Below are 121896 nucleotides of genomic sequence, written 5' to 3' on the forward strand. Positions count from 1 at the left end.
CAGTATTCAAAGTTTATCTACACAATACATCCAATAAGAGGTTAAAAATGTAGTAACTAAGAAGGAAAATAATGGAAAACATACCAGGATACAAGTATTTACGTTAATCGCTAAAATACTTCGCAACTGTATCACGGCACTGTTTACCCGCTTTCGAGTTTTGATTCTCTTCACTTCATTTCCCAGTACTCATCGGACATCGCTGGTGGTTCTTGAGGCAGCAACCGCTAGAAGTTTTGACTTCTAGGTTGGCCCAAAGCTGTAAATATAAACTAACTTTTGAAACAGCTTTGGGTTGGCCCCAGTACTGGCATATGTGCTAAATTTATTATCAGAGACCACAAGACATGTGACAGAGGCATATCAGTGGCATGTGAAATTTAACAGCAAATTTTTATCCTATGAAATACACTCAAATTTTAATACGAATGAGCCCTTCCGAAACTGCCAAGGTATTTTCTTAGAAAGATAATATTAATTTAAGGTTTAAAAATGACTTCAAAAATTGATTCCAATCTTTTCAAATTTATAATATAGGTACAAGCCAGTTTCTCTTAGAAAGTCCCCCACAAAAACATCCATCCTCTTAGGCGGATAGCCCTTATGTGCTATAATCAAATAAATTAAACCAAGCTTGGAAAGTTTGTAATATTGTTTCTTCCTCATTATTACGGATCACATTATAAAAGTATCAAGATTTTTGAGAAATCACCAAACAGGAGGGATATCAGTCGCTTTCACGTGAAGCCTCATGTTTAAACTAAACGACTGACTGCCAGCTTTCCAAAAACAAATCTTAAGAGCTGGTTTAGTACTAGTCTTAAAAAAAGACTTTTTGCTCATTTTTCTCTTTACTACTAAGAACATATAGTGAATTTGAGTTTCAGAAATCAGCGCCTCCTTTTACTCTGTATCACGTGAAGAACATCAGTAAAACAAAACGACGAAAGTAAAAGTCAGCTGGCCGTCATTAGTCGACGAAAAAGGTGAGTGTCTGGTTGAAGGTCCAAATCAGTGAGCTGAAGAATCTAGTATAAATAAAAAATGTTAAGGATGGAGAATGTCAGATGGATATTTGTGCTTTTCTCTGGGAAATGGAGAACATCTAAGAGAGTTGATGCAGTTAGGATGAGTGAGAAATGAATAGAAGAAATTTCTGGCAAGTTTTTGAATAAAATCTTGAATTGTATCTACTTTGAGATCTCGGTGGATATAAGAATTTGGAATGAACCATGGCGTGTTGATGATCTCTCTGCGTGCTTTGTTTTGAAGAACTTGGATGTGTTGAAGGTGAATTTTGGCAGCGTGTCCCCAGACAGGACTAGCATAGAGTAATGCTGGATGCTGGTCGAAGTATAGATTTATGTAAGAGGAACTCTCTTTACTTCTAAAACTCTCATGATCTTGCACCTATCACCAAGTAAAAAAAAAAAAAAAAAGAAAGAAAAAAAAAAAAAAGAAAACTTTTTCTACTTCACATCAATATAACTCATGACAAATTTACTCAATTAAAGACTGTTATTTTCAATCATGACTTTGACGTAATGGGCATTGTTGAGATTGGACAATGAAATATATTTTAATATTCTGGGAAATCAGGAATTTGTGTTAAAGCGATCAAGACAAATTGCTTCTGGCATTATCATTATTATTATTATTATTTTTCAAAACTTTCCTTAAAGACAAAGTTTAGATATCCAACTACGTTCGGAGCACTTTTTTTCAAAAACAGCATAGGTATACTGTAAACACATTTTTTCATTTATTATCTATAGAGATGAATTGTGGAATATCAAAATTTAATGCATACTAATATTATCCTGAAAAAAAAAAAAAAAATAGTAATTTATGTTAACTTTTAAAACAATTTGAAACAAAGTCTCATAAAAATAGATTAATAATAATTTGATTTATCTTGCACCAAGTGGCCGATGCTATTCGCACCAACATTAACCACGCATGCGCATTGAGTTGTCAGGCGGGTTTCTATCTTGGCGTAGTTTATCATTTTTTAAACGTTGGCGACTTTCAAAAGTTTAGAAAGGAAAATGGGTTCCTTTTCTCATAAAAAGAAGGAACACATTTCCTTTTATTAAAGTATATATAAAAAAGGCCAGATTTTCATGTTCGCAATGTTTATCCTTTCCCTGAACGGTTTGAATAGTTTAAATGACTGATTTGAAGGGGGGGGGCAAAATCGTGTTGACATTTTTTTCTACTTCTTAGAATACACTTAGCTTTAAAGATGTGTTTTGCTCAATCAAGCTTTCAATTCATTCCTCTTTGAAAAATTTCGTCTCATAAAAGATACTAAAAATTAGACAGCGGATTTCTGTGTAGAAAATTTAGACATGAAATAAATTAAAAGCGATTATATGAACTATTAAATGAATTATTCTGTATGCCTGCTTATTTTTTTATGGACATACTTGGCATTTTCAGGACACAAAAAGTGCTTCAAAGAACTTTGTATTATTAGTACAAACACATTAATCAATTAAATTGAAATAAATAATGGGATGTAATTTAAAAGACAGAAATAATTTAATGTAAGAGATTTAGATTTAAAAATTTGCACACACAAATCAGATTTATTTATCAGATTTTGTAAGGTTTTATTTCATAACTAAATTTGATTTTGAAATATGGCATTTGAACCTATAAACCTGTGTGGATACTGAAAAAGTGATGAATACATAAGAATATTATCATTTTCAGTAAGTTTTCTTATTGAATAATAAATTCTGACAGTCCTATGCTATAAGAATAGGGTCTACGTTTGCATAAAAATTCCTCTGTTAAATAAAAGAATTTAAGTAATTTCTGTAGCCTTTCTGTCAACACACTAATATTAATGATGCCATGTCACGTACTAGATGAAAATAATCAGAAACTACTTGAAACTATGGTCGCACTTATTGAAAAAATTCAGAAAGCAAAATCTCCAGTCGAGAAATTATGGGGCAGATTTAAAGCAGCGCAGATTCATCGACTTTGCCGAAAACGGGAGTTAATCATGCAACGAAGTACATAGATTTTTTGACGACTCTTGTACGAGCGATCATAGCCCAGTTAAGAGCAGAGCGGGTTTTGTTCCAAACATCGAGATTGTGGGTTCGATCCCCAACATTAATTTTGGACTCTCTGCGCCTGCAAGGGCGTTTTAATTTCAATTTTCCAGCACTAAATTCCAACTGCATGACTTAAAAGTCACTTTTTATTTTTTCGCCTACGGGTGTGGTGTTTATTGAATTTTAACACCTTTTTTTTCGAATGGCCTTTGACACACGTTTTAGATCTAATGGTGAAAAGTTTAGTAGTTGCGTACCAGCTCAAAAGAAAGTCACAAATTCAGTTTTGTGTAAACAAATTACAGATAAATTAAATACAACATTGCTAAATTTTATTAGCTTATTAACTGATAGAGTCATATGATCAGTTTTCAAACTGTATTAGTTATTTAATTATGCTGGTAATAGTTTTTTAATGTTCAATAAATATGCTACTTTGCACCTTTCTGATATTTATTCGAAATTTTACACTGAAATTACTCTGTTGCTTTTTGCTTTGTAATATAGTAATCTTTATTACTACTTATATTGGTTTGATTTTCATAACATTATTGTCTATTTATTCAGTTCAGGTTTGGATTTAAAGAACAATAGCTACTTATTTTTTCTGAAACATAGTTATTTTATTATTTCAAGATTTAAATGCACAAATACGAGTGGCAGAAATTTTTTTTTAAAAAAGAAGGAGGAGTAATCTGCACACTCAATACGCAAAGGAAAAGCATAATTTTTAAAATTTTGCTGCAAACCAAATTTAGCAAAAAATCAAAATCACGACATCATCCGTAAATACTTTCCAAATTCCATTGTGTCTTCAATACACAACTCCCCGAGCAAGCTATTACATGCACCCTGAATTTCTCACAGTTTGACCTAATTTCTGGTCCGAACACATTTTCTTTGCCCCCCTTCTGCAGCAGTTATAGCTACAGTTCAAAAACGTACTTGTAGCTATAGTAGCAATTTAAAATAGTCATCCCTTATTTTGACTATTTGACAACACCATAAGCTTTGTTTACAAATCGTAGACAAGAGTGATGCTGTAGAGGGTGGGAACACAACCTTTCACAGTGACTGGCTGAGTGAATTGCAGTACTAATGAGAAAATCGTTCCGTGTGGACAAAAAAGCAATCTCAGATATTGTCGGCCGAGGAAATCGCTACGTGTGGACGGGCCATTACTGGAATCGGGTTAAAAAATATTTGCATGCGTGCATGTATGTATGTATGGATATACGTGTACATATATGCATGCATACACGTATGTACATATGTGTGCACATATATATAAATTTTTTAATCCAATCTTGATAGCAGAAGAGTACTGCAATTACTTTTGTATTCTCTGTAAATTAATAATCGCGCTTACCTTCTAAACTCTATCAACTTACACCTACACAGCGAAGAATACTATTTTACATGCATGTAAAGAAGTCAACTGCAACTTTTGAGAAACTCATTGAGAAACAATGAGATCCAGCTCTATCATAATGTCACCATGAAGAGTGAGAAGAAACCTATCCCATTCATTGGGAGTGACGGAATCACTCTATGGAGACATCGCGAGACAGCAGGATGGCTTTGTTTCTCAAAAGGTATGAACCATCTAAACTCGGTCTTAATATTTTACTTCACCTGAGACTATTTTACTTCACCTGAGACACCTAAAGCTGCACATCCACTAAAATGCTTTTGAAGAAATACTTCTGAGCTCACTGTCAGTTAATGGTTTTTAATTTCACAAAGAAATGATTAAGAAATCTAAATCTTAATCTTAACCAGCAATAATATTTAGTTGAGCACTGACCAAGTATTACAAATAACTGAATGACTAATAAGGAAACAAACCTTAAATACAGCTGTTAAATTAGGCTGAATATAATCTCAAGCACTCATTTTCAAATACACATAACTGAAAATTCTTTTGGCGATTTTATGGCAACAGTAGCATACATCACTATTCTTGATTTTTCTTACAGACACAAATATATGAAGCAAATATCAAAAGGGCATGTTCTAAAATAATAAACACTTGTTATTTCAAATACTATCATTTCTGAAAACAGTTTTGCATACAGAATAATAAATCAAAAGAAAAATTACACAAAGGAATTCAGTATACTATTTGAATATATTTCTTTATAAAAATGTTTGCCTTTAAACCTTATGGATGCAAGTTAATGAGAATGGTGTAGGTGTTCATGCAAAAAATAAATCACTAATCAGCTTTTATTAATAATATTTAAGTTCTAAAGATTGTTTTAAGAAATTTAAAATGTTTATGGTTCAAAATCCTTGGTCAATAACATTTTTTTTAAAGTCAAGCCACAGGTTGTCAGTTGATCATCACTATATTATATCATTAAAAAAATCAGCATTGGTTGAAATAAAAAAAAAAGTGAGAGTATTTTGTGTTATTTTTAACATAAGGAACAGTACTTATCATTGTTCATGCACTTTTGTATTCTTTAATTCTATAATTAAGATTTTATTGCAGATAATAAAGAAAGCGTGTATTTGAATAATAATACAAGCAATTTCACAGAATAACTGCAATTCCTTCATTAGTTTTCTTTGTTACATTTTATTATCAAATTGAACAGAGATTCATTTTGTAAGTAATATAAATTAATTAAATTAAAATAATAAAATTTGTTCTCACAATATACCTAAAAAGTTTCAAAAGGCCTCTTGCAATTAATTTTTTAATTTGTTCGTGAAATCTAATATTTGTATTATAACTCACAGTGAATACAACTCAAGGCTAAAAAGAAATTTATGAACATAACAATTTTTTGTAATTTGGCAGGTATAGAAAGACATCTGTCCAAAACCTTCAATTTTGAAATTTCATTAGAATACACATAAAAGGTTTTACAAACATGGATAATAATAAAAAAATTCATAAATTAGAATGAAGAAATTAAGGGAGAAAAATTCTGAGCAAATTACTAGTCACAGAAAAAGTAAAAATATATAAAAAGTTCAATAAATTAATAATGCAATAATTTAGACACACAGACAAATAAAAATAAAATTATTCAATACAAGCACAAACTAACTTAAATACCATACTTTATTCTAGTTTTTAAGTCCTGCATTAGTATGAAATATTCCCAAAGCCAAGACTAAACTGAATTGGCACTGACACAAAAAAAGAGTAAAGCTAGTTGGTACAACTGAACAAAAGAATTCCAATTTTGTACAATGTAATAATTTTTATTCAAATTATTTGAATTAACTTTGTTATAAAATATTAAGTAAAACAGGAACTTACAATATTTGAAAGGATAATAAGCATTAATAAAGTATCATCATATCACTTGTACAAATCAAATTTAATTAAAATATAAAGCATTTATTTTATCTTCTTTTAGACACAAAATCTTACAACTATTTTAATTTACAATTTGCAAGGCAAGCCTACACGTAAGCTTTCTGTTGTAAGCATCATTGCCTTTACAATTTAGGCACAACAAATTACAATATAATTTTAGGCATCACAGATGAGATAGATTATTTTAATAGAAAGCAAAATATTTCAAACTACTTTCAAAATAAAACTTTAAAATTGATTACTTTTAAATTTACTTCATATTTCTACAAGCAAGCATACAGCAAACTCACAATAAAAAATATTGCATCTGCAGACAAAAATAATAAAAATTATACAACTACTTTTGGTTTTATTTATACACACAGCTAGTTTATACAGAACTAAAAAATGGAAGCAACGTTTGTAAGTAAAAAAATGTTTAAAATTAGATTCCACTCAAATTATAAAAGTTTTCTTTTGCCAGGAGCAGAATTTTCCATGTGTGATATAGGAAGTTTTCCCATTCTCCAGCAAACTCAGAAGAGTTGAGGATGATACAGTAAAGTCATGTAAGTCAAAGCATGTTGATTTATATACATAGAGGCACAAAGTTGACTAGGCTGAGGTAGGCAGTTACCTACAAACCTATAAGTGCAGAGACTGTTTATATCCCAGACCTTTTTTTTTCTGTAAATTGACAGATGGATAAGAGGAGTCCACAACTTAAAAACTTCATTTTTTCTTCATTGTTTTACTAATTTTTTCTTCTTCAGCTAATTGTTGACGAAAAATAGATACTTTTTCTGAAAAAGAAAACAATATTAAGAGATAGACATATAAATATATAAAAACTAAGCACAGTAAAACCACAATTCTATTCAATGATGCTATAACAGGTTCTCACTAAAATTCAATATTTTCTTGAATTTTCTATGACCAAATTTGAACAATTTCCTTGACCTATCATAACGAATTAGTAAACAAATTAATTATGAGTAACTGAGTGATTTTACTCATTACTACAAAATGCAATGAAATAACTATGAACATTACAAAAACTTCATTTAATAATTCTTATTTTTCTTCAAAATAATGAAACTAAATAAGAAAATATGTACGAAATAGATATCAAACCATTCAAAAAAGATTCTTAAAAAGAAATTTCAAACTGAAGAGGCAGGACAGATTCATTCTGTGAACTAAATTTATAAAAATAAATCATTCACCATTAATATTATTCCTGTCATGCTTCAAAATAAAGCAGAATAACACTAGATTCAGTAGAATATTTAATTCATACAAATATTAAATATAATGTAGAACCACATAATGTGATGCCTTTTAAATTATGCTATCTTTGCAAAAAATATGACCTACAGAGAAGTACTAAAACAGATATAACTTCATTATATCTGTTTCTAATAATTCTTATTTTAGTTCTGCTTATTTCTAACAATACTTTTAGTATTTTTGAATAATTTTCTTTAAACAGTGCAACAAATTTTCTTTCTAAAATAAGTTACATATTGTTGATGTGAAATTTTAAGGAATATCATTTTGTCAGTTTCAACATCAAGTACTCCTTTTGTTGCTCTCTTACTCCATAACAACAAGTTAAAGTAACTCTTAATTTGTTTTCTTTCTCAATTTTATTTTACAGGTTACTATTTAAAACATTTTAAACATCATATGACAAGTGGTAATTAAGAAATGACTCTTTGGGAAAAATTATTATAAGTATGTTACTACTTTTAGAACAGAAAAAAAGACATTTAAAAAAAAGTTCAAGGGGTTAATAGCATTATAATTTTATTTTACATAATCTTTGCCTTAGATATACATGTTTATACAGAGCGTTAACAAATTCTGTTCATATTTTAAACAGCTGGTGAACAGAGAAAACTATAGTTATGAATGTGATTCTAGTTATAGTAAAAGAGCCATGCCATACAAAATGAGATCAGTTACAACTTCTTTAGCAGTTAATTTCAGAGTTTACAAATCTCATCTACAGAAACAATGATAATTGTTATAAAATAGTCTAAATTTATGAAATTTTCAATCTGCACTTCATAATTTTAATGTCTCTGACTTTTTTTAAAAATAGAATGTACACACCACAACTTCCTTGAACAGCCTATTAAAATTATACAGACGTTTGGCTACACTTCATTTAAACTAATTTCTTTGAATTATTCTAACCCGAATATACAATCCCTCAAAGCTAGTTGAAAACGACATAAAAGTTGCAAATTTTGAAATTAACTATTCTAGTCAGTTTTTCATAATGGAGTTAAACGAGGGTTCTTGTATTTTTATTTTCCCAAAATGAGTATAAAACTTTCCCAAGTATAAGTACAGGAACTGAAAAAAGATCGCATTAAAAATCAAATTTTGTAGCATGTCCAAAATTAATTTTTTTTTAAAATTTCAAATTGCCAAAACATGAATATTTTTATCATTTAAAATACTTCTGTAAATGGAAGTATATATGACTACAGACAGCAACTGCAAAAGCAAAACCTGGGTATGGAAAGTGGATATATACATATACTTTTGGTATTGCTAATTGTAAAAAAAAAAAAAAAAAAAAAAGGGGGGGGGGGGGAGTTGCACAGCTAGATGTTATAGCAGACCCATATACAAAATTTCAATGTTTTACAGCTAATCATTTTTTATTACTTATGTGCAAACGTTATGGAGGGAAAAAAAAGGGAGTCCTTTATTTTGTTCGTTCATATAGACATGCAAAAAAATAGTTAAAATGGATATTTCCTTGAAACCCAACAACTGCAATTTTTCCTGATCACAACACTCCTATTATTTCGTATGATTAACTATATTGTAAGTAAAAGTAAAAAAGGAAGGATTTTTCAGTTCCCTGACCCTTCAAGATTTTCCAAGCTTCATTTTTAAAATGAAGATAAAAGTTGAATTATTATAATGATGAAGTCTCTTAAACTCACGTTCTGTAGCTTGCTATTAACTTTGACAATAAAAATAGACAAATACAAAATATTTATAAATCTACATACATTTTGTTTATACCCCCACTTTGTTTTACCTAAGCAGTACTTATCTACATTTCTGTGATTATTAAACTTAAATGTGCATGATGAATTTTTTGATTTCCTGATGAGGAAACATACAATGAGACTAAAAAAGAGTCCTGTTACACTTGCATTTATCATTGCCACCATCAAGTAATGAAAATGTTTGCAAAATTCTAAATGGCTTATATGAACATTATTTATTCTACTAATGACCATTTAATAAAATTCAAAACGTGAATACATTATTACTGTTTTACTGATGAACAAATATAAAATACAGAAATAAAACTTGTAATGACCTTACCACTTAATTTTGACAAGACATCAATTTTTTCTGCTATAAGAGTTTCCAGTTGTTGAGCATACGCTAAAACACAAAAAATTAGATAATTACTACAAACAGATATTAATCTACATAATTAAATGTTTCATGAAATTACTCCCTGAAAAATAGTCTTAATTTGCTTTATAAGATGTTGGAATTAATAGTTTTTTGAAAATGAAAATTAAGTAGTTTAAGAGAAAAAACTGCAAACTATCCAAATCTTTTCACCTAAAAGAAAGTGGGCATCTAGTAGTCTATCCTTGTAATGGCAACCCCTTTTTGGAAGCAAAATTTTTATTGATGATTATTCCTTTCTTTACAAACTCCTGCTTTATGAATTACTATTAGGAATAAATTAGTTCACAGAGATGAGGTTTACAATATAAATTAAAGTGCCATTTAACATACATTAAAAGACTATTAATATAAAATGGAGAAAAATACCACTAACATTCTATTCCTAAAACACACATTTAAAATTAAATAATTTTCAGGCAAATTTTCAAATAGAAAAGACAAAATTTTTAATACTGTGCAAGTGTTATACAATTAACTAATAACTTCCATATAACATACCACTATCACAGTGATTTCTTTTTTCGACAGTGCCTCCATACTCAATTACAAACCATATGGGGGGAAATAAATAATATGAAATCTGAAGCTTCTCAGCTGCATTTCCAGTTTGTGTATTTCTGTAGCATACTTAATTGTAGCATTAATATTATTTTCTGCTGTTAAATAAACTAAAAACTCTACAAAATTTTTTAAGTGCAGGAATTTTAAATCAACTGTAATAATCAAATATTCTAATAATAAAATAACACTCTACTAACCATCTTAACTACACACGCTTATTAACATGCACAATTCAGCTTTCTAATTCTATTTTTAAAGTGAAAAATAACACAGTCAAATTTAACTTAATTTCCTTACATGCACTTGATTTACTAAATAGAAAGTTAAGAACATTCAATATTTGTTATTATGCAAATTGCATTTCTAGTCATTGTGCAGAGGGGCAGCGCAAACCAAAAATACTTAGGGTACTTAAGCATGCCTTTGGAGCTTCAGGGGTTACTGGTGTTCCAATGGCGCAGAAGTTTTTTTGAGATGCACATTTAAAGCAAGAGGGTTGCTCTGTTCTTGAATCACCGTTCCTCAGCCAATGTAATGTTTGAAAAGCCAATTAAGAGTTTCGGTCAAGATTATGAACCTGAGGTTTCTTGAGTTCTGCTGCAGGTTATATTTGGAAGTCAACATTACAGTCCACTAATCATTAACCATTGAACATATATGTTTTTTGGTTCGTCAACTATGGAGCAGCAGTAAAATTGGTGAGCCAGTGTAATTCTAACTCTTTCTTATTAGATAGATGAAAAAGCATGTAGCTAAGACTAAAGTTAACTAAACTAAAGGAGAAAATTACAGTGAGTTATGACTTTGCTGATTACGCTCAGTTATAACTTTTCAAGATGAGATTTAATAATGTAATGACTGAAATTTTGGATATTTTTAGTAACATTTTTGTAGTTTGTGAAGAAAAGGATATTGATGCGTTCACTGAAGAACAACAAGATATGCAAGATACTGTTGATGAGTTATTTTTAATGCTAATCAGAGTTAATGTTAAGAATGTTAAAGATATCATTGTGGAGGCTAAATCTTGTGAAATAGCGAGTATTGGCTTACCTAAGCTAACTCTTCCTATATTTAGTGGCAGTGTTGAAGAATGGCTATCATTTTTTGATTTATTTAAAATGCGATAGTGGATAATGACAAATTATCGGGTGCACAAAAATTACAATATTTAAAATGTTCTTTACAGGTAGATGCAGTAAGGATTGTTTAGGCTTTAACTATTTGTAGTAGAAATTTTGAAATAGCATGGAATTTACTGTGTCAAGGATTTTTACATAACAGAGAATTATTTTCATCATTGTTAAAGGAAATATTATATTTATCAAATTTACAAACTGAAAATGCCAGTAAATTATTAACATTAGTAGATACTGTGACCGAATGTGGATGTTCATTTGAGAATCTGAGGTTCAAAGTAGAACAATTTGCGGATACTATTTTAATGTTAATAGTACAATTTAAATTTAAATCAGATTCTTCTTCTATGAGAGGATGGTGAGGAAAGAATGTTAAAATGAGAGGAAATACCAACCCTTAATGACCTTTTAGAATTCTTAAAATCTCTCACCAGAACTCTGCAAGTAGGTAAGCAATAAAGTGTTAAAAACAAAATGTGAAAGACAAATTAACCTCATTGGCTTCAGAGATTTACACGCAGTGTACGAACTGTAAAGGCAGTCATTCAGTATTTAAAATGTATTAAGTTTTGAAATCTGAATATTTAGAAGCATGTTAATTTTTTCAAGAAAAACGATGCGTTTTAATTGTATAGTTTCAAATCAGAAAGCTTTCAAGTGTAGAAATATTCATAAATGTAAAATGTGTTTTAAAAATCATCACACATTACTGCATTTTGAAAGAACTCAAAATGAGCCAAAAATGCGTTATTAGTGATGGCCCAGAAATTTTTCCCTGTACAAGTACCTCATACTCAATTGGCTAAACAGGGGAGAATTTCATGAGTTCAGTAATTAAGTCTTGTGTATCAGACTTTAATTTTCAGCATGAAGTTTTATTATGCACGGCTGTTATTAAAGTGTTGGATTCATCTCACGACTACCAATTGTGTAGAGGACTCCTTGATCTGGCAGCCAAGCGAATCTGATTACAGAACAATGTGTATAGAGACGGGTTATTGAGAACAAATGCGGAAGTTTTTATTTCATGTTTAGGATCGTTGGATATGACGACTAACGGAATTGCGCAAATAAATCCCTTTCCAAATTTTCCAGCGAAAGTGTCATTTACAACACCAGTATTTATCATCAACAGAATTATTGGAATGCTGCCACATTTTACATACAATCAGCTCTGACTCTTCAGTCAAGGTTAGCCTTCTGACATCAAAAACCAGAGTTGCTCTGTTAAAAAAATAATTCTTTTCTGAGACTGGAGTTGTGTGTTGTGTACTTTTAACCAACATCTTATGTGCAGTATTAATCATGCATAGAACTTCCGATTAACAGTATTTACACATGGATCAACTCGTGGGTTACATTGGCATGGGTTTCGTTTGAGCCGTGCTGTTGGCTACCTTTTGTAGCAAATCGGGTTGCAAAGATTCAGGAAGCTGTTCCAGGTATTCAATGGAATTATGTTGCTGGAAAAGAAAATCCTACAGACTGTGGAACTAGAGTTCTTATGCAAAGCTATGTCCTTTTGCATTTAATTCATGATATTAGAAACTTTTTTTATTTTTCAGGTCTATTAGTTTTGATAACTTACAGTTTATTGTTTGAACACCCCTTGGGACTTCAAGGTTAGGAGTATGTTTGTTGTTATGCAAATTGTAGTTCTAGTTATTGAGCTGAGGATCGACGCAAATGCAAATTAATCAGTGTTTTTACGCGTGCGCTTGGACTTCAGGGGTTACTATAGTTCCAACGACGCAGAGGTTCTTGAGTCACCATTCCTCAGCCAACATGATGTTTAAAAAAGCCAATAAAGATATTAGGTCAAGATTATGAATCCGACGTTTCTTGAGTTCTACTGAGAGTATAATCACAAGTCAACATTACAGTCCACTAATCATTAGCAACGGAACATATAAAGGAATAAAACTAAAATTTTTTCGGCTATCAACAAAACAATATTTATTTCAACATGTGTTTTTCCCCTTTATATATAAAATACATTCGATGAACCCTCTTACAGTGATCAGGTTTACGCTCTTACAAGTGACCAGCATAATTTAAAACCAATATCATAATACATTTATTTATTTGCAATAAAAAACAAACACACACACTCACAAAAATTAAAAAAGAAAATCTGAAAGATTTCAGATTTTAAATTACGTGTATTAGCAGTGATTACATCATTCAAAATTTTATGGCTCTATGTACTGTTGTTTTATCACAATGCGACAAATATACATACATTTATGCAGATTTTTCATTATTTTATTTGTTCAAATATAATGCAGGACTAACATTTGGTGGCAACAGTTTGAAAAGTGAAACAGATTTTTAGAGAGCACCAACGCAAAATCGCAAAATGAAAACAATAGTCCTTTAGGGACAAAGCCCCTTTGGACTAAAAATTAAAAAATCTCAAAGCTTTCAGATTTTATACTACGCCCAAAGGGACGTTTTTGTAATGTTTTATGCGTTACCTTTATTTATTAAATATCTTGTTCTTTGCACTTAAACCATAAAATTCAATCCAACAGCAACATCACAAAATATTTAAAAAAGCATATCTTTAGAATTTCTGATGCAGTGTTGCGCACAGAAGATAAAAATGTTTTTAACCCCATCTCACAGTATTGCCATTGCTCACTTTGAAATCGCCGAGTTTCTTATTAATAAACTCATAAATGCTTTATAAAATATGAAACAGATAAAACAAATTCCAAATTTGAGCTTCCTGATACGTACATAATTTAAAATTTGATGACTCTAGGTACCGCTGTTTTACCACAATGCGAGAAACACACATACATTTATCCATATTCTTCATTATTTAATTTCATTAAATATTATACAGGGCTCTAATACTTGGTGGCAAACAATTTAAAAAGGGATTCACCGTTTATAGTGAATCAATGCAAAATGCCAAAACAAAATTAATAGCCTTTCTGTGCAAATTGCCCCTTTTGTCTAAAAATGATAAACAATTTTTTATCAATTTCTGAAGAAATACTTATATCAGTGCAGTGTAATTTAACTTATACACCCATTTGTGATAAAACATACTTCAAATGATTTATTACATACACTCGGACACAAAAAAATTTATTCACCTAGAAGAAATCAAGCCACAATCACGAAACTCACCAGGAATGTAATCTCAACAGAGATGTACAAATAATTTCAATTTTGACGGCAATGAGACACGGGTAAGCGCTATGCACATATGACATGTGCAGCTGGGAGAGTTTAAAAGTATGGAATGCTCATGTCATAGGGCTACTCAAACGAATTTTTCAATTTGAATGGACGGTACTGTGACTAAAGATGCTTCTAAGATGTAACCGGGAGCAGTATGAACAGTTGCTCGACTTTGAGAAGGGACGTATAGTGGGCCTCAGAGAAGCAGGTTGGTCAAACAGGTGACCTGGCGACCACCTCGTTTGAGACGATATGGCAGTTGCTCGTTGTCGGCGACAAAGGATCACGGAATGGATAGTCTACCGTCATGGAGAATCAGGGTCAGGAACACAAGGTTCGCATAATCATAAGAATGGTCCCTTGCAATAACGTCGCTAGCATCGATTCAACATCATTTACCACCTTCCAGGCATCTGGTGGAATTAAAGGAAACCATTCAGAGATGACTGGCCGATGCTCGTATATGTTGCTAACATCCATTAAGACACCTACCACTGACCTCACACCATAGGCACGACTGATTAGATTTTTGCCAAATTCGGGCAAGCTGGAGTGTAACAGACTGGAGACGTGTTATCTTCAGCGATGAATCCCAAGTCAGTCTCAGAGCTGATGACCAGCGCACAAGAGTGTAGAGAAGGCCAGGCCAGAGGTCCAATTTGGCATTTGTTGTCGAGTGACATACAATGATTACACAAGGTGTGACAGCATGGGGGAGTGATTTGTTGGGAAATGCGATTACCTTTAAAGTCATCCTTCAAGGTAACGTGACGACTCGCCAGTTATGTCGATGATATCTTAATGCAGGTTGTACTGCCTATGCTATCAAGTCACCCAGGTGCCCTTTATCAACAATGCTCATCCACATACTACGTAACTCTTCCAACAATGTCTTCAAAGATATCTTATACTCCCATACCTGCCAGGTCACCGGACCTCTCACCAATACAGCATGTTTGGAACATGCTTGCAAGGAAACTGCTATATTGGTGAATTAATTTTGATGTTACAAAGACTATGGCATAATCTTCCACAGGGGGTCATAGGTGACCTACTTGACTCAATGCCATGATGTGTTTCGGTTTGTATAGCTTCCAGAAGTTCCATGAGTTCTTAATAAAAGATCTTTTATGCTGAATTTGTAATCATTTGTTCATACATTATCTCCTCATACATTACGCACATTTTAAGTTTCATGATAATAGTTTGTTTCCTTCTGGGTGCATATATTTTTTTGTGACAGAGTATATATGATTCTTTTTTTAATCTGTATGACATGATAGCTTGGCTATTAATAGATTAAGACTTCAAGAATATTTACAATGTGATGGGTTTTTCCAGCACCAACTAAATCACTTATATCAAAAAGTTATTATTTTTTTAAATTTATTTTTAAAATCCTATGTCAGACCTAGGCATGCCCACCATTAAGTCTGTGACAGGCAACCCAATACAATTCAGAAACATAAAAAAAGTACAACAATTTTTGACAGCATTAATCAATGCCAAGTCATTAAGGGAAGTCATCACTTTTGCACAACACAAAAAGTGAGAATTTTAGCTGATTTTCGAGTTTTAATAAGTCAAATAGTGTATAAGAATTTGTTTTATAAAGAAAAAAACTAACTGTATTTTCCGAAAATTTAAAATTTGTACTGAAGCACAGCGTGCCAACTGACAATAATACAAATTTAGTCACAGTAATAATTTTTATAATTTTGTAATAAAATATCATTAGGTATGATTCTTCACCTATTTAAATTTTAAAATCTCAAAGAATATTACCACCATTACAATAATATCTTAAAAAACAGAAAAAGCATTAAAAATTTTTTAAGTAAAATTATATAAATATTTAAAAAATAATTTTTCAAAGAAAAAGTAGGTGCAGTTTTTGAGCAATATCATCAGTTACTTACACTGATATTTTTAAATCAATAGCTATGATAGATTTTTTTAAAGAGTGCGCGAAAGTATAAAAATCACCATTTTGAGAAAAATGGTTTTAAAGTTTCAAATTTTTTAATATATGTTCTCTCAAATAATACTAAAACAGTTTAAAACTGCCCAGCTGCAAATACCATATCCTCCTGTTCTTCAATAGCTGTTACTGCAACAAGTTTGGTTCTTTTTCTTGCTCTGCGAGCATGTATCGCAGACATCTCTGCCTTTATTTCGGCTGATTGAATACGACAGTGATCAGTGTCTGCTGCAAACTTTACAGCATTATCACCAATTCGGTATCCAAGTTCATTCATAGTATGTAATCGCCCAGGTTGACCATCATTATATATAATAACTGCCTCATTCACTGCTGTCTTAACAATATTATAACCATACCCAAAGTTTTTAGGACACAACTTCCAAATCAAAGCATTCAACGATTCATTTGGATTCTGCGTATGTCCTCCTAAACACTTTTTTAGTAAAAACCGCGATAAGATCTTTAAATATATCTTTGGTATCATCCATTACAGGTGGTGGAATTGAACTTTTATGTTTGTATGATTTCAGAGTTTCACTCGCACTCACTCTTTGATACATACACCACGAATCCTCTCCTGTTTGGCAAAAATTGTGAGTAGGTTCCACGTTGGTTGAACGTTTGTTGTAAAATATTACCCACACTGCCTTTTGCATATCTTTTACAGAATTGCAAAGTTTTCTAATAGTATTTACACAATAAATTGCCAATTCGGTTATATTATCATCCGGAAGGTGACCTTTTTCACGGAGAGTTTTATTGTCACTAAGTTTCTCTTCTGAATCTGTCCGACACATTCAGTTTTACCAATATATATGATGTTAACAGTAAAAATTAAAGCAATCTACGAGTGAACATTCGTAAGCAACAGCACGTACAAATGTAAACAAACGTCAGGTGATGATTTAAAAGCCCAATCTGGCAATATTTACCTCAGAATCATTTTCTTCATTTCATAATTTTTAAGGTTCTCATTCGAATATCTTAACGCCATTTGTTTAAACAGATTCAGAAATGTCTACAGCTTCTATAAATGGGGGGGGGGGATTCGATTTTTTGAATGTGTAAAGGTGGTTTTAAGTCTAGAACAAGAGTCCAGATGGTCACCATACATGTCATCAATATCCAGGGGTGTTTATGGGAACCCAAAAAATCCCCTGAAACTTTTACGAACTTATTACCGACATTTTGGAGTTTCGAGAAGGGGGGGGGAGAGAAATTAAAAATTACAATTATGAAGTATTGAATGACCTAATTATAAAAGTTCAATGAATTACTTTTTTTGCAAAATTAATAACCATAAATTTTCAAACATATAAACTACTACATTTTATGTAAATATTTTAAATTACCTGAATTAATTCTTTTAAAAAAATTATCTAATTTCTGCTGCTTTTTTTTATTTTCTGATGTTTGTGGGCTTGTCTTTCTTTTATGGTGAACTTCATAATTGCAGGAAGGTTGACTTTTATTTTCCTCATTTACAGTTGAAGAAATTTCCTCGAGAACTGCACATGCAGAGGTAGAAGCAGTTTGCTTTTCTGCTAATGTAGAAGGTTTTTCAGAGACTTTTATGGGTGACTCAACTGAAATACACGTTTTTAAGTCCTCTTGATATGTTTTCCAACTTCTGTTCTTTTTCAGTAAGAGATCTTTGTGAATTGGATTAGTCATTGGATTTTTTGAGCCATATTTTTCACATGAGGTTTCTTTAGAAGCCATTAAATCATATTTAATAGTCTGCACTGCATCTAGGGAATCAATCTTAAGAGAGGTTTTATAGTCAGTGACAAGTGTATACATTAAGTTGAATGCACTTTCCACTAATGGGCCATGGAAGCAGCTAAGGCAGGCTTCGACCAATTTAGCCAATGTAGGATACTTATAATCATTTGTGAAATCATCTTTTAAATTAAAAACTTTAGACCAATACTTATCAATTGTACACTTGACTTGATTTCCACTTTCTTCAGATGTGTAGAGCATTTCTTTGGTGATATCAATATCACTCTGGTATAACCTTATTTCAGCTTCTACTTTTGACTTTTCATTATCACTAAAAATATGGGACATAAAAGATGATAATTTTTCAAAAGCTAATATTGTACTGGTTTTACCTCTTAGCTCTGGATCTAATGCTGTAAAACTAATTAGATATGAATTAAGGGGTAATTTCTGTTTCATATGCTGTGCTGTATTAGTATAACCTTTCATCAGAGAAATTTGGAATTCTTTTTTGCTATTGGATGATTTTTTGATAATTTCTTCAGGAGAGTGGAAGCTTCTGCACCAGTAAATATTACTTTGTTAGGTAGGTGGAATTCTGGATTTGTGACATCAACCTTTAATAAATCATTATAAGATGTGCACTCTATATTTTCTGGCTTCATAAAAAAAGAGAAAAATTTTGCCATCAATTTATAAATACTGGAATGTATTAAATGAAGCATTGGTTTTTTTGTTTCAAATAATTTAATATATGTGTTGAACTCTAGTAATACTGCTGAATATAATGCCATATGCAATAAAGTTTTGTTTTGCATAACAAATAACCCATTTAGTATTCTTTTATCCTGAGCTAAAGCATCCTTTGTGAGTTGTTGGGAATGCAAGCAAGAATACACCCCTTCAACAATTTTTTCTGAGCTGCAAAAATATTTCTTTTATTGTATACAGTTTCAACATAAGAAAAATAATCCCCTTTATCAGTTTTATCCAAGTAGTGAAAATAAAATGCAATAAGAGCATTCTACAGATCTTTGATTCTTTCTAAAACACATAAAATGTACACCCACCTATGGTCTGGTTTATTCAAGGGCTTAAGTTTTTTAATGGCAAGGGATTCACAGATTTTGAAAAAATTTTCTCTTTTACTGCAGCTTTTCATATCAAAATAGATGTTATCAAACAAATCTTCTAGGTATCTATCAAAACATGAAGCAAATTTTTTTGCACAGTTATTAGCTGTGTGACATGTGTCAATATCAATATCTAATAAGTGGGGTGCTTTGTTTGATCGTAGTCTGGTTTCAACACCCTTTTTTTTTCCCATGCATGGTGTTACATGAGTCCATTAATACACTAATTAAGTTTGCCCATGGAATATTATTATCTTCAATAGTATTAACAACTGCTTTAAAAACAGCTTCTGAATTGCAAGATTCCATCTTTAGAGATGCAAAATGATGAACTACAACTTCGTTTTGATTGTTGTCATAAAACTGCACCAATATTGCCAGTATACTTTCTTGAGCATTGCTAGTACTTTCATCCAAATTTAGAGAAAATGGAGTCTCCTTTAAAGTTTTAATGATATTTTCTTTAATAGTTTTTGCAAGCCCATATTTCATCTTATAACATGCAGTAGTCCTGGACATTTCCAACGAGTTTAGTGCCGTCTGATCGCAGCTCAACTGTTTGCACAGTTCAATTAAATTGGGAGCTACATTGAAAGAAAGAGAATTCTCAGCGATAAATAAAGTTATTAATAAATCTTGGCGTGCTTTTCTTGTCACTATATCCAATGGCCGAGCATCAGTCTCCAGTAAGTCATCAGTAATTTTTTAATTAGCATAATTACTTAAAGTCATTGAATGTCTAATGCACTTTGAATATTTTATGTGCGTCACAGTTTTAGAATGATTTGTGAAAGCCTTGAATCCTTCCCCACCATACTTCAGTAGTGAGTTACAAAAAACACAATATGCTTGTCCAGCAACATTTATTTTCTTGCACCATGTGCCGATGGTATCCCGATTACCATCTCTCCGTTCAATCCAATTTCACCTAAATGTATTCCGGACACCTTCTAATTGTATAATATCACTATTTATATCAAGAAATTTCATAGTGAAATTCTCTTGCGTACATAAATAAAAAAATATTTCAATAAACTAAATGAAAAATTTACACGTGCATCAATAAATGAAACGAAAATTTTACACAGCGGAGAAAAAAAATTGAGAAGCGATCAATGACAAATAGCTAATACGGCGAAAAACCCCCCTTCTCTACTTATTGGTGCCATGCCAGGAGAGATAAGACTTTTGAACCCAGAGTCATGTGATCGCACATCTGGACGAACGAAGTCGCTTCCTTCTTTTTCTGCTGCGCCTACTTGCCGAAAAGAATCCAGAAGAGAATGTCTGAGAACTGGGGGAATGAGTCATAACTCGCAATAAGGAAGGAACAAAAAAGAAGTTTTCCCCCCCTTTTCCCGCATTATCACTGCCTTTGGAGTAAGAAAGGAAAAGTTTTCACCACACACACTGACCTTGCGTTTTCTGCTTCCAGAGCAAGCAAAATTACCCAGATCAAAATAAATAATTCATTATTATTCCTACTTCCTTTTGAACGACGATCCCCGGAATTTCCGGGTATCGAAGTTCAAAATCCCCGGAATTCCGGGGTTTCCCCGGAGCACAAACACCCCTGAATATCACATAACGGGCAAGATGGAAAGTCTGCTAAACTAAATGTTTGTAGGTGTTTCATGAGGTAGTCATATCCAGTTTTTAATCTAAAGTTAGCAGCACTGGCTTAACCTGCTGAGATTCTCCATTAGGGAACCTCCAATCTTCCTCTTCACCAAGTCCCCATTCTTCTTTCAAAGATGAGCTCCACATCTGTCTCAAAGGATTCTATTAGCACTGTGATATCAAGCAGGAGGATTGGGTTGAGGAACCACAAATCCAGCCTCAGCCTGAGTGTCAGCACTCTCATTACCCATGATTCTACAATGATTTGGGATTTACTGCAGAGTAACATTGTCACCATTATTTATTAGAGAATTTATCACAAGCTGACAATCTAGAACAGAACCATTGTATGACTAAAGAAATTGCTTTAATAGTGGCCTGTGAATCAATAAATATCACAAAGTGCTGATCTTCTCTTTTGCTGATTTCAGTCAAGGCTAATTGGATAGCAGCCACTTCAGCATCATAATTGGTACAATTTGTACTACCAACCCTGCTAAAGTTAAAATGCCAAGAATAAACCCCTGCACCAGCATTACTTATTAGCACCTATAGCAGAACCATCGATGTACACATGCAACCAGCGCATTGTTGGGAATCTTTCTACGACAGTGGCCAAAGCAGCCATCCTTAATTCTGTCTCAGGAATTTTTACTGACTGGCAGAACTAAGTCTAAATTATAATTTTCCAAGTTCAAATATCTTAGAAACACACTAGTCTCAAGTAGATCAAGATCTGTTAAAAGAAGAGATATATAAAAAAAATCAGACAGTTCATTTGTCACATTTAAAAATTTAAGTTAGAGTTTTAACATGCATTCTGCAAGACTGTACATCTTCCAGAAATCACCATATCTTATCAATCTCTTGACCAACTTGAGAGCACATATTTTCCTTCAAAGAGTCAGTGGCTCAATAATTGTTTGCAACTGCACGGCCAGGATAGGAATAGAAAATGCTCCACCAGTGATGATTCTCATGGTATTATTTTGAATAGTTTCAACCCTGTTCTGTACTGACTCAGAAGCAGTTATGAGAAGTACAACTGCTTCTGAATCAATACAGAACAGGGTCGAAGCTATTCAAAATAATATTAAAAAAATTGAATGCACATGTACTAAGAAAATAAAACAAAGGATAATGGTGACGTGTGACAGTGCTTTAGGTACTTAACCAAACAATTTATTATGACTGAGTTGTTTACAGTGTGCCGCAGATGAAGGAGGAACAACAGTATACAAATAAAAACTCATGATAATGAGAGTAATTTTTGACTGAACATTGCATTGCAGCAAACGCTGTAGTTATTTAGCATGAAGGCAAAAATTTTAAAATAAATCTTTGCTTACATATTACCTAGAATGACACCTGGCAGAAATACAGAATAACAACAGATATTTAAGAAAATTTTAAATTATAAGCTAAACTACTCATATAGATTTGATAAAAATTTGAACATAATATTTATTTAAAAAATAAGTAAATTACCATTTATAAAAGGAATGAAAATATTTTACTTACAATCAACATCATAGTCAACATCATTAGACATAGATAGTAGCACATTATCCCTTCTAAACCATTTTTCTGAGGCCTTTAAAAGAAAAATAAATTTCATATTAGGTATTTATGCAAAGAAATTTCAAGATCTGCATCATAATTTTCAAACTTTTTATTTTTAATCAAATATATTGAGGAACTATGCATCCATTTATGTCTACTGCAGCTATATCTATTTATGTCACTTGCTTCATTATTATATAACCAAATAAGCCTATAACTTCTGTTTAGTGAAATATTAAGCAAAAAGAACATGCACTATTTTCTCAAGAAAAACCAGGTCCCATTGTTTCTTTCATACTGTTGCATGTGTATGAGTTTATAACAGATTGAATGTACAGAACACTGATGATAGCTTGATAAAATTATTTTACCACAAGCACTTCACTATACTGGAACTTTCCATAAAAATATTTGTACAGCTCTTCACAGTATCACAGAGTACAATCAGTACTTACACTTCAAACTAATAAGAACATTAAACACAACACAATACAAAGTGCATCTAAAAGGCAAAGCTCTCATAGATATCTCAATATTCCGAATTCAATACGCTACTGATAACAACTGATTGCAGATGCTCTCTCCAGCCATATATAGTTTTCACCTGGCCACCAAGAAATTTCTAACAAACTGCATTTCTTGAACTTACTGGAAGGCATATACTTGAAGTTACACCTAAGGCCCAGTTACAATTATAGTTATTCAATTACAATAACCATTACAATTATACAGGGACCAGACTAAAATGCCAACAAATTTGGCAACATAAATTAGTCAGCAAAACCATCACCAGCCTGGTAATATCATGCCAACTTAATGAGATAGCTATTTACTGGATGATAAATAGAGTCGCCCGTGTGTTCTTACTTTTTTGGCAAAGCTTCACTTCTTTAAATTTTCATTTCATAATATGCAAAAAATATTAAAATTTCACCAAAATTATTTACAATATTTGCAACAATATGTTAAAGTAAACTTCAAAAATATTTAAATGAAATAATAATAATGAAACTAGCAACACTGTTTAGCTATATATATATATATATATATATATATATATAAAACGTTTTGATGGAAAAGAATTTGCCCAATAGATTTATTTTAATGTATAGCATGTTTACTTACGAATAAGTAACCCTATATAACACATATAAGTTTGGTTTATTTGATTAGAGCAAAGCATTTGAGGGTTATCTGCCTAAAGGGAGGGATTTCTTCATGGAGGATTTTGTAAGGGAAACTTGCTCATACCCATATCTCACATAGGAAAAACTTGAAAATGTCCATGCAGCTAGTCTGCTCACCTGGAGCTGAACTTACCAGTGATCAGCGACTTTACTCACCAGTGATCAGCGACTTTACTCACCATTTGACCACTGGTGAGCTCATATATGTATAAAGTATATAAAGAGTATTTATTAAAATCTAAAGAACTTGAAATTAAATTTGCTCAGTCAGAACTGGATAGAACTATGAAATAAGGGTTTCAAAAGCTCAGTGTAAAACAACAAATATTTCCTTCTTTAAAATGAAATTATTTTGCCTAAGCATATACATGTCCTATAATTTGACTGTCAAAATTCTGTTCCACCCACCCGGTACAGTAGTTAGCATTGCTGACTGCTGTGCCACATGTTCGAATCCCAGAGAAGGTATGGATGTTTGTAAATCTATAGTGTCGGTGTAGTACTTTAAATAAAGTACCACACCGACACTATAGATTTACCGAAAGAAGATCCATAGATACACTGAAAGAAAAGCCGAAAGTCCCCTTTTATAATAATAGTCCTCTTGTAATATACTTGTGGAAGGAGAGATGGATGGGAGACCCTCAGTCCCGTCCCCCCAGGGTGTTTTCCATTAAAATTGGGGGCGGAACTGAGCTAAATCACACTGTCGCCTGTAAGGTGCTCAAGTCTGTTGCCAATGAGAGGCATAATCTTGTGCTCCTTGCCACAAGGAAGTTTGTGGGCTTGGGCTGACTATGTCAGACAAGTGAGCATAAGTAACAACAACACAACAAATTTTGTTATTTTAGTTTTATTTTATTATTTATTTTTGCTTAAATGGTTCAAAATGCCTAAAAATATCAAGATGCTTAACTTTTAACTTACTTCTATCACAGCTTTATGAGAATCAAGGACTTCCTCCTCCATTTCTTGTACATGGGATATTGCTTCATGAAATGAATATAGATCAGCTGATAATTCACCTTCCTGAAAATTACGTTATTTCATGAGGACTATTGGACCAGATTCCCATCAATCAAAAAATAATATACAACATAATAGATATTACCTTTGCTCTAACATATTATTCCTTTTTAATACACTGGTGTGGAAATTTTAAAAAAGTTCTTAACGCATAATTACCAACTGAATATTACACGAAAGAAAATCAATATGCTAATTTGACAGAAATTTAGGATGAACATTTATATATATGCATTTGCTAATGTAAGATTTAGCAAATAAGTACCCCAAAAAAATGAGATATGATAGTGTTGCTAGCACAGTATAACTCCAGATATCCACATTAATTAGAATCATCGTGTAATCAGATAACTTATTTGTCTTTTCCTCTAGGCTAACATTGAAATACAAAACCTGAAAGTCTCCACACTCCATGGTGGCACCATTTAAAAGAACAGGAACTGTTACATTTCATTCTCGGTCACAAACAGTTACCAATTAATTTAATACAACTTGGTATTTATTAGTTTATTCAATAAAATTTTGTAAACAATTTATTAAAAATAAACAACATAAAGGAGAGTACACAAAATTAATTTTAGAATTACATAGAATAAAGATACAAATATGTTGTCCCATAAAAATAAATTTTTTTGGTAAACGATAGGCATATGAAATGAAGTAGCTTTTGGATTTGTTTCAAGTATTAATTAAATTACATAATGCAAAGTTCGTACACATTTCTACACATGGAAATTAAGTACTTTTAAGGACCATTAATGAAAAAATTAAGGACCTATGAGAAATGGGAACTGAATAAATTCAATTAAAAATATTATCTATGCCTGAATTTCACTTTTGTAATACCATCCTAAAAATAAAATAATCCCTAAGTAGTATGCATTATTACTAAGCATGAATTAATTAACATAATTATTAATAAGTTTGAAAATAAAATGAACTTTATGCAATTTACCAAGTGGCATTATATATTTTACCTTATAATAATAGTTGGTCATATTTGAAAGAGGATAAGTGACATTTACGTTTTACTAACAATTAGCTTTATGTTGATTTTTTTCATGTCTCATTTTGTCACATACTTGGTCAGTCTAGAGGTTTAATCAGCATGATTCGTAACAAGAGACTGAATGTTGTCACCGCGGCTGCTTGTCTAGAAAGAGACCTGCTGATTAGAACAAAGCTGAAAGGCCTGATGTAGGCACGGTTGCCAAGTGTTTAAAGTTACTCAGGCCCTGTTTGATGCAGTTAGTGTCATAGCTTTGTGTAGAGTTCCAGCGGTTGTAACCCAGTTAATATACTTTCAATAAGAAATTAAAGCACCAGAGGTGATAAGTTGTTTAGTATTATTTTAAATCTCAGTAGATGCAAAGAATAAGTTTTACTTGAATTGTTACAATTTTGTATTTTATCTTGTGACCAGAGTATTAATGAAAGGCAATAAACTCGTTTTAATATGTTGAGATAATTTTTAAGGGTAAGCAGTTAGTTATAAATAATTAAATTAGGTAGTTTGATAATCTTAGTCATTATGGATTTACATGACAACGATTAAATTTTATTTTTTAAAAATATTTGTTATAAAAGCTCTATTAAAATCAAAATCTAATACAATTTCACAGTTTAAAATACAAGTAATTTATGACAAAATGATATTAGGATAATTGCACATTAAAAGCTACAAAACATTTATATTTTGTAACAACAACACTCATCAAAATATTTATCCGTCATTTTAATTTGAAGCCTTCCCAGACATTTTAGCTAGTTTATATTGATTTTCTTCTCTTTAAGCATCTTTTCTAAAAATCGGAGATTTGTCTTATTATGCAAACCAATGCTCTCGCTAGTTTCTGCATGCTTTATCTCCTAACTTGTCAAACTCTCCACAATGTACCTACGAGAGTTTACTTGATCCGGTAAAAGTTAAATAGTCCAAAACCTCCGACAGACGTGAAGCATATTATCGCTATGTCTGAAATTAAATAACATATCAGACAAAGGTTTAAATAAGCCTCTTATTTAAAAAGAATTTAAAACATAAAGGCATGTTCTGATGCTAATAAAATCAATTACAGTTCACGGTGATGTAATTAAACAAGAACAGTCAAATTCAAACTAATAATGTGGACTAGTGGTAATACATTGGGGGTACACTCAGACCCTCCTGGCCACAAAGAGGCCTCATGGTAATGTGGACTAGTGGTCAAAGATTATACAATTAAATTTTAATTTAATCTGGCTCAGTTACTCTATCATACGAAGAAACAGAAATGGGAAATTATAGTAAAGGCTGAAATAATAAACAATTGGGTAATTTACATAATAATAACTGCACATATCTTTGAAGAATAATTTTCTTTATGTATTCAGCTTCTTTCTTCAACACGTTTCCTTTTGATTTTATAATTTTTGGATTTAATTAAAGATTTCTGTTATTCTAAAAAACACTAAATGCATTTAGAATGTACAGAAAAAGTGGCTAATTTTATTTATTTAGTACTATGAACATTCAGAAGAAATATGAAATGTATACGGTAAAGGCCGGTTACAGAGCTGATGTGGCAGAATTTTTATAATTTAGTGACACACCGAACAACAAAATCTAGAAATGGCATAACTTTTAGAATTTAGAGCAGGCAATGGAAGCAGAATTTAGAAAGGCACTAAGCTGCAGAATTTAGGACAGAGATTGCATCAGGTGGGAAAATACCTAGTGTCAGCTATGTGTATGATGCATTAAGATGAATCTTTTAAATTGTAACTTTTCAATTTTTTTATTAATAAAAAAATCCCTTTCTATAATGGCTATGATAAGATTAGAAGCATTTTTGGTACCTAGTGAAAAGTAGAGGAAATAAAGGGAAGATAAACATGTTAAGATTCTAGTATCAGAAGTAAAACATGCAAATATGTTTTCATTGTTCTCTTCCAAAAAGTAAGAAATTCATTGCAAACTTTCTATAAAATACATCCATCACATGTTGATACCATGGTGACATTTTTCATTTTGTCACATATTTCTCGAATCCTCTAGAATCGTAGGTCTATAAATCTTGCCTTCAAACCCTTTTAAACTTTTTAAGCTGCAATGTCTAAAACCCTAAAAAAAAAAAAAAAAAAAAAAAAAAAAAAATTATCCCTACCATTTGTGTTACAGCAAAGAGCAAGAAATATTTTGGAAAAAAAAAGGAGGGAAAAAGTGTAAAATTAATTTTATAGAGAAAAATTGATGCATACTCTGAGAATTTTGAATATTCTGAGACAATTACATGGAAAAAAACTCTTACTATGAAAAAATTAAAAAGAACACATTTTTTAATTAATTACATAGCTAATTTTGCTTTTGCTAAAAGCTGTTTCGTAAATTGTGCTTTATAGCATTATACCTTGTTTATTTTTCAGATTCAAAATATTGTATAATAAGTTGCCAAAATGAAACTTTATTGAACTGACAGCGGAAAATAAAAATGTTTTATTTAAATATAATTTCAATATATTGCCATTATTTTAATGAAATTTATCAATCTTACGAAGCTTTAAAAAATTGTCGAAAAATTCCTAGATCTCGGAATTAAAAATTTTCTATAGAAACTGATCTTAAAATTGCCAAAATGTTGATAAATCGCCAAATTTAGAAGCGTTTAATAAAAGAATTCGCATCCCCAAAAGTGTGAAAAGTTGTCTAAAACCTCGTTATTAGAAAAATGAATTTCGAAATGCTTATGTTTCACTTCTTGCTTAGAAACTAAAGTATCCCATCATTTATTTTAGAAATAGAAACAAATTATAACTCATGAACCCATTCGAAAGGTTCAATATATATATGCCAGTGAATCGCCAAAAATATTCCTCCAAAATGCTAATTCACACTCAAAATGGTAGTCATAAAAACAGACAGAAATTTCAGATAATTAAAATTAAGGACCTTCTGCTGATTTTGGCCAAAATTAAGGACTTTTAAGTACCAAAAATCGATTCGAAAAAAGTCTAAGGACTTTTAAGAACTCTTAAAGACCGTACGAACCCTGATAATCATGTTTTAATGAGATGATATCCTTGTTTTTTGTTGCATAACAAATTAAATCTTTGTGCAATATCTGATATTTCTTAGTCAACAGCTCTATAAATTCCCCATGGGTTTTAGATGGCAGGTGATTAATATCGCTGTTATTGATCAAAAGTGGCTTTTGAATTCAAGATAACTTTCTGAACTCAAAATTCAATGTTAAGTGTGAAACTGTTTTCCTACGGTTTTTAAATCATCTATAACTAAATTTATTATTAAATTTATTACACAATTATTATTATTTTTTTTATAAAACTGTTGACAGTTAAGACATCTCAACTGAATCATTTTACACCATATTTTTCTAAATGTTGGTCTATTTAATACAACCTGCAGTCCCCCCTGCAAGAGCCTCTTAACGCATCAACCAGTGCGTGAATGTTATATGATCATTACACTGGTTAACAGTCAAAAGGATCAGAGATAAAAAAAACAACTAATACCTATTAATTTTTTATCTGCTGAATAATTGTTAAAATTGTTTATCAGTTCTTCAAACTAGCACTTATCTGCACACTAATGAAACATGCCTCATATATGAACATATTCCGTCTAAAAGAAAGACTTAATTGGCACAAATTGTTGCACAGCTTTTCTGGTCAGTTGTAAGACAGCATTTAAGCAAGATGCCTCGAAAATGTGTTAACAACACAAACAGTTTTGTTATACTTGTGGGGAAGTGACGTTTGTTTTGTAGAGGCGAAATCTGTCTTCCATGGTTAAAAAAGCTTACAATTTCTATTTTGGCTGTAAAGTGGAAAATCAAGACAAATCCTGGACCCCATACATCTGCTGTAATTAATGTGCTTCTAGTCTGTAAAACTCATAAAACCACAAAAAATATCAATGCCCTTTGCAGTCCAATGGTGCGGAGAGAGCCGTTAGTTCATGTGAGTGATTGCTATTCTGCATCATGCTTCCTGTAGAACAGGGAATAAGCATGTCAAAGAAAAGAAATATGTTATAATGTATCCTAATATACTATAGGCTATACAACCAATACCCCATAGTGATGATTTGCCAATTCCTAAACTGACGGAAACCTATACCTCTGACACAGAAACAGAAAGAAGTACTAAACTTTGTTATGTTATAAACATGCCATCAACATCTTTGGATCCTGATTTTGCACCCAGTATTTCACCTACACAGCCAAATTAAACTATCTAGTGAGAGACCTAGATTAGTCAAAAAATAAGGCTGAACTGTTAAGATTAATGTAAAGATTACTGTGGTGGTAACTCAGCTTCATACTTGTCAGAAAGATTTGATGCCATCTTTGACATTTATAGAGACTTAAAAATTTTTTAAGGGTGTAAATGGTTTATTTGGCACTCTCTATATGAATCACACACCAGAAGAATGGAGGTTGTTCATAGATGGCTTGACATTAAGCTTAAAAGTTGTTCTGCAACACATCAGAAAAAATTTACCGTCGATTGCTCTTGGCTACGCTGTTCATATGAAGGAATTGTATGAAAATTTGAAGAATCTACTAAAGTGCATTAAATGCAAACACTATAAATAGCAAGTGTGCATAGATTTGAAAGTAGCTGCTCTTTTACTTGGATTGCCACAAGGATACATGAAATTTTGCAGTTTTTATGTGAAATGGGATAGTCGAGCAAGGAGAGGGGCAATTCATTTTAAAAAGAAAGAATGGCCTACTAGACAGGCCTTGGAAACAGAAAAAAAGCACAGCACATATCATTGATTGACCCAACGAACATATTACTACCAACACTAGACATAAAATTAGGGCTAATGAAAAATTTTGTGAAAGCACAGGATAAAATTGGGCTGGCATTTTAATATCTTCGAGGGCAATTTCATAGGCTATACAAAACAAAACTAAAGGAAGGCATTTCATTTGAAATCTCTTCAAGGAAAAATATTTGAAAATATCTTAACAGGTGACGAAAAGAATGCTCAGATAAATTTTCGACAAGTAGCTACTAACTTCTTTGGAAACAAGAGGTCTGAAAACTACTCTAAACTTGTGGAGGAACTGTTATTATCATATAAAAGGTTGCAACATGTCTTTGAAAATACATTTTTCTTGATTCCCACCTAGATTTTTTCCCCAAATAACTGAGGTGCGGTTAGTGATGAACACGACGAGTGCTTTCACCAGTACATTGCAGAGATAAAGAACAGGTATCAGGTAAAATAGAGCCTTTTCATGCTTGCTAATTATTGTTTGACACTTGTTAGAAATGCTCCAGTTGTAGTGTATCACTAAGTAGCAAAACAAAGGCCTATTTATTGTTAGAGAAGAACTTTCGAATAATTTTTTATAAATGTGTTTAACCCTTTCGGTCCTCATGGACACTTACGTCCCAGAGATTAGATTTCATTCCCTATTGGGTACATAAAACCAACTTTTAAATGCGTTTTCAAGGAATTAAGGAATAAATATATGACTAAAGAAACCTGGCCTATTTTTGCAAAATGTGCCAGGTTGCACTTTGTAAAGATTTCTTTATGCCATATTATACTTAACTTGTACTGTAAGAATAAAATATTTGGTACATTTCATTAAACTTTATTCACATGCAGTGCAAGTTTATTACAACAATATCCTATACGATTGGGACAAACAGCCCCAGTTGACAATACGACTCGGATATATTGTCCCAGGAGATTTCCAGGAAATGGGGAAAAGTTAAAAACTTTAAATTCAAATTACACTTCTTTTAGTATGTCAACATTAAATTAAACTACTTTTCACAGCTGAATTTTAATCACATAAAAATTGGGTCGAAAGGGTAAAAAATGAATTAAAAATTAATAAAGTTCAAATTTTTGTCCGTGTTATCAGCAACTTAAAAGAAAACAATACTTTTTTATGTCATTGCTTTTGAACCATTTGCGCACAATCCAATGCTATTTTTTCATTCTAAAAATTCAGTTTAAAAACATTCACAAACTCTACTATATATGTTTTCCCCTTTTCTGTATTCTTCCACACTACAAAATAACAATTATCTTTCGATGTTTTTCTGATAAATGTATCTGATATATATTAACAAGTGAGTTATTTATGAAATGTCAGTTGCTTCATCCAACTGAATTGTTAATTTTGTCTTTCCTTATTGTCAAGTAATAAACTGTTTCAATCAGTCGCTGCTGATTTAAGAGATTTTATTGGTGACACAATGTTGTTTGGTAAAGGAATTTTTCAAATTTTTTTGACATATTTCTGCCATTTTAATAGCAGTAGGTAATATAAGAGCTTCTCCAATGGTGTATGGTTTTTTATTTTAAGAAATCAGTAAGTAAATATTTTTCAGTCACAGTTATAAATTTTTCAAAATATTGTTTTCCTTTATTTAAAGATTTAACAGCCATTCAAAATATTTTTTTGGTTCATTGATGTATAGAGGATGTTTGGATTCAAGATGCATTTTAAATTTAGATGGTTTCATGTTCAACAAAGCCAAAATGTTATTTCATATCAAACAAAGAAGTTGTTCATTAGTTCCATGGCTGTTGAAAGTAAAATCAAAAGGGAAAAATGTGTCATCATATTTTCTTTAGATACTGCTTGAAAAGACTCTATTGCATTCTGCATAATTACCTTTCTCACTTAAGTTCAACCACTTATCCATGGTTAAAATTACTTCTATCCTTAAAAATAAATAACATCTCATAATAATTATTTAAATAAATACCAATCTTAATCAAGCAAAACAGTAAAATGTAGTATTGTGTGTAATGTACACTTAAGATGTACACAGTTGCTGTGATGGAACAGATACAACTGGCCCTATAACTGAAAAGAGCTTTCATTACACTATATGCAGCAGCACCGACTTTCTTTTCGGCACACCTGTGTAGCTTAGAATGTCAAGTCCTATGCATTTATGGCTTCTGAAACTGCAAAGAGGTACCTCAATTTTGATATGCTTAGTATAGCTTAGTGGTATACTATTTCAATAAATAAATATAATATACAGTTTACAATTTTGTAATTCTGCTGTACAGAAAATGTAGTATTTAGTGCTGTACAAAAAATGTAGTATTAGTAAATGTAGTATGAGAAATTAAAGATAAGTTGCCTAAATGGGAATCTGGTTAGTAACTAGGCTCTGACTGCCATACCAAAGGGCCCAGGCTCGAATCCTCGAGAAGCACTGGATGTATTTGTCCACCCTCTCATAAGAGGCAATGGTGGCCCACCTATTAGGTTCCTCCATAATAAAGTGACTGCCGTTTTGGGGCCTTCGTGGTGGTAAAACATCTGTGGATGACCCGGGACGGTCATTTGGAACAAATTAATAAATAAAAAATAAATTAGAGATAATGACTAATATTTCTTTAAATTCATGTACCTAAATGAAATTTTTGTGATCCCATTTGAAGTTACGACCCACAATTTAAGAAACATTGTTTTAAATTGTCAATCTTCAGTTTCTCTAGTAACAGAAAAACTCCTTTCTACAGATGCAAATCCTTGTGACAAGATTAGAACCATTTTTTGCAACTTTTCATGCTTAAAATCTAGTGAAAAGAGAAAATAAAAGAAAGATAAACATGTTAAGAGAAAGACTTCTAGGTTCAAAAGTAGAAAATTCAAGTAATTTTGTTTTCAGTGTTTTTCCAAAAATTCTTTAAAAAAAAACATTCTGTAAAACATGTCTATGTGTTAATACCATGAGGATTTTTTTTTTCTGGAAGGGGGACAGAAAAGAGAAGCTTCATGTTAATTTTACACAGAAAACTGATACACGTCTGAATATTCCACAAACTGGAAAAACTTCATATTTCAAAATGAAAAAAGTTGTTTTTATGTAAATTTTACGAACACTTTACAAAAAGAAATACTTTAAAAAATGTTTTATGTTTTGATAGAATAGGGACTCGACATCATTTATATTACAAGTAGGAACAAATTCAAACGATAAAATCCACCAAATACATATTTGTCAATGAATCACCAGGAAATATTCCACCAAAATGATAATTGACATATAAAGCAGCAGTTGTAAAAATGGACAGGACTATCAGATGAGGAAAATTAAGGACCCTTTACTAATTTTGGCTGGAATTCAGGACTTTTAAGAGCCGTACGAACCTGTACTACAGATTTCGCTGTCTATTAATTGATTGATGATTGGGGCACCATCCCTGCAGTGACAAACTTCTGTGATATAATCATTGTTTATTCTTTCTCCACATTGCTTCACTGATTCCATTAATTGTAAATTTTGCTTTTTGTTTGCACTGAAAAACCTTCAGATTTTCAGCTATGATTATAAAGCTTAGCTAACATTCGCCATACACTATTGGCGATTACACATTGCTGACAACTTTTAGCAGAGGCTGAACAAAGTTAAGCCTGAACTGTATTAGTTATTTATTATACTTATGCCTATTTACCATACATACTTTAAAGCTTTTCTAGGGCCGGCAGATATTTTAGGGCCTGGCAAATGTGGGGGTCCTAAATTCTGCTGCCAAGTGTTTCCCTAAATTAAAAAAAAAAAAAATTGCCATTCCTAAAATTCTTAGGATTTTGCCATCTCTTAATTTTGTTGCTTCGTTCTTCTCTAAATTCTGCTGCTTGGTGCATCAGACCTGGGCTTATCTGAATAACAAATCAGTTATTTTCGATTCAAATGGCATTAAATGTAAACTTTTGGCTAATGGGTATAATTTACAAAATCTATTTTCTGAATATGAAAGGAAAGATCTATTAAATTTCTTCTCATCAACACACTCAACACTTCACAGCTTAGTAAGCTGAAGTCTGAATTCATTACCAAGTGGTAAAGGTAAAAAAAGGTAAGACATTGCTGCATCAGTCATTTCTGAAGTTGCTGCTGCTGACAGTTATGCAGTGATGAAAACAAAAAACAGTAGATAATGATTTGCCAGGATGGTTATATAAATCATATTTATTATACATTGTTCACAGTCTGGATCTGAAAAAATAACATATAATCTTAGTATCAATGTATGATGTTATGATGTAGAACGTTTTAGTTCGAGATGCAAACAAAAATGTGCAAATGATGCAAGCAAAAATGTGGCTACAGAGCCAAATTATTGATCATAGAGATTCATGCTAATAAATAAGTGTTTCTTCAATGGGGAGGTATTTTATTTAGTACCAAAGTAACATTAAGAATTGGGAGTTTTGATATGTTTTATGAAAATGTATCAAATGCGCAAGTATAAAACATACAAGAGATTTGCTGGTGTTTCAGATTTTAAATCATTTTGGATATTGGACATCCAGCTTTTGGATTTTCTACTGTATAACATGGAAGTATGGTTAATCAAAGTGCATGTTAAAATAAAAAAATATTCTTTTCCATACATCAAAAGTATAGTTGAGTTTCCTATGCTCACCACTAGTATATAACAAAATTTTACAATCAAATTAGCTTAATGAACATAAATAGTTAGGTCACTATAGTTTGCTTACTATAAAGATACTTATTATGAGGTATCACAGTATCAAGTTTAGGTAACATAATAAGAGAAAAATACTCTTTAATGGGGATGAAAAAAGGCCATATTATACACCAGAGTATTAAAACAATCCCCCTTTTTTTGTTATTTATGCAGTTTTCTTAATCATTTTGTTCATTGTTAATCATTTCGTCATTGTAATAATTATCATTTGTTAAAAATCATCAAATATATAAACACTCAATCTTATACAAAATTCTGATTAATAGTTACTTCTTTTTGTTTATGTGAATAAAATTAAAAGAAAATTAATAATAAATCCTTCAAAACTTGAAATTATATTCCAAATAGAGATTTCCATAATTTGTAGATAAAAAATAAATTTTTTGAGAAAGTAATTAAAAAATACATTCATTTAAAAAATATATACATTTGGTACAAACTTTCCACTAAAAATTAACTATTCATAGTGTTTATGTCCTATGAGACAGGACAAACTTTACACTACTATTTAAATTGCATCCCCCTCCACCAAAAGGGGGTAAATTTATTTTGTGCTTACTTAAATCAGAAACTATGTCATATAAAATGCTATATTAGTTTAAATACTAAATTATTCTTTAAATTACTTTTATGTAATATGTTTCTTAACTTTAAAGATAGTAAATGAAAAACAGCATAAGATGCTTACATTGGAGGAACACAGGAGAGCTAAGTCATTATTTTCGTCATTTTGTTCACCATTTGCTGTTTTCAACTCTGGATTTTCAACACCCAGCTCCTTAACTCTATTATAAAAAAATAAATGTGAATAAATAATCTATAACTGAGAAGCAAAAAAATAACAATGAAATTAAATATGAAGCAGTTTCATACCTATCAGCATATCGTAATGTATTCAGAGAATGCTCACATGAATTCATTCCAGGAGATATCATAGCAATCTAAAATCACAATTGCATTTTAGTGCAAGTCTGATAAAATTACAAACTCCATGCATGACATTCACCAAAAATATAGTACAATTAAAAAAAAAAAAAAAATTCTTGTACTCTGACATTTTAAAAAGGGTAGTTAAAAATGCAATTAACAATAACAAAAATAAATGTAATGATATGGTAATCACTTTTCTGCTATAACAGTTTCACTCTGAAACACTACTATAAGATTTTATTTTATTTTGTTAGAAATAACCAAGTATTTCCTTACTTTAACTGTTTGATACTTCCAGGAAAAATTAAATTAAGCTAAATGAATAGTAATGAAAGCATTTAATATGCTATTAAAATAAGATCTTTTATATTTTGAGAGTTTAAATACAGAAGAAACTGATTTTAAGATGAATAAAGTGTTCATGGCAGTTAACAGGCTTCACTAGCTTTTGGATATATTTTCAAGCATTTCATAAATTCATAAAATAGCTCTTCTCAGTATAGTAATCTTCTAATTACATATCAATTTTCAGATGCCTTGCATAAAAGGTACAGCAAAATAATGTAAGATGATTCTTATTTCAATGTCATAGTTAGAAAAGCAGCTCTCAGTTTAGTATGTTCATGATTTTCACTTCATGCTTTTCTTGACAGTCTTTCCTATTTTTTTTTTTTTTTTAAAGAAATTAAGTTTCTATGTTGGTTTCTCTTTACATGTGGTTGTGTTTTGAAGTTCTTAAACTTCTATGTTATTTTCTTCTTTTTTCATACCTTTACCTATTTTACTTATGGTTACTCGCATTTAAAAATAACATTTATTTTCTTATCCTGGATCTGTGATATACACCTCCACACATTTATTAAAGATTTCATCTAAGGGATTAAAAAAAATCAAAGAAAGGATTAATGATCAAGAGCATATTATTTGTCTTCATGTAATTTACTTGTTACTGGGGATAGAAATCACTTATTTTTTAGCTTTAAAAGGGCTATATAAACAAAGCTATGTTTTACTCAAAATGAAAGTCTGGATGAATAAAATGAATGGACTGTCCATTGAAGAAATCTTAGGATATTTTTAAGTACCCGCAACAAAAGTAAAACAAATTTTGAAAAATAAAGATGGTATTATCAGGAATGTAAAATTCATACCAAGACAATCAGCAGGATACGAATTAGGAAGTTTAACTGCCTGAGAAATGTGTTGGTGCAGTGATTTAAAAAAGTCTGCAGTTCTTAGGACAGCAATTATTTCAGCACAGACTTTCAAAATAGATTGACACTCTCACCCCCCTTTTTTTTTCATTAAGTATGAACATATATATATGTATTAGCATTATGAATGTGGGCGACGACCCACACAAATTTTTAACTGTGGAAAAAAAAAAATGATCCACTTCTCGAAGAATGTGTCTGAGACAATTTCTGCTTCCTATGATGAAACTAGTCAAAGTGTTACCCACTTAGCAAAGTTTTTGCTGCTCTACAGATAAAATGTAGCTCCAGTAAAAATGTCCACATCTGATGCCTTTTATATCTTGTTCAACATGGAATGATATTATTGAAGTTTGTATCGAAAATGGCTTCATGAAAGTAGGTTTTTCACCCTTCCAGAAAATAAATCTTAAAATCATTGGAGAATAGACATAATAGATGATGAAGAACTGAGTATCATTTTAGGCAGCTTGACAGGTTTTGAGAAATTCTGAATATTGATAAAAATATAGAAATACTAAAAACAGACAGACGCAAAGGAAACGAATACATTACAAAGTCTGTAATCCAGACTCGTCGGGACTTCGACGATTCCGGATTAGGGGTTTTTCCAGATTATAGATCATCAATTTAAATCTGGTAAGATGGCATGCAGAAATTATACAATAAAAAATATGAAATAAAAAGCAATCATGACCTAAAGAGTATCAAATTTTACAAAAAAAAAAAAAGGGGGGGGGGGGAAGCTTAATATTTATTTGTTTATTTTATTAAACATTTCTTTCAACACATGCATGCATAAAGTTTTGTGTTGTGGCTTTGAGGTCCGGATTACGAACTTTGTACTGTAATTCAGTTCCAATTGAATGATGATTTGATAATGAAGATTTAATTAAAAATTTCCTTCATCTGTAAAAGCAATAAAGAGCTTTAGAAACTCTTATTACATAAAATTCAATAGTGTACCTAGTGACACACATTCTCATTTTAATGAACTTGAAAAGTCCAACTGAAAAGGTGTGAAAGTTCAAGAGAAGAAATAATTCAGTTCTATATTATTTTGAAAAGTTTATAGTATGTATAATTAAAATTTTAAGATTTTCTAATAATTTAAGATGTAATATGTTGAATCTCGGATAGTAAATCTAATGATGGATATTTTTCTTCTTTTGCATGCTATTCTCATATCAGTATGAATATTAACTTTACAAGTGTGAATTACATTTTCATTCCTGCATATCTTTTGGTTATCTCATGGGCTGATATAAAAGTGACAAGCTAGTGTATTTTCTTCCTATCTTGAGCACAGTTGATATTACAACTATAAAACAGCATTTAAAATCTCCTACCTCAATATAGCTCAGTTATTTTAAATTCACACAAAATTTTAAATTTAGGCACTAATTATTATTAATCTTTTCAGCATACTATAGTTTTGGATGGGTTTGAAAAATCAGTAATAAATTGATTTTTTTTTAAACATGCAATTGTATTAACGATTTTCCTCAGCAGTTTTTAACAATTAAAACTTCATCACTAAATCATCGAAGCATATACGTAGCTCTTAAAAATTATTTTAAGCTCATTTTACTTGTAAAGAAAATTAGGCAAAAGGGACAGAGTATGACAATATTAGATTACAAAAGCATTAACATTTTCTTCTCACACCTATTCACTCTTATATTATAAAAACTTATTTGATACATCAGAAGCTGAGGAAGCAAAAAACAATCCCCCATTCAGAAATGAAAGCTGAACACAATTTCAATTAGAATTTATTTGTTAACCAGCAGTTTTCAATTTTTTTAATATTAAATTTTTTAATTCTTTCTTTCAAGCATAATTTATGAAAATCACCATTCGTTTAAAATCTAACTAATAAAATAAAAACTTATAATAGATACATACATACATACACACACACAAAAAAAAAAAAAAAGAGCAACATACATAATTATACTTTTTTTTTTTTAATTTTTAAATCAAGCCTTATTACCCCAATATACAAGAAAATCCAAGCTTTTTCTAGGCTAATATAAAAAGCAAGTCACATAAAATTCAGATTGACAGAAAATAAAATTTTAATACCATATGAATTAAAAGATGTTTATCAACTTAACAAATAACTAACATATACAAAGTTACGCACATAAAAATAGATTTCAATACATTTTCTTACATCAGGAAATGGAAACTTACCATGCAAGTCCGAGAATTGTCACCAATAAATGAATCTCTCAAAACCTGAGTTAGTTTACTTGCTCGAAAAGGAAGGTGAGCACCTTTCCTACCTAATGCTCTGATGCATTCCTAATGAAACAAAAAGGAAATTGAAATAATTTTTTGATAAATTTTTACCACTTTGAAAAATAACAACATGTAAAATATTTTTAATGATTATTTTGATCATCAATAGATTTATGACATTTGCATTAAGACAGCATTCCCCAAACGTTTTCAAGAGAGAACAAATTTTAAAAATTAGAATGTTCTGCAGACCACCTTAGTCTAGTCCTCTCTAAAATAATTTTTTTTTTTTTTTTTCCAGCTTATGCTCTTACCAGTATACAATAAAACCTCAACTATCCATTATCCAACTGACCAGATTGATATTTTATATCTTGAAAAAGAAGAGATTTTAGATGCCATTATAGAGCTTGTTATATTATTAATCCACACACACTGTTCTCAAAAATAGTGTGACATAGCATCTATAATGGATAAGTATGACATCAGAGCACAATTATAAGCATTTCGCCTTAGTTTTGTGTTAACCTGGTTCATTTTTGATAAGCCAGTTTAATTTTTGCAAAGAAAGATACAAGTTCTCTTTTTGTCTCGTATTTTGAAAAAATATTAATATTTGGAACCTCCAATTTGGAATGCAAAAAATTAATCATAAGATAAAATCAACTTCACAGATTCATAACTCAAGTGCTGTGAAAATATGGCATTGCAGTTTTTCATTCAGTTTAACAACTAACCATACTTTAGCATATTTTGTTTTGCTTCTAAGCATCACAAATAAATAGCATTTTCTATTACAGATCTTTAATTATTCACAGCCAAAATAATAATAATAAAAAGTTAAAAGACATATGAAAGAGAATGGACTACAACATTAAAAAATATATATATATATGAGAAGGAGCAATGAAAATTTTACGAGAATGCGTTTAGAAATTTTACGATAATGACTGAATAATACGGAAATTTACAAAATTTCAGAAATAGTTTTAACAGCATCAACTCTTGGAGATACCTCATACAGCAAGAAAATTAGAAGGCTAAAAACATATATTCACAATCTTTTAATCTGAAGTCAACACATACCTTTAACGCTAACAAACTTTTATTGATTTCAGCACCTTCCATTCTTGTTTGCCGATTAGCGCTAGACGTATCGGCCCCCCGTTCATTTCCAGCCAGATCAATTAAAGAAAATTTTCCATGAACTCGACCATTGGGTCTAAAATAAAAATGTATTTGAGTACAAACATAATTTAAAAACTAAATCACATCATCTGCCTGTGCAAATATATTATTAAAATTCAACAATTTAAATTGATTTCTTTTGAAAATTTCTAATTATTAGCAGCATTGTCAAAATATATTTCACTGTACCATATAACATTCTGGTTAATTAACAGCTCAAAATACATTTCTACACAAAATCTAAAAAACTCTTAGCAATAAGAGATTAATGTTAATTAAAATAATGGTAAAACAGAAGACTCTTATTTGATAGTTTTCTACAGCTCAGAATTACCTGTTTTGACAAACAATAGTATTGAAAAGGTTTCCTACAGAAAATTTTACTTCGATCAAATAATAGCTGCTTACTGAACATATTTAAGATGGGAGAAGAGTTTTAGCTTTACAACTTTTTATATACACAAGAATTCGAATTATTTTACCAATGCTGCTAGATAAAAATCATCTGATTTAATAAGTGGAAAAGGAGAGATAGAATTAGAATGTGGAAGAATGATACATGTTAATAATTAACTGCTTGAGATGGTATCATAAAAGTGAATGGTGTTACAGTTTATGTAGTTGGCCACGAGAGGGTGCAGCATTTTTTACTTTTAGCTTGTTATATTTTTCTTACCGCATTGCGGATTTTTGAGATAGATGTAGTGGCAACAAAAAAAACCATGATGAATGTTCTAATGTAAGCATGTTTGAAGAAAATATTCATGAAGGCTTCACTTAAATTTGAAGAGCTGGGGGTGAGTGAGAATTTATTGGCGCAAAACCAAAGATGATTAAAATGCGCCAAACACAGGATGGGATGATTACAGATGATTAAATTAAAATAAAATAAATAAAAACAAGTGGACAAAATGTACCAAATCCAGAGGATGCAGTCATATAAAAACAAGGTAAAAAGCACACATTAAAATCCAAAACACAATCCTCAATACAAATTAAATTAGGTAGTAAAAGCCAGTCTCTTTTAAATAATAAAATTACAATTAGTCTCTCTTCCGATTAAATGGTGGAGAGGTAAGTCACAGCTATTAAAATGTTTCTGACGAAGACTATTAAAATATGGACACTCAATTAAAATATGACGGACAGATAAACAAACATCACAATTTAAACAAACAGGCTCCTTCTCATCTTTTAAAAGGTAGTTATGTGTCACTCTAGTGTGACCAATTCTGAGGCGAGTCAAAAGAACTTCTTCCTTACGATTTCCAGCAAAACCCCAATGCTTGATTCTGGGCTTTACATTTCTCAACTTGTTGTTAAGCTGAACATCCCAAATTTGCTGCCATTTTTTTGGATCTTCCCCTTGATGACACAGCAGATGTCTCTAAAAGGGATGAGGCGACTGGACAGTTCAACAGCAGATTTTGCTGCGATGTCTGCAAGCTCGTTTCCCTTTATTCCCGTATGCCCGGGAACCCAGCAGTACAGGATTTCATATCCTTGAATCTTTAAGTTTATATGAATTTTGAGAACATCCACTACAACAGGATTTTGAGTGTTGGGAAAAGCTTCCAAAGATTTAAGAGCACTATACGAGTCTGTATAAAATATGAACTTTTTGCGGCAGAGCTTTGAGATGTACAGAAGACCATAATATATTGCAGTTAGTTCAGATGTTAGGACTGAGAAAGCATGGTGCAGGCATCTGCCCTCTATGTAATCTTCAAATACAAATGCCATCCCGACATGATCATTTGACTTTGATCCACCTGTGTCTATCGGATAACAACTGCTATATTTGTGCCTGTGCTCAGCGAAGAGTTGTCTGTAAACGACCGTCAGTACTTGCCTTCACGTGATGTTTGAAAACCTCAAGAAGCTGAATCCGTGAATTTTCCCAAGGTGGGATTTCAAAATTCTGTACTGCTTGGGGGCACATATCAGAGAGGGAATGTTCCTCAATGACAGGACGAACTCTTAAAGCAAAGGGAGGAACACAGGATGGACGTGTTTCAAATAAAGTGTTACACACATTATCAAGTTAAGCCCAGCTTATTAGGATGTTCAGTTTGCGATAGAATATTAAAATATTGCAAAAGGGACAATTGCTCACGCCTCAGATAAAGTGATGGTTCATTAAAGTCAACATACAGGCTCTGGATAGGAGAAGTCCTGAAAGCTCCTGAACAAATTTTGGAATATAAGGCCTTACGGGGCAATTTAGATATCCAGCCTTAATATTTTTCGGCAGATCAGGCAATTTGAAGGTCAGGATCACGTGTTTTGTGTCAGTCAACTGACCTTCCTTACGCATCTTGATCCGCCTAGCACAACAGACTTTTTGGTCAGCTAACTCGGAAACGAACTCTTCTTCTGAAACACACAGAAGGTCGATTTCCGAGATCACACCTCTACAAAAATTCAGAGTTTTATGCGCTGACACAGTTATAGCTACATTTCCGTGACAAAAGGGAAGCAGATTGGGTTGCCGAGACAGTATCTATAAACAGGTCTCCAGAACGGAGACGCTTTATGTTCTTTGGTTCACCTATGCAAGAATGAATATATTTGCTTACAACAAAAGGGGACATCTTTTGCATTTCGCCAGAGGGACTTGAGACTATAAGGAAGCATGGATTATCAGTGATTACTTTGGCATTTGCATCGGTACGTATTTTCTTAGTAAGAGATTTATCAATTACTTCGATACTTTGGTCGTTTTCATTTGATTTGAGAAGAAACATAGAAGCCATATTTAAGAAAGAAAAGATTCGGGTCCGACGGCCCTGCCCACCACGGAAACACGGATTCCTGTGTTAGCGCTAGCCGGACCTATACGCAAACTGAAGCCCGGCTTTCCCGAAAGCAGGTACTCCCGAGAGCTTGACCCCAAGCCACTGACACAAGGACTAGTGACCAGCCGATTGACGCCCGTGAGGACGACTAAGATGCCTCCCGTTTAGCCGAAGCAGAGGCCAAAGCAGTGTGTTGGAGACAGTAACTTGCCCCTCAATTACCAGGACACTCCTTTCCAGCGAAACGGGTCTCCACGCACGGCAAACACGTAGGTAGTTTTCTCGCCACTTGCAAAGTAGAGACGAGGGCTGTTCCAATTTCTCGTGACGAGCCCCAAACTCCAAAGGGAGAAACCACAAGGGAGAAGGGAAGGAAAAAGTTCCAGCCAAGAGGAGAGGAGACGGAAAAGAGGATAGATCACTGGGGCTCCAGGATCGTGACACCCATCTCACCAAGATGATCCCCTGAAGGGCTAGGGTACCTCGGGATTGCTACACCCGTACTCACAAGAGTGAGCCCCTGAGGGGTTTGAAGAGCTGGAAACAGTTTTAATTGAAATTGAGGCGATATTGAATTCACGTCCACTGACGTATGTTTATAGTGAAGTTGGAGAACCAGAACTGCTGACGCCAGCTCATTTTCTAGTTGGACGAAGACTGACATCCTTACCATCTGGCAAAATTCTTGAACTAAAGAAAATTTAACAAGGCGATATAAACACCAGCTAAGGTTATTACAAGAGTTTTGTAAAAGATGGAAAAGAGAATACTTACTTGAAATTAGAAACGTAAAATAAATTCAGAGAGGTAATGCCGTAACAGATCTTTTGAAAGGCTCTGTAGTTCTAGTACATGAAGAAAAATTACCAAGATTATTAAGGAAGATGGAAGTTGTACAGGAGTGTCATCCAGGACGAGATGGGAAAAAAAGGGCTTGCACTGTCCGTTTAGCTAATGGAACTCATCTTCGTCGTCTTGTGCAGTTATTGTACCCATTAGAAATTGAAGCAGGTCGTTTCGACGCTGACGGTTCGACACCAACGTTTCGACGCTGGGGCAGTTCGACGCCATATGGTTTTCGTATTTTTATTTATTTTTAGAATAAATATGAAGTAATATAAATAAGTAATATGACTGATTTTTATTTATTGAATTAACGATTGTTTGCATGCATATTTGAAATAAATATATGTGTGAAAGTGTTCTAGATTTTTGTTCGTGTCCCAGAATAGTGAGAAGCCCCCTCGCCAACATCAAGGCCCCAGGACATGAGGGAGGGTGTTTTTTAATTTATTTATTTCACAAAACAGCATCAAAAACTCAAAATACACAAATGGTAAATAAACATGTGGTTACAAAGTAGTTGTATTATATTGCAGACAAATATAATTACAGATAAATAAGATTATACATAAATAAGATTACATCACAGAACTGTTATTATACTAATCCATTGCAAAATTATGCGCCACACTTTTCAGGTATTCCGTTAGTTGTCGATTTTCAAAATCTTCAACTATTACTTTAATTCACATATTAGCTAGCAGATACCTAATCCGCTTGTGCGGCGATTCATCTCCACGTACAAATTGTTTATAACATTAATCAATTGATTTTTGAACACGCCTGAGACCATCTATGAATTCCCATAATGTGGGGTGTGAAATATCAAATGACGATGACACCAAATTTATTTGAATGATGATGCAAACTTATTCTAAAAATAAATAAAAATACGAAAAGTATGGCGTCAAACAAAAGCAAAAAAAGTATGGCGTCAAACTGACCCCGCGTCGAAACGACCTCGTGTCGAATTGACCACGCGTCGAACTGACCTGTACCGATTAGAAATGACTTGAACTCTTTGAACTGAATACAATGAACTTAAATTGCGAACACTGCCTATATGAACATTTAAACTTGTAGAACATTAAAAACATTTAGTGTTTAAGATAACTTCAGAATCCAATCCTTTGATGAACCAGGAGTTCATAGAGGGGGAGGATGTTACAGTTTATGTAGCTGGTCACGAGAGGGTGCAGTGTTTTTTACTTTTAGCTTGTTATATTTTTCTTACCGCATTGCGGATTTTTGAGATAGATGTAGTGGCAACAACAACAACAAACAAACAAACAAACAAAAAAAAAAAAAAAAAGATGAATGTTCTAATGTAAGCAGACAATTGTTGTACATAGCTGTAAATAAAGCTTCTGTGTGATAAAAATGAAAAGGAATTCCAAGCATTCCTGTGGATATTCATCAAGAAAGGTAAGCAAAAATTCACTAATCGATTTTGTTAAATGTAAATAATAAGAATAAAAAAAAAGATCATAAGTTGCAATAAATGGATTTAATAGTAGTAATCACACTTTTATCACTAAGTTAATTTTTTATGAATATTTAAAATTTATGTATGATGATATAACTGAATCAATGCAAAACAAAAATTAATGTTTATGCCCTCAAAGGGTTCAGCAAATAATTAAATTAAGGTGCTCAACATTAACCAATAATTTATATATTAATAATGAAATAAAAAAAAAAGTCTCCCATGGATTTATTTTTTATTTATTTTTTTTTTCCAAATGACCAAAACACGACAAAAGAAACAGCATATTACATGCACAAATAAATGTAAGAAGCGTTGAATGACAATGAGCTGAAGGCAGATAGAAGTAACTGGCATTTCAGTAAATGCTACCAAAGTATTTAAGTAGTATTTATAGTTTTCAAGAAAAAAAAAAAAAAAAAACCCTCTGATATCTCATGCAGCTACTGTCAGTCTACTATAAGAGCACCTACTCATAGAGCGCCTGCAACTGACTGTTGGTGCAGAAATGAATCGTAACTTTTATTTTCTTAACGGTGTTTTTGAAAAAAATATCTTTAAGTTTGCTTTCTTGATGCCCTTAATGATGAACTGGTGATATATACTTTTGATTTGGCTTTACATACTTGTTATAACATTGTTTTATCTTTCCTGCAGCTGACATTGGCCAAAGACAATACAAAAATTAAATTTTCTCGATTCGCCCTCTTTTAAAATAGATAAGACCTGTTACTGTAATTACTGCCTCCAGTTAGGCACATTGGCAAGAGTAATTCACATGATAGACCGAAACTGGCTGAACATTAATCTAAGCAGACGGTAATAAACCAACTATGTTCGCAGTCCATGCAGACAAGCTTGGAGATAAAACATAAAAATAGAGAGAAAAAAATAAGTGGTAGTGTTTTTTTTTTTTTTTTTAAAGTATAGAAGGGATAGGTGATGCTGAAATTCATTGATGAATGGCAAGAATATACAGAGAATACTGCACATCATTCACAAGTGCTTCAGAAAAGGATAATTATCATCATCAGTCAAACAATATTGTGTACATAAATGCAATTATTAAGAGAATTAGCTCATCCAGCAAGACTGGGATTTCTTAAAGCATGCATCTCCCACCTTGATTAAGGACAAAAAATACGCTATGTCTTTGCAGTGTCTACAGATGATAACTTTCTGGTCACACATAATCACTGGTTACTATATATAGTGTCATAATTTTGAACGAGTGTCAAAGTGCTAGTAACATTCAAGTTCTCCTTCACCCAGAGTTTAAGGCAAGTTGCATTAGTTTGAGAAAGATGATGCTGACATCCTATTTCTCATCAGGAAGGACCACTCTTTATTGACTTCATGGAACAAAGAACTACAGTGAATAAGTGACATTACAAGGAGATGCTGAATCCACTGCAAAGGTTGACCAAGATGAAAAGATCTTGGATGCTTTCAAATGATATTTTTTCTGATATGATAACACTCAGTCCCCTACACTGCAAAGACTGATAATGCAACTGAAGAGCTGAGCAAATTCAAGCTTCCCTATAGCCCAGATTTTTCATACTGTGATACTCCAGGTTCTGATGTGCTAACAAAAGCTTTGCTTGGGATGATGATTTCAAGTGGAAAATAATATGAAAAAGAGAATTTCCATTTATATGCTTTTAGGATAAATATATAAACAATTAAATTAAATACTTTTGAGAACTATAAAATAATTATTGTTATAGAACTTTTGGCTGATTTTGTTTATTGAATACATTTTAATAACTTTAACACACCTAGCATAAAATACAATGAAATAACTATTAAAAAAAACTGAAAGTTTTCAGAACTTATACTATGCCCAAAGAGGCATAAACCATAAAATTCAATTCAAAAGCAATATCACAAAATAAAAAAAACCACATCTTTAGAATTTCTGATACACAGTCTCGTGTGCTGGAGATAAAAGTGGACCCTGTACGGTGCTGCCATTGCTCGCTTTGTAATCATGAGTTGTAATCATTGAGTTTGTTAATCAAAAATTTGTTAAAAGTGTTACGAAATATGAAATCTATAATAAAACAAATTTCACATTAGGGCTTCCAGAAGCCCATATTTGGTGGAGGTGTGGTGTCTTTAATTATAGCAAAGCACACTAGGGCTATCTGCCTAAGGGCAGGGATGCCTTCGTGGAGGACTTTCTAAGGGAAACTGGCTCGTATACATGTTACACATGGCGAAAACCACGAAAACACCCATGCAGCCAGCCCGTTTGCGGGATTCGAACCTCGGGCCGAGCTACCAGTGTTCAGCGGCTTTACCGCTCAGCCGCTGGTGGGCTATTTGGTGGAGGATTACGTTATTCACAATTTGATGGCTCTAGGTACCTTTTATCAAAATGTGAGATACATTTATGCAGAGTCTCCATTATTTAATTTCTTTTAATATAACACAGGGCGATAATATTTGGTTGCAGCAATTTGAAAAGTCAAACGGACATTTAAAGTTTTCAACACTAAATGCCAAACTAAATTAATAACCCTTTTGGGCTAATGCCCCTTGGGCTAACAATGTAAAAATGTATCTTATAATGTGAAGCAAGTGAAAGAAATATGCACCTTAATCATTCAAAAATATAAGTAGGGATTTTTAAAAAGAAATATCAGATCTAAGGGGAGTATTGCCATTTATTTTCGAAAGATATTTGTAACAACATACTCATACATAACAAAAAAGAAAAAAAATTCTTATGATGCTACATAATAAAACTAAGAAAAATAAGAATTGTACTGGATTGAAAAACATGTACAATTAATATATTTATTGTAATGCAAAACTACAAAGTATGGAGCTTTCTATATTACACTATTTATTTTCAAAGGGATATATTTAAAGAGAAGAATGATCAAAAGCACACTAAGCGGAGAGAGAGATAAGGTCTGACAAAATTTTACAAGGTTTAATGTGGACAAAATAGCCTTGACTGCAATTGAAAACATAAACTGTTTATATTTGAGAGAATGCCTCTACTACCCCCCCCCCTTTTTTTTTTGAAAAAAAAAAAAAAAAAAAATGAAGAAGTTATATTTTCTGACTTCTTAACTAGAGATCTATTTATTATTGTGTTTAGATTTTAAAATCTAAACACAATAAATTTTAGAACTGTAAATTGACTATCAATACAAAAAGAACAGCTTAATTTAGATGATTATATGAGGGAAACCAGAAGAGTCTTAGCTCCATTCCACTTTTCACTTTTGACTATCTTTGAGGAGGAATCTCAGAATTTACAATTACGTTCCGTATTTTTATCTCTTAAGCTGACTTCAATACAGATCAATATATTTTAAGTGCTTTCATTCTGCAAATGCACTAAGTTCACAAGCACCTATGCTTTGCCTAAAATTTGGAATGGCATAAATACAGGAATCATGGATTCATTTTGTACAGTATACCAATTTACATACTCTTTTATATAGGTGGGATGATTAAAATAAATTTATTAATTTTACCTTTTTAAGTTGATCTGAAACACTGCATGTGATCTTGATGAATGTTGATTTGCGGATGTCTGACCAGATGTTCTAAAGTTAAGAAAACACACAAATATGAGATAAGTAATAATTAAACAAAAGTACCCTATAAATATTTTTGACAGAAAACTTTAATACTTCAAACATGAATTAAAACTAAACAAGTATCTATCAGCTGATAAAAGTTACAATAAAAAAACATAATTTAAACTTTCAAATTATATCCAAAACATCTAAATTCTTTAAAAAATATTAAAATTCTAACATGACTACAAAAATTAATACTCTTGTTTTCATAAAATAAAACTCAAGGTCCTTAGGATTTTGGTAAAGTAAGCTTCATTCAGAAAAGGAGTTTTAAAACGGAATAAAATGATAAAAAAGTCAAACAGAAGCATATTAGTAAACATATTACTCACCGAACGCTATTACCATGACTAATGAGATCTAGGACACTTTCTACAGTGTTAACTTCTTTTTCTCTTAAGCCTACAATTTGAACTTGCTGTTTTCCATCTTCGAGAACACGTAGTTTTGCTTTATTATTAAGCAAATCAAAGACCTAGGAAGTTAAGATTTTTGTATGGAAATATAAGGATGACCTTTATTTAAAACTATACAATGAAACGTAACAGAGTTTACAAAGGCATATAAACATGATTTTACATGGAAACTTTTAATTACCCCTCAAAAGTTCTTTTTTCTTCTTTTAAATGAAATAATTTATAGCAATCAACTCAGAAGATTAAAATTAAATATTAAAAAGAAAAATATACACAAATATTTTATTAAATTATATTCCCTTTTTATCAACCTCAATTAAACCATTAATTAGAAAAATTAGATCATTTAAGCAATATTTATATGCAAAAAAGACAATTCTAAAATACTAAAAGAATATGTAATTTAAAATACACTTTTAACACAAAAAGCTGCTCTTCATATCATGTACACATACTTGCCAACCTATGACATTCAAAAATCAGGAGATTTTTCACAATGTTAAAAAGACTTTTTAAATGATAAAAATATAGTTTTTAATAATGAATTAACTTTAAATAGTTACTAAGTCTTAAATGCAAGCAAAACAAAAATACCTTAGACATAAAAACATTTTTATTATTTGCATCATAAAAAAAAAAAAAAAAAAAAAAAAAAAAAAAAAAAAAGACACTTTAATCAGTTTTCATACAAATGTTATGGGCAGTGGCAGATTTTGCTTTCTTTAAGAAAGAAACTTCATAATTTTGTTCATAGCAATTGCTACGTAGGCCTGCTTTCGCTAATAAAAGTTTTTCTAATGTGTCATCACTAATATTAGATCTAAATTTAGTCCTCGTTTTCGCAGCAACACTGAAGATCCTCTCACACTCCTTATTACCATGAGGAACTGTCAAGATGGCCAACATAATTCTAGAGAGTTCACTATATTTTAAAATTCCATCAGCACCTTTCAATTTTCCAATTAAACTCCACTGGGTGTCAATCCTAGCTGATTTTATAACTTCATCCAAGTTTTCTAATTGTAAACTGCAAACTTGCGACTGCAGTATATCAGCAGCAACATCAATATCATCATCTTTCATAACTAAACAAAGTAACACAGGAAATCTGTTCAAAAAGTACCTTATATCAGAAAGAGATGCATTTGCTAGAGCAGAAACATCAGCAACTTTAGCATGCAAAATCACTTCATCGTTGACTGGAAATTTATGTAGTATGTAATTACATACTCGACAGAAGTAACTTTTAACATGAAGATAAAACTTATTTTTGTCTTCTTCTGAATGTTCTTCCACTACTTTTACTTTTTAAATAAAATGTCTTTAAACAGATCATAAATCATTGATTGCAAAACATGTGTGTGTGATTATGGCAAAGCCTCGAGGGCTATCTGCCTAAGGGGAGGGATGCCTTCGTGGAGGACTTTCTAAGAGAAACTAGCTCGTATACACGTTACACATGGGGAAAACCACGAAAACGCCCATGCAGCCAGCCCGTTCGCGGGATTCAACCTCGGACCGAACTACCAGTGTTCAGCGACTTTACCGCTCAGCCGTTGGTGGGCTGATTGCAAAACATGAATTAATGGAATTCTGCTTTGTAGAATTGTGTTAAGAACATTGAACGATGGCAAAATGAATTGTAAAAAAAAGCAAAAAGCTTTGTTAAGGTCCAAAGAAAAAAAACATAAATATTCGTTCTTCATAAGATAAACTTACAGTAATCAGAAAATGTTTCGTGTGTTGAGCAATTTTTTTTTTATTTTGAGAGAAATTTCTATCAGCTTTACGCTTATATTTTGCAGTATTATTTTGAGAACTGCCAGTTCAATTGCTGAATGATGCAGAAATTACTTTATTTTTCTCAAACCTATTTTTAACAATAGAAATAGTAACTACATCTCCATTTACTTTAGGTACTTTATAACTTTCAATAGAGCCTTTTATCTTAACTCTCGAAGCATTTACTTCTTCTTTAAAAAATGCAAGAAGTGGGTTCCATTGATCGAGGATTCTAGATAAGTATTTCTTTAAAGACAGCCAGCGTGTACACACGTGTCAAAATTTTTCTCATTTCAGTATTATGCAGCTGTTGGAACTGTTTCAATTTTCCCTTCTTTCAAGATAATAATAAATATCAACAATGTGTTCATCCACATTTAACGGTAAAGAAGCTGCCCCTTTTTCAGCTAAATTTAAGAGGTGACAGGTGCACCTCATAATCTGCAAATCTGATGCAACACCAGTCTTCAAAAGCCTACCATTACTGGTGCATTATCGGCACCAAGTAAGTGCTAAGCAATTATCCAGAGGGACTGCATTTTCTTTTAAAGTTTTAATAATTAGCTGTGCTATATTAAAGCCTGTCGAATGTCCTTCTAAAGTGGGGACAGAAAGTAAATTGCACTCAATTTCTGAAGACTCTGGATTAAAAAAAGAAACAACAATTGGATACAGTTTTGAATTGGTATTATTGCTTCTATCCGTAGAAAGAGGCAGAACGGAGTTGTTTTAATGCAATCAATAACTGAAGATTTATTTTTCAAACCCATTTCTTTAACAATAGCACGTGTTTTGGTCCTTGCACTTGAGTATTTCTTAGTGATTTCACTATCGGGAAACATTTTTCTAAATAAAGCTGCAGCGTGATCCGATGCATTCAGTGGCAGGTTGTGCTCCAGTAAAAAGGCAGAGAACAGACATTCTGCGTTAATCACTTTTTGGTCTTTTGTTTCCGAAGAAAAATTTAATTTTTCGTTTTTTTCAAAACAACTCATGTTGTCCTTGTGTTTTTGTGTACTCACATGTTTGAGAACATCTGCCCTTCCACCATGCGAAATCGAAAAATCGCAACGACAGATGGTACACATGGCAAATTTATTATATTTCCTTGAAGAAATAATGGAAGGAAAGTCAACTGTGTACGATTTTTGAAACGTGCACGAGTATTTCACCTTTCTCGCAGACATAACAAAAGACGATAATTTCTAAAACTATTTGCCAAAGGCACGTGTACTCACACAACTCAGGACAAGATGAACGAAATAACTAAAGAACATCCAAATAACGGCCAACGGCCTTGAGCTTGCTTTGTGCTCATTGGCTAATATATGCCAGATGACACGCAGTGGAGCTCGATGCCCACTGGAGAACTGGAGAACAATGTTTCTGGATACGTATGCTGTCACTCACAAAGCAGAAATTCTCATCTGATTCCCAAGGTTTTATTTCAGATATAATCTAGAGAAAATTCAATTGCTTTCAGACGTCCAAAATCACTTTTTTTTGTTCATATAACGAAATATTAAGCCAAGTTCCATAAAAATCGTGAGAAATATTAAGAATAAGAAAAAGTCAGGAGAAATACAGTCAAAAGTCGTTAATCCGGACTCGTCGGGACTTCGGCGATTCCGGATTATCGATTTTTCCGGATTATAGATCATCAGTTTAAATCTGGTAAAATGGCATGCAGAAATTATAAAAGTAAAAATATGAAACCGTAATTTACGAAATAAAGAACAATTATGATCTAAAGGGTATCAAAATTGACAAAAGAAAAGCTTAATATTTATTGGTTTACTTTATTAAACATTTCTTTCAATGTAAGTTGTTTCAGTTGCTTCGTTTTTTATGTGATAATACATTCTCTTTAATTCTATAAACAGACATAATTTCTTGTTCAGTTACAAAGGTCCGCTGTTCAAGTCCTATAATTGCTGTGTCGAGAATACCGACTAATTTGTCAATCGAAATTTATTCATTTTCAATAAACTCTGTCACTTTCTTCGCTATCGGAAGCGAATTATAATGACGAGGCATTTGATTTAAATCATATCAAAGGCGGAGTACATTGAGATGAAATACTACATTGAGTAAGCAATTATAAGCCAAATAAAATAAAAACATCTGCCCTCAAGATAAGGATAGTGCTGATAAATCAACTTCCAATTCATTGCACACTGCCGCAGCAGCGTTAAAGATAAACAAAGTTTAGATAAACAAACAGCAGCCCCGTTAAAGATAAACAAAGTTTAGATAAACAAACGCCTTTATCCATTTTTTGTTTAATGGACTCCGAAAGATACTTTTGCTTTGTATATCCTTTACATATTAGTAAATATATATCGGAAATTCTATTTGACATAATCGAAAGTTCAAGCTTACTTTTATAAAATTGCTCTAACAGTCTGCAAAAAATAATAATCCGGATCCAATTTGAAGATTAAGGAACAACGCAATCTGCAACATTAACTGAAATAGATAATTAGATAATTTTAGCTTAGCTTATCCCGTCCGTTATACATTAAACGCGCATTCGTAAATGTATTTTGCGCACGCGCACACGCAAATTCGCAGCGGTAAAGGTCTTACGCGCATGCGCCAACGCGACGCATGCGCAGAAAGTTTGTAGCTTTGAGGTCCGGATTATGGGTGTCCGAATTAACGACTTTTGACTGTATATTGTAAATCGGGTTGGCGGGAGAGCGGTCGAAAATCGGCAGAGTTGGCAACTCTGTACAGAAAGTACACATGGCAGAATTTACAAATACAATATACAGAAGACAGCATTTTATATAATCAAGGTTAGTGTTATCATTCAGATATCATTAAATTGCTGAAGTCCCACCTGTTTACATTAGAAATCATAGAAAATATATCGCTTATTGTGACCAACAATTTATTTAATACGATCAAAATATATAATAATTTTTTAAAACTAAAGTTGCAAAATTGATTACAAAAATTGACAAGTAATAAAGAATTGTTGCCAAGTAAGGGATTAAGTTCCCATACAGCTTAGTTCAATATCAGTCAATCATTTTTTCTTTTGAGGGGGAGGGGAACCTTACTTTTCAACAACTCTGTCAATTTTCAGGGCAATCAGACAACTTCTCATTTCCAGTAGTTATTATTATTATTTTCAGAATACCCACCTCCTAAAAAGAATATAATTCAGAGACATTTAGTAAAAGTAAGATTACTTTTTTTTTTTTTAAATTAACTAATTTAAAATTTTACATTAGCGAGTTCTCTCCTAAAGAGGAATATCCTAGTATAGGGGTACAGCACCCGTCAATTAATTTCCAGAAACATTATGAACAGGTTGTAAATTAACTTTTACATTTTCCTAATTAAAATGGTGTGAAAGTACCCATTTATATGTTCCTAGTTATATTTATACTAAATTAGTTAAATTCCATTACTAATAAAAAAAATTTCTCCCTCATCATTTAATGCTATTAAAAAAAAAGGTGATCACATTAAGCAGCACCTTAGTGTAAATAAAATAAGACTGTGGAACTACATATGTACTTTTAATAATTCAGAATTAAAATTATATTAGAAAAGGTAATTTTATCATGTCTGCAATTCAGTAAATTTTTTTTTCCCTAGCCTTTCCTTCACTGTTATATTTAAATAAGCCCTTTCTTGATCCTTTTTTTGGAAATCACAAAGCAAATAGTAAAAGCTTTTGAATCATTACAATTTTTCACATTACTGGGAAAAAGAGTTCTTTTCATGTTTAGGGAGAAATCATTCATCTGAGCCAATTTATGGAGATTATAATCTGCAACCGAAATGAAAGTTATGCTCATCCACCAAAAGGGCTACTTTACTTACACAATCTACTCAGTTTTCAAATGCAAATATAGTACGAAATAAACTTTTATTTGCGCTGCTATGATTTCTGTTTAAGCAATGACTTTTTGAAAAGCACTGATAAAGGGTTAACTAAAGAAACACAGTGTTATGTCAAAATTACCCACAAAAACATTTAGCATAAAACTACAAAAAACAGTGAATGACATTTTAAAATCATACAAAGCCATAGAAATCAAAAAATTAGTATTCCACTTTTTTTACAATCTCCAGATTTATTTCCAATTAATCTTGGGTTAATAGGGAAGAAATTATCTCAGACAGAGAGTATCTTGAAACATTTATATAAAAGTAATCTTCATATTAAAAAGTGCAGTGAAAAATGTACAAGATTTTAAAATGAAAAGACATACCTTGCCACTATAAATTTCAAAAAAACTACAGCCGACAGTAAAGCCTTCATGCTTATATTGTGGACTGTTGAGAAGACTGAATACTTCTCGAGCTAAGATCAAAACAAAATGTATGCATCAGAAATAAATCTTAATGAAAGAAGTTAAAATCATATATAAAGAAACACATAATGTAAGAAGTTGTTTTTCTTATAATTTTTAAAACAAAATGTATGAATCTTAGTTACTTTTGAATTAAAAATTTTAAAGTTTTTAGTAAAACATAAAAATGTTTTCAATTCATAACGATCCCACTTATTAATTTGTAATATTTTCAAATTTGCACATTTTCTTTTCCTATATATTATACTTTATTAAAATAGCAATCTTTAGCAGAGATCATATTTCTTTACATATCGCATATCAAATTTATGCTAACACTTAAAACTATATAATAATTTCATGTAAATTGTTATACCGCATGATTTATAACTATGCATATAAAATCTTGATCAGAATTATTAACCTCCATCTCCCCAAAAATGTAACTATCACATTTTTTCTCCTCAATGTAAAACTGGTTCTCATTAAATGCTTGATACATACTATATTTAATTACATTAAACCACAAACATGCACGCTGGGTAAAAAGGACCAACACGATTAAACAAACTTTTCTCAAAGCGCACATATTTCACGCAACTTGTGGAGGTCCAGCGTAGTCGTGTCTTAGGTTGACCTCTTATGTTTACAAAGTTTTTTCATTGGGGCTTTATTCAGAGTCTTGATTTTGATGTGATTGGGTCTTTTAGACACAGCGAGCCTATTTGTGTTACTACACTGGTATGCAAAACTTAAGCAGCAGCAGGGTTTTTTGCCATAACACCATGAGAAATCAACTGAGAGACATGAAATGCAGAAATGAAGGAGAGTATTATGTACATAAAGGATAACGAAAGCATCTGAGCTGAAAAAGGAATACAATGCATGCGGTATGGAATCAAACAAAAACAAACAAGCTTTATTGAACGCATAGTATCGTGACTCATGATTGTCTACCCAAGAGGAAGAACAACAAGCAGATGTTCCTTAATATGGGATATGCCCTCCCCTCACTGCAATGGTTGCTTCGCACCGTCTTCGCATACTCAGAACCAACTGGTGCAACATTTCTTGCAGTAGGAGTGCCCATTCCTCAATCAGCATCTGTTTGAGTTGTTGGGTGTTCTCTGGAGGATGTAAGCGTGCTGCAATGCATCTCCCCAAAGCATCCCACACACGTTCGATGGGATTTAACCCCTTCGAGTCGGGTAGCGAAAACGCGCGCTTATCGCGGAGGCCGGCAGTGTCTTCCGCGAGCGTCTCTCCAGGGCCGGGGGCTTTTTTGCTACTAAGCCTAAATCCATGAAATTTCCGAAGTATCAACGCATTGTTTAATAATGCTCTATAGAGTATTTAAATGGCTTATGCTTTATAGATATTTATATATATATACTTTAATTACCTTATTTCTTGTTTAAATGCATATTTTACACATTTTATTTTAATTACTCACCATTTTATGACTTTTAACATTATACATCTGAAAACTAAATATATTACTTAAAATTCTCTTTTCGTATGAAAAATTTTAAAACAGGGATCAGGGTTGCCACTCAAACAGGAGAATGAAATTCCCTGACTTTTCCAGGTTTTCCAGGTATGTTTCGAGAAAATTCCAGTCTATCCGCGTAATGTACGTTGGCTGTGCTAAGAGGTAAATTAATTATCGTATTACTTGTACTGTGTAGCAAATTCACTTAATTATTCAATAAATCTCAGAGGACATTTATTCTTAATTATTCTTGGTACACTTTGTTTGATAATTTTGTTTACTTTTCCACTTAAGAAACTTCATAAAATTTAAGATATATACATTGGATAACAACTGTACGTTTTATTTAATTATTACTCATGATCATCACCAGTTCAACATGAGGCTAATCCGGTTCTTATAAATCACAACGCAATGCTAAAAGTTAGGTTAGATTTTAGGTAAATTTAATTTGTGTGAGGTGTCTTCTTAAAAGGCACCTTAACACTTGAAAACACAAATATAATTATAAAAGGAGTTGTTTTCTCCACTGAAGATTGAGATTAGAATCTCCCAATCTGGAATAAAATAAGGCTTTTTTTGCAGACATTCTGCAGCTAAATGAAAGAAAGAAATCTATTTAATGATATCTTTTTACTAAATTGAGGTATTTTATATTTATTTCGCAGCATACATAAGGAAAAAATATGTGCATTAAATTTCGTGATGTCATCATACTGCTAGAATTAATTTCAGGATTATGCCAGAGAAAATTTCTTGAAATTTGGAAATATTATTTACTAATGATAAATAAATTTAGAGGGAAAAAGCAACATTAAATGATATGAATAACATAAAAATAAAGATAATTGCTTAAAATTGAATTAGAATAATCAACGATATTTTAGCGAATATAGTTATATTACATGGTTTGCCTAGATGACTGATTACTATTTTTTTTTATTTTACTGCAAAATGACAAGGTATTTATTAAAAAGAAAAAAAAAAAAATTGCGGTAAAATCCTAGTATACGGTACAGCCTTTGCACGATTTTGAAAACTGTCGCCAAGAACAAAATGACTCGTTTACTGCTCATCATCATGTCGCCAAATCCCGCTGTACCATACATGGAGATTATTCTAACCAAAGAATGTCTATGTAAAGAAGAAAAGGTTCCATACACATAAATGCTATTACGCGGCTAGAAAGCGGAGGGAAAATTTGCCAAGGGATTTGGCAACGGAATCTGCCGACCAGAATTTCCCTCTCCGCAATGTGTACAGGAAATTGAGAAGCACGTGTTAAGAAGAAACGTTTTTTGACAAAAAAGAAAACTACGAAAATCCATTTTTAAATTATTGCGAAAAATCCAAGAAGAAACTTTTTCTCCAAGAACGTTTTTTCTTGGATTTTTCGCAATAATTTTAAAAACGGATTTCCGTAGTTTCCCCCCCTCAAAATAACTAATCCATGAATTAATTTACTTGCGCCAAAAGATATTTTCTTTTCCTTTAGATTAGAGTTTAAAGAAATTTTAAACGATATTCATTTTATGAATTCTTGATAACGTGACCTTCGAACTTCGACACCGGTTTCGAGCTTTGGCGACATATATATCGCGCACGCACAGCTGTTTCCCTCTATGATGCAACGGAGCCACGTCTGTTGCAGAGAGATTTTCTTTCTTTACAATACATATTTTTTGATTCTAACCTTCATGGTACCGTATACTAGGATTAAACCCATTTTGTTTTATACGAGGACAGGTACTTTCTTTAGTTCATGCACTGCACATGCAATTCTCGAGGTTACTGGAAACCAAAAGTTGTGGGAAACTTGATTTGCCTTTCTAAAAGACAATCAAATTGGAGCTGCGAAAATTGGCTCCATGCCAGCTGCCCGAATGACACTCACGTGATACACAATTCGCCAAAAAAGTGATCTCTTCCGACGTCGGCGCAAAACTCGCCTTTTTTTGGCGGGATCGTTGTATGAAATTCCCTGACTTTTCCAGATTTTGACTAAAACACTTAAATTTCCCGACTTTTCCCTGAATTTTTTGGTCAATTTCTGAATTCCCTGACTTTTTCCGGTTTTCCAGGTAGCGTGGCAACCCTGAGGGATCTACACACAGTCCTACGTTACATTCCTTGAACTCGTAATAACTCATTTGCCGTTTTGGAGGATTTTTCCGGGAATGTGAACAAATGAAGCATTGTCGTCTCATTTTCTTATCAGTCTCTTCTGAACAAAGTTTTGGAAAATGTCTTTCAGTTAATCTTTCAGAATCAATATCAGAATCAATATCTGAAATATTTTGCATCATTTCTGCTATTTCATGCTCTGTTAAACATTTTCGACGCTTCGACATTGAAATGGTAAAAACAGAAAGAATTCACGTCTAACAAGATCTAATTATTTTCTAAAAACTGAACTGTGAACCGAAATACTCAACGCTTTAGCGCATATAAAACTTCTACTTACAGTAAACAACTACCACGTGCGAATAAAAGTGCGATTTAAAGAGACGTCATAAATCACGCCATTCGGAAACATTTAGTTCCCCGTTTGTTTATATAATCAAAAACACGTGTATGTGAGTCATGCTTCTCTCATTTTGAGTAGAAGGTCTAATGCACACGTATCTGAAACCATATGGACATACAGTGCCATCTTGTGGCAGAAATTATAGTTTGAAAAACGTTCCAAGGTACTGGCACAAATACGTGACAGTCGGTAGTAAACGCAACAATGCTCTGGCACGCCTGCATGTCGGCCGGTAGATAAATGTGTTCGTTGCTGGCACGTATACGTGACAGTCGGCGCGAAGGGGTTAAATCTGGCGAGTTTGCTGGCCAATCCATTCAAGTGATATCTTCCCTTTCCAGTAGCTCCTCAACAGCAAGAGTCCGATGTGGCCGTGCATTGTCATCCATAAAAATTAAGTCTGGGCATCTCGGAACAGACGCACCTGGGGAAGGAGTACCTCCTCACAATAGCGATCCCCGGTTACAGACCCTCTGTCGAAAACGTGGCGCTCAGTTCGCCCGTTCAGCATAATGTCTCCCCAGACAAGAACTCCAGGACCATCGTTACGGTGTCTTTCCTTGATGTTACTGGGATAAAACCAGGTTCAGACCTCTCTGCAAATCAAAACGTGTTGAGAATCGCTTCTGGTACTGAACCGAATGTCATCCATAAAGAGGACACGACTCCACTGATCAGTTGTCCAGTTTTTGTGCTCTCTGCACCACTGTAAATGGTGGCGAACTTTCAATGGGAGGCAGCGTTCAGGACGGTGGGCGAATAGGCCCCCTTTATGAAGGTGCCTGGCCACAGTAAACTGTGACACTTGTCGCCCTGTTGCTGAGCAATGGCGCTTGCTGGCCTCTTTTCGCCTGCAGTACGATATATCGGTCATCCCCCGCAGTTGTCGTCCTCGGGCGGCCACCACCAACCTTTCTAACAGCTGTACCTGTGGTTTGGAATGCTTTCCAAACGCGTGAAACGACACTTTTGTTGATTCCGAACTCTGCAGCTACACTAGTGACAGTACATCCCTCCTCCAGCTCTCCAATCATTCTTGCACGTGTGAAGTCGTCCAGGTGATTTCTTCTAGCCATATTTCACGAACTGACTCACTGGCACTTGCAGCAAATATGTTGAATTGTGTTTCTGCCCTTCCTTTTATTCTAGTGTTGAGCTGCACGCGCCGACATCACGCGTTTTATGTATGCTCACGTCGCCTCTGACGTTTTGTTCCTGATATTTGCATATGCATGACGTTTTTACTGACTTATGTGTTCATTGTACTGATCTCCAGACCTCCTTTTCTGCAACTTCATGGCTATCTGCTATTTTACATTGTTGCTTAAGTTTTTCACACCAGTTTATTACATAGTTGATTTGTGATATTATAGAAGAAAGTGGCAAAAATGTCACGTTATTCATCTTACAACGAAGAAATGTTGCAAAAGGTATCGGAGGTATCAACTGCCGAAGAACCTATTGAAGAAAATGAGGATGGAAGTGATTATGAATTTTTAATTCACATGATTTTGATTCAGACAGTGATAATAGATTCTGAAAATGAGAGTGAGAAAGACATAATTACTTTTTGGGGGGGGGAAGAAGAAGAAAAAAAACATATAAATAATACAGTGTTGGTCCAGCAAAAAAGCACAGAAAAATGAAAATGCGCTCTGCCGAATGTGAAAAATATATGTATTTGGAACACACAAAAACACCTTCTTCAATGTGCTGCTCACATTTGTTGTTGCATTTTCCTCTGTGTCTATAGTGCTAATAAAGAAAAATAAGAATTGATACAGAGTAAAGAGTATCGATACAGTACTATTTTTTTTCCTATGCTAATAAATAATTAGATTTTCTATTCCTTTAAGAAATTTCCTTTCATAAAACCATTTGGGGAAATTAAAAATTTGATAATAAAATTTATTATTGACATAGATGTAACATTTTTTCCGAATATTACAACATTTTCTTCAAAAAACAAGAACCGGTGCATGCGCTTGTGTGACTAATATATGTGTGCACTCTCGTGGTTTAATACTGTGATACTTAAAAAATTTTTAAAAACAAAATTAAAATAGAAAAATTTTTTGGTAGAAAAAAGATAAGCACTTATTTTAAAAGATCATGCAAATTTCAGATGAGTTAGTCCCGAGACAGAATTCACTATGCAACCACTGTCTCATGATAAAATCTTACAGTGAAGGTGATAATTACATCACTGCTGCCTTGGTATATGTGCTCATTAATGACCTTAGGGATTAAAAAGAAGTCTGCAGTGTAGAAAACAGATATGGTACTGCTCAGGAAAAAGTGCACTGATGATCCCAGAGCAGATATTTGGATGCTTTCTGGTGAGAGTACTGATTGGTTGCCACCCCACTTCTAGCATTTGTCTTTTATGATACCAGTGGATAAAAATATGATTAATCATTGAACTTCAGCCTGTGCATTATGAATGTGACTGACTTTTGCAATGGTGGGCTGCAGCCCTATAAATGATGTATCAAGTTGCACCCCTTTGGACAATCTGGAGCATGTCAGGTGCCACAGTAGCATTTTTGATGTCATTTACAATTTTTTCCTGGAGCTGTGTGTCCTTATTATACCCAAATTATTAATGTGGGGCTTAGCATCAGTTTGTTTCACTGTAACTGTCTCTTGAGCCCACCTTTTAGAGAGAGGCTGATAACCACTGCTGCCTTGGTGTCCTTAAAAGAGGCTTAATATTAAATAATACTGACTGTAGTATCTTTTACAATAATACCTAAAAAGATCTTAAGTGTTGAACTAATACAAGGGAAAAGTGCATTTATGTCAATATTTGGATTTGTTTTCTAGTGCAAGGATTGGAAGTACAAGAAACTGGTCACTGAGCTACCACAGACTTCCTATTTGCCATAGTTTATTTTATGATAAAGTTTATATACTTCTACAGGCAAATATACTGCTTCTTTCAGTGAAAATTAAAAAGGTTCCTAAACTAAAAAGATAACATTTACATGGAAATCATTAGGAAAATTTTAATTTCAAGAAGACCACTACAAAAAAGGAAATAAGAAAAGAATGACACAGCTTTGTATTGCTGACTTCCCTCAATTCCTCATAATTACACTGGACTTACAAAGCAATGTATCTGTAAAAGCTTTTACATTTGAAAAATAAGCAAGAAAATCAAGGCTAATTTATATATTATTGAAATTCATTTGACTGATGGAAAAAAACCACAGTAATGGCAAAGTGTTGGTATTTGAGATAAAAAAGAGCCAGGTTTTTGAATTGTGAGTAACTATTCTTTTTGTGCTATATTTTCAAACAAAATTTAATTTTCTTGAAGAAAGGTATAAAATAAACTTTTATTGATGAGAGGGAAAAAAGAGGAAAACATATGCTGCTTTGGCAAAATATGTAATTCGCAAAATTTATGAGCAATGCTATTCAATAACATGCATGATGCATTTTTTAATTTAACATGCCCTACTTCAATAAATATAAAATATATACACTATAATTTGAGACAAATATTGAAAGATTTTATACTACTAAAAACTAAAATTAACAATATCTTTATTTTGGAGAGGGAGAGACAAAAAAACTGAAGAGTAAACTAATTTCAAAGCATATATGTTACAGAAGTGAAGCTATAATGACAAAAAATGAAATGGAAATAATAGTAATAAGTGTTAAAACATGCAATTCACTTACTTGATAAAGCATAAATGCCTTTGCTACAGTCTTGAGATGATTTAGTAATAAAATCACCTGCCATTGTCTGAAAATTTTGAAATAGTTAACAATTATTCATCTTGATATCAATATAATCACATTTTTCGAACATACTTTATTATGAACAGAAGTGCATCAGATAATAAACTAAGTACTATGTAATAATGCTGTAAGCATTTCTGATGTTAATTAAATAATGTTTCTTAGTGCTGTAGACCACCATTTCTGAATGTGATTCACAGACGAAAATAAGTCCTCGATCCCCCCCCCAAAACCAATTCAAATTAACTGCATATACCCCACTGCAATTGAAATCCTCAGAGTTTGGAAATTACACATGGTAATTGTCTATCATATCTCTTAAACCTGACAATTTGTGAAATGTATTATTAGTGTGTATTTTACTTACAGACTTCGCACTTGATCTTGGGGAAAGGAGGGAAAGGGATTTAAAGAACTATCATTGTGGTACTTCTTACCAGCATATATCCAAACATACAAGTAGAATAATTATGCATGAATTAGCATCAAGCTCATTCACCTCATTAATTTTGGTACCAATATTTACTCTAATTTCAGTTAACAAGATAAAAATTATCTAAACTCTAATAGTCAGTTTACTACTCAAACAAATATAAATTGTCTTCTGTTAACCTAATTACTTAATACCAATGTGAAATTAAATGAATTTTGATTACTTGTATTCTAAAAATACAAAATATACTGGTACAAACATACGATAAAAAAACTGCTTTTGAAAGGCAAAAGAGTAAGGCGATCTGCAGAACATTTATAAAAGTGATACCCACTTAAAAAAATTTGAGAAATTATGCTGTAGACTATTTCTTAATGCACATAAAGTACACTACAGATTTTGTTGATACACACATCTGAAATAGGACAAGTCTAATGATCAGATAATTCCAGCTGTTGAGAGGTTTACACAATACTGAATAGTAATTCACTACCCCCCTCCAGAAATTTAATTTCAACAGGCAGAACTGTGATAAATTCAATCTTCAGATATTTGTTTTACAGTAGAACTCTCAGTACTTTGAGACAGACTAATGTAATACAACATCCTTTATCTTCAAAGAAACTAAAATAATCTTCGCCACAGGGAGCACTGCTATTTAAATAAACAAAATTAATTAAAAAAATAAGCATCAATCTGGCAAAAGGGAGAAATCAAATAAATGAAAGAGACAAGATTTTAAAATTAGGGAAAAAAGAGGATTAAGTTGAAATGATATATCAAAACAAATATATTTCAACACACGTAGACAGTTTTAAGGAAATCTAATTTGTCAACTGAATAATTTTATGAAAAATGCACAATGCTCTTGCCGGGACTGTAACCTCGACCCTCTCGAATATGCGCTGAGTGTGCTGACTATTACACCACGAAGGTGTGCTAAGAAGGTGGAAGAAATACCTTTTATACTCCCCCTTTTAAAGGGCGAATCCTGGTGGTGGAGAATCATCATCCAACAACTTTTTTTTAGTTCAGGTGCCACTGTAGGGACATTAGGTTATTTTGAAGCATGAAAAATTATCAATGCCCTCACGGGGACTTAAACCTCTAGAATACGCACCGAATTTGCTGACCACTGCACAACGAAGCCATGCTAAGAAGGCGCGAAAAATACCTTTTAAGTTAAAAAAATAATTAATAGACCGGAATTCCAGGAGAGTTTTATTACCAAACCATTAAAACTTTGCATAGCATTTTCATGTTACTAATTTTTTTATTCCTATTGCTTGCACATTTTTATAATGGCACTTCATTTCAAAACTCTCGACAGGATGTGATGCACTAGCAATATGAACAATACAGAGAATAGTGCTATAAATTCCTTTTTATCACATTTTATTACATTATTTAAAGTTAGATCACACTTTGAATATTAAAATACAAAATTTCATAATTAGTTAATGTTAAAATTTAGATAGATTATCAAGAATAGTTAGTTTTATTTATACTTCACAGTACAGATGTAAATTAAGATTAAATCAGAGATTAAAGATATTTTTATTACACAGATATTTTGGAGGTTTTCTTTCACAAGTAACATATTTTCAAATCAATTTTTCTTAAAGCACTTTCCATAATAGAATGTCTCTTTTGGCTGACAATTCCACATGTTTAGATAAAATTAAATAACCATATGCTTTACTACAGTATAAACAGCAAAAATCAGCCTTATATCTTTGCTATTACTATTTCAACTCAATAATTAAATTATAGATGGAAAATAATTATAAAAATAATATTTGAATAGCCAGAGTTACAAACTAAGCTTATATCCATTACATTTTGTAAAGCATTGCTCTATCCCTATCTTTAATAATGCCATTATGAGCACAAAAGCTGAATGTGAAAATAAAAATGCATGTGTATCGACAAAATGATTACGGAGACCGATTAGAAATGCTACTGTTATGTAAAAATCTATAAAAAATTATTTTTTAAACAAATATATTATAAAATTAAAAGCACAAGTCAAAATATACGATATCTTAAAATTTAATTCAGACACAGAAATGCTTGCAGCAGTATTAATTTAAGACTTTCTTATACATATAATTCATTAAGAGACAATAATTAAATCTTGAAAGAGGCCACCCAGGCTTGCTTGGGGTTATTCTTTGCACATTTGAAAAACATGAATGTAATTTAATTATTTTGTCTTACCTTGAATAAATAGTGCATGACAATCAAATTCATATATTTATTATTTTATATTTATTTTTTTTACTTTTTCTTTTCTTAAGTTATTTTATTTTATTTTGTCATTTTTATGTTTGATTTTTTAAGATTGGTCCAATTCGCCTTTTGTGTCGAGTTTCTTTTCAAAATATTGTATTTTCTACAAGCATAAACTTATTATTATTTGCATTCTTTTATGCATGCACCTATATGAACCGTATTAACTCGAAAACATGTCAACCTTTTCCATTTTAGGATAAATTTTAATAAGTAATAATCATGCTGTTACAAAATCCAGTAGCAATATAATATACTAATGTTCTAAACAAAAGTTTAAAAAATCTGATGATGCCAACACATGACCTCCTACCAATTCTATGTTTTAAATAGCAACAAGCTTTAACCTTTTAACTGTCATGCCCGAGATTATCTCGGGCATAGCACTAGTGTTCGAAAATGTCACGCCCGAGTATTACTCGGGGTAATTTTTTTTTGAGTGCATCGTATTGTTATACCGAAATATATATCGGGAGACGTTTATTTCGGCTTCATCTCTTTGTCAAACCCGACTGTATCTCGGGAAAAGTTAATGTGCGCTCAGTTCAATAGATGACAGCACTTTACTGAAGATTTCACAGGTTAGAAGTTATTTGGTTCAAGGTGCATGGGATCTTTTTGTTGTAAAATAGCGTCCAGTTCTTTGAAACGTTATATAGATGATTTAGATTCTTCAACCGAAGATGAAGGATGTGTGTTTGATGAGCAGTATTCATGATACTTCCATGGTCAGCCTCAAAAATAAAAAATGGAGATATACTCAAGCTGAAGATTGTTTCTAATTACGGTCTAACTATGGGTGGTGTAGATTGCTGTGATCAGGAAATATCTTTTCATCCAACAATCCGAAAACGTCACATAAAATATTATAAAAAGATACTTTTACATTTACTAGACAAGGTACTCTGGAACTCATATTTGCTCTATAAAAATGTAGTTGGGAAACGTATTACATTTTTAGAATTTCGAATCCAAGTTGTAGAAGAGCTTTTACATAAATGTGATGATGCAGCTTCTGGACAAAAGAATGTTGGCAAACCACCTACAATAGATAACCCTGCCCGTCTTACTGAACGACATTTTATATCCCATTTTCCTCCTATTCCTGCGAAACGTGAGCCGACAAGATAGTGCAAAGTGTGTTGTTCGAAAAAGGATAAAAATGGGGAAAAGATAAGGAAGGAATCACGATTCTGGTGTAGTGATTGTGGAGTTGGTTTGTGCTTGGAAAAGTGTTTCCAGTTGTACCACATAAGACTGAATTACTGAACTACTAATAGGTATTCACTTACATTTATTTATGTTTTAGAAAATAGTTAATTTTTTTTCATTTTTAGAAAATAATGCTCCACTAGAAGCGAACTTTGCAACTGCCATGTTGAGTGACAGCTGCCTCAAAGAAAATATGCAGTGGCTACAAAACTTTAAAAATTTTACCCATGTACGTCAAAACATTGATTTTTAACTACTTAATTATATTTTATTTTGTACTAAACATTTGGTTTTTGCAATAAAAAAATTTGACAATTTGTGTACCCAAATCATCAAAATAACTTGACAGTTAAAGGGTTAAGTAAAGTATCATTTCCAGTTGATCATTTGTAAAATAAATAGAAATATCTATAACATAAAATGTTGGATTATATTTTACTAGATATAATTAGCTGCTATGTAAAAAATGGTTTTCTAAATTAATATCAATGTAATAAAGAATTTATTAATTTATTTTTATGAAAAACTGTTATTTATTGGGCAGGTGGATTTTTTTGTAAAATAAATAGAAATATCTATAACATAAAATGTTGGATTATATTTTACTAGATATAATTAGCTGTTATGTAAAAAAGAATTTATTAATTTATTTTTATGAAAAACTGTTATTTATTGGGCAGGTGGATTTTTTTTAGCTGGTTTCTAATTTAAAGAAAGTTAAATTATGATATCTCTACATATAGTAAAACAAAGAGTCTGTGTGTGTGTCTTTCATTCGCGCTGCGCGTAAGCTAATAGACACATGGCTACGAAATTTGGTATATAGGTGCATCTAGACAAGAGCCAGTGCACCTCGAAGCGATTTTTTCGCAATTCGAATTAGAATTTTTTTAATTTTATGTTTTGTGACGAAATCGCGTCATTTTCAGACATAATAAGCTATAGGAAAGCGAGATTTTACTCTACACACTCCATTTTCACATCGTCATGAAACATAGGCACTTAGCTATTTTACGAACTTAAAATAAATTTCGTGTTTCAATAAATCGATTCAATACGAATTTATTTCACAAAGTGAGCTTAACACCTTTTCAATGGGATTTTTTCTAAAAACGTTTATGTTTAAAAATGTACAATTTATTTTTCTTTGATTTTTGAACACGTTAAACTTTCATCCTTGCAACTGCTTATACAAAAAGAATTTTAGAAAAATGATAATATTTTGATTTTTAAATGAAGCTTCCGAGTACACTTCTCACGTCTTTACAAATGTGATCAGGGTTCATAGCCACATTTTAGTTAAAAAAATAAGCACCTATAAGCACTTTTCAAGCACATTTTAAGGAAAAAATAAGCACCTGTCTAATTACATTATACATAACTGTAAAACCTTAAAAAAAAAATTAGACTCGTAATTTAAAATATGAGCAATGCAATATTTATTAAGAGAATGAGCATTACTTCAACAATGGAAAACAATTAACTTTTTTTTAAAATTTTAAATGACAGTTCAATTTACAGAATTAGTTTACAATGAGAGAAAAAAAAACTATGCAGAACTAAACTATATTACAAAATTTAATGATGATATTTCAGTTGAAAATATAGAAAATAAATAATAATAAGCCATATTAATTGTATTCGTTTGGCACCTAATAATAAATACAATTTATTTTTCCACTCATATTAATATTTAAATAATTTAACTTAAATCAAAATTCTGAACATTTTCTAAATTTTCATTGAGTAACAGTTTTCCCTTAACATATATCCCAAGCAAAGTAATTTAAGTAAAAAAGAGGCACATTTCTGAAATCAGAAGACGGAAATTGCTTCATTCAGTCATCCTTTAGCAGTAAAAGCTTAACTATCCCGCATACTCGGAAATTTCCGAATATTCCAGATAGTATCTGGAAAAAGAGGAGTGGGGGAGATTGTAGCTGTTCTTTAGATTTAAATTTAGGCTGAATAAATGATTTTGACATTTCGATATGTGCATCATATAAAAACCAACGGAACTGAGAAATATTCTGTTTAGAAAGCACAGTAAAACTCTTTTAAGTGTTCATAAACAAATCTCAGACTGAACATCAAAATTAATTATCAATGCAAATACTGCAAACGTTATTGTGCAATACGTGCGGCGTAATTCTTCCATATGTGATATTACGCAATCGGAATCAACACCTGCCGGTATTCGGAGAAAAAAGAACTAAATAAAGGAAAAGAAAGAGACTTTCTAATCTGGGGTGTTCCTGATTCTAATTTTCAACAGACTGTATTAAATTTCCGGAATAGAATCAATCTTCGCTTGGGTTGGGTAAATCGCAAAAACTTTTAGTCCTATACAATCCAGATTGGACAGTGACAAAAAAAGTCCACTTCTTCAATATTAGAGATTTTGCGGAGAAACTCCCAACCTCTGCACTGTATAATGTATTGGCAAAGAAAATGAAATTATTTTGACTATTCGATTACTTTCCTTTTATTTAAGCCATTCCGAATACTATTCCTTAGAAAGCTAATCTGTGTAAAAACACACCCATTTTTGGAAGTTTATACTTCAGCAGTTACTGCAACTATATGATTATAAATATTCATACATATGCTCATAATATAAGCATAAAGATCATAATAAACACGAATATGAACTGACCACGCGGAACGAGAATGCAAATTATTAAAATCTTGATAGAAATTCAAATGTGTGTAGTATTTCGGAGGGAGAAAAAGAATACCGAATGTACCGGAATTTTCTACGTTTTCGCAATTCTTTGGCCAATAGAACGACGTGCACCTGTCTGTACTCTCGCGCATACCATAGGTTACGTTAATACAGAGGAAGGGGGGAAAGCAATTTTCGGGAGTATGATTCACCATCTGACGTTGCATATAAGAAAGAAAAGTTGTTTATTTAGTTTCGACTTTGGTACAGGGAAAAAAATGTGCATTCATTAAAAACAAAGGATTAAAAAAAAAAGCACTAAAAGCAAAAAATAAGCACTAAAAACAAAAAAATAAGGGCTTTAAAGAAAAAGTAAGCACCTATAAGGACCTTTATATTTTATTTCCAAATATAAGGACTTATAAGCACTCGTAAGGACCGCTACGAACCCTGGTGATTTTGGCAATGTTCCAACTAAAAATCCCTAACGGGATAAACTGATGTCGCTTTTCCCACGCCGGGGGAAAATATAGTTAGAACACACAGGAACGATGATATTGTAAGATGTGTAGATTCGGCACTGTACCGCATATGATATTTCATATTTGTTTCAATCATGTTGTTATTGTTTTCAATAAATAATCAAAAGACAACTACTGTGAATTAAATGACTCAACACTTCAGAACGAAGATATCACAGGCAACAATTTTCCTTTCTTATTGTTGCTGATAGATTTTTGATGAAATTGCGTCATTTTAAATAGTTTCATTCTTCTAGAAATATGGGTTTGGCAACTATGCAGTTTTTAAATTTAACGTTTGGTGTTCCCTTCAGCCATTTTTCCGATACATTTAAAAGCCAGACAAAGGCTGGCAGCGAAGCTGCTAATAATATTTATAATATAAAATTATGTTTATAATATATTTTAAATGAACATCATAATTTAATTTTCCCCATATTATTCCTATAGTATCAAAATATCTAAATTCAATTTTATTTGCACACATATAACCACTTAATTTAGATACCAGTAAACAATGCTTGTTAGTTTTGGGAATTACAGCTGAATAGTGATTTACATTACATTTCAGGATCAGTAAGAAGTAAGGGAATAGGTATTTTTGAATTTATTATTTGCTCCTACACATCATCATCAACAGTGCAAGAAAATAACAAGCGATTTTTTTTTTTTTTTTTTTTTTGGCAATATGCTTCCATTCCAAGAGTTTTGAAGTTCTGCAAGTGAAACACTGTTATAAAAATTATCCTCTTTTATGGCTTGATATAAATATACATCATGTCTAGATACAGGATGATCAGCGAATAAGCCCTGATTTCAAAATTAAATATCTCTACAACAAAGATCGATAGAATTATGCGGTAAACTGTACTTTTATTAGCACAACTGTAAAAATGGTGTACAATAGTTTAGAAAATTTAGTTACGAAACTCGTTAACAAAAGGCGCTCTAATACCAATAACCTATCAATAGCCTTTAAAATGTGCTTCGAAGTCGAAAGTGATTAGTACGACTATTGGCTAGTGAAAAGAGGCTAGCGTAGAAAGTGAAATAATCCATTCCATTGAACAACGTGTTTTTTTGGTTCTGGAATTTCAGCAATTAGAACATAGTCCTACGGCAACACGTCGCAGTTTTCAAAGCGATTCGATGTTCCAGTTGGACACGATGCGAAAACCATTTGCACGTTCTTCGCGAAATTCGAAAGGACTAGCAGCGTGGCCAATGATCGAAAGGGAAATGTTGGGCCTAGGCAAACTGTAGTCACTCCTGGAAATACAGCCAAAGTTTCTGGAATTGTTCAGCAAAATCATAGGAAAGGTATTTGATGGATTGCATTAGAGACAGGTTTGAAGTACACGAGCACACAAAAAATATTTAAAAATAGCCTACGGCTGTTTTCATACAAAATCCAAAGTCACCGTGAAAGCTGTGCAACAAAGGGTTGACTTTGCGAATCAGATTCTAACATAACACTGATCGACAACAACAGATTTGATGGGAGCTGCATCTGCTTCACAGATGAGGCACATTTTCATTTGAATGGAATCATTAATAAACAAAACTGGAGATTTTGGGGTTCTGAAAATCCTCATTTGTGTGAAGAGAAAGCACTACATTCGCCTAAAGTTACGCATAGGCTGCGGTATACGCCAGAGGCATTATCGGACCCTTTTTCATACGAGAAACGATAACTACTGAACGTTACGTAACAATTTTGGAACAATTTGTCAGCACTCAACTAGCATTGGATGATCGACCAGTTATTGACTGGTTCATGCAAGATGGGGCTCGACCCCATCAAAAAGATAAAGTTTTTCGCTTTCTTCATGAATACTTTGGGAATAGAGTAATTGCGTTAGATATCCGCAATTTACTGACACAGGAATAGCTTGGCTTCCATATTATCCCGATCTGAGTCCTTGTGACTTCTTTCTGTGGGGCACATGTGGGGCATATTGAAAGACACTGTCTATCAAAACAATCCCACTACTCTAGATGAGCTTGAATCATTGATTGGTGTTGCATGTGATTCCCTTTCCGTTGAGACACTGCAAGACGCGACGTCAAATTTCACCGTTCGTTTATGCCACCTCATTGTTTCGAATGGTGAACATTTTGAAAAAATTTTATTTTGATTGCAAAGTTCCACTTTATTATTGGGTTTTTTTTTTACTCCTTTCAGAGAAAACGTTTTCGGCGCAGAGCGCCATCTGTTAACAATTTCTAAACTTTTGTACACCATTTTTACAGTTTTGCTAGTAAACCGCATAATTCTATCGATCTTTGTTGTAGAGATATTTAATTTTGAAATCAGGGCTTATTCGATGATCATCCTGTATAATAGAAATAGCCTTAATATGTGCTGCATTACATCTTATTACATGTTTAGACAAATATCTGTTAAGAATTTAAAGTGAAGTACCACTTCTGGTTTTATAACATATAGTCAAAAATCTAGCATCTCAATCTCAATAATTACTGTATATATAGATATATATGAGTTTTAAATATCAAATATGAGAAGTTTTGCATTATATACTGTAGTTTTTCCTGAAAATCTATTCATAGCTTCAAGCAAAGTATCACTTCTGGTTTACCAATTCTAGCAAAAACCTAATATATTATTCCTATTGACAATAAAGTTTTAGATTACATTTTAATACAGTTTTTTTAATTAAAAAGTGTTATGGCTTTATTTCCAGTTGTTTGGTTTTACCCAAAATCTAACCAGTTCTTTATAAGAATGCAGAAAGCTTAAACTCTTCACTCCTGATGTCAAACAACTTGGAGCACTGAATGTCACTGTGAGACTGAGTACATTTTGCAATAAAGCCTAACATGCAAACATAATTCCTGTACAACCTGTTTCTTATATAAATATTTGGATTCCTGCATATATTATTTAAATAATATTTTTTATAACATAAACAGAAAGTTTTATAACATATAGTCAAAAATCTAGCATGTTGTTCTCAATAATTACTGTATATATAGATGAGTTTTAAATATCAAATATGAGAAGAGCTATTTATCATGGATTAAAAAATCCTCATAGATCACATGGACCAATAGACATTGTAAAAATAGTAAAAATGTGTTTTGGGAACCCTAAGTCATGCTCATTTGCAGAAAACTGACTATCGAATTTTTTGACCAAAGACCCCCCCCCCCCCAAAAAAAATACATAGGTTGGTGGCTCATAAAAATCATGAATAAGAAAAGTTTAGAATTTCTCCTAAATTTCTTAAAATACTTACTTAAAAATGTAAAAATATAATTTTTTTTTTTTTTTTTTTTAAATTTGGAATAAACAACAATAATTTACTCACATGTGTTTTTCCACTACCAGTTTGCCCATATGCAAAACATGTAGCCATACCTCCTTCAAACAAAGTCTGAACCAGAGGTCTAGCCGTAAACCTAGAACAAATTTTAAAAAGAATTACTTAAAAAGTTTTAATAAAATGGATTTCTTACAATTTTTCAAAAGAATATACCAGGAATGTCATAATACCAAAAATGACAGAAATAACACAAAGCATAACATTAAAAGTAATTTTGAATAACTTATTATAAGTCGAATATGATTTTTTACCTAAAATATTACCATAAAAATTCAATTATTTTTTACTTCAATAATTTTATGCAATGACATTCAGAAGCCTAATATTTTACTTACAGTACATCAGATTTTGCAATTATTTTTCCTCCAATTTCTGATAAAAAATACTACAAGAATTAAAACTAATCTTTCTTATTAAAGACTGCTAAAACAAAACTTCATTCAAAAATTACCATTATAGCACAAATAAAGCTCGTACTTTTAATTTAAAACAAAAGAAATTACTGCCAAATTTATAACATGATATTTAAATTAAATATGGATTCAATAATTTTGTGTTACGGTTTCTTAAAACTTTAACACAAAAAGGTACTAGTCTTAAATATACCCCCAGATGTATGTCGTCGCAAACGTGGCGATATGTGTTCTGTGCTGGTTTTTGGCACGATGTTGTGTGTATGGCAACCCTTTTGATGTTGAAACTTTTTTTTTGCTGGAGTGGTTGGTTGGTTTGGTGGACATTTTGAAATGGCTTATGTTGCAATGAAAGACGTTGTGGCAAAACTTCAGTAGCGTATTTTGGATTGTGTGCAAGGTACGATGTTCGAGTTGTTAATGAGTCTTTTGTTCACGGGGGTTTTTATGCAGATTTTATTCATGAACATATGTTGGACTTTGTATGCTCTGTGTCTCAGAAGATAGGGTGAAAGGATAAAGCAGTGGGAACTGATGAGTTTTGCTGATGTTTGAAATTGATATTTCTGCTGTTTGTAGAAGCATTCACAATGGTAAGTGCATTTTATTTTATTGTTGTTCTTATTTTATATAATATGCTCATTGTTCTTTTGCAATGAATTTGTCATTATTGTTGTTTTTTGAATTGTTTGTAATTTATTTTAGGTATTTTAGCTTATTTTGTTGATTTGTGTGCAATGACTAGATGGTGCAATTCTGATTTTTTTTTGGGGGGGGGCATATTTTAAATCTATATATATTGGAGAAATGAAAATGCATTTTTCCTTTCTAGAAAATATTTTTTTTTTTTATATAGATTTTTATCAGGAGAAACTAATTTGCTAGAAAAACCATTTTCAGATGTTATCACAAAATAAATAAATAAATAAATAAATAAATAAATTTCAGTCAAATTACAGTCCATTTCTATTTATTGCATAAAATAAAAAAGTAAAATATATAAAATTTAAGAAAACATAAAGCACAGAGGAAAATATATCTTAGAAATGCAGTCTAATATGATAAGAGTTCAAAACAGGATTCGAGGCAAAGTCCAACTTTACAGCCTTTGGACCAGATTCAATAAATCTAATTATTAATCTAATTAATAATTAAATAAGTTAATTAAATAATCAAGATAATCGCTGAATGTTTTCCAGCAGCCATTTCTGTAAGAAAATAGTGCAAAAAGTGGAGTTTGAGGGGCAATACCCAAGTGCCTTCAAATGTCGCAATTTAGTGGACAACTAATGATTCTGTTGGCCAAACCGTAAACTTAACGTCTAATAATGTATATAATTCATTTGTGGTTAAACGGGGAAAAAATGGGATGTGCTCCTCGATAAAGGAAGAAAAACACATGTCCGCGGAAATCGCAGGATGAGCAACCAGAGGGTTAAAACAGATTTTGTCATGGATTCTTGTCAGATATTTTTGGTTAGAAACTTTGTTTTTGCTATCTAATTTTTTTGTTTTTGGATTTTTGGCATAAATTGTGTGTTAAAAACATGATTTATGCAAACATTTTAGGCTTAAAGTACAAAATATACACAAAAAATAATATGATGTTGGTGTATTTAATTACCGCAAAGCACACGAGGGCTATCTGCCTAAGGGCAGGGATGCCTTCGTGGAGGACTTTCTAAGGGAAACTGGCTCGTATACACGTTACACATGGGGAAAACCACGAAAACGCCCATGCAGCCAGCCCGAAAAAAAAAATAATATGGTAATATGGTGCTGTGGAAGTAATATAGTAAGGAATAAGCAATGTGGTGCCATGGAGTTTTTCGCCAAAAATGTTTGGCAAGAAATTTGTTGCCAACAGAAGGCATGTATAAGAGTAGTTCCCACAAAAACCATAATTTGAAACCTTAGCATACTAATACTTTTTAAAACATTCATTTTTAAAAGGTATTTGCAAAATAAAAAGTATGTATTTTTTACTTGCATATTTTCTATTAACTTAGAATCTTTCTTTATTACTCTTGAGATTTCTTGAGAACTCAAGAATTACCCTAATGACCTTAATTGAAATTTACTTGAAAAAACAATGCTAAGTATTAAAAAAGTGCACTTAAAGGGGTAAAAGTTGAATAAAACAAAAATACCATTTAAATTTCTTACCTGTATACAATTTCGTTGTCTGCATTTTCATCAAATGCATAATCGAATCGAAATAATTGATTTTCTAAATATTTTGTTAAATCTACTTTGTGCTTAGGTTCATGGACAACTATATGCTCTTTGTTAGGGACTGTTACTACATCAACTTCTTTCTTTAGCTGCTCTGTATAGGGGGGGGGAAAAATATTTGTCCATCAAAAAACAAAAGAAATTACAAAAGCAAAGTATTATTAAATTAATCACATTTCTTACATAAAAAATTGTAATAAAAAGGAAAGCTGGAGGAAGAATGCAAATTTTCCTTTTATTAAGATAACATAATTACAGTCAGGGCTGAGTAAACTGAAGAATAATATGAAAGCGGGAGCATTTGACTTCAGTAACTTGCATTTTTGCATGGCAAGTATTATTTCAGAAACCGAAATATCATATTTGGATATGTACCACTGTTTTATTCATGTTTTATTCATTCCTTTATTCTTAAACTTTGAATATACTTTGTGCATTGTTTTCATTATCACTGTCTCCTCCTCCTCTCTGTGTGTGAATGCAGCAAACGTCTTTCAACTACAAGATATTCTAGTTTTTAATTTTGCCTCAGCTTCAAATGGAAGAATAATAATAATAATAATAATAAAACCTGATGTGGACAGCACATAACTTAACTTTAAATTACCCACAAATCTTGCTTCACTTCATTTAAACGTATTTCCTTGAATTATTACAAGTAAATTAACCAATTCTTCACAGGAAGTTGAAAATGACATCAAAAATTTCAAATTTTGAAATTAAATGTCCCAGTTAATTATTGTTGAACTTAATCAAACTTCTCGTACTTTTATTTTCTCATAGGTACAAAACTTTCCCAAACATTAGTGCAGGAACCGGATGACCACATTAAAAGTCAGATTTCATTATTTGCAAAAAATTATTTTTTCTTTAATTTGGCATTACCCAAACATTCCCCCCCCCCGTTTAAAACACAAAACACTTCTGTAATTTAAGTAATGACTACAAACCAATGACTGTGAATTAAAGGCCAGGTAGGGTATGTATGTGTATGTATGTATACACACACAAACACATTTAGTATTGCGAAGTGCAATAAAAAAGAGAAGTGCATAATTAGATGTTATACACAAAATTTCAATATTCTATAGTAATCATTTTTGAGTTATACGAAATACATACTTACATACATAAGTCATAAAAAAATCTTTTTTGAATGCATTTTACAAATTGTTTTGGATATAAAAGTCCCTCACCCTATCCATATGTACAGATAGCATTAAAAAATGTAAATGGCTTCGAGAATTGTCAAAATGGATACTTCCATTAAACTATGATAATCAAAATTTTTCCTGATTATTATACTTCCTTTATTTTGTACAAAGAAGTTAAAACAGATGACAGTTAATAGCAAAGTTTGCTTCAAAATGTTCCAGAAATTGTATTTCAAATTTTTACTGAACACGGAATTTTTTTAAGGTTTCCATTATGAATTAAATATCAAATGAGTCAAGTAAAGCAAAATACATTCATTGATGAAAACTCTTCTGACATCAAAATAAGAATTAAAAAATATATAAAAAAATGAATATGCACAAAATAGGTTTTATTCATGCATTGTTTTCATCCATTAATATTTGAATGATTTTTTTAAATACCGTAAAGGCCCTTATTTTCGTGAAAATGAATATATCGGTGATTTCGCAAGATGAAAATTTCGCGAATTTTATATGAGCAGAACCGAAAGTTGAAAAATTTCAAAAGTACCTAAGTAAAGTTCATCTACACATTTTATAATGCATATAGCAAACAAAAGCTAGGCTCATCTAGAACAGCCAAAGAGTTGAGAAACCATTCCAGTTTTATTTACAAAAAAGAACAGTTAATGTTTAAATCATTATGAAGAAATGCAAACCTTTTTTATTCATAGGCCTTTTTCTTACTGCAACACAAATTTGAAGAGGTTGGATTGGATCAGTGATACTAATAGGCTTATATTCAAGCTGACTACAGTATTCTCTATAAAGAAAAATTATATAAAACATTTAAAGCACAGTCAATGAATGCTTGCAAATCAAACTTTATGTTCGGAAAGATATAACTGGTTTTAGAAGGTAATAGGAAATGAGACTAAATAAAAACTGAATATAAAATGCAACTTTTTGATAAAGCATAGTGAATAAAAAGGTAGATCTTCATTCAGTTACTAACAGAATATAAAAATAAAATTCTTATATTATTTGTACCACTAAAATAAGAATTTAGAATGAATAAAAATTCAGAAATTACTCATTTTTACGTTTAATAACTTATTATTATTATTTGCATGCAATCAAACTAAGTAAATGAGACAAGCTAAAGATTTTCAATCATATATCTTTCAGAAGTTTAAAAAAAAAAAAACTCATACTTAATCATGCTCATAAATTCCCAGTTTGGATTGCCAGGATCGGTATTCATTTGTTCGGCTTTCTTCTCTGCTTGACGAGCTCTCCTTTCCTCCCGTTGTTTTTTGATTTTATCAACTTCTTTAACCACATTAGAACATCGTCGTGCTGCTGAAAGTAATATATTTTATTAAATATATAACTTTCACTTTGCAAGCTCAAAGGGAAAATTTATAAAACTAAAAATATATTTGCCTGAAAACAATGACAGAAATGAGGGTTTTATATCTCCCCTCCTTATATCAACCTCTTGAAAATAATTTTTGGATTCACCGATTTTAAGGAACCTTTCCGGAAAGAAATTCAATTTTCATCACATTTGCAAACATTCAAGCTTTATCTAGAATTTAAATCTGAGTCCAATGAGGTAGCCAGCCTCTTCACTGTGGGCCAATATCTGAACAAATAGCTAATAACATGAAATACTGGTAATTCACCCTCACTGAATAGCTTGTTTTATAAAGCTTTACCCATCTATGACTATTGCATATATACAAGCCAAGATGTATTAGAAAATACTCCACAAAGACATTTTTGTTTTTAATTAAAGAATATCAATGTGCTCTGCCACACTCTGGTAATTCACTTTATCCATTAACACTAGAACGGCGTAGGGGTCATTTTGACACCTAACACTTTTGATCATTGATTACTTTTGTTTTATTGGAAGAAATCGTTTGGAATTTTTTGACTTTTCCTAAATAGATAACAAATATTTGTAAAAAAAATTTCAGCATTCTAGGTTTGTTAGTTTTTGAAATATTGGCATGTATTCCTAGAACGGCGGACGGGGGTCATTTTAACCCCTTTACTTTTATCCCTCTTTCTGTTCGAGGCATTGTCAAAAAACCCATGAAAAACATTCACTGATAAGGATTTTTTGATTGCATTCATACTATCTCTCTTACTACTTTGTAATGTCTACATAAGTTGTTGTTCCTTTGTTTGCATTTATCTATTCGTTTGAAGAAAATACTGCAAGGAAGGTAGATGCAGGATTTTTCATGCTTACATTTCTTTTCAGAAATAGTTTATTTTACAAGTGTATTTTCCCGTTTTTTAGTTCAGCTTACTTACTACAGGTGATAACAGTTAGGACAGATGTTTTCTTGGTAATCCCAAATCAATATTTCAGTACATATGAATTCTGCCGTCAAGCTCATTATTCCCTTTCCTTTACACTGTGAGAATCATATGCTAAAATATATTCCCTATCATTTTCTGATATTCTGATATTTTTTTACTTTCTCAACTTTTACAAAATATGTCTAATAAGCGGAAAAGAAGTCTTACGGATGAAGAAATTATAAAATTGTTGCAGGAGCTATCTGAAAATGAGTCTGATGGAGGTGAAATTGTTAATAGAAACTGAAGATGAATTCCAGACACAAACTATTAGTGAATCCGAGGACAGCGAAGTAAATGAAGAAGAACTCAGCAGAAATAAACGGGCAAAAATGGATCAGGGTATTTGCAGAACTTTACAGCTCTTGATAACACTATATGAAATGAAACAAATTCCAAAAATTCAGTCTGCGGCTCCTGCTTATAATGTTCTAAAAGAAACTGCAGGACCAACATCTTTTGCAAAGAGTCATGTTTCTGAGGACAAAGTGTCTAGTGCTCTCAAGCTTTTTATTGCTGATGATATCTTGCTGCATATAAAGAAATGTACAGAATCCAAACCTCATTGGCAACTTGGAAATAAAGACTGGAAGTTATCTCAGGTTGAGTTAGATGCTTTTGTCGCTATACTGAGTTAGATGCTATTTTATGTTCGAGGAGCAATAGGAGCAAAGGGCTTAGATTTATATTCCTTGTGGTCCGAAGTTTGAGGAATTCTATTTTGCAAAGAAACTATATCAAGAGATGGATTCAAAGAAATAAAACGATTTTTAAGGTTCAATGAAGACAACAAGATCTACTTGATTACAGACTGATAAATTTGCTCTTGCATCAGACATGTGGAACAAATTTATTGAAAACTGCAAAACGTGCAACCAGCCTGGACAAAATATTACAGTTGACGAACAATTATTCCAACAAAATATTACAGTTGACGAACAATTATTCCAATCTAAAGCTAGGTGTAGATTTGCACAATATATGCCTAATAAACCTGTCAAATTTGGAATAAAATTTTGGTTATATGTCAACGTTGAATGGATTTCCTTATCTAGGAAATGATGATACAGCAAATCCCCAATTACGTTTGTCTGAAAATGTTGTCATAAAAATAACGGAGCCACATCTAAACAAAGGGAGGAATATTACCATGGATAAATATTTTACTAGCATTAAATTAGCAGAAATGTTAAAATCAAAAAATACAACTATGGTCGGCACAATGAAAAAGAACAGAAGAGAAATTCCTATATCTTTGAAAAATATGCGTAGTAATCTTTATTCATAGACAATAGTGAAACATGATAGTATCACACTTAGCATCTATCAAAGCAAAAGAAACAAAACCTTTTTTCTACTGAGCTCATTACATTCTACCGTAAAAACTGAAGACAGTCTCAAGAAGTTGAGCGATTCAATAGCATTTACAACGCAACAAAGTATGGTGTGGATATTCGTGATCATATGGCTTCAAAACTCCCAAAGATCCCTCCTCAGTCATCAGAAAAAAGAAGAAAAAAAAAAGCAAATGGATATAAAGAGAAAAATGTGTCAAGTACAGAGATGCAACAGAAACAAATCTCAAGAATATTTTGCATCTTGTTCCAAAGTTGTGTGCGGAAAATGCACTAGAAAAATTGTTAAAAATTATTTTTGCATCAACTGCATTAATTCTTAATATGTATGTGTAATCTCTAATATTTTAAAAACATTAAATAGAATTGAAAGGCAATGCTTTACATATTCCATTCAGCTACACATATAATGATATAACTGAAACATCAGAGAACATTTCTCATTTCTGGACTTAGAGAGTGAAGCATCCTCTGCGTAAGTACATAAAAAATATTATTATATAAATTGTGTTTTATTTTAGTTAACATTAGTTTTAATTTGTGAAACAATTTATTTGAAATCAATTCTTATATCAAATTAATGAGTAATTGTAGTATGATCCAATTGATCGCCATGTACTTGATACATTTACAGAATTTTAAAAAGTCAATGAACTATCATGTGATATTAAATATAAATTATGAAATACATATAAAGTACATATTTGTGCCAATGTATGGCATTTAAAATTGTTTTACCGTTTCTATTTCAGTACTTTCATCGAAGGCTCAAAATGATCCCTTACCGCCACTCCAGTAAGTAAGATTTTCCCGCCGTTCTAGTGTTACAATATTGACTGGAGTCATGTTAAAAATAAGTTTTCAACTTTATAACTTAGACCATACCTTGCAAACAATAAAGTAACAGTAAGATACAGAAAAATAATTAAGTAAAAAATTCAGTTAAAAACCAGACATTGTTATTATCAAAAAAAAAGAAAATTATGCTTAAAAATGAGTTTTTATTGAGGACTTAAATTGATTTGCTTACTTACATTCAAAAAATTCATACACTTACCTAAATTTGCATCGAATGGTGCAAAGTCGGCATGAATTACATGCTGCCAACGATTTTTAGAGAAGCAGTGGCATAATGCATTCGGAATGTGCAGACCTCTTGTCGCATTTAACAGTATTTTGTTTGTAATTAAAGAAATTATGCAAATTACTAAATCAGACACTAACAAGTACGTGGAGCAATGTATTCATGAATCAAGAGTTAAACCAAAAAGTCATGTACATAGTTGGAAACCAATTGATGTAAAAATGGAGAAACTTTCAGGATTTATTTTTGAACTTACCACAAAATCTTGTCTTGAAGATTACTGATCAAGTAAATCAGTGTTAGCAACAACTATTTTTATCAACACAATGAAAAAAGACCAATTCAAACTTTTACCAAGGTTTTGACACTTGGTGATTATGAAGACACCAATAAGAAAAGATTGCAAAAGATTTGAGTTGCTTTTCTGGATAATTTTCAAAAAATTTATATACCAGGTAAGAAACTTTCAATAGATGTGTTGATAGTTTTGAGAAGAGGACGTCTTGTTTTCAGTCAATATGTTCTGGGCAAAAGACATAAGTATATTGTAAAACTAACTGTGAGCCAAGCGGTTACTACCATAACCCCTTGTCTCACATGGTTATGTATGGAACATACTTGTATAATGTGGTACAATGTATCTTATGTCTGGATTAGGTTATGCATAAAGCATAGTAATAACTTTGATGAAGAAACATCTAACAGGAAGGACACATGCTTCATACAGATAGTTATCACATGAGGATTCCTATAGCAAATAAGTTTCTCAAAAATAAGAAAAAATTATGCAGAACTTTGTAAAGAAACCTCTCCAAAGGAACTGTGAACACAAAGTCAAAACAAGGTGAAACAGTCATGTACAGAAAGCACTGTACAGTCGTTATCAAATGCAAAGAAAAATGCAATGTCCTTATGCTTTACAAATGAGTACATAGGTAAATTGATGATCTCAAATAAAAAGAATTAAAAAAAGGGAACCTATCACCGAACTTGTGTTCTAGATTACAATAAATACACGTGTGGCACTGATAAAATTTATCATCTTCTCCTCTATTAATATTACGGAAATCATTTAAATGATACTGAATAGTTGAACTGCAATATTTAAATATCGCAGTTTCCAACTCCTGTTAATTTTTTATACCAGAGTCAGAAGAAAGCAGCCTCAGATATGGTTTTGAAAGAAAATAACATGTTCGCTTATAAGTTCTAGTGAACGCGAGGATACACCAGCTCATAGAAATTATTTCATCCACAATAAATCTTCAGAGTTTGCAGAATTTAATGAAGCACTGAGCAACAAAATTTATGGATGGCAAAACTTGTAATTTAGGAAGGCAGTATGCATCAGAAAACCCACAGAGATTGCATCTGGTGGGAAAACGCTTAGTGCTAGCCTTGTATTATGCATTGAGAAATGTTTTCAAATATTTTATTAATAAATTATTATCATTATGTATTATCATTTTAATTAGATTTATTAAAGTTTTAAAGTCAAATACTTTACAAATCTCTGAATTAAAAATCTTATACAGAAAATGACCTTAAAATCGTCAAAATGTTGATAAGTCGTCAAATTTAGAGCCAATTAATAAAAAAAAAAAAAAAAAAAAAAAAAGAATTCACATCTTCAAAAAGGAAAAGTTGATTAGGAGATTTTCATTAACAAACCAACCCCCCCCCCCCCAAAAAAAAAAAAAAAAAATTTGTCCAGAAATTCGAGTATCACATTGGTTATATTAGAAGCAGGAATCAATTTAAATTATAACCAAACAAATATATATTTGGCAGTGAATCACCCAAAAATATTCCTCCAAAATGCTAATTCACATTTAAAATGGCAGTCGTAAAAAAAACAGACAGAAATTTCAGAGGATTAAAATTAAGGACCTTCTGCCGATTTGGGCTGAAATTAAAGACTTTTAAGGAACCAAAAATCACTTCCAAAATACCTAACTTTTAAGAATTGTTCGAACTCTGAGTATAAAACACATAATAATATAAAGTTAATAAATGTATGATACAGGAATATGAAAAATACCATGATACCAGTCAATACTTACAAATTTAACTTTTCTAAAATTTTAGAAATTGGGCGAGTTTAAATATGAGAAAGCAACCAAAATCACAAATTTATAGAAATTCTGTTATCAGCAAATTCTTAAAAGAAAATTTTAAAAACTATACTTACGAGCAGGAAGCTGTGAAACAGACAGTTTTGATATTGGCTGTAATGGTCCTCCTGATGATACAGGGGCAACAGGTGTAGGTGGTGGATATTTAATTTCCACATTATTATTTTCTACTTGGGCTTTTTTATAATTTGGCCTAATAGGTAATGAACATCCTTGAAATAATAATAAAAAAAAAAAAAAAAAATACACATAAATAAATCTCTATATCTAAAGAAATAATTTTTTTCAATATTAAAAAAGCACTATTTGACAATTTATGCAACAATGATGAGCTACGTCAAAAAGTATTGTATTATAGACCACAACTCTGTAATTTGTTGTTTTAATGCAAATTCTTGTATTTCAATTATGTTGAGTTTGATTACTTCTAAGACAATCTCGATTAGCACTCTGCTGAAATATTTAAACCTTGTACAGATGTGTTTAGAGAACTACAGAGCCAAACGGTAACTTAAGATCTTAGAGGATGTTATCCTTTATACATAGATCAAGTACATCCAACTTACTTAGTAAATTAATTGGCTTGAAAAGAGCACATGTAATTACATCATGCAGATGATAGTTTTCTTGAACCATGATTTTTTTTATTAAATGTATACATAATATACATGTACTTTGTTTTTAATCAATACAAGAAAACTGCCATTCTTATTGCATTTATTTTCTACTATGCTTCACTTACTTAGCATTTCAGTGAATCATTCTTTTAGCTTCCAAATCAATTTTGATACCCCCCCCCAAAAAAAAAACATTGCATACCACTTGTATGCACATTCCAAAGCTCAATAGCACACTTTATACACATTAAAAAAAACAGTAAAATGAACAAAAGCATTCCTTTAAATTTAGAAGATACATCAAAACAGACTGAAATATGTATTATGCATCAAATATTTTTTTATAAAAGAAAAGTATTTATAAAAATGCCAAAAAGTAGTAGCTATCTGTATTCTACAATGGCCATTTTATTCTTTAAAGCTATACCTTGCACATGAAGTTCTAAGTACAGAAACTTGTAATTCTTATATTATTTTACTATGAAAAGTAATCGCATATACTAATGCCATTATCACTGATAATGCTTATGCCAAAGAAACTTCATGAATAGAATCTAAAAAAATTAATACAATAACAAAAATTCATTATTTCCTATAATTTTGTGTATTTCTCATATTTTTACGCCATGGCAAAAGAATGAAAATATTCATAAAACTGAAGTCAGAATCATTAAACATTATCAACTGCTAATTTTTTTAAAAATTAATGTAATTACATCAAATTCTATACTTCAATACAGATCTCATGGAAATAATAATGTGAATTTGAAATTTTCCACCTTTATTTTGCTAAATTTTGCAAAAACAATCTTTAATGAAGCAGCCACTACAAATTCAGTTAACAACATTTACAATTAATTTGCTGGAAAAGAGAAAATACTATAGCAACCTTTTTTTTCTGCTAAATATAAAACCAAACATAAATGAATTATTCTTTTTTGTTTTTGTTATGCATTTGGGTGCGCTCTAAAGTCTCAGTTTTCTGTGTATGCGCACTAGACGCCGGATCCACAATGTTGTATTTGTGATTTGCTGCAAAATATTAAAACCAATTTTTCCTATTTCTTTGCTCTGATAAGCATGCGAACATTAGTCACCATTAGCAATCCAGCAGTTTTATCTGGTATTGGAACAAGGAAATATTCATTCCTTTCCAAGAGAATTCCTTCAAAAATGCAAAAACATATTTCACTCAATTCCTATTTTCAAGCTTTTCAATGTCTTGTGCTTTTATACATATTTAACTATCTGTTACTCTGTTTCATGAAGTTCCTTAACTCAACAATACATAAATTGCAATGCCATAAGGAAAAGAATTTTGGAACCAAAGATCTTTTTTTTTTTCTTTGCAGGTTTTCACATTGTATCTCCAAATACTTTCCAAATATATAGTTTCAATTTGGTGGCCATTTTCATACTCTCGGTTAGTACATAAAATTCCGTGCTTTTGGGGGATAGGATATTACTTCTTTTTCATCTGATGGTAAGTTAAAAATGATTAATACTTTAAAGGGAAAAAAATGACTAATATGAATGAATGATATCACAAAAAATACTGCTTCTTTTCCAGCTGATAATTCAAAACTATCAATATTTTTCAAAGGAACAAATGGTGAATGAATAATACCACAAGGCCACTTCAGCCATCTAATCAGCCGATAATCAAATATATTGCAATACAAATATTATGAAAACAAACTACTGCTCTTTTTCCAAATGACTGTTAATTAAAAATGATTAGCTTTACAAGGGAAAATAATACAATGGGATTGTTCAGTACTTTTTGTTACCTAACAAATTTCTAGTGTGTGTTTGCAACAATAGATGATGCTACTGCCTCATGATTCAGTTATGGTTGCTATGGTAACAAACCTTTCAGATATGCGAGTTATGTGTTCATTCCTTTTTTTTTTTTTTTACTGCTACAGTGCTTTAAGTGATGTGTGCATCAAACACTGTGTCATCACGTGGACAGCATTTCTTCTATTTCAAAGTGATGTGTAAAATAAATAAGTGATACAGTCCGCTTTGTTTTTGTGAACTTATTCCCAACATTATTTGGTCCATCAAGCCGCAGCAACCTGGATATTTGCGATTTATTCATATTAGCTTCCAATTTCGTTTGAGGTAGTAATATCGAAACCAGCAGTGTATTGGATTAATAATCAGCGTAGCGTAATTTCGATTCGATTTGTGGGTTATGCATGTGACATAGTGTAGTGTGGAAACATCAGCATTGGGTTGCGTAAATTCCAATTTTCATCTCTTCTTTTGCTAAAAGTAACAGTTATTTATTGTTATTCATAATGGCTGATTTAAAACCAGTTTTAAATAAAAAGAAAGTTCTAAAAAGCAATATAACAACGTTTAAGGGCAAGGTAAATTCGAATTTAGAACAAGCAGAAATTTTAGAAGTAAAGTTGTTTAAAACGAAACTATATGCTTTTAATATTGAACTTTGCTTTATCTTTGAGGAATTTTTTTCTTTTTTTTCTTTTTCTTTTCTTTTCTTTTCTTTTTTTTTTTTTTTTTTTTTTTTTTTTGTTGTGTCCTGAAAAAGATTGTCATACATTCATTACGGAACAACAAAGAATACAAGAAACTTTAGATGAATTATGGATAACTATAAATAAAAATAATAAAATAAATAAAAATAATTTAAGTAAATACAAAATCAATTCTATCTAAACCATTTGACCACATCTAACTTTTAATGGCAATTAGTGACAAAGTCACTTTGCACTATGTTTCACATTACAGTCAAAAGTCATTAATCCGGACTCGTCGATTCCGGATTATAGATCATCAGTTTAAATCTCATAAGATGGCATGCAGAAATTCTAAAATTAAAAATATGAAACCGTAATTTATGAAATAAAGAACAATTATGATCTAAAGAGTATCAAAATTTACAAAAAAAAAAAAAAAAGCTTAATATTTATTTGTTTACTTTATTAAACATTTCTTTCAATGTAAATTGTAATTCAATGTAATTGTAATTGTAAATGCTTTGTTTTATGTGGTAATACTTTCTCTTTAATTCTATAAACAGACATAATTTCTTGTTCAGTTAAAAAGTTCCGCTGTTCAAGTCCCGTTGTTAGCGGATGGAAAGTAGACACAAACGTTCGTTACTGCGTTTATTAGACTGTGTGAAGAACAAGTTCGTACAATAGAAATACAAGTAGTTCGGCGCTCGCAGGCGCCCTCTTGCAGGGAACAAAATCAAAATTTACATAAGGCGCGAACATGCCGCCCACCTTTAAATACTATTTCAACATTTAGTGGTTAAAATTCAGTAAATTTAAAACACAATACAATATTAAAATTATGATATAATACTTAATTTATAATACATGAATTAAAACTCAAATTGGTAATGGACACAATTTTGTAATATTTCTTTTAACCATGCCATCTGAAGTCTTAATAGTCACAACCCTAACAACACTATCAAGACCAGGATGTAACTGAGTAATTCTACCCATTTTCCATTTAGTTGGAGGTAAGTTATCCTCCTTTATGAGACACAGATCATTAACTTGAAGATTTTTAGTTGGCAAAAGCCATTTTGGTCTTTGTTGTAATCGACACAGATATTCTTTGTGCCAACGCTTCCAAAATTGTTGAACCATTTTTTGAATATGTTGCCATCTGGTGAGATGGGAAACTTCAATGTAATTTGGTTCAGGAATGCTTGTTAATGATCTACCAATAAGAAAAATGACCAGGCGTTAATGCTGACAAGTCATTCGGATCATTAGACAAACTTGTTAAAGGTCGCGAATTAAGACAAGCTTCTATTTGTGTGAGATATGTTTCAAATTCTTCATATGTTAATCTCGCCTCACCAACTACTCGTTTTAAATGGTATTTTGTTGATTTTATGCCAGCTTCCCAGAGTCCACCCATATGTGGCGCACCTGGAACGTTTAGATGCCATTTAATGCCATTATCAACCAAATATCTGCTAACATTTTGGTTATAAGTTGCAGACCTAGCAAGCCTTTCAAATTCCATCAGTTTGCGTTTTGCTCCAACAAAATTGGAACCACAATCGCTATATATCACTGCTTTTGCCTCTGCGGGAAATGAACCTCTTAAGAGCTGCAATAAAAGCATCTGCTGAAAGATCAGTCACTAATTCTAGGTGAATAGCTCTTGTCGTAAAACAAACAAATAGAGCTATATATGCCTTGAATGACCTAGAACCTCGACCCTTATTTGCTTTAATTTGAAAAGGACCTGCGTAATCCACTCCACAGCGCAAAAACGCAGGAGCAGGCGAAACGCGACTAGACGGCAAATCGCTCATCAATTGATTAGTGACAGATGCTCTAATTTTGCAACACTTTATACATTTCCTAACTAAATCTCTGATAACAGCTCTACCATTTATGATCCAATATTGTTCTTGAATGCAAGATTGCATAAGTTGTGGACCTGCATGCAAAAGTCTTTCATGGTAATGTCTAACAATGAGATGAGTTAAAATGTGCTTCTTTGGAAGCAAAATTGGATGCCTAAAACCATATGCAAGGTTTGCATGTCGCAAGCGACCGCCCACCCTGAGAATACCTAAATTATCTAAAAATGGATTTAAAGATAAAATTTTGCTTGTACCAGATTAATTTCTGCCTAAAGTGTTAATTTCATTCTTAAATTCAACACATTGCATTAATTTAATTAACACATGCATAGCTTTAGTTAATTCACTTGTTTTTAAAAATCCACTTACCTGATCTTCTGAATTTTTACAGTTATTTACAAACCTCAGACATAATGCTACAACACGTTTAAGTTTAGTGAGAGAAGAATATTTGTAAAATAAATCATAAGCGTCTGTCAAGTGACTGGCAGCAGTTGTTGACTGAAAAGCACATCTTTGCTCTGGCACAGAAAATGCTTGCTGAAAAGGAGATAAATTATACAATAAATCTGGACCACGTAACCACAATGAAGTAACCAGTGCAGATGATGACACACCACGCATTGCAAGATCAGCAGGATTAGCATTTCCACTCACATGATGCCACTGGACAGGAGAGGATAAAGTCTGGATTTTTGCTACTCTGTTGGCGACGAAGGTCTTCCATCGGCTTGTATGAGATCTTATCCAGGCTAATACAATAGTGGAATCAGTATGAAAATAAACTTGCGATATAGGAGTATTTAAAGCCCTACAGGTGAAATCCATTAATTTAGTCTATAGTAATGCTCCACAAAGTTCCAATTGGGGAAGTGATATGGTTTTTAGTGGTGCAACTCTTGTTTTGGCTATCACTAGCTGAACATTAATTTGTCCAGTATCTAACACAGAACGATAATAAATTGCAGCGGCGTAGGCCTTCTATGAGGCGTCACAAAACCCGTGCAGTTGAAACTGGTTATCTGATTCAACCAACAAGAATCGTGAAATTTTGATACTTTTAATAAATAACAAATCTTCTGTAAGTTGTTTCCACTCACATTCAATATCTGGAGGAACCTTTTCATCCCACTGAAACTGATGTTTCCACAATCTTTGCATAATCAATACCGAACCGTGATCGGTGCCAACCATCCAAGAGGGTCAAAGGTCTTTGCGATTATTGAAAGTAATGTTCGTTTGGTTAAGACTTCAGGATATGATGAATTGGCTTTGAATAAAAACATATCTGAAGCTGGATGCCACAGGATAATTAACGTTTTTACAGTATCATCATTGTCTATGTTCAAAGAAACATTTGATAAGCACAAATCTGGATTAATTGAATTCAAGACTTCTTTGCTGTTAGAAGCCCATTTTCTTAGAATAAATCCTGCACGTGACAACATCTGATTCAATTGCATTTGTAATTCTATAGCTTCAGTAACTGAATTGGCTCCGGACATCAAATCATCAACGTAGAAGTCCCTAAGACATGTCTTGGAAGCCAGAGGAAAATTAGTTGCTTCATCTATGGCTAACTGCTGTAAACATCTTACCGCAAAGTACGAAGCTGATGTAGTACCGTAAGCAATCCTAGTTAATCGAAAATCCTGAATTGGTTTATAAAGTGAATCGCGCCAGACTATTCTCTGAAAGTCTGCATCTTTTAGTATAATTTGTCTGTACATTTTCTCTATATCTGCAGTTATAGCTATTCTGTGAATTCTGAAACGAATAATTAATGTTGTCAGATCAGTCTGCAACTGTGGACCAACCATCAATTTCTCATTAAGAGAAATACCGCTAGAAGATTTTGCAGAACCATCAAATACGACTCGAAATTTATCACCATTTTTATCCGGAACTGAATGGTGCGGAAGGTAAAAACTAGAATTAGCTGGAACATCAATTTCATTTACTGGAATCAATTCCATATGACCAAGTTGTTGATAGTCCTCCATAAATTTGTGATATGGACTGGAAAGAGATTTATTCTTAATAAATTGACGTTCAATGCTTTGTAAACGATGTACAGCAACATCCCTTGATGACCCAAGTTCATTTCTCGATCTACGAAATGGAAACTTAACAACAAATCTACCTGTTGAATCATGAGAAAAATTCCGCTTGAAATGATTTTCACATTCAATTTCCTCTTCTGTGTAATGCTTTATCTCCGAAATTTCTTCCAATTTCCAAAATTTTTCAAGCTGGAGCTGAACATTGGTACAACTAGCATGATTAGATACAATTGTTTGTGATACGCTTTTAGTCTTTCCGATAATGACCCAGCCGAATATTGATTCCAAGGCTGTTAACGAATGACCCAGAACAGTTAAACGTCCATGAAGCATTATCTCACCAAATACATCTGCGCCCAAAAGAATATCTATTGGGCCAGGCTGGAAACAATTTGTATCTGCCAACCACAAATGTTTGAAAGATGTCAAAACAGATCTATCAACTTGATATTGAGGGAGGTCACACGTGATCTTGGGTATAATTAATGCATTAACTGAAATGCTTGCGTTTTTATAAAATGGAGATGTTACTTGTAATTGAACTGAACCTGAAACCTTTCCAATTTTTTGCGAGCTCAGGCCATTTACACTTATGTTTGCACTAGTGCGCTTTAACTGCAGTAAATTTACACAGTGCTCTCGAATAAATGAGCCCTGGCTACCTGAATCAATTAGCATCCTGCATTTTTGTAAATCGCCATTAATATCTTTAACATAAACAATCGCAGTAGGCAATAAAACTGCTTGCGCAACAGGCACCGTGGCATTATTGCTACTAATAGCAGAAGTTCCGTGTTCCATGGGTATATGACATTTTTCATCATTTGAATTTTTCGAACATAACACTGTATTATGTAGCTTCAAACAATATTTACACATGCCTGCACGACATATAAAAATGGGATGCGTTTTACTATCTTTCAAACAATTAGCACATAATTTATTCCTTTTAATAATATCCCATTTTTCTTTGATAGGGAGTTCTAAAAAGCTATCACATTTAAATAACTGAGAATGAGAATTACTCTTACAATGAATGCACACATTAGCTACAAGTTGGGACGAAAAAGCGTATCTGCTACCTGAACCGCGAGTTTTAATTTCAGAAGGCAAAATTGCCTTCTCCCTCTGGCACTTCGCCAAAGAGGCAATAGCATTCCCTCTGTTTAAAATAAAACGCTTGAATTCAGCGAAAGCAGAAATTTTCTTGTTCGAATGCTCCATCGTCCACTCTTTTAGTGTTTCATGATCAAGTTTTCCTTTTAACAGAAAAATAATCATAGTATCCCAATGCTCTACCGGCTGTTTAAGGATTTTTAATGTATCAATACACTGTTGTGTTGTATCAATTAATCTCCGCAAACCTGAAGCTGATTCATGTTTTAGAACAGGCTGTGAAGTTAATTTATTTAATGCTGCGTTTATTATTTCTATTTCGTTTTCATAACGTTCAGTAAGCGCTTCCCATGCCTTTTCATAATTCGCGTTTGAAATTTGAACTGATTGTAGTAAAACAGCAGCTTCACCTTTCACAGAAAGCTTAAGATATTGCAATTTTTGACTGTCACTTAATGTACTATTATTTCCAACACTGGCAAGAAATAAATCCCTGAATGGTATCCAATCAACATAATTAGAAGTAAACACTGGCAATTCCACGCGAGGAAGTTTCAAGCCGTTTGCATTAGCATTTATTGTATCTTTGCCTGAATTACTAAGTTTTCTTGATTCTTCCTTTAAAGTAATTTTTAATACATCTAATTTGGAAAATAGTTCATTCATTTCTATTTCACATTTATCAAACTCTGCGTCAGAACAAGTACCAAGAATGTTATAGTTTAAACAGTTCACTTCAACACCTAATACACCAACATCATTTTCGTATACTCCAATGGCAGAAAAAGAATTTTCTTGATTTTGTAAACCATTTACTTGTGAAATTAAACGAGTCAACTTACCCTTAATAATTCGCTTTTGCTTTAAAATTGACTCCATATTCCTGCCGCTGTTTTCACAATCCAAACAAAATATAAATCTGTTTTCCTTGCACGAAATGTAATCCTATACCAGAACGTTAAAAATTGTCTTGACACATCATCCAAAGAAATGCGCTGGCTCTCGACGGACCATGTTAGCGGATGGAAAGTAGACACAAACGTTCGTTACTGAGTTTATTAGACTGTGTGAAGAACAAGTTCGTACAATAGATATACAAGTAGTTCAGCGCTCGCAGGCGCCCTCTTGTAGGGAACAAAATCAAAATTTACATAAGGCGCGAACACCCGTAATTGCTGTACCGAGAATACCGACTAACGTGTCAATCGAAATTTTTTAGTTTTCACTAACCACAAGTTTAGTTTTCCCCTTCTTCATGTCTTTATCCATTTTTTGCAGCAATTCCGCTTTTTGTTTGATGGACATCGAAACATACTTTCGTTTTGTGGATCGTTTGGTAGCTCCAGCATCGGAAATTCTATTTGACATAATCGAAAGTTCAAGTTTACTTTTATAAAATTGCTCTTACAGTCTTCAAAAAATAATAAGCCTGATCCAATTCGAAGATTAAGGAACAACGCAATCATCAACATTAACTGAAATAGATAATTTTAGCTTATACTGTCCGTTATACATTAAACACGCAGGTGAAAACATATTCTGAGCTTGCGCACACGCGCAGTCCTAAAGGTCTTACGCGCACGCGTAAAACGCCTGTGCGCAAGTGTCGACGCGGCGCATGCGCAGAAAGTTTTTAGCTTTGAGGTCCGGATTATGGGTGTCCGAATTAACGACTTTTGACTGTATTATGTCAGTGATTATTGACCTTAGTATATATCTGCTATCTTTACACAAGCTTGAAAAATATATTAAATTATAAGATGTTTATGCATTAACCAGCAAAGCAAATGCATGTTCACACATGTATGTCAGATTAAGTAATCATTAGTAGCTCTACTGTTATTTTTTAAAGCCAAGCATTGCCATTCAGTAATGCTTCAGAAGCATAAAGGTGCAATTATTTTACCTGAATTATTCTTGTTATGCTTCTGAACATCATTGCGCATACCTTCAAATCCTGAAATGTAAACCATCGATAAAAAATATCTTTTCCCTACTTATACTGAAAGTCATCTCTTGAGAGCAAACATAAGTAAAATAAAACAGAAAATAAAATTTAAATCATAACTAAATAAAAAGTATCTCATTACTAAATTAATTGGACAGCTGCACAAAGATGCTAGCATTCTGATACAAATTAGCAGCTAGCATTCTGCAAGAAATTTAACAAATGTGTCATCCAGCCTTTCAAAAAAACAGTTTTTAGTTTTAAAACAAAGCATGCATCTTTCATAAAAGTGCTGTCACTCTTCTGATTATGGGATTTTTGTTTACCTTATTAAGCAAAGAACTAAACTAATCTCACTTGCATAAAGATGTCCAAACTTTTTAGAGACTTTTTTTAAGTAAAAAACCGATTTTCATAGTTGCATGGCACCAGCAATCTGCATTCAGAGTTACTGGCCCCCGTTACAGCTGTGCAGCTTTCTGTCTTGGGGAACAATGGCTACATAAGCATGCCAGCATCCTTACGAACGTATCTGCTTTAGTCCCTGGAAAGAAATGTTTCTTTCCAAATCATTAATACACCTTTTAAAAATTCCTCTAGTTAATAATTTAAAAGGAAAATAAAAATTGAACAAATTTATAGTGAAATTAATTTGAAAATCTCCCAATTAATATTCTTGGCTAAGAGTGACTTTTGTACCTAAAAATTATCTTGGTAATACAGAAACAATAATTCACTGAACAGCCTTTTTTTTTTATTTTTACTTATTTCTTGAAAGTACAACATAATATTTCAATTTCTATAAAAATGAACTTCAAGGTGATAAATATTTTAAAAACTACTTACTCACTTAAAACATACATAATATTATTTTTATAATGAAAAAATAAATCAAATGGCTCATAAAAAATCAAATACAATTAAGATTTGCATTAAATATTAAATTTAAAAACTGAATCATTATCTATATCAGGGATAATTCCCTACAGGCAGGAAATTCCTATTAGGAAGGAAACTGTTCAATTTCAGAAGTGTGGACTCAACTGTAACAAAAAGCTTATGGAAAAGAATAGTTTAGGTATGGCTGAAATCATGTGATACAAATGAGCTAATGAAAGTTAAATCTAGGTATCACATAAGTGAAATCACCAAAAATATTTCCTTAATTATATTCATTAAATAAATAATAATTTATGAGTTAATAAAAATGTATAAATATATATTTCCTAAACATGCTACATTTTAAACTCATCCTTTTAGCATAGTAAAATAAAAATTTTCAATTTTCAGTTTTATTACTATTTGAAGTGTCCCACTTAAAATATATGTATAAAACATAACACCTTGGAGAAACGGCACTCTTACATGATTTCTTTACTAAAAAAATTTCTCTTAAACTCTCAATGCCTCTTTTTTTTTTTTTTTTTTTTTTTTTTTTTTCTTTAAGAAAATTGGCCCAGAATTTCTTTTTAAATTGAAGATCATAACTTGAATATTTTTTACTCAGAAGAGAGCATATAAGAAAAGATTTGGAACTCAACTGAAACCACTTCATTGCCTATTTTTCTACAAAATTTCAAGTTCGCAAAGCTAAATTATGATTTACAAAAGTTTTGTTAAAATGATGCAAAACATTAGAGTGACAAGCATACCATATGTTTGAGATGGTAATTACTCCAATATTTCTAAGAAACTAAACAGAATAATAGTTAAATAAGGAAAAATATGCACTCAGAAGCATAACGAAGTGTGAGAAGTTATTGAATAAATTTAACATGTAGAAAAGCAGCCTATGTTCGTACCTTTTAGCAATAGTTCTTCAAAGTCAAATTTCTACATGAGCAAATCTATCAACTGCAAATGTTGAGTGTTACTCATTTATGAGAACTAAGAGATTAACTTCTAAACTACAAAAGGAAACCGTCAGTTGGCAAGCTTCAAATATGCTATTTTAAATTTCATCCATTGCGTGAATTTTATGTTCCAAAAATTATTTGAAAATTACTCCTCATTAAGTTTACAACTCAAGTTTACTTTGATGTTATACACAGAATAAATGTAGAAATATTTAATTTACCTTTATTTGGAGGATATAAGGTCTGCCTGTTTACCTAAAACAGAAATAAAGCATTTGAATTTCATATTTTAAGCACTAAAAGCACTTCAAATTGCACAGTTTGTTTCACAATATTTATGAACACTCAGATAGAGTATATTTCTTAAATCATGTAAACAAAGAATGATTAGGAAAAATATCTGGGAGAAAAGAAAACCAACCAAAACACTAGAATGATTAGAAAAATATATAGGAGAAAAGAAAACCAACCAGAACACTGAAAAATAATAAATTAAAAAGGAGGTAACACAAATAAGAATACATATTATTTACATTACATATTACTTTCTAGGCTCTTATTACATCAAAACTGGAACAATCTTAATTCTAACTCTGGAACAGAAAAATCTGGTTTTCAGTTCTCCGCTTTTTGGCACGATTTTTATTAAAAAATATGGGATTGCAACTATCATCCACTCATATTTTCAAAACCATTGATATTTCTAGATATCAAACAAGCAACAGAAATGAATTTATTTACTACTCCTAACATGAAGATTAAAGAAGTGCACATTAATATAGACAAACAACAAGAGAGGACTTAGTATTTATCTTCATCGTAATAACATCAAAGTAATAAGAAAAAAATTATGTAGGCAGTTCTACAGATGATCAATTTACATGGATATTTCACAATAAAAGTACTTCTATTTAAATTTTTCACATAAACTGCTTTTATTTAAATTTTAGCTTCCACTCAGTGACATACACTATATATGGCAGCTACAAATTGGGACATATCCTTATGTTTCTTGGAATATGATACCAAATATAATGTTATATTTTCAATTCCCTTCCCCATTATTTTGACTAAAGATTTTTAAGCTGAAGAATTAGCATTCTTTACTCTTTCTTCATATATTCAGTTTTATGAACTCCCTTAAATATTGTAGTCACTTGCAATGGAATTCACTCCATAAAAGGAGAAATGTTGCCAATGGTGTAGTAATGAATTTGGTATTGATGAATTGCTCTAAGTAAACAATAAACTATTAATTTACATGAGTAGGGTTTTACAATATTTGTTTATGCTAATATTAAAACAAAATATAACATCTTGACATAATTAAAATCACTATATATAATTTCATATAATCCTTAGATGAGAACAGAGTAATATTACCCAATAATTGGCAAAGTTGTAGATGGCTTTGTTCATTGGAAAGCTATCTAAGCTCTCTTTCATACAAATGATATTTTGAGTAAAACCTAAAAATGCATTTGTTTGATCAGGTATAATAGGAAATTTAGTTTTTCTTAAATTTCTGCAATTTGTACAGTTTCCGTCATAAGCTCACAAAAATTTTCACCCAAATAAAGTAATAGTTACTAAACATAATTTATTATTGTTTATAGTTAATATTTATTTAAAGAAATGTAACAGGAAAAAATAGCATTTTCAAGCATAATAAGACTATTACGCCACTAAGTTAAACTGTGATATTTCTAAACTGTTTACTAGTTAAGGATAAAGACTTTTGTTATGAAAAGAGCTCTTGCTAAAATCATGCCATGAAAGTTTGATGTCCATTTTAACCCTCAAAGCGTTATGGGTTTTGGCATGAAATTTCAGAGTTCCTCAAAATGTCATGAATAAGTGGCATTTTCCTGATTTTAATTTAAAGACTACTCTCTCACTTTGTATCTTGATTCCTTTTCTTTCAATATACATGCAAACCAAAACAGGATACATTAAAAGCTTGCAAAAGTTTTCATGTGTAACGAATATAGAAGCCAGCCTTCTTTCTATATGGAGTTTTCTGACCATAATGCTGAGAGGGTTAAGGAAGAAAAGAATGCTTATCTGCCTATGTTAAAAGAGAGTTTAATCTTTATCATTTCCTAACTTCTTGAATTTTTTTTTTTTTTTTCCCCTTCCCTAGAGCCTAGTTGTTACTTCTGTGTAAAAAGGAGGTTTTCAGAAAATCTCAAAACTACAACTGAAAGAAATCAGTCAAGGAGTTAGTGTTTAGTCAATTCTTCTGATCCATTTTAATCTTTGCTACATTCTCGCTAACTACTCTTGATTTAAACATTGTTCTGGATCTTTCCCATCAAGGTTATCGCTAGAGAGTTCATAAAAAAGGGAATCAATTCATTTTAGTGAATGAACCATTCTAATCTGATCCCATAAGTCATCAGTTTTGCTTAATTCTACAATTTTTCAGAAAAGCTGAATGTTTTCAGGAAAAGGGTCTTCCAGAAAGTTATGTGGTTTTTTAAGATAAATACAAATGAAGCAGTATAAAAATGTAAGATCATTTCACTGAATCACATATGCACCATTTTCACATTCTATCTCTTTGGCAGATGTTTTAAAAATGTAATTTGGTTTATTCATAAAGAATTGAGATGGTATTTGATAATTGCCAAAGTGAATTTCAGGCTATTCAGATAATTTTGAAGTGACCAGAAAATACGAAAATCCTTCGAGTCACTTCAAAGTCTCAACCATGCTCAATACGGCTTTAACAAAAGATAACACCTTGCCATTTCTGTGTGCTTTTGATTTCTGCTTTTAAAACTGCATTCGGGAACAGTATCTTTCCAAATTTATTGTCTAATTTGGGAGTAACAATTCATAGTATAAAATTCTTTAGTACAGTGGTCTCAAATTGGCAGCACCTAGAACTGTGTAATCTTGTTTGTTAGAGCACAAAGGTGAGGGGCATCTTCTGCAATGGGCATTGTAAATGCAGACCTCTCTGCATAGTCTATCAATCCTTGTAGCCAGTGATGCTTCAGTTACACATCAGATAGCTGATATTTGATGAATCAGTTGCCACAAAAGCCACTCAGAAATCTGTCCGTCCTCCTATTCAATTGTCTCCCTAGACCGATTGCTACCTTCTTCATGCTGTGTTTTACCATGGTTTTATCATTTCTGTCAACACTGCTGAATGGTGGTATTGCTCAACCCACATGTCAAGTGATCCTTCAATTTCACTACCTTGTTTTTTAAGGCTGATTGCACAGTCTCTCCCAAATGGTGATACATGCTCACATTATGTGTGAATCCATTTGCAAGGCACTAGTACAATGAAAGTGAGTAGATGGAATAAATTTGAAGGGAAGTTTTCCTAGAATATGAATTTCTCCTCATTTACATACCATCTGTATACTCTGTAGCTCTAGCTATTCATTCACTATCTGCAATAATTCAGTACCTGCATGTTGCACTGAAATGTATTCACATTTGAAATTTCATTATAATCAAAAACTAAGGAGTTATCCTTAGTGCACTTTTTTTTAAATCTCAAAGTATATGAAATGTTACCTAATTATTATATTATGTATGATACCTAAAAAGGATTTTAGAACTTGATTCGTAACAGAAATATTTCCTCTGAAATGTGTATTTTTTTTTTATCCTACATAGTGTTGAAAAAAGGATATACCTACCCCCAATACATTTAGTAACCTTGTCTTATAAAGTAATATGCTCTTTAAGAGTACAATTTATTCCCATTGACCAATCAAATATGTGAAGCACCAATCTTGAGAATTACAATCAATATGTGTGAAGCACTAATTTCGCGAAGCACCAATCATGCCAATACCAAACAAACTTGTAGATATGCAAATAATTCAACATTTAAATTAAACAAAAAATTCGCAAATGCTGAAAAACTTATAAATAAAATCTTAAAACAATAAACTTGACCTTTTCAGCCCTAATTTTTTAAGACACAAAAACAATTCTACAAAATATTGCTTATAGGTATTAGAAGCAACATAAATGTACATTAGTAAGTTCCTACTTGAGTTGTAAAAACTATCATGTGGCAATTGCCAACCTCAACCGAGTGCAAAAACACATGCAGAAAAGACATCAGATGAGACTTCTGATGGTGAAAAGTAAAACAATCTCTGTTACTGATAAATAGATCTCTCTCCACATATGAAGACAGCAAATACTGCCAGCAAGGTCGAAAAGGTTAATATTCTTGACGCTATCAATAAGTGTTTTTAAAAAAAGTTGGATTTTTTATAACAAATGTTGCTCGAACTAGTGGGTTTTTAAAGATAAACCAGTTTTCAGATTATATCTACCAGTGTTGCCTTCAGTTAATTTTGGAATAACGTGAAAATAACAAAATGAGTGTCATGTTGACAATGACATAAAAATGCATTTGTGAGTACAATTTATTTTCTGATAAGAAGATAAATCATACTTATATATATGTAAAATAAGAACACATTAGCAACTAGCTTGGTAAATTTAATTTGTGTGTCTCACTTTTCTATTCTAAAAAAGCAGAAATTGTTAATAACATTGTTCACAACTTTCCAGACCATGCCTTTTCAAATTCAACCATTTAATGCTTTCTTGTGTAATCATGCTATAATGCAGACAGCTCTCATTCAATCACAGATCAAAATGTCAACAAAGAACCAAAGCTATAAATATTACTGTTAGTACAAAGTCCAAAATCCGGACATCCAATATCCGAAATGATCTAAAATTCAGACCTCAAAACCACCAATAAAATTTTTCTTGTAGACTTTACGCATGCACATTTGATTCCCTCTTCCGCTCATAATAAAACGTCCGGAGAGTCCTGATTCTTAATTTCACTTCGACACTAAGCAAAATACCTAGTTACTGAAGAAACAATCCTTTTAGCATAAATTTGTACGATCAGTAATTTGGCTCCGTTGCTGCGTATCTGCTTGGCACGCATCTCAAACCGAAACATTCTACATAGATAAATCATTGATCTGATGCCAAACTGGCGAATCATTATTTATTATATTTTACTTTCATCACCGCATGTTTATCAACACATAACAACTTGAGTAATGACTCATGTAGCGATGCCTAAAATTTTTTTTATGTTAGTAATTGAATAATAAAGGAGTATGCTAACCTTTTATGTTGATATTACGCTTGACGATGATTATAGATTTAAGTTAAATGCGCTAAAAAATGTTGACGAGGAAACATTTAACAAAAATTTCTTTCCATATGCTGAAAATAGATTTTTTGATGATACTCATACATTACATTTACATCTAGCGCTGGCCCTCAATAAGGCTTAAGTATATGTGGAAATTTATTTATTCAGAGCTCTGATAAGCCTTAAGCATGTGCAAGAAGTATAATAAATAACTAAATTAATACAATTCAGGCTTAATTGTCTCAGTGCGAGATAGAAGCAACATAAAATTTAACAGAACTACTTGTCATTAGTCACCAAGCTCATCATGCATAGCCAAATATGTATAGTGAACGACAGCTAAATTTGACGATGATAGCCGCGAATTTTAAAGGTTTTCGGATATCATAAAACAAAGGTGAAATTTTCCAATTAACGAATTTTGTAAAGAAATGTGGAGAAGCGGTAATATATGAAGATTATATAAAAGAAGTTTTTCGTTGTGATGACAATGCTTCTCAATCATCAATCAATTAATGAATGGCGAAATCTGTAGTATGGTTCTTGATCCAGAAAATACTGCTACCAACAGTGAAGAATGTGACAGAGAAGTTACTGAAAATGAAAAAATTTCGGTTGTCAAGTTAGACAGAATTTTCGACAGAGCAATTACAGGACTTGAGTGGAACTTAAATCCGGAATTGCCGAAGTCCTGAAGAGTCCGGATTTCGGACTTTGTACTGTACTAGCTTCTTAATTCTAATGTACTGTAATAGCTTCTTTGCTCTGCTCTGCCAACACATATCACCTGTTTCTTCTGTCTGTCGTCCACTGTGCAAGAAATGTAAGGTATACAAATTGAAGGATTCATATTGCACCCATAAAGCTGATGTGCAAAGACTATATATCACAAGAATGAATCCTCTAGAAATAAATTATTATAATGACTTATCTTCGGTCATATCCACTAGCTTTTTATTCTCTGTTGTACATCATTCAAACTGCGCAGTAGTTCATTATAGCTATTCTCAAATTATCTCATTATATATATATATATATCTATTTGTCTGATTGCAAAAAGAATTCCAATAAAGTCATAGAAGACAGCATAGAATAAATAACAGAAGACCGCATTTAATATTCCGTGTAAAAAACACTTACAGAAAACTGAATAAATACCACTTTTACTATCAAATTTCTTTTTTAAACAGTAATATATCAAATAAATAATATTTTTAGAAATTTTGCCGTTATATACTGTGTATCTACAAGAATAAAAATATATATATATATATCCTACACACAATATATATATATATATATATATTGTGTGTAGGAAAAGGCATTGTGCAAAGTATCATAAAATGGAGAAAGAAATGCATCTAAGTGAAAATAGCAAACATTTATTTTATGATTTAGATATGATGCTGATAGTATATGCACACACTCCAGTTTTCATTTAGCATTTATTTCTATCTAAAGCTATGCCAAAGTCATCACTAGCTTATAAAATCCTTATGTCTATTTAAACAAAATTAGTTATATTTAAAAGTATGAATTTATAAAAATCACAGCCATTAAGATTTTTTTAAAGTAAAATTAATAAAATTATCTATGAAAACTGCATACCTTTATTATATGCTAACGGTTAATAATTCTTACAAGAAATTAAAACTTACTTTTTTCCCAGAGTTTATAGTATTAGATGTATTCTTCCCTACATCACCAAATATGTCTGGGTTTAAGTTAAAAACAACACTGAATTCAATCTGCAAAAATTAAAAAAATAACATAAAGTAAACAATTAAAAAAATATTTCACATAAAATTTTAAAAAATTCTACAAATTACATTTTAATACAAAAATGAAAAAGTATAAATCACTTATACAATACAGAAACACTGCAGAGGAAACACAGACTGTAAATTAATTATTCAAATCCTTCATGTCAATAAATGAACTTTCTAATTTTACATCAATGGCTAGACATAGTGAATCTTAAAGAGAAAAATATGCTAAATGCTGAAAATTACATGCCCTGCATAAACAATCTGCTACAATAGGAAGGCAAAGGGAAATTTCATGACAGAATTTTAAATTAGTCATAAGAAAACAAATGATTAAAAAATTTAATATGATTTTATTGGTTCTGTTGTACTTGTTTTAGAGTACAGTATTATATATAGCATTTAAATGCACTGGCAATTGATAATCTCTGATATTGTTTCAGCATTCTTGTTTATAGACATTTAAACACAATCAGTCATGAACATAGTCAACAACTTATAGGTTCGTTGATTAAGGATGAATGTTTCGTAAAAGACGAATTTGACAGATGGTGTTTCAGTATTGCAAACGATGTCACTACACTACACAATCACCACTCAAATTTCTGAGAACAGCATTTTAATATTATCCAAAGTTTAGTTCTAATTTACAAAGCCCGGCAGCAGCTGACTTACAGGACCATGAATTTTGCTTTGAGAAAATTACAGACAGACTTTGAGAGAGTTGACACTTAGGATGTTTTTTGTTATCTACGATATTGTGCATGTATGCAAAATAATAGATAAGAAAGTTAACAATGAGAAGTTACAGAGGGCGTTTACACATTTTTAGAATGATCTCGATATAGAATTAAAAAAAGGCAAATGCTTTGAAATGAAAATTTCTGGTTTGCACAACTGTTTCTGCAATAATAAAAATTTCTAGTCTGTAAACAAAGATGACTTATATTATTTGATATGAGAAATATTGCCTGCTATTTATAAATGTACTCTTATTTTAAAATATCGCATATAAACAAGCTGAGAATTGAAGGATAAGTTTCGAACTTTCCTAAAAAAAATATTCCTATTCTATAATTTAAAAACATCGTGAAATGAAGGGTAATAAACTTCTAAGTGCAAGACAAGCAATCTTATTAATTGGAAAAAGAAATATTATTCAATATCAATTATCACTCCTATAAGGATAGAGACTAGAAACGAATATCCAAAAAAAGGTACTTACCATTTCTAAACTATTGGTAACAGAAAAATATCCACCAATACAGAAATCAATTACAAAGTCTTTAAATACATCTGTAGCAATAAAAGGCTTGATCTCATGAACAGCTCACAATTCAGCTTTAGAAGTGGATATTCAACCACTCATCAAATTTTGAACCTTGTTGAATATGTTGCAAATAATTTTCAGAAAAAGAAAGCAGTCGCTGCATGCTTTCTCGATTTCAAAAAAGCTTTCGATCGAGTGTGGCACACAGGACTAATTCACAAACTTAGCAACTTTCTGTTTCCAGTCAGTTTCATCCAGCTCCTTATTTTATATCTTAAACGCAGGACTTTTCAAGTCAAGTGTGGAGATGCTATTTCTCGCAAGAAAATAATTTATAGTGGAGTCCCACAGGGAGCGCAGTTCTCGGCGTCTTTTCAACATCTATATTAACGACTTGCCAAGCCCTTTTGACTGTAAAATTTTGAAATATGCAGACGACACGGTTGCCCTCATAGATTCACTTAGCCCATTACTCGCCATGGACAAATTGCAGTTAAAAGTTAACATTGTTAATAAATGGTGTGAGGATTGGAAGATAAATTTAAACTCAAGCAAATGTTGTGTTGTTCTTTTTTAGACGATACAGAAAAGTGTAATTATCACTAATGAGATCAAAATTAAGAATGAAGTTGTTCCGCGTGAAAGCTCTTACAAATACTTAGGAGTTATTATTGATAACTGGCTCCCCTTTGTGTGTGTGTGTATTGAGAATACGGCAAAGCACACTAGGGCTATCTGCCTAAGGGGAGGGATGCCTTTCGTGGAGGACTTTCTAAGGGAAACTGGCTCGTATACATATTACACATGGGGAAAACCACGAAAACGCCCATGCAGCCAGCCCGTTCGCGGGATTCGAACCTCGGACCGAATTACCAGTGTTCAGCGACTTTACCGCTCGGCCGCTGGTGGGCCGGCTCCCCTTTGCCTATCATGTAAAAGCAGTGGCAGATGAAGCAAATGCGGCTTTTTGTGCACTTTACAGCCTAATAGGCAAGAACTCTAAATTATCACTCAAAATCAAAAGAATTCTATATATCACCTTAATAAGGCCTATCATGCTATATGCCGTGCCGGCTTGGCCAATAAAACAGAGCGTGCTAAACTTGATTTTCTCCAGAATAAAATTCTACGTTCCACAGTGAATGCTTCTTAGTATGTGAGAAATGTGGATATTCAGCGCAACCTTAACATAAAAGCCATGCACGAACAGATATTAATCTCGTCTCATAATTTCTTCGAAAGTTTAAGTAACTCAGGATACGCCTCCCTTCGAAGTTTGTGTGACTATGATCCTACAGTTGAAAGTGTGGTAAAAAGACCCCACACAATACACCATAACGCATCTTGGTAACTGTAAATATGTAAATAGTTCATTTTTCTTCGTATTTAATCAAGTATTTTGTATTAATGACTATAAACTTTGTTTAATTCCAAGATTTGAAGTGTAAATTGTGCTACTTTTTTCGCTGACAGGCCCACATGGGCATATCTGCGAATAAAGTTTTAACGTGTCTTCATGTGATGTGACTTTTCAGTGATTGCAAATTCTACAAAATTTTATGAACTTCATATTTTTGACCAGAGACAAATGTGTGTAAATAAAAATTCTACTAATTTTTATGAACTTTGTGTTTTTGACCAAAGTCTGATTGAACTTTGACGTTTCGGTGCATGTTAAGGACATTACTGATTAATTGAACGCAGACTTAAACTGTTTTTCTATCCTGTGACAAAGTGCTCTCAATTCAGAATGCTTCTCCTTAAATAACTCCGAATTAATATCTAGCAGAGACTGAATGCAACCATTTGTAAAAGATTGCTTTACAACTTAAGATCTATGGAAACTTTTGCTTCCCCACGACCAGATTACTCCAAACCTTAGAGTTTTTGAATGCATTCTACGCCTCTGGGTGATAGATGTACCAATAGTACATCTTCTTTTCGATACATACGTCAAAAAGCCTAAGGCATACTTGATCTATTGGTGATAACTCACAATAGTTGGTACCAAATGATAGTGAAGGTAAATAAAATAGTAAATCAAGATCTATTACTTAAATAAGCTAAAAAACATAATTTTCACAGCTTTTGCTAAGGCAACTGGCTCAATGGAGAACAATTTGCAGAACCCTGTATGAAAACTATTTAGCAAGAGATAAATGGAAATACATCGTGACCCTTGATGCATGGTCTTATATAAATGACTGCAACAAAAACAAAGCCTACTTATTATAGAAAACAAACAGAAAAAAATGTACAAACTTGGCTCCATGAATGCAAAAAAAGTTTCAGCAAGGGGTTTATGATTGTCGCATGATTTTCTTATAATGGGGAATTAAAAATACGAAGAGTTGAAAAAAATTTTGAAATATGTATATATGTAAACGGTTAATCTTTGGATTATGATAACTTAACTATTTTTTGGAGAAAATTTGGCTACCAACCCTGCTACAGCAACCTGTTAGTTTTGTTTTGGATGCCATTTTGTTTTCACAAAGTAAAGGCATTTTTTTTTTTTTTTTTTTTTTTTAAACTCAACATTTTCCCCAACAATCTGCTAGCCAAAATTACGCTTATACTAGAACTTTTATGGAACAAAAATGTTTAATCATGATGAAGATTAAGTGCGAAATTGGGAGAAAGTGCAGAATTGCAAACTGCTTGCCGCGTGCTTAAGAATTGCACATACACGGTATCATCCATGTACACGCCGACCTATTTTCACTTTAAAAAAATCCCAGAATTGCACAAAAATGGCATTGCGCACACTCTCGACTGTATCCATGTGCACTGCTAAAGTTCTAGCTAGTAACCTTTATTGCCTTACCAAAATGTCGCCACACACACTCTCGACTGTATCCACGTGCACTGCTAAAGTCCTAGCTAAGTAACCTTTATCGCCTTACCAAAATGTCGCCAAACTACCTGTTACCATATTCCAAAGATTAGCCATGTAAACATATACACATGGGTTACAGCTTATTTTTTTAATATATAAGAAGTAATAGATGCTACAGGAAAAAATTGATGGCATAGCAAACTATTTACATTAATTAGCATTTAGTATGAAATAGAAAAACTAACATTAGTTATTTCTAAGAAACAGCATAACTTCGGCAAGACCTTCTTTGTTGGAAGACCATAGATCCGATTTGATAAACTTCAGAGTTGAGAACAGCCTTTCCACACTGGCTTGAGTAGGAGGAAGAGCTGTTACTGTTAGGGCTACTTCTTTTAACATTTTAGGATAGATTTTTATAAGTTCTAAAACAGGTGTCTTGCAAGAGCAATCATATTTCTCTATTTCTTCAAAGGCCATATAGAAATCTTGTTTGTATTTTTTAATTTTCATATCTAAAGGCTTGTGGTTCTTTATTTTAATTTCGCTTAGCCTTTTCAACATTATCCAAAAATATTTCTTAAAATCTAATTCATCACTGAAAGAGGACGATAGAGACTCAGTTGCAATGTCTGCAGTTTGACTGTCCTGATTTGAATATTCCAACTGTTCTGAAGATAATTTAATTCTTATTGAAAGTTCATAGATGGCTTTCTTTGCCCTTCTTAATTTATTCGTCATTCAACAAAATTCAGTGTTTTAGATCTACATATATTGAACCCAGCAAGATCTCACTGTCTAGCAAACTAGTTTCTTTTTTCTTCATTGAAGAAAGGATTCCTTCTGCAATTATTTAAGAAAGAACAAACAACACATTCTTCAATTCTCACCTTCTGTTAATTCTTCAGATTGTAGCTTTTTTTTTTTTTTTTTTTTTTTTTTTTTTGTGGCAATATATGGTATAGAAAGAAAAGTTTCCAATTCTGAAAGGTTATTCCACAGTCTTTCTGTTAGTGAAACATTAAGGTTATCTACATCTTCTAAAACAGTTCTTAATTCTAACAACCTCTATATTATCAAATATGTACTTCTTCATTGTGTTGCTCGATCAATAATTGCTCCCTTTCCTGCTCACTTCCTAAGAATGGCATCAATTTTGGGAGTTCTTGCTGCTATTCCTGCCTACCTAAATTTACCAGTGAAATTTGTAACTAAATCAATCAGTTTAATCACTAATGGCATATATCACATCCATCCTCCTCCCTTATATTTATTTATTAATATGTCAATAAAATAAAAAATAACTATTTATTAATGTATATAGTCGTTAAATAAAAATAATAACTCAGTTTGTCATTAATATTTTTAATTTCATTTCAATTTCAAACTGTTCAACAAAAACTGGAGTCGGAGTCGACCTGTTTTTAGCGACTCCAAGCACTGACTCCTTTTATCCCCAAATCTCCACAGCCCTGGTGCAAACCCTCCACAGTTAATTGACTCTGTAAAGTAGTGGAAATCATTACCCCTAGAAATTTTGCAAAAAACCTTTCTATCGTGCAAATCACGTTGCAGACTTATAGGTCCAGAGAAAAGGCTATCAGATCGAACATTTAAAAAAAGTACATTTTAAATATTAATTAAACTATCACAATATCATCCTAAAAATGTGTAAACACCCTCTGTATCAGAGGGCAATCAGAAGTGAGCTCAACAAGAAATTCAACTTCAGAAGCAGCAATGAAAGGTGACTGTGGATGAAATTTCTGTACATGAAAAGGAAGAAAGAAAAATTATCCTAGTTCTACGATCTGAGAAATTTTTGCAAAATGAGGTATGATGCAAAGTTTTCGAGCAATGGTATCGCCCTGATAAAGCAGTATCAAGCTACAGAACAAATATTTTCAGCAGCAGAGCCACATCGCACTTTAGTGTGTGCGTGCGATTATGGCAAAGCCTCGAAGGCAATCTGCTTAAGGGGAGGGATGCCTTCGTGGAGGACTTTCTAAGGGAAACTGACTCGTATACACATTACACATGGCATCTCACTTTAGAAACATTTTAAAATGTAAGCAACATCAAATCACAGTGAATAAATTTTTGAGTCAAATCTGTAACAGATGAAAAGAAATTGAACAAAGGTCACTAAGTCTTCAACATTCAAACAGCACTCAGGCAAAGATACATTGTACAGACCTGATTATTTTATGAAAAGGAATTTCACATCTAAACAGCTTCCTCATCATTTTCCACACAAGTCATCTATTCCTTTTCATAAGGTAAAGTAAAATTAAATTAAGTTTATATCTATTTTACCTGCTTAATGTTAATTTCTTTGTTCTGTATTAAATTATTTCCATTTTTGGTTATGATTTTGGTTTCAAAACCTGTACATACCAGTACTACTGTAAGTTTAAATAAGAAAGCAACTGTGATCCAGAAACTTTTAATTTTACATTAATTTCTATGAGGAAACGTATTTCAGTTTATGAATATTTGGGTTGAAAAATGCCCTTCAGGAAAGAACTAAATTTATGAACTGAGGTTTTACTGTATTCATTTTATTATGCAATTATAATCTATTTTGAAATTAAACCTGCAGTACCTTTAAATATTTCATTATTAAAAATTAAAGCAATGGATTCATAGGCTTGCAGTCTAACTTACTTCAGGCAAATTTTGCAGCTTTTCTCACAACAGTATTTGAAAACGTATTAGGTTTTGTTGCTTTTACCTTAGTCACAAAATTTGAGGAATATGCCAATGTCTAACTAGGATATACATAACAATTCTTCAGTTTTAAAAAGCAATATCATTTTTCACATGTTATGTTTTGTTGCTTCCAAGTTCGAATTTTCTATTTTCCATAAACTCAGTTTTAAAACATATACATAGCAGCAATGCAAGAAATGGCAACAAATTTTCAATACTGTGCAGCAATACAGTATTTTGCTGTCAAAGCATATCATTTATGCCTTTATGTTACAATATTCTTTTATTAATGAGTTAACCTTTTATTAATAAATTAATTCTTTCATTAATGTATTATAAATTAGTCTTTTATTTTGAGCCTTACACAAATATGCATCTCCTCCATCTAAAAACTTTTCTTGGTAATTTTCTTACTGCAACATTTACAGCTGTAATGGCCATATCTGTTTGTCAATCACATTATAATGGCCACATTGAAGTAGTAATTTCAGCTTGATTTTGTTGTTCAGAGGCCAATATTTAGAGTAATGAAGCCATCGATTTAGGACAACACACTTTATTTGCACGTATAATGAATAAAAGGATCACACAGGAAATCGTATTGACCATCACACAGCAAGTAACATCTCACTATCTCTATACGCTTGAAGCTTAAATGACGGATGTGTCGGTAAAAGAGACAGCTGCGCCATCATAATTAATACGCATGCGTATAAGAAAAAACGTTCGCTCGCCTCTACCCAACACACCCCTCCTGCGAGCAACATTTTTTCAATACAAAAATGAAATACAAACAATATATAACACATTACATTACAAAATTAAGGAAATTACTTTCAATGTATACATTAATTTTTCTTCACTGACACTCTTAGTAAGAAAATCTGCAATCATATTATCAGTTTGTGAATATTCCAACTTAATAACATTGTCCTTTGTTATGTCCTTCATAAAATGGAAACGTAAGTTCATGTGTCTGGATTTCGTAGAAGATCTTGCACAGTTGATCCACTGGATGGCAGCTTGACTGTCTGTATTCAAGACCACTGCACCATTCAAAAATTGTTTACATTTTAATTCTGATAATAAATTTACAGTCCAAATAATATCCTTACAAATTTCAGAAATAGAAAATAATTCTGCTTCACAAGTAGACAGACTAACACTTCTCTGCTTACGACATTTCCAAGAAATCAATGAATCACCTAGTAAAATAGTACCACCAGAAAATGACTTACCATTTTCTGCGTTTCCCCAGCTAGCATCAGCATATGCATTTAAAACTCCAAAATCATTGCTATAGAAAAGTTTTTTATTTTTTGTACCTTTTAAATACCTTAATACCCTTTTAGCCAAAAGATAATGCCTTTTTTCTGGTACATGATTAAATTGTGACAAATAAGTTGTTACAAATGATATATCAGGACGCGTTCTATTCGCTAAATATAAAAGTTCCAGAATTAATTCCTGATACAAAATTGCTTCAATTTTTTCATTTGTACATGAAAAACCTTTATTTGCCCCTTTAACGATTGGCGTTTTTACTGCTTTAGAATTTTGTAGATTGTGTTTAGTCAATAAAGATTCAATATATTCTGTTTGAGACAAACATATACCATTTTCAAGTTTTTCTATTTGCATTCCTAAAAATTTTGAATTAGTATTTTCATGTAACTCAAATACATTTTTTATTTTAGAAATAATATTTTCAAGCATTTCTTTATTATTACAGAATACAGCTAAATCATCAACATACAAACACAATATAAAAATGTTTTTGGTATCATTATAAATGAATATACAATTATCAGATGCTAACTGTACCAGCCCAAGTTTTTCTAATTCATTTTTTATTTTCATATACCAATTTCTACCGGATTGAGGCAACCCATAAATACTTTTCTTCAATTTACATACTTTACCTTCTCCAATCAGTTTTTCATAACCAGGTGGAGGAGTCATATACACATCCTCGTTTAAGTCACTGTACAAGTACGCTGTTTTTACATCATAAAATTTAACAGTCAAGTATAATTTAGCTGAAAGTGCAAGCAATAATCTAAAACATTCAATGTTAACTACTGCTGAATATGATTCGGTATAATCCTTATTTTTTATTTGATTAAACCCAGCGGCTACTAATCGGGCTTTATATTTTACTTCCCCAGAGTCTCCTTCCTTCAAAGTATACACCCACTTACTTTTTACTAATTTTGTTTTTTCAGGCCTCTTTACTATTTCCCACATTTCGTGTTTATGTAATGAATCTATTTCATTTTCCATTGCGGATTTCCAGTCATACCAATTGGCACTTTGTTTTGCTTCTGAAAAATCATTTGGAACATTACTGATTATACTTGACGCTAGTTGTTTTGATTTGAGCCTCTCCGATCATCTTAATGGTATTTCATTTCCATATTTATTACTTTTTTCATAGCTATCAGATGTTTGGACTTCATTCCCCCTGTCATCACCCCCGATACAACAGCTTATGTTGGCGATTTCGAAATTCAACGAGTCATCATATTCGCTTGCTTGGGTATTTTCCGTAACAACCAATTCGAGGTGTGGTTTTTGATCTACTTCGTTTCCCCTTCCTTTTAATTCGTCAATATCCCAAGTTTCTAAGGTTTTATTTTTTCCCATATAATTACTACCCTTTAAAGATTTGTTAAATTTAACTGATCGTTCTTTAATTATTTTATTGCTTGCTATATCATAAATACGATATCCTTTTCTTTCTCTAGCATATCCTAACATTATCCCTCTTTTCCCTGGTATGTCAAATTTGTTTCGCATCACTTTCGGAATGTGAAAGTATGCCACACATCCAAACCTTTTTAGATAGTTTAATTTGGGTTTTTTACCAGTCCAAATTTCTAAAGGAATTTTTTCTTTTCCTTTCCGGGGTGTTAAATTTGATACTTGAGTACTAAAATTAATTGCTTCTGCCCAGAATTTTACCAGAAGCTCACTCTCATGTAGTAATGTCCTAGCTCTTTCTAAAAGAACTCTGTTTGCCCGTTCAGCTTTCCCATTACTCTCACTGTTATATGGAATTGTTTTTTCATGAAAAATACCTGAATTAACAAGATAATTATCTAATTGTTGATTTACAAATTCTAAACGTTGTCTGTTCTCAAACATTTAATTCTTTTACCAGTTAAATTTTCATACTTAGCTTTAAATTTACAAAATGCGTCAAATTTTCACTTTTACTTTTAAGAAAATAAGTAAAATACATTCCAGAAAAATCATCCACTAAGATCATAAAATATTTAGACCCACCAACTGATTCAGTTTGAATAGAGCCACATAGATACAAATGAATTAATTCTAAAATTTCTGTACTCTGATTAATGTCAATATTTGGATGACTTTTTCTAGTTATTTTACTTATGTCACAAGTTTCACACTTAAAATCACTTACATCATTAATATCAATGTATTCTTTCATTTTAAGCATGTATTTTAGATTTAAATGGCACAATCTACTATGCCAAAGTTCATAATTATTACTAGTACAATCATTAGCAATGCAAGATTCAGAATTATAATATGGTTCTAAATTAACTTCAAGCCTACCGTTATTCTTAAATGCTTTAAAAAGTAATTCATTACACCTACTAAAAACTACTACAGAATTATTCCTTGATTCAATTTTACATCCTTTATCCATTAAGGCAGTGAGTGACAATAAGTTATTTCTTAAATCAGGAATATAACTAACTTACTAATAGTTAAATTAATAAAACTAGAATTCTTTGTATTTATAGCTTTTGCTTTAACAGTACCAATACCTTCTGAATATATTTTTGAGTGTTTACCTGCCTGGTAAATTTCCCTCACCTCTGGCGTAATATTCTGAAACCAAAAGAAGTCTTTTGCCATGTGTCCGGTTGCACTATTATCCAGCAACCAAATTTTATCACATTCATCATTTTTTTCACGCGTAAGTTGAAGAGCAAAATCACTTTCTCTTTCATCAGAATGAGATGAAACGTTCACACTCGTAGGTTGCGACTTCTTTCTGTCCTTGTTACCTTTGGATAACTCACATTTTGAATTCTTGTTTCTGTAATAGCAGTCCTTCGCGATGTGACCAGGCCATCGGCAAATGTAACAAATTCTTGGCTTATAGTTTTTATTCCTTCTTGATATGAACGCCTCTGCGTTGTTTCCATCAGATCGTTTCCCATTTGTTGAATTGTGAACGGACTCTTCTCACGAAGTATTTCGAGTACTTCATCAATTGTTTTTTCATGCTGAGTTTTTACAATTTCCCTAATTCGAGAGAATTTTCCACGAAGTCCACGGACTGTGTAAAACACCAGTTCCCGAGGAGATACATCTAGTCCTACGGATTGGCACTTAGTTGCTATTCCTCTCGCTCTTGCGATATAATTATTAGCCGACTCGTGCAACTTCATTTCTAAATTTTTTAACTCATTACCAGCATCTATTTTTCGATCTTCGGCTTGTCCCATAAATGTTGACTTTATTTTTTCCCAAAGAATTTTTGCATTCTCTTCTGTGGAGAACTGAAGTGCCTGTTGATCCGATAGTGAAAGTTTTATATATGCTAGGCGTCAGCGTTTTTCTCATTTCACAATCTTTCATCTTTCTCGTCTAAATTTTCTGGTTTTACTGTTGAAATTACCAAGTCAAGTCTTTTCAGTGATAAGGCAGCTTTAATTTCCAATGACCAAATAAAATAGTTCTCTCCAGTTAATTCGGGAACATTCCACTTCTCCATTCTTAGCTTCCACTAAGACACTTTTGGTTTCGACTTGGTATTTTATATCCAGTTCTTCTTGACAAAACCACGGAGCTGCTACCATTTGTTGTTCAGAGGCCAGTATTTAGAGTAAAGAAGCCATCGATTTAGGACAACACACTTTATTTACACGTATAATGAATAAAAGGATCACACAGGAAATCGTATTGACCATCACAAAGCAAGTAACATCTCACCATCTCCATACGCTCGAAGCTTGAATGATGGATGTGTCGGTAAAAGAGACAGCTGCACCATCATAATTAATATGTATAAGAAAAAACGTTCGCTCGCCTCTACCCAACAGATTTCTTAAGTACCTATGCAAAATTCTTGTTACATCAGATCAGCATCCACACACTTCCAGCACAGAAACTATGAGGTTCTAAAATATTTTTTCCACAAAATGGAAATGTTTAATAATCCAGCCAAATTAAATGCAAAATGTCACCTAAAGCAATGAACTTCCAAGTCATATAACACTGAATACAATACAAAAGAAGTATATCTCATTTATGGAAATTACTCCCACAAAAATGAATATTAAATATTGGCAATACTTAACACTGAGCCGATATTTTCTGCAATAATATATATATATATATCACTTATTGTCAAGACTATAATATCAGAAATGGATTTTCAATCATTAAAAAAAAAGTTCAACAAACCACAATATTTAAGTCATATCTTTAAAGTAGATAAATAAACAAAATATACAAGTAAAAAGTATAAATAAAGCATATAAATAAGGTTTTAACCACCTGAACACATTTTTTATATCTTATTTTAAAATATTTTATTTCGATATCTTATTCTTTTTTATATTATAAGAAAAATTTATATGTCTGACACTTTGATGGTAGCAACCTTTATGATTTTATGGGCCTTAGTTTTAATTGGCTTCTTCTCGTTTAGATAGCATGAAATAAAAAAAATTAAAAAAAAGATAAAACGAATGTCACATAAAAATGTTAATCAAAGATATGCAGAATGAAAGACTACATATAATATACGTTAACAATAATTTTTAAAGGATATAAGCACATACCTCTTTTCCTTTTGTTTCTCCACTTTCAAACCATTCTACAGTAAGGCTCCTATTAACAGCATTTATGCCACTTATGACGGCAGAATGAATACGACCTATTAAAATATAGAATTACTTTTATATTTACGAAATTGGTACTTATGTACAGTCAACAGGCCAAGCAGCAATTATGCACTTCCTTTTAAATTGCATATAACATGTAAGTACCATTGAATCAAATTTTTATTTATGGAATATCACTTCTTTAATACAGAATGTATAAAAGCACACCAGATGCTTAATTATTTTTATTAAACTTTGCTAATTCATGAAAGATTGCTAAAAACATTAATAAAATGTCAGATTTTGTAATCAAATATTTCTAATAAAGAATTTTCAAATGAGACCAAGTAATTAGAGAAATGCATCTAATAATATGTGAATTCTAAAGAAGACTAGTACTTTTCTGTAAATGGGATGCCGGTTGCCAAATGTAAAAGTTTGTTGATAACTTATCACGAACAGTATTGCAATGAAGTCATTGTGACTAAGCAGAAAAAATGAACAATGAGCATCAATCCAGAAATTTTCTCTCCCAGATTTTTCACTTCCTTAAGGAACATATGAGCACCTTCAAGTTAAGCAGAAAAACAAAATGACTGATCTTTCCCTGCGTAAAATGCCAAAATAAACATTGGCGTGGAACTAGTTGCTACCTTCCAGATTCCAACCTCATCGAATGCATGATGTGAATGTAACTGCCTGAAAAGATGCGAATAGGTATTTCCTAGTTAAAGTGGAAAATTAGATTAGTACCAGAGCTGGCACACATATAATACCAATAACTTGAAATAACAATACTGTAGCATATAATATATGTAACATTTAATGTTCACAATGTCGAATTTGTGCAATCCTCAGATTTTTTTAGGCAAAAACATTACAGAAATACATAAATTTGTCACTGCACACATTGTTGATGAATGGCAAGGTTAAAATGAAATCGGCAGTTTTAAGCCTGCAGTATAGAATAATTAAAGATTAATTTGGTAAAATCTATTTTTATATTTCCCTTATTTTTTGTATTTATTCTCAATTTAATAAAAATATGATTCCTTTTCATAATGCTTTTAAGTATTATTAGAACTAGATTCCATGCCAACATTTATGTTTGCCACTAAGTGGCATCCCGTTAACAGAAAAACGCACATAATTATAAATTGATATAAATGAATTCATTTCACCTGAAATAAATATAGCACAAAACAATGAGTTATTTGATCAGTTCATTAATTATGAATATCAGGATGCACATAATAAAAATTTAGTTACATAACCCTTTAAATAACAAAAATAGGATTTTTTGCAAATTCTGACATTAAGCTTGGTAAGCTACTCTTAGTATTTATTCACCAGATGCGAGCTCAAAAAAAATTATTTTTCTTCAATTCCATTCAAAGTTAGTGACACCTTCAATAGATGAAAAGCTGATTTTGATTACAAATTCACCTCCCATTTTCATCATGTGTTTTTGTGCCCGATTCATTTTTCATCATTTGTTACAACTCTGTGACTAGCTTTTTCATGCTGCCAAAGCATAAAAATGGATGCAGACATATGATCTAGCTAGTCTTTTGTGTCAGAAAACAAGGAATCTAAGCATTGAACTGGAAATTTCTATAAAAAAATACAGACAAATTATCTATCTTAAACTTCTCAGCAATCTATTACACTGCAAGCCTTTAATAAAGCACACAATATAATTTTTTCTGAAATTTGTCCAGAGCAAGAGTTATAGTTTAAGTAAAAACTGCCATTTCGAAAGCCTCTAAACTACTTTTCCCGGTTGACTGAGAGCTAACAAGAGATCCTGCCACTTGTACATCAATAATTTTCTGGCAGAAGTTTTAAGGAACGGATCATCATTATTTAGTTACATTATCCCAGATCACTTTTTATTTAATCAAGTAATGACCAGGTATAAGTTACCAATACAACACACAAAAAACTTAAATTATTGCAAGCTCAAGTTTTGAAGACCAACAAATTCATTAAAACTAGCAATAATCTAAATACCTAATTGTTTCGATCATCATAATCACTCAAATACAAATCATAATTATACCGGCAGTAAAAATACACAATCGTTCTGAAATAGAAACAAATTTGTCACTTTCTCTGTAAACTAAGAACCATACAAATCTGAATGTTTTGTATAGTTTCACAATGTCTTTTATTCTGCTAATTTGCTGACTCTCTCAGTCTTCCAATGTTTTGAGAACGCATACCAGTATAACAAATTCTGTAATTTTGAAAATAATATATTGCTTGCTGCTCTGTAAAAGGCAAATCTCAAATTTTAATATATTTTTTAAAAGCACAAGATAAAAATAAGGAAACAGCAATTAATTTATATCCTTTTTTACAAATACCAGATTGGCTTATTGAGAATTAGTTATATAAAATCACAGCTAAGATCCATACCTTTCTGTTATCGAGTATGTATAACATGCACATACATTCCTATATGCATTTTTGAATCCAGTCCCAATAACAGAAAAGCACCCAAAGATCTTATGAGTACGTTATTATGTCATGTTTATGCATTATTAGCACTATACTTCATTGCCTGGTGAGATTTTAATTGTTGAAAACGACTGAGAGGAAAATACATAAGTACCCTACCTTTTTATTATGCTGAGAATAAAAGAATACTCCAAATGCATAGCTGTTTTTTGCAGTAGTTCCAACATTAACTCCTTTCTGTAACTAATATACTACAAGATGCCAGAAATGCTACATTTTATTCTCCAAACTGACGAAGTCCTCTCATATATAAATAGATTTCACTCAACAATGTTCCTAAAATGACTCACCGTATACTTACTTATAGATTAGTACACTATATGGCCATGAAACAGATACCATTGCTATCCTGTGACAATGTTTCTGCCATCTATAAAAATCAAACATGAATTCCGAGCCATGCAATACTATAGTTTATTTTCTCAACTTAACCAGTCATATGTGTATGTATGTATATATTGTATTTTTATTCATATGTTTTAGGATAGTTTTTACTTTAATCAACATATTACTATCAATTTCATTTGAGTTTTAAATTTGCTTTTTATTTGTAAGTATTCTTGTGATAATTTCATTTATCTTGTATTTACACTTTTAATTGCAATTTATTTTAACTTAGTGTTAAAATTATTCACCGGAACCACAGTATCACATCTGCTATTAAGAAAAAGCATGAAGAACATTCTTTTTACCCTGTTTTCTAATTTTTGCAGCTCAATGAGCAAAATTCTTGACTACAAAGGTCTTTTTTAGCTTATTCTCCTTTCTTAAATTATATATATATATATATAGAGAGAGAGAGAGAGAGATACACACATGCACTTGTACTCTATTAAAATAGTTTAAAATTTTATATCTAGTAAAGTTTATACTCAATGATAATGGGACAACAGAAATTAAACTAAAAATACAGTTTAAATCTTTGTAGATCAGCTTAGAACAGTTACATCCTTCTCACTGCTGAAGCATACTTGGTTTAAAATGTCAGTCCCCACATGTGAAAAGCGAAGCACATTTTACGAACATTAAAGGCCTACATTAACCATATGAATCAATTTTGAAATATCAGAAAATAACTACAGTATCTTGACACCTCTGCAAAGATCTTTCACCTTCACAAAATTTTAATGCAACAATTTAAGACTAAATTTTAAAATGTTTTGACCTCACCTACATGCACATAACAAAGATTTAAAAATTGCACAAATGATATTTAGAGCTTTAAACTCTCCATTCAAAAAATATAGTTCCCTTTATTTATAACAAAATACATATTAAGCAGATTAAAAGAAATTATGGTCGGAATCAAGCATGTAAGTATCTGATACTTAATTCAATAAAGATTAAGAAAATTCAACAGAAATAGAAAGTCATAAATCAGATTAATCACATGTAAAACAGCTTCAACACATACTTAAAAAAAAGAGAGAGAGAGAGTCAGACAGAGAAACAGATTAATTAAATGCATTAATACATTATATTTAACACTAACTTTTCTATGCCTAAACAATATAAAAACTACACCCTTCAAATAACAATGTCATACGAAGGTGCTCCTAAAATGCAAGCAACAGATTTGCAAAAAATTAACCCAATGAGACTAAAAATTTACCCCAAATTTAAAAGGGAAATATTTATGCTCATGTGCTACTCTACTATTTATTAAACGGACTGAAAGCAAAGTAGAAAAATGAACACGTATTTATACTTAGAAATAAATTTTCAAACAACTGAACACGCGCACAGTAGTTACAAAACATTAAATTTCAAAATAATTAAATAAAAAAGCCGTTGCATACCATCTGTACGTTGAATGTTGACATTTTGTCCGATACGCAAACTATTAGATACATCTCCATCCATAACTGTATAAAATTTAAAAAGGAACTCCTGTAACCAGACACAAAGTCCCTATGCTGAAAATAAATTTTCAAATTTAATTGGAAAATAATGTACAATAACAAAACAATTTTCAAACTGACTTCACATAACGTCTTTCACTAAATTATAAATACCCAATAAGGTCACTAAATGTTGTTACCTTTATGATATTATATATGTGTTACACGTAAAAATTACCTTAAATTTTAGTTAAAAAAAGAAATATTTTCAAATTTGTAAAAAAAAAGGAAAAACAGCACGAACAGTTAATCGTCGCTGGCGGGCCGTACGTTGCCAGCTCCTACATTTATTGTTTTATTATTGGAAGACCGGTGGAACTGCTGCCTACATGAATTCACTTAATATTGACCTAATAAGGGGCCACATCAAAGCAAATAAAAAACAAAGAAGTTAAATCTTTTGAATGGTGCAAACGCATAATTCTTTCACATTTCTTTGAAAATATTATTAAATTTTTATGTAGAAATACGGAAATAAGGAATTTTGTAACTATTCCTTTATCTAAATGAAATAAATAAACATAAAATTGTTTTCTTGCTGTGAAATACATTACATATAACCACAGTCCGATTAAGCCCTTCTGAGGTCATAGGCAGACCATTCTTTCTAAAATCCTCA

At 31.8% G+C, this 121896-nt stretch overlaps 2 protein-coding genes across 5 annotated transcripts in view; both read right to left on the reverse strand.

Moving 5' to 3' along the window:
- The window catches only part of LOC146998679 (transcription elongation factor 1 homolog), a 15821-nt gene extending 15587 nt beyond the window's left edge, over window positions 1–234 (reverse strand). The window contains exon 1 of the mRNA XM_085811530.1: window positions 85–234. The gene's annotated coding sequence lies outside the window, so the exon portion shown is untranslated. The remainder of the gene's footprint in view (window positions 1–84) is intronic.
- A 5595-nt stretch (window positions 235–5829) lies between these two features.
- Klp10A (kinesin-like protein 10A) lies at window positions 5830–121578 on the reverse strand. Of its 4 annotated transcripts, none has more exons than XM_085811534.1 (23): window positions 121418–121578; window positions 121176–121292; window positions 116812–116906; window positions 104055–104144; window positions 97457–97490; window positions 95338–95388; window positions 85323–85478; window positions 79531–79675; window positions 79036–79139; window positions 77112–77274; window positions 74518–74608; window positions 64000–64066; window positions 56210–56301; window positions 50112–50254; window positions 49672–49743; window positions 40946–41081; window positions 39812–39922; window positions 36342–36409; window positions 36157–36253; window positions 24878–24979; window positions 22722–22794; window positions 9745–9807; window positions 5830–7190 (listed from the first exon to the last, which is right to left on the reverse strand). In XM_085811534.1, exons 2-23 carry the CDS (start codon window positions 121237–121239, stop codon window positions 7120–7122), a joined length of 2088 nt encoding a protein of 695 aa, XP_085667660.1. In that variant the 5' UTR covers window positions 121240–121292; window positions 121418–121578; the 3' UTR covers window positions 5830–7119. The 4 variants fall into 4 exon arrangements, with proteins under 4 accessions (XP_085667660.1, XP_085667658.1, XP_085667659.1 ...); XM_085811532.1 differs by having other exon boundaries at window positions 79531–79678; XM_085811533.1 differs by having other exon boundaries at window positions 79531–79678; window positions 121456–121567.
- Between the last annotated feature and the right edge of the window lie 318 nt (window positions 121579–121896).

The sequence above is a fragment of the Stegodyphus dumicola genome, chromosome 2, assembly GCF_044657685.1.
Source record: "Stegodyphus dumicola isolate Sdum_Otavi_A_Nest chromosome 2, ASM4465768v1".
Lineage (NCBI taxonomy): Eukaryota > Metazoa > Arthropoda > Arachnida > Araneae > Eresidae > Stegodyphus > Stegodyphus dumicola.

Bases quoted from the DNA above. Each gene is read 5' to 3' on its own strand.
- Klp10A (XM_085811532.1), bottom strand. From the start codon at position 121,239: ATGGATGGAGATGTATCTAATAGTTTGCGTATCGGACAAAATGTCAAC. The intron at 77,275-79,035 runs GTTTGCATTTCT...CCCCCTATACAG, and splicing joins AAGGCCTATGAATAAAAAAG to AGCAGCTAAAGAAAGAAGTT. The intron at 74,609-77,111 runs GTAAGAAATTTA...AATTTGTTCTAG, and splicing joins GACAACGAAATTGTATACAG to GTTTACGGCTAGACCTCTGG.